The following is a 144,179-nucleotide window of genomic DNA, read 5'->3' as shown; positions in this document are numbered from 1 at the left end:
GGAGGTAGCCCAGTCCATCGCACAGACTTCACGCTGTCCCAGGTAAGCAGCCAACATAAGCAAGGACAATACGATGTGATAGAACTTTATTGATCCCAGGAGGGAAATTGGTCCGACCATCAGTCATGAAACACAACAGGATACATGAAACATGAAATTAAAGTGATAAGTGGGAATGGCAGGTTTGGGGCTGTGCAGAGATTGGGGAGAAAATTGTAGTGTGGATATTGATCAAAGTGAGACGCAGTATTTAGCATAGAAGCAAAATGCACAAGAACACAAGGAAGTTGAAACTGGAATACCACCCAGCTTGACAAAAGTGCTGGAGAAACTCAGCGGGTGCAGCAGCATCTATGGAGCGAAGGAAATAGGCAACGTTTCGTCCCGAAACGTTGCCTATTTCCTTCGCTCCATAGATGCTGCTGCACCCACTGAGTTTCTCCAGCACTTTTGTCTATGGCAGATGGCGCAATGGGCTAAGTGTTCGGCTGGCGACCGGAAGGTAGCTGGTTCGAATCCCGCTTGGAGTGCATACTGTCGTTGTGTCCTTGGGGCAAGACATTTCACCCACCTTTGCCTGTGTGTAAATGTAATGTAATTATGTGAAGCACTTTGGGGTCAATGCAAGTTGACTAAAAATGTGCTATATAAATAAGATTATTATTATTATTATTATTATTATTATTATTACCTTCGATTTTCCAGCATCTGCAGTTCCTTCTTAAACACACCACCCAGCTTCTCCAGCTTGCCCAGCCAATTTAGACTGATCTATCCCATATTTAACTCCCTGAGCCAGCGATATGTCGCCCTCTACTCCCTGCTGTGTAAGAGTTGAGAATACGATCAGATGTAACACACGGGCTCTTGGAGATAGAGCCACAGAGTGAGGCATCAGAGGAAACAAGGGTGGGCAAGTAAAAGGACAGACTGTGGCATGAGCTGGGGCTGCCATCGGGGATGTCATCTGGCAACAATGTTCTACACTGTTCTTGCTGTCTGCCTGAGTGAACACGTGAAGAGTGAAATCATGTGGGCCTCCAGAAACCCGCGTTGAGAATGGAGGTTGCTAACGGGCAGATGTGCTCCCAGTTCAGCACTCCGGCAGTGACTTGCATTCCATTCCATCTTCTGCCTGAGGTTATCACTAATGCACAGCAGCTGTAACTAGGGGGAGGCTCAGCAAGGAGGATGCAACGTTTCTGCTGAGAGTAACCCATGACAATTCCAAAAATCTCTATGTCTTTAGCCTTTAGAGATAGAGCATAGAAACAGGCCCTTCATCCCCCTGAGTCCATGCTGACCTGCAATCACCCCATGCACGAACACAGCCGCGAATGATGCCTAGTTAAACCAACCTCTCCTGCCTGCACGTGATGTGTATCCCTCCAAGCCCTGTATATCTGTAGACTGTAGAGATCCAGCATGGAAAGAGGCCCTTCAGCCCACCCAGTCTGCACTGACCAGCGATCACCCCATACACTAACACTATCCTACACACGAGAGAAAATTAGCAATTTTACCAAAGCCAATTAACCTACAAACCTGCACGTCTTTGGATGTGTGGGAGGAAACCGGAGCGCCCAGAGAAAACCCACATGGTCACAGGGAGAATGTACAAACACCATGCAGACTGGCACCCGTAGTCAGGATCAAACCCAGTTGCTGGCACTGTAAGGCAGCAATTCTACTGCTGCTCCACTGTCCCGCCCATAACCATGTGCCTGACTCAAATTATTTTCAATGCCACCATCATATCTGCCTCAAAGCTTCAGGAGAGATAGGGCTTGCAAACAGGTTAATTTTACTCACACTTTGAAAGGAAGTATTTGTTTTTAATTTGCTGTTACATATGGATAATGGAATGAAGTGGTAGATGTTGCTTTAAAGCTGGTGGAATCTCCTTCTAAAACAATGACCCATGGCCTGCTATTGCCACATTGTTTGTATCATGCCTCAGAATTTAGACTTTCAATCCATTCAGTAACCCTGTTTAAATACGTTTGAGTCTTGACAGAAATAATGTACTATAAAATATAAAATAATCTAACAATCATTTAACCTCACAGAGGGCTTAAGATATTTGCTCATTTATCCGTACCTGGATGATGTTATTAAACATAAAATGTATCTTTATGAAACCCTGAAGTTTAATTTGCTTCATTGCTGGTGTTTAAAAAAACGTGTATTAACCTTGCAAAGACATGCATATCTAAATGTGTTGTAAAGAGCAGTGTTTGAGGTGGTTTCTACATCTAGTAAACTCTTGGGGATGTTTGGCATGACTCACCGTTTGCATCTATAAATGAAAAAGTTCATGAGTTTAAAGGAAGGCAGGAATTTCCTGCTAGGTTAACACACTAACCTTTTCACCAACATTTGCAGACAGAAGGAAATCTGTCCCTATCACAAAATAAGTCAGTGCGCTTTTGTCAATGTGCATTTCCTTAGAGGTGACCACAAGAATGCAGAATGTAAGAATTCAACTCATTCTGGTCACACCACAACCTCAATGGTGTCTCAAGACTCACACAGACTTATCTATTTTTAATTCAAAGGCAAAGACTTTGCTGTCCGGGTTAGCGTTTATTGTTTACCTTGTTCGACTTTGATAAGATGGCACTCAACCACTTTCATGAAGCCCTGTAGTCTTCTTTAGATGTAGGTCTATTATTGTCAGAAGATGCCCCATCCAAGCTGGTTCCATTTGCCTGCATTTGCCGCGTAAAGATTTAGGCATTTGGTACTGATAGAGGTTCATTGTTGTCACATTTACCGAGATACAATGACAAATTAATGTTTGTGTGCTGTTCATTCAAATCAGATAATACCATACGTAAATATATCACCCCAAACGCAAGTACAATAAATAGAGCAGAGATACAAAGTGCAGGGTATAGTTCTCAGCATTCTAGCACCATAAACAGCACCATTACATTTCGACAATTTTAGTTGTTACAACTTGCTGTTTCGAATAAGCATAAATTAAATAATCAAAAGGAACTGCAGTTGCTGATTTAAGGACACAAAATGCTGGAGTAACTCAGTGGGTCAAACAGCATATCTGGAGAAAATGGATAGGTGACGTTTTAGGTCGGGGCCGAAGTCTGAAGAAGGTGGGGCTGAAACATCACCTATCCATTATTCTCTAGATATGCTGAAGAGAGACACAAAAAGCTGGAGCAACTCAGCGGGACCGGAAGCATCTCTGGAGAGACACGTCACCCATTCCTTCTCTCCAGAGATGCTGCCGGTCCCACTGAGTTACTCCAGCTTCTTGTGTCTATCTTCAGTTTAAACCAGCATCTGCAGTTTGTTCCTACACATTCTCCATGTATGCTGCTTGTCCCACTGAGTTACTCCAGCATTTTGTATCTATCTTGGGCAGAAATGTTGATTGAGTTATTATTGGACATGCTGTTTCAAACAAGCAATGAATGCGTTTTTTAAACTATGAAGATTATCAACAAATTAATAATAGCGTACAGAATTATTGTACCGAGAATCATCTTTCATGGGCCAGCAACAACTGACTATTTATTAATAGAAACAACTTGCAAAATGTTTATTTTAGCAGCTGTGTTTAATGAGAATAGGAAAATAAAGATGTACTCCGCCTCTTCCCCTCGTTATTGTTCTAGGAGACACTAGGAATAAGATCTTACGACTTATAGTTCTGAAACAGTACACATTTTAAATGCTAACAGGTTATCTTACTTCTGGGGGAATAAGTTATATGCAATCTGGTCGTTTGTTTCTCAAGGGGCTGTCCCACTTGGGTGACCTAATCCACGAGTCCAGAGGAGTGCCTTCGACCTTCAAGCTTGCGGGCACTCGCCTGGAAAGCCTCGAGCTGGATCCACCATCAGCGTTGAAACTGCCAGCTGCATCTACCGACCGCACACACGCCCACACACACACACACACACACACACACACACACACACACACACACACACACACACACACACACACACACACACACACACACACACACACACACGTACACACACACGTACACACACACGTACACACACACGTACACACACACACACACACACACACCCATCGTGAAGGTGGGGGCCAGAGACAGTGGAGGGGTGCTGTCTGCGCGATGAAGAGGAAAGTAAATGGTTGCCATAGAGTAGCGTAAGTCCTTTAGAGAGTGTGGGGGGGGGGGGGGGGGAGAAGGAGAGAGTAGGGAGAGAGAAGGTGGGGAGGAGAAGGGGGGAGAGAAGGGGGGAGAGAAGGGGTGAGAGAAGGGGGGAGAGAAGGGGGGAGAGAAGGGGGGAGAGAAGGGGGGAGAGAAGGGGGGAGAGAAGGGGGGGAGAAGAAGGAATGGAGCCACTTTTAAGAAGTCTAATAAAGTTTAGCGGGCATTTTCCTCGGTCGTGAAACTCCAATGAGCCGATCAAAATGGCCGTTCAGTGAAGGCGATGGCCTACGGCTGCCCTCGACTGCCTGTACGTAAATAACGATCAACATACTGACATTTTTCCGCGACCTAGGTGAGGCCGCGAGTAGGCGGGAACCTCCCTGTCCCACCTGCAATTGGTCCAAAACGCCGCGGCGAGACTTCTGACGGGTACCCGAAAAAGGGACCACATCACCTCGATTCCAGCCTCTCTCCACTGGCTCCCAGTACAGTACAGAATCAACTTCAAGCTCCTCCTATATGTATACAAAGCCCATAACGGGCTTGCCCTCTCCTATATCAGAAATCTGCCAACCCACCATTCTACCTCCAGGTCCCTCAGGTCGGCCGACTTGGGGCTACTGACTATCCCGCGGTCCTGGTTTAAGCTCAGGGGCGACTGCCGCCCCTAGACTGTGGAACAGCATCCCTCTCCTCATCAGAACTGCCCCCCTCCATCAACTGCTTTAAGACTTAAAACCTATTTCTACTCACATGCGTTTCTTGAGATCCTCTGAGGGAGCGCTGTATGTATGTATGTATTTATGTATGTATTGTTGATCTATGTATCACTGTGTATAGCATGTTAGAACCTGCACTGATGTAAAGCACTTTGGTCAACGAGAGTTCTATATGTGCTATAGAAATGAAATTGACTTGACTTGACTTGACTAACACTACCTTACATACTCCAGGCACAATTTTATTTATTTTTAATACCAAACCTATTAAACTGCAAACCTGTACTACTTTGGAGTGTGGAGAAAACCCACACAGGTCCCGGGGAAAACGTACAAACTCCATACAGAAAGCACCCGCAGTCAGAATTGAACCTGGGTCTCTGGCGCTGTAAGGCAGAGTCTTAAGGCGTTTGTCATTTAAGCTCCATCTTACATTGCCAGCGAGGGCTATTGTGAAACTGGGAATATACCTGTACTTCCTCAGTTTAACAAAGACTGGAATCCTGCAGAAAATAATATTCCATCTAAATGTTTTTTTCTTCAGGGTAGTGGTAACTTTCTTGGCAATAATTGTATTGTTGCAATGTGTTTCCTGGAAGCACTGCGAAGCTCACAGATAATTAAATACATTGCCTGTCATCCCATCTGAGATAATTAGGGCTGCTCAGTTTCCACAATCCTGTTCCATTTTGATGTAAACACATACTGTATGCCCAATGTTCCACACCTAATTCCTGTTTAAGGCCAAACATTACAGCAGATATCCCTCAGAACTTGTTTTTACACATTTACTTGCTATTCATGGTGAACACCCACTTTATTGATAGACGGGGGATTAGGAAGTCATATTTCAAAAGTAATATAAGGATCTGACAACGCACTGCAAAAGTTTTGCCTTTTGGCCTTGGGATTAGTTTCACTGCTTCATGTTCAAGTCCAGCTCTAAAGTTCACTATTCATCATTGGCCCGCTGTTCCAACACAGCGATGAGAACAGTTTTCCATGGGACATCATGGAAAACCCATGTAAGTAGCATAGCTCGCACTTGAAAATATATTCAGGTGACGTGTTGGAGATTTTAGTAATTGAAATATTCAGTGAATCACAATAGTCAACAAATAGAACTGCTAATGGTTATCGACTAATCGACAAGTCACGATGAACAAAGATAGGTTCAGCAAATTGATGCTACAATCCGTGTGGATTCTACAATATCTCCCTTAAACATATCATTGGAAATATTCAAGGATGTTGACGCAGATTTTACAAGTTATGATATTTAAATCTGTGATAGATCAGGTGCATTGTTAGTGTCAGCATATGGCAGGTAGATAACTCGAACATAGACAGATATGTCAGTGTATTTATAATCACTGTACAAGGGCAGCATGGTAGCACAGTGATAGAGTTGCTGCCTTACAGCGCCAGAGACCCGGGTTTGATCCTGACTACGGGTGCTGTGTACACAAAGTTTGTACATTGTCCCCGTGACCATGTGGACTTCCCCCGGGTGCTCCGGTTTTCTCCCACATTCCAAAGGTGTACAGGTTTTTAATTGGCTCGACACCTTTTGTGTTGCTGAAGGGCCTGTTTCTGCTCTTTATCTCTCAACTAAACTGAACACAAACGATCGATATATCATATCCCGTACATTTACCCAAAAGAAGTTGGTTGGAGCAGGTTGTTTCTGAGCAATGGAACATCTGAAAAACGGGAATGTGATAATGAGAGTTCCAGGGACACATATTCCTGTAAGAATGAAGGGCGGGGCAGGCAGGAGAAAAGAGCCCTGGATGGGAAGAGAAATTGAGGCTCTGGTCAGGAAAAAGGAGACATGGGGCAAGATTAGGAAAGTGGGATCAAGTGTGAACCTGGAGATTATAGGACATTGAGGAACATACTTAAAACAGATATAGCTTGGAAATTGGTGTCAAACCTGGTATATGTGGTCTCAGTGGGATATTTCTATACCCTTTGTACTTAACCTTGATTGTTTTTATGTACAGAAATAATTCACTGACCATGCTAAAATGTATTTCACCCTACCTCAGTATAATAAAGAACCATTGAACCACTGTAGTCACATTTACTATTCTCTATTGACTCTAATTTGTAGCTTGTAATGAACTGACAGAACAATATGCTGTCAACAACAGACAACTGTATTCCAGATTTCATTCATAAATCTACTGCTGTTCTACCAAAGCCAAACTCGCCAAAAGGCTTGTTTTTATTTCCCCTTCAAAAGCACCAAAAGAAATGTGATGTATGTGTTCTAAACTGTCACAATAGCAGGATGAACTAAATGAACTCACACCCTAGACATTTGTCCTTGCTTGCAGCTGCATATCTTTCCTTGTCTGAATCTATCATCGTAATGCCAAGATTGAGTTCCACTGGGTCAACTTTATCTGGCTGAAGAGAGGGGCCAGATAACCCTCAGGCAGTCTCAGACTTCAACATTAATGGGGCCAAATGTAACAGTCTAGGGCATACTGTAGAGACATTGCCAATGCTTCTAAAACTATTGGCACTTCCATGGGAGTGATCAATGGGTCATGCAATCATCATTGAGGGGTAAGAACATGAAGACAGATTATTATCTGATTGGTGTCAAGTTGGGAAAAGGGGAAGTACCACGAGATCTGGGTGTTCTTGTTCATCAGTCACTGAAAGCAAGCATGCAGGTACAACAGGCAGTGAAAAAAGCTAACGACATATTGGCCTTCATAACAAGAGGAGTTGAGTATAGGAGCAAAGAGGTCCTTCTGCAGTTCCACAGGGCCCTGGTGAGACCGCACCTGGAGTATTGTGGCAGTTTTGGTCTCCAAATTTGAGGAAGGACATCCTTGTTATTGAAGGAGTGCAGCGTAGGTTCACTAGGTAAATTCACAGGATGTCGGGACTTTATACATTGATAGAATGGGGGCGGCTAGAATTTAGAAGGATGAGAGGGTATCTTATTGAAACATATAAGATTATTAAGGGATTGGCCATGCTAGGGGCAGGAAACATGTTCCCGGTGTTGGGGGAACCAGGGGCCACAATTTAGGAATAAGGGGTGGGCCATTTAGAACGAAGATGAGGAAAACCTTTTTTACCCAGAGAGTTGTGAATCTGTGGGATTCTCTGCCTCGGAATGCAGTGGAGGCCAATTCTCTGGATGCTTTCAAGAGAGAGTTAGATAGAGCTCTCAAAGATAGCAGTCAGGGGATATGGGGAGAAGGCAGGAACGGGGCACTGCAGATGCTGGTTTAAACTGAAGATAGACACAAAATGCTGCCGTAACTCAGCGGGACAGGCAGCATCCCGGGATAAAAGGAATGGGTGACGTTTCGGATCGAGACCCTTCTTCAGACTGAGGGGTGATGGGTTAAAGATGGGTCCTGGATGAACCTTCCAATTCATATCTCCTGCTTTATTCAAGCAGAAAGAAAGATTCTGCGTAATCTATTTTAATTTAATGTCTTTGTTGTGCTATGTTGTAACTAACTTCATTGTTACTTTTCAATTTAAAAATATGTATTAATTTAATTATTGACTAATCTTTTTATTTGCATCACGCTGTGATGCATGCCGGTAAAATGCTTTCTACGTTGCATCTGTAGAGGCTGGTGAGAGATATTGGGGACATGCAGAACTTCCTAAGCCTTCTAAGGAAATAGAGGCTTTGGTGAGCTTTCTTGGCCGATGCTTTAATATGGCTAGTCCAGGCCACTTATTGTATTTATTGCATTTGCTTGTAATGATTTATGGTATAGAGTTTGAATTCTAAATACTGTATAAATACACATCTCTTTTTTTTACTATATTTGACTAATCCCATTAGAGTATTCTTTCACAAACCTATTGGGGAGTTCATTTCCAGGAAAAATGTAGCCTTGAGCTTATTAGATGGCTGTATCTTTGTAGAACACATTTCACAGACATTGTAACAGTATCTCTAACATCTAGAACTGCTGTAACTGTGAGTTGGACCAGCCTTTCTTATAAGTTATGAGATTTTGTCATTTATAAGTCAGATACCCTCCTTCAGTCTGTTACACCATTAAAGTTTACTGCGAGCATGAACTCTACGCATGGAAACTATTATAAGAGCAGCTAAGGTAACCACAACTTCGTCTTTGATCAAGATTCAACATAAACATGAGCAGCTTACCAAGTACTTTATCTGAAATAAATGGCGTACATAATATTGAAGATATTGTCTATTGCAAGCGACACATATGACAGGTGAACCTCTGCCAAATGTCAAAGTGGTATCGAAATTAATTCCAAATCCTTTTTTTTTTCTAAACTTTGTATTAAAAAGCAGTCGTTCATATAAATAGACAATAAATCCCAAAAGAATTGGACTATTATTCAGGTTCGAAGGCCCCTATTGAATAAAAATCCTCAGTTTAAGGAATTTTGCCAGAATAGCTACTTAAATACATTAAGCACTGCTGCATAAATATTTAATAAAGGAAGGAAGCAGATTTGAAAAGAGCAATCTAAATGACATGTTTCTTGTCTTTCAGTGGAACATCCAAGTTATGAGAAGAGGAAAGAGAAAATATTATATCCTGAAATTGATTCACTTATGGAAAGGTGAACTGTGGGGGTGGGGGAACAAAGTCACTTAGCCAACTGCAAAGCAAACACTGCGTATCTACAGTGTTTAAGAAGGAACTGCAGATGCTGGCGAATCAAAGGTACACAAAAAAGCTGGAGAAACTCAGCGGGTGCAGCAGCATCTATGGAGCGAAGGTAGTAGGCAATGTTTCGGGCCGAAACCCTTCTTCAGACTGAGTACTGAGTAACACAGGTATTGACCTCCCCTCCATCAAAGGGATCTACAGTAATCGCTGCCTCAAAAAAACAATATCAACATCTTCAAAGACCTGCACCACTCTGGCCACGCTCCTGCTACCATCAGGAAGAAGGTCCAGGAGTCTGATAACTGTGACGTCCAGCTTCTTCCCACCAACCATTAGGATCTTGGATCACCCTACACAACCCTAACCACAACCTTACCTCAGACGCAATGTACTACACACTTTGTTGTGGTGTACAGCATACTTCAGTTTGTACTATTATGGTTTGGATACTTCATATTATTGATAAGTTATTGTATTATTGATTATTGTATATTTATTTGTTTGCGCTATTTTGTCACAGCGCCAAAGTCCTGGGTTCGAATCTGATTATGGGTGCTGTCTATGTGGAGTTTGTACGTTCTCCCTGTGACCATGTGGAGTTTGTACGTTCTCCCTGTGACCATGTGCTCCAGCCTCATCCCACAGTGCAAAAACGTGCAGGTTTGTAGTTTAATCGGCTTCTGTAAATTGTCCCTTGTGTGTGGGATAGAACTATTGTTGTTCGTTGTGGACTCGATGGGTCGAAGGGCCTGTTTCCACACTGTATCTCAAAACAAAACTAAGGATCGCGAGGAGAGAACTTGTTCCATGGTCACACACAAAATCTCCATTGAAGGTCCGTGCTGTGGTGGGTTAGGACCTGATTATATCACGGAGACGCAAGAGGCTGGAATCTTGACCAAAAGTGCCACAAGAACTCAGCTGGTCAGGCAGCATCTGTGGAGGGAATGGACAAACAGCGTTTCGGATTGGGAATCCTGCTTCAGACTGATTGGAGTAGGACCTGGAGAAAGCTGGAATAGAGAGGTGGGGGTGGGACAAAGCATGGAAATACCTGGTTGTCCAACTTTAACAAAGGTGAGTGTGGAATTGACGCCACAAAGTTGTTATTTATCCTGACGGCAGCGGTTTGTTTCGGATCAGTTATTGAAAACCACCAAAGGTAAATGCTCTGCAAAGAATAACATTAAATATGTTTACATTCCCTTTTTTCCGTCTCCTTTAAAAGCTTTCACTGCAGTGAGCAAAGTTCTATAGTTGAAGCTTGGCACATCAATAGCAACACTAAAGCAGCTGTTGTCTCCAGCAGTTCTGGAGCTAAAAGGCTTCTAATCGACCTTCATCCAACGTTTCTTCCTCTGATGTGTTGGTCTAAACACAATGCAAATCACTAAATTGAAAGTTCAAAGGAACATGATAACTTTGAGTCGAAATTACAGCTGGAAACCACAAAATATCACATTGCTTTATTTCAGCCCGAAACCAAACTGACTGTAAAAGCATAGCCTTGCAACAGGGTAAGGTTTTAAAATGACAAGCTTTTTCTACACTGTTTTGAAAAGCTGAGCAAATGAAGGGAAGTGCATACATGTAAAACCAACTAGAGTTGCTGTAACATTATTCACTGTAGCTGAACTGATAGTTATAGGTGGGTCATTTAATATTCTGTATGTTCTGTGAAGCTAACCATTACTTTGTGGTATTTCCTCCCTCAACATCTGGAACAACTTACAGCTGTTAGAGGCAAGGGCTGCTTTGTCAGTATTTATCGTTCAATGGAGTTTTGGAGTCGTGGGCCGAAAAATAAGATTGCTTGAAATTCATGGTTAAGATTTGAATTCTCCTCTCCTCTCTGTACTGTTCAAATTTAACAAAGGGTGATTTAGAATCTTGCCTTAGAAACTCTTTTGGTCCTAATAGTTCGGTGTGGCACGGTGGCGCAGCAGTAGAGTTGGTGGCTTATGCCTTACAGCGCCAGAGACCCGGGTTTGATCCTGAATACCAGTGCTGTTTGTATGGAGTTTATACGTTCTCCTTGTGACCACGTGGGTTTTCTCCAGGTGCTCCGGTTCCGCTCACATTCCAAAGTCGTGCAGGTTTGTGCGTTAATTGGCTTCTGTAAATTGTCCCAAGTGTGGAGGAGAGAACTAGTGTGAAGGTAGTCGTTGGTCGATGGGCTGAAGGGCCCATTTCTGTGCTTTATCTCTAAGTGTAGATTTTGCCCAGTGTAGCAGGTCTGTGGCTTTAGATTATGGTCCCCATGTAAAAAAAAATCATTTCTCACTGACAGTCCAATCCTGACCATGGCTGCTGTCAGTACGGAGTTTGTATGTTCTCCCTGTGACCCTGTGGGTTTTCTCCAGTTGCTCCGGTTTCCTCCCACAATCCAAAGACATGCAGGTTTGTAAGCTGATTGGCTTCGATCAAAAATTGTAAATTGTCCCTGATGTGTAGAATAGTGTTAGTGCATGGGGGGTGATCGCTGGGTGGCACTATCGGTGGGTCGAGGGGCCTGTTTCCACCTTGTACCTCTAACATCAAAATTAAAGTCTAAGACTCTGTGCGTCCAAGTTCAGATAAATTCAACCTTTGACTGAACACTGTAGTTGAGTTACTGATGATCAAGTGATCTTGTTTCTAGTGTGTAGTCACCACAGGATGAACAGTTTTGAATTTGTTCTGAAGATTAGCTCCATTGCCAGAAGAGGTTTTAGTTGGATGTCAGATGAGGTATTGCAACATCCCAGTACACTCTGTGTAATACATGAGTTATGTGGATGTGGGATTCATGGCAAGAGGAGCCTAATCTCATGTCCCATCTGATACCGCCAGAGGCACAGTGCTTTCCATCTACACTGAAACCTACTTTAGTCATTTTACAAAAGGAGTTGAGTACAATAATAAAGATTTAATAAAGATTAATAAAGGTTTTTTATTAAGAATAGATTGTATCTGGAATACACTGCACAGGTCTGCAGAGGGCACAGTACTAGAGTTGCTGCCTTGCAGTAGCAGAGGCCCAGGTTTGATCCTAACCACAGGTGCTGTCTGCACAGTTTGTATATTCACCCTGTGATCGCGTAAGTTTGCAGTTTCCACCCACACGGAAAAGACATGCAGGTTTGTAGGTTTCGGGGGAGAACGTAAAAACTCCGTACAGTCAGCGCCCGTAGTCGGGGTCGAACCTGGGTCTCGTGAGCTGAATGCGCTGTAAGGCAGCGACTGGCCTCTACCGCTGCGCCACCGTGCCGCCCCATGGCCTGAATGTTACCAGCAACTCAAGTCTGTTCTGCATTTGTTACTCATTTGGGTTGTAAACCTTGAAAAAATAATGAATTACAGAGTTCATGAAATCTAGTCGCCACCACTTTTCATAAATGGAATTCCACACAGAAATTCAAATCGTTGCACGATTCTTTTTCACCCTTGAGATCATGAATTGCTCTCTAATGGTTTGAAAAAATTCTTGTTTTATTCGCACTAAATTAGAACAAGATTTCCAAGTAATTATTTTGACACAATTTTGTGCCAAGTTGCCTCGGCTGCTCAATGAAGCCACGCACGCATAAATTAGTGAATGGCGTTGCAAGGAACTGCAGATGCTGGAATCTTAAGCAAGGCATGAAGTGCTGGAGGAACTCAACAGGTCAGGCAGCATCAGACAGCATTCTGAGGCTATGCCTTCTGGTTATTCCACAAGTCGGAGAGTCAATAATCAGGACATAGCTTCAGAATAAAAGGACATACTTTTAGAAAGGAGATTTTGTTTTGTTTGGTCTAGAGATACTGCATGGAAATGGGCCCTTTGGCCAAACAAGTCCACGCCGACACAAAAAGCTGGAGTAGCTCAGCGGGACAGGCAGCAGCTCTGGAGAGAAGGAACGGATGACGATTTGGGTCGAGAGATGCTGCCTGACCCGCTGAGTTACTTCAGCTATTTGTGTCTATATTGTTATAGTGTTTTCCCTTCAAACAAAACCAATGGTCATATTGGGCTTGGTGAAAGGTTTTTGGTGAAGACATTAGAATACTTCCAATCTCAAACAAGTCTGATTGACGACATCAACAGAAGTCGATGACTTCCTCCCCTGGGACAAGCCGAATACCCGCAGATCTCTTCCCTATCACCGCCCAACAACAGGGAAGATTCAGCCCGATAATCTTTGTTGATTTTACAGTCGTGAGTTAAGATAATCTGCAGTGACAAGTCCTCCCCTGTTCACATTCACTGTTAATATTCTGGAAGTGAAAAACACACCACTATCACAATAATCTTTCAAAGTACCAATGCTGCCAAAAGAGTACAGCATAAACAATGTATAGTATCGTTTACATTGACAACTCTGACTTTCAACATCCTTAAATAGAAAAAGAATTTGCTACGGATATAGAACAAGTCATTTCCAGTCACGGAACAGGGTGAATCAACGTGTAGTATCGTGGCCCTTATATTTCCAAATATGAATTTTCCCTGCCTAATGAAACTAATAAGATACAGCCCACCAGCTCTGTGGATCCAGTGCCTTTTTTATGGAGAAAGTATCATTCCTTGCTGTTAGCGTCCATGATAGATTGTCATCCAATAAGCTGTTTAAACTGTTCAAGGTCCTGATCATCTAAATTTATTTAATAAATCACATTTTTTTTTTACTTTAGTAATCTTGTGGTAATATTAAAAATGTACAATATCTATTTCTTATTTTAAGTACCTGCATGCCGTACCCGTGCATACATTCACAAAGAAATACACTGGTTAAAATGCTGTGTGGTGTCTTTAATAAAGTTACTCGGAACCTGTCTAGGCTACATCACACAGCGTGAGTCTGCCTTGCGTCACCAGCTATGGGTAAACCGTTGAACCCCATTCCTGATTGGGATTGGGAATTGCAATTATTTCCCCGGAACGAGGAATGTCGTCCCAGTAAGTGTGGCCCATAAGCTCACGTTGATTACACGCCTGCTTTATTATGGCCGGCACAGTGGCACAGCGGTAGAGCAGCTGCCTTACAGCACCAGAGACCCAGGTTCAATCCTGACTACGGGTGCTGACTGAACGGAGTTTGCACGTTCTCCCCATGACCGCGTGGATTTTCTCCAGGTGCTCCACTTCCCTCCTACACTCAAACGACGTGCATGTTTGTCGGTTAATTGGCTTTGGTAAAGATTGTAAATTGTCCCTAGTGTGTAGGGTGGTGCTAGTGTGTGGGGATCGCTGGTCGGCGTGGACTCGGTGGGCCAAATGGCCTGTTTCTACACTGCATCTCTAAACTAAAAACAAAACTAAAGTTGAGATATGATGTCAAGCTCTCTATGTCTTGGAACTTAATGCCAATCTCATTCAATGGGCAGAAGAATGGTAAGGATGGGGTGTCATGGAAGAAGGGAGTGCTTGTGATGTTGAATTGAGTTGGTTGGTATGTACACAACAAAAGCTTCTCACAATTTCCCCTTGTGTGTCAGGAGTGGATGCAAACGAGGGATTGTATTAGAACTAGTGTGACTCAAAGATCTGCTATAGGATCTTTGGTGTGAATGGATGATCCATGGTTGGCATGGTCTCGGTGGGTTGAAGTAACTGTTTCCAAGCTGTATCTCTCAACCAATCAATTCATTCTAGCTGCAGATAGTCTGGAGAAGGGTTCGGACACAAAACATTACCTATTCCTTTTCTCCAGAGATGCTACCTGACCCACAGAGTTACTCCAGCACTATCTATCTTCAGTATACACCAGCATCTGCAGTTCCTTCCTACACAACCCAACTGCAGTATAGTTGAGCATCTAGCCAATGTTGATGCATTGACTGTCAAAGCTGTGCGGTTAGAATCTCTCCTGTTTGTGGAGGTCACTGCTTGCACTTATGTGGTACATGTATTACCATTTAACAGCCCATATCTACACATGGCCTCGCTGACTACAGGCATGGAATGTTTGTTTGCCGAGTTGCATTTCCAACCAAATGCTGCATTCCTTGTGCTGGTGATCGGCTATCTTGTTGCCAGCTATGAGTTGGCAGTATTTTACTCAGGAACATTGATGGATAAGCACTATATGCCCAGGATGCATGTAACCTGCAGAGGCAACCTGGCATTTGTGTTTTTCTTGGTTGTAAAAGTGGCTGGGAAGTAAATTTAAAATGATAAAGATGCCTAATAACAGCATTTAAAAGTCACTTGGACAGGAATATAGTTAGGCAACGTTTAGAGGGATGTTGGCCAAACAAAGGCAATGGGACCGCTTAGACGGGTCAGCATGAATGAGGTGGATTGAAGGCCTGTTTCCATCAAATGATGATCCACCCATCCTGTCCTTTTTTTAGTTCAAAAAAACAATTCATAAATGCAAATAGTTTTCTGCAATGGAAGGTGAACAAGCAAAATTTTAACCAATACCTGTGACTTTGATGGAAGTAAGTCGTATACGGAAAATAAACATACTTTTTGTTCAAATGTTACAGCGTGCACTAAAGATACTTCTCCCATTGGCAATTTGAAGTTTCATTTTTCTCTCAGCTTTTTGTTTGCAATTCAGATGGGAACCATTTTTGGTACCTCTTGGGCATTAATCTGCTTCACAGAACCTACAACTAATCAATAACAGCAGAACAATAGGCCAGTATTATTGCAGCTACAAAACAAAATATTGAGGAATGAATGCCACTGTTTCACCCCTTGCGTGCTTTAAAACATTCGGCATCAGGTAATTAAGACATACTATTCCACAGTTTAGCCTCACTGGTTTAGTTACCTTTTATCTCCATTCTCAGAGTGAGCACTGAAGTATAAGCTGGTACATTGACCCTTGATGGATGCCGCAAGGGTTTTCCACAAACATGTGAACTTCATCGTCAATTTTAATCTTGGCAAATTGCTTCCAGACATGCAGAACATAAATAAACAGGGCAAGCTGAGAAATAAACAGTCCTGGGCCACTTGGAATGCACATGCAACCCAGGGAATCAATTATCTTTGCAGATTTAAGTTGCAGTTCTTAAACATGTCTGGAAGGCCAAAGTAAGGTGTTTGGATGAGCTTGTATTCTTAGTTATCATATGATCTAATGACTTGATGGACTAACTCAGAAGGGAATATAATTATTAGCAGCTAAATTCATGTTTTGACAATTTAATGTTCAAATGTGAGAAGTATTGATTAATATTCACCTTGGTGGATGTATAGACCACTGTATCTTCTGCCAGTATTCCTCACTGCCTACAACTCCTCTAATGTTGGGGTCATCAGCAACCTTGATCATCAACATACAGCAACATCTACTTCTATGTCATTTTTATAGGTTACAAACATCAGAGGTCCCAGCACAGAAATAGCAGAAACCACTGGTCACAGACCTCCAGCCAGGCTATCAAATCTGCCTTCCTCCACAACACTCTGCCTTCTATGAATAAGCCAGTTCTGAATCCAATTTTATTCCTTGCGGAGAGAGGAGGTCTTGAACAGGTATAAAGTAGTTCATCTGACAACTCTCATCTGCAATTACCAGCCATTTGTTACAGGAATACGGCCATAACCAACATGAAACATATTTAACTAACCACACTAGTGCCTTGCGTTCATCTAGAATACAGTTTCCTTTGGTGATAAGACATTAATCTTTGTATGAATGCAAGTGTTAGTAAACCAGAAAGTATCATTATTCTCCAATGTCTGTTTACTGTTAACACAGTTGCTACAAATTTCAATCAGACGTGTTTTTTATGGGGCTCAAGTTGCTTGAGTCATAGAGTCGTACACTGTGGATACAGGCCCTCAGCCCAACTTGCCCACACTTGCCAACATGTCCCATCTACACTAGTCCCACCTGCCTGCGTTTGATCCATTACAGAAGCCTATTAACCTACAAACCTGGAATGTGGGAGGAAACCGGAGCACCCGGAGAAAACCTACAGGGTCACAGGGGCAACGTACAAACTATACAGACAGAACCCATTATCAAGATTGAACCTGATACTCTGGTGCTTTAAGGCAGCAACTTTGCCACTGTGCCAACATGCCACCTATTTACTTCACTGTGGTTAATTCTCCTGCTGAAGTTAATTGTATTTAATGACTTTATCCCGTCATCATTTATTGAAGCTTCTCTACTAATTAGTTACTGAATTTAAATTCAAATGATGTTAGCCTGAAATTAAATAGCATGATGTTCAAATATAAGAGTCCCAGCCTTAAACTGTTCCCTGAGGAGTGTTGTGTTCATCTTAATTATATGACGTCTTGTCATGAATACATGGAGAGTCAAACTTGTGTTTGGTTTAGGTTGGAGAAACAGAGCGGGAACAGGCCCTCCAGTCCACCTAGTCTGAGCCGACCAGCGATCCCCACACGCTAACACCATCCTACACACTGGCGACAATTTACAATGATACCAAGCCAATTAACCAAACCAACCAACCTGTACGTTTTTAGTGTGTGGGAAGAAATCGGAGCTCCCTGGGGAAAACCCACACAGGTCACAGGGAGAATGAACAAACTCCGTACAGACAGCACCCGTAGTCGGGATGGAACCCGGGTCTCTGGCGCTGTAAGGCAGCAACTCTACCGCTGCACCACCATGCTGCCTATCCCATGTTAGACCTGAAGTATTATTGTACCTGGTGAATAATTGTTTAAGAAGGAACTGCAGATGCTGGAAAAATCGAAGGTAGACAAAAATGCTGGAGAAACTCAGCGGGTGAGGCAGCATCTATGGAGCGAGGCTGACGTTTCGGGTTGAGACCGTTCTTCAGACAGACTGAGCTTCACTAATTGTCAGCAACATTCACAACCATGTCCAGTCCTTTATTATTTCACTGGACAAATCACTCAGTGGCCAGAACTACTGATCCAAAGAAGTGGAACCTGTAACATAAAAAGTTTCTTCCTCAACTTCTCCAACCTGTCTAATTCATTGATTGAAAGATACAGCATAGAAACAGGCCATTCAGCCCACTGAGTCCATGCTAACCATCGATCACCCGTTCACACTAGTTCCACATTATCACACTTACACACCCACACCCAACACATGAAGGTAAATTTACAGAGGCCAATTAACGTACAAACCCCCATCTTTGGGATGTGTGAGGAATCCTGAGCACCTGGGGGAAACCCACGCGGTTTCAGGGAGAACATGCAAACTCCATACAGACAGTACCCGAGGTCAGGAGCGAACCGGGGCTACTGGCGCTGTGAGGCAGCAGCTCCTCTGCAGTGCACTCTTAATGTTAATATAACAGTGAGACTCTTTTTTTTAATCAACCAGTGGATTGTGACCTTTGCTAATCTGGGTTTTATATGACCGCTGACACAATGGCTGTGTGATTTAGTCTTAACTGCCCTATGGTACAGCTAAACAAGCCTTAAAGATGGGCAATAAATGCTATCCTTGACACCATTACACACATACTGCAGAAGAATGAGAGGAACAGCAACTACTAAAGAACCACCTTACTGATCACATCCACCTCCCTTTACCCCAAACTCCATCATGTCTTCCATCTCAAGCACTTATCAAGCACCCTGTTGAATGTAGCTCTTTAATCTACACAGCCCACCCCAGTCTGACCCTATCCCTGGCTCCTTTCATGGAGACACAAGAGACTGCAGCTGCTGAAACCATGAACCATAGGGTCCCAAACCTTAGTGCAGCCAGTGGCACAGCTGGTAGAGCTGCTGCCACACAGTGTCGGAGACCCTAGTTCAACCCTGCCCTCAGCTGTTATAAGGTCATAAGGAATAGTAGTAGAATTAGGCCATTTGGCCCATCAAGTCTACTCCGCCATTCACTCATGGCTGATCTATCTCTACTAACCCCACTCGCCTCCCCATAACCTCCGCCCCTCCTACTATTCAAAACTCTATCTATATCTGCACAAATTTCTGCTCAGACTGAAGAAGGGTTTCGGCCCAAAACGTTGCCCATTTCCTTCGCTCCATAGATGCTGCTGCACCCGCTGAGTTTCTCCAGCACTTTTGTCTACCTTGGATAGCACACTGGCTGGGAATACTCCTTGGACTAAGACTTTGAGAGTGACTATGCCATTGAATGCCTGGGCTAAGAAGGCACAGGGAATGTGAATCTGTACATGAGATCACAAGTCTCACAGAGGGCACAGAATGTACTGTGAGTGTTATATCGTTTAAACAGCCAAGTTTGAGGATAATTCATGTTAATAAAACTTTACTGTTCTCTGTGTTATTAAAAATTGCAATTTCTTTCATACGAGCACATCTGAAAATCACCCTGGAGATTAATGTTGGATGGATATACTTGGTAGTGAAGATAGACACAAAATGCTGGAGTAAGTCAGCAGCTGGACTCAGCTGGAGTAAGTCAGCAGATCAGGCAGCATCTTGGTTTTTTGTTCTGGCCTTTTCTCGTCTCCAGTTTAATTCCCACTTCTCCCACCTCTACTTTCAGTCTGAAGAGGGGTTCCGACCCAAATCATCAGAACTCAACTATTCTATTTCTCCAGAGATGCTGTCTGACCCATAGAGTTACTCCAGCACTTTATGTCTATCTTTGGTATAAATCAGCAGCTGCAGTTCCTTCCTATACACTCTGCTTGGTTTTGTACCTGACCTTGGTCTCTCACTGGTAAAATCATCCCTACATGATGACAACCACACATAGCTATACAGGTCCTTTGGCCCAACTTGTCCATACTTTCTCAGGCAGTTCGATCCCACCACCATCTGTGTGAAAATGGTGCTCTTCAGTTTCCTATTAAGACTTTCCCCCTCGCACCTTAAATTAATGGCCTATATTTCTCGAATCCCCTACCTTGGGAAAAAAACTGTGCTTTCACCTTATCTATTCTTGGTATGATTTTATACACCACAAGATCTTAACAAATGAGTACAAAATGCAGTGCAAAAGAGAAGGGAAATAGTGCGGGGTTTAACTGTTACAGCTAAAGAGATGGTGCAAACAAAAAGGTGCAGTGTTACAGCTGCAGTGATAGTGTAGATAAGAAAAGTGCAAGGGTTACATCGAGGTACATTGGAAGATTGGGAATTCAGCCTTGGCTTATGACAGGAACTAGGGAGCGCTGTAGAATGGAAAATAAACATTGGAGAAAATATAAATATCACTGAAAAGTCAAAAGCGAATTTCCCAAAATGTGCATCATTACTCCACCCTGGGTTAAGCTGGGTTTCAACCATGCTGCAGTATTGGTTGCAGTTCTGTAAAGGAATTCTAGGCCATTGTGTCAACGACTGTGGTCGTGTAGGAAAATAAATCCCTTGAACGTTTTACGTTTTTTGTTTGATCTTGAGGGGCAGAGTTTTAATATGTGCTCTTACAAACAATGGGGAGCTGTGTCCTGAGAGGTGGGCTGAGGCTTCACAGCTTGCATGCCATCAAATCACAGGCGGAATTGGAACAAATGCCAATCAAAATTACTCTCCAAAGAGCAGTTTGCTGGTGGCTCTCAGCACTGACATTTGCCCAGTGGTTTCCTGTTGAGCACCGAGACTTTGTCAGTCTACGGGAGGGAAGAAAAACAGAGTGAAATTCAAATATCTCCTGTGCAGCAATAATGTTTTTTAGCATGTTTACCTTGCTTAGGTACTTTTGCATTAAAATCCTCCACCAATCTGCCAACTTTCTCCCAACAAAGAAGTGCCCTGTTATTAAAAATGAAAGCGTTAGAAACATGAGCTTTGCTTTTAACTCATGGGGAATGTAGAATTGGCAAGAGCTGCGTTGGGTTCCAGTCTCAAACGTCTCCACGCTAAACATCTCCTGGGTCCATTCAAGTCGGGTCTTACCTGAAACCACGATCACGTCAGAGCAGAGAGGCACCAACATTCTGTGGTACTGGAAGAACAGTCCTGCTTCATTTACCCGCTCAAAAATGACTAGGTAAATAGACCCATTCCTACGTTTCAAATTCACCTTCCCGTTAAATTGGGCTGGTCGTAAACTCACATTTGATTCAAGTCTTTACTTTAGCCCCATGTGAAATTAGTTTAGTTTAGTTTAGTTTAGAGATGCAGCACGGAAAAAGGCCATTCGGCCCACCGAGTCTGCACCAAACAGTAATCCCCACACACTAACATTAACCTACACACACTAGTGACAATTTACAATCCTTTACCTCCACACTAGGGCCAATTTGCAATTTTACTGAAGCCAATTAACCTACACACCTGTACGTCTTTGGATTGTGGGAGGAAACCGGAACGCCCGGAGAAAACGCAGCCAGCTCATGGGGAGAATGTACGAACTCCATAAAGACAGCACCCGTAGTCAGGATCGAACCAGAGTCCCTGGCACTCTAAGGCAGCAACTCCACCACTGCACCCGCCATGTCACTGGAGGGAATTGTATGATGTTTAGTTTAGTTTTGTTTCATTTAATTTTAGTTTTGATTTGTTTATTGTAACTGGTACCAAGATTTCTGTTGCGTGCTATCTAGTCAGTGGAAAGGCTGTATGATTACAACCAAGCTGTCCACAGCACACAGATACAGGATAAAGGAATAACGTTTGATGCATGATAAAGTCCAGTTAATCCAGGTAGTCCAAGGGTCTCCTATCCATGATCTCCAAGGATGAAGCCTGACCCGTTGAGTTACTCCAGCATTTTCTGCCTTTTCCCTTTCAACTTGCTATCTTCTCTCTCCACTCTCAGTCCAATTGCAGGGATTCAACCCGGAATGTCAATAATTTCTCTCCCCCCCCCCCCCCCCCCCCCCCTCCCTCCCCCCACCCTCCTCCACCACCCCTGCAGTTACTCTTCTGCCCATTGAGTTCCTCCGGCAGCTGGGTTGTTGCTCCAGATTCCAGCATCTGCAGTCTCTTGTGTCTCCAGATGCCATCAATCACTTTCTCATCTTCATGCATGTAATCCTCAAGGAACCAACCATGTAATTTAATTTGATGAATAACCCCAGGCACACTCCAAAATTTGCAATTATTATTCACAATGGAAATCCTGACCAAATGGTAACTCCTGCCTCAAGACCCCCCATGTTGCCTGGTCTAATGTTCACACTGCATGCTGTGACCAGCCTTCATTTCAACGCACTGTAAAGGAGCAGAAAGAGTGTGTGAGATTGTGTATTTGAAACTTAGAAAGCAAAACTAAGGTAGAATTTAGTTTAGAAATAAAACAAGTGAACAGGCCCTTCGGCCCACTGAGTCCATGCTGAACATCGATCACCCATTCTGTTATCCCACTTCCTCATCCACTCCCTACACACACACACACACACACACACACACAGCAATTTAAAGAGGCCAATTAACCTTCAAACCCGCATGTCTTTGGGATTATGGAGGAAACCAGAACACCCAGGGGAAACCTCCTGTGATCACAGCGAGAACGTGCAAACTTCGTACAGACAGCATCAAAGATCAGTGTCAAACCCGCGTCTCCGACACCGTGAGGCTGCAGCTCCATCAGCTGTGCCACTGTGCCACCCCATTAGATCTAATATCATCGAGTATAGTATTCTCTTATCACCAGTGAAAGTGAGAACCTCACAAGGGGAGCCAGAGGTAAGGGATCTGTTACCTCAGTTGTTTGAGAGGATGGTCCTTTCAATGAATGGAAGATACCATTCAAGAACTGGAAGGTAGACAAAAATGCTGGAGGAACTCAGCGGGTGAGGCAGCATCACTGGTAACTAGGGGTCACAGTTTAAGGATAAGGGGAAAGTCTTTTAGGACCGAGATGAGAAAATCATTTTTTACACAGAGAGTGGTGAATCTGTGGAATTCTCTGCCACAGAAGGTAGTTGAGGCCACAGTTCATTGGCTGTATTTAAGAGGGAGTTAGATGTGGCCCTTGTGGCTAAAGGGATCAGGGGGTATGCAGAGAAGGCAGGTACGGGATACCGAGTTGGATGATCAGCGTTGATCATATCGAATGGCGGTGCAGGCTCGAAGGGCCGAATGGCCTCTACTCCTGCACTATTTTCTATGTTTCTATAGGTTAATTGTCCCTAGTGTGTAGGATAGAATTAGTGTACGGGCAATTGCTGGTGTGGACTTGGTGAGGTGAGGGGCCTGTAAAGTGTAGGATAGTGTTAGTGTAAGGGGAGCCTTGGTCGGTGTGGAATCGGTGGCCAAAGGGCAGGTTTCAGTACTATGTCACTAAATTAAACTACCAAAGCCTCAAAATGAGGCCTGCACAGTGAATGTTCTTCATTGGCCTTTAAAGCTTTACAGAATACCTATCACTTTAAATAATTTTAGGCAATTCACTGATCTTAATCAGATCTCAATTGGATTACTGGATGCAATAATTATATTATTGTTAACAGTGCTGATAATACTAATGAAGATTGGGTGGTCTGATTCTTTGAGAAGCATTGAAGCACTCAAGTTCTTTTTGCCTAAGTTCACATTTCAGACTCAAAGGGGAACTAAGTTACTCTTCACGTCTGAGATTTTATTTATTTAAAAACGAGCTGCCAGATGGATTATTTCTCAACACAAGGGTATTCTGTCAAAGGAGCCAGGGAAACATAGAACCGTTTTGTCATTGAATATTCTTCACATGGCACGTGATTAAAACAAACTTCACTTGCTGCATAGTTTGACTAATTAAGCCTTTCTCAACATGTTGCCAGAGATCCCCTTGTGATTGATTTTTAATTTTCAAATATTTTTGTTCTTACTCTGAAATATGCTTTGCTCTGTATCTAGCAGAATGCCTAGGTTCAGTATAAACACCAATTGTTACACTAGCGTGTAGGAAGGAACTGCAGATGCCGGTTTAAACCGAAGATAGACACAAAATACTGGAGTAACTCAGCAGGACAGGCAGCATATCCGGAGAGAGGGAGTGGGTGACGTTTCGGATCGAGACCTTCTTCAGAGTCTGAAGAAGTGACTCGACCCGAAATGTCACCCATTCCTTCTCTCCAGAGATGCTGACTGTCCTGCTGAGTAACTCCAGTATTTTGTGTCATCACTATTACACTAGCATGGGCTGACTCTATGCACCATTCTAGTATTATTGGAGTTATTCATTTATTGATTTTTTGTTTGGTATTTTGGGCACAGCGGTAGAATTGCTGCTTATCAGCGCCAGATATCCAGATTTGATCCTGACTACGGGTGCTGTCTGCACAGAGTTTGTATGGTCTCCCCGTTTTCTCTGGCTGCACCAGTTTCCACCACACTCCACAGAAGTACAGGTTTGTAGGCTAATTGGCTGTGTTAGAACCACCGTGGCCTAAAAATCTATCAGGCAAGAATGAAATGCTCCGAGAAGGAGGAAGAGGTGCACGCACAGGCCTTGAACCTGGTGAGACCCAGGAGGAGAAGGCCAGGACTCACCCCACAGAGCCCAGTCCCTCCACGCACTAGGGTCTCCCAACCTCATTGAGTGGCCCCCAGCCAGCAGCCGGAGTGAATGGCTGCAGTTTGACAAAGGCATGACCAACATCATTCAAGCCACAGCCAAAGGAGATGTAGGCCACCGGCTCCAAACAATGACTGCCATCATAGTCAGTTACGCCCCTGAAACATTTGGCCATTGCAAGAAATGTAACACCAAGCCCAGCACCTCCACCATGAACCGCAGGGCCACCAAAATACATCAACTGCAGCTGGAGCTTAGAACCCTCACAAACCAGAACAAGACATCTACCGAAGAGATGAAGCAAGCCTTGTCCGACCTACGAAACATTCTAAGGAAAAGGCTTATGACCCTCCACAGAGCAGGGTGGCACAGGAGAAGAGGAAGAGAGATAGAGCTAGGAGGAGGTCTGGGCAGCGCTTGTACACTATGTATGGTACGCCACTAGGGCCTGGAGCAGAGGCTGAGCATGCCGCCTTGATGACTTTAAATTCCATAAATCCCATAATTTCATACTTCATGCTGGAAAACTCAAAACATAATTTTGGAAAATTTGTGCTTTTTAAAAATTTATAAGTACAGTATGTAATACATTAGACTTTTGAGATACAGCGTGGAAACAAGTCCTTCGGCCCACAGCGTTCACGGCAAAAAAACAATCACAATAAGATGTTTAAGCTGTTTAAGGTCTGACTGCATAATTTAATTACAGGTCCACCACTGATGAGTCTCCCAGAGGAGACTGGCGCATACTCTCCAGTGGCAATGGTCCTACCCATGCCAATGTAATGTCTTGCAGCCTGAGTATCAAACTTGTCCCTACCCCATCCCCATCTATCCCAGGCTTCTCTCATGTTTACCTTGTGTGTTATGATGACTGTTGGCAGACCAATTTCCCTCCTGGGTTAAATAAAGTTCCATCATATTGTATTGTATCGTATTGTATCGTAAATACCGTAAACAAAACATGGGAAAGCAGGATTTAGTTACTATGCAACAAATAGCTGGAATAAACTTCCTGAAGATTTAAGACTTGCCTCAACTTTGACCACTTTTAAAACAAGACTGAAAACTTTTATGTTTACTTTAGCTTTCAGCTAAATCTTAACTACATTGCACTTTTAACTTTTGCACTTTTTATAATGCATTTTTAATTTTGCTTTTCTTTTCTTTTAGTTCTATTTTATTTCATTTTATTATTTCATTTTATTGTATGACATGTTTTTATGTGAAGCACTTTGAGTCTGCCTCGTGTATGAAATGTGCTATATAAATAAAGTTGCCCTGCCTTGCCTTGCCTAAATGCTCAGTGCTATGCTTTTACCTACTGAGTTAATAGACAGTGTGGCCCAAGCCTTATGGTAACGTTGAGAAGCTACTTTGAAATTTGCACAAAGAGCTTGCTGTTGAGCTGGAAAGAATGCAGAGAAGATTTACGTGGATGTTGCCAGGACTTGAGGCCCTGAACTATAGGGAGAGGTTGGGCAAGCTCTGACTTTATTCCTTGGAGAACAGGAGGCTAAGGGGGTGATCTAGCAGCGGTTTATAACATTATGAGAGGAATTGATAGGGTAAATGCACCTTATCAATTTTCAACTTTTATCAGGGTAGAGCAATCAGGAAGATGCGGACATGGGTTTAAGGTGAGAGGGGAAAAAATGTCCTCAGAATCCAAAAGGCAACTTTTTCACTCAGTAGGTGGTTGATATGTGAAATGAGTCTCCAGAGAAGGTAGTTGAGGCAAGCGTAATAACATTTAAATACACTTGGACGGGTATATGGATAGGAAGGGTATAGGGGTATAGGCCAACTGCGGTCAATTGGGACTAGCTTTGATGGGCCGGCATGGATGTGTTCGGCTGAAGAGCCTGTTTCCGTGCTGAATGACTTCACAACTCTGACACTGGAGCTCAGCCATCTTATTAATTTAACTGTGAGAAAAAAAACCTCTGCAAAAAAATGGCAGGACGTCTATTCCTACTGTGATTTGAACTTTCGTTTACTCAGCTTTGGGTAACATTAAACCAGCTAGGTTACAACTGTTGAGATATGCAGCTGAAGTTAATCAAGGCTTTTGAACACAGTTTTATTACCCACATTCTATGCCAAGTTTATGTGCCCCAAATAAAATAAAAATCTCTACATGAAACCATACACATGTATATTAGTGAGCTGGAGAAAAACGATAAATAATGAGCAGCACATATATAATGAAGGCAATATTGTTTTATAAAAGAGCATCATTAACTATGTATAATCTGTTTCAATGCAATGAACCAAATCAGCCTTCTTAGTTCTTCCCTGCCTTAGTGGTCTCCATTTCAGCATGGGAACATATATTCTCTAAATCATCACCAGGACAGAAGTCATACGATGTCCTCAGACTTGTTCTTCAAATAAATCAAAACACCTCCCCCTCCCACCGAACTTCCACCGTACTTCCCCACCAGGTTGAATGAGTTCTCTTGGGGAACACATTTTTGAGATGGGATCTGTGTAGAAAGGAATGTTGGTTTATACCAAAGATAGACACAAGGAGCTGGAGTTACTCAGTGGGTCAGGCAGCATCTCTGGAGAAAAGGAATAGGTGACGTTTCGGGTCAGCACCCTCCTTCAGACTACTTATGCAAGTCAGCCCTATTTTGTTCTGGCCTTCTCTATCATTCAGTCAGAAGAAGGGTTCCAAGCCAAAACATCACCCATTCCTTTTCTCCAGAGGTGCGGTCAGTCCTGCTGAGTTGCTCCAACGTTTTGTGTCTATCTTTAGAGAGGGGTTCTGATGGGTATTTTAAATCCTGAATGGTTTAACTAAAAATAACTAGTTCTTATTGAGAGAAGGGTGAAGAAAGGTCAGAGTAAAGACCTGTTGCCCATCTTAAACATGCTAACTCATTGCAAAAGCAATCTACTACCCCCCATATTCCCGGGATGGCGGGAGTGTCATATGATGAAAGAATGGCACGACTGCGCTTGTATTCACTGGAATTCAGGAGGATGAGAAGGGATCTTTTAGAAATATATGAAATTACTAGACTAAGTGGGAGCCATTGGGTCCCATGTTCACACGGGAGGGCTGGTCTCCCAACGCAATTTTCCACCTCTCCACCAATTCCAATGTTGGTGGCCAGTGGGGGGGGGGGGGGGGGGGGGGGGGGGGGGGCTTTCTGGAGCAGTAGTATGGGTATTGTGGGCTGAAGGGACTGGTTTCCAGAGGGCTAGTATGGACATTGTGGGCCAAATGGATTCTTGGGGTGACAGCTCATTCACTCAAGCCTGATGTGCTGGCAGCCCACTCACGGCTGGTGGGCAAGCAGTTTACTCACGGATATTCCTTGAAATTCCATTGCAAGCAGGGTGCAAGGCCACCAAATTCAAATGCAGTTTCCTACCACTTCAAGCAGGGTGCAAGGCCACCACATTCAGGTTCAGTTACCTACCATTTCAAGCAGGGTAAAACCACCATAAAACCACACAAAACACCACATAAATACCACATTCATACTTCAGTAGACATTCAGTGTATTCAGTTGATTCACAGCTCAGACAGAGTCCTGACCTCTCCCTCCTTGCATCTTGCAGAGACTAAACCACACCCACACTTCCAGGTTTTATAAACCCTCCCCCCTCCCACTGGAAGGGGTGTGGCCTTAATGGTGTGATTGACAGGAGAGAGATTCTCAACTTTTTTAAATTTTTTATTTTTCATCGATGGTGAAAATCCTCTTGTCCTGCGCAGCGGAGGGGGACTCTGAGTAAGGTGGCCAAAAATCACAGCCATAAGTGGCAGCATTTTTTCAAAAATCATGAAACAGAAAAACAGGAAGTGGTCAAGATCTTACTTTTAGTAATATAGATAGATTAAGGGATTGGTCAAGCCAGATGCAGGAAACATGTTCCTGATGTTGGGGAAGTCTAGAACCAGGGGCCACAGTTTAAGAAAAAGGGGTAGGCCATTTAGAACTGAGATGAGGAATTTTTTTTCACCCAGAGAGTTTTGAATTTGTGGAATTCTCTGCCTCAGAAGGCAGTGGAGGCCAATTCACTGGATGCATTCAAAAGAGAGTTAGATACTGCTCTTACGGCTAGTGGAATCAAGGGCTGTGGAGAGGGCAGGTACGGGGTACAGATTGTGGATGATCAGTCATGATCATATTGAATGGCGGTGCTGGCTCATCGCGCCGAATGGCCTACTCCAGCACCCTTTTTCTATGTTTCTATGTTTAACGCGGTTTTTGAGGGGAAAAAGTACTAGACTTGCAAAATTCCTGCCACATACTTATGGCCAGTGCTGTTTTTGTGATGGTACGCACCAGTGCTGTGTACTGGCACCTCTGTAAAGTTAAAGTCTTGATTGATGTACAGCAGCAACAGCATTGTGTAAAATGTTGTAGGCAGACTGGCACCTTTTTGTCTCCAAAAATAATACAGTAAAACTTTGTTGCACTTTGTACAGCGTTTTGTTTTCTACCTCTCCAAGAAAATCGTGAATTTGATTAAAAAGATATTTGAATATTTGGAGCGGGGCAATTTCTGCCCCAAATTAAACATTGAAAATGGCACCATGAGTTCCCCTCATGTTAGTGTAGCAGCAGGGTCTACAACGCAGGGGTGTAAGCACTTAGAAAACCGTTCCCAGGGCAACAACACACACTTCTGCTGCTGAACATTGAGGGCCAGAGTCCACTGGGGAGAGACCTCAGGTAATGAGTTTAGAGATACAGTGTGGAAACAGGCCCTTCGGCCCATCGAGTCCATGCCAATCATCGATCATACACTAGTTCGATGTTCTCCCACTTTTGCATTCTAAACACCAGGGGCAATTTTACTCTACCCAATGAACCGACAAACCTGCACATCTTTGAAATTTAGATAAATTCAGGCTAGATATACAGTGTGGAAACTGAGTCTCGTCGACCAGAGATTCACATACACTAGCACGTTCCTACACACTAGGGACATTTACAATTTTTACCAAAATCAATTAACCGACAAACTTGTTCGTCTTCGGAATTTGTGGGAGGAAACCGGAGCACCCGCAGGAAACCCACATGGTCACAGGGAGAACATACAAACTCTGTACAGACAGCACCTAAGGTCAGGATTGAACCTGGATCTTTGTCACTGTGCCATCCCATGTTGCAAGGGTGTTTTGTTTAAAGATAGTTGCAAACATTACTGAATGTGATACTGTCGAATGTTTACACACTGAGAATGCATGAAGAGTTTTTGCACAATTTTTGATTTGTTTTTTTATTTTTTCAGAATGAGGTTTATTTTAGTGGGAATAAAACACAAACTGTGGCTGCCATTGGAACCAGGGAGGGAGGCTGCGGGGAAGAGAGAGCGAGGTTTGCACAGAAAGACAGAGAACTTGCTGACAAAATATGTGCCAGAAGGGAGGCCATGAGCACTGGGGACAGGGTACGAGCTTGGATCATCATGGGAACAGATGTGGGAGATGGCCGTCTTCCACAAAGGAGAGGACACAGCAATGTGGAAAGGAATTTCCTGACGACAACGAGAGACAGTAAGATTACTGTCTAAAACGTGCTGCATTCACATTCTTACACACACACACACACACACGCACGCACGCACACACACACACACACACACACACACACACACACACACACACACACACACAACCACACACACACACACACACACACACACACACACACACACACACACACACACACACACACACACACACACACACACACACACACACACACACACACACACACACACACACTGACACACACCACACACACACACACACACACACACACACACACACACCCACACACACACACACACACACACACTGTTACTTTTCAAAGATATAGAAAATGCTGAGATGTCATTTTCAAGAATCTGGCAGGGCTGCATGCTTGCACAGCTAGGTAGAGCTGATGCCTCACGCACCAGAGACCCTGGTTCAATCATGATCTCAGGTGCTGTCTACGTGGAGTTTGCATGTTCTCCCTGTGACCAGGTGTTCCCATATCCCAAAGACGTGTGGGTTTGTAGTTTAATTGGCCTCTGTAAATTGCCTCCAGTGTGTAGGGAGTGGATGGAAAAATGGGATAACATAGAACTAGAGTGAACAGCTGATCGATGGCTGGGCCGAAGGATCTGTTTCCATGATGTATCTCTCAACTGCACTTCTTCTTCTTGCGTACAGCGTGCACGGCCTAACGTTATAGGACAACTTGTTCTATTTGATCTTATTTGATTGTGCACACCAGGTGGATTGCATTTGTCGAAACAGGGCAGACCATGTGAAAGTTGCAATCTCCCGCCCCTCGCAACTAAACTATAGACAGAGCAAAATAACACAGGTGGTAACCTATAAACATTACTTATAAACGCTATCGTTTAACGCAGCTCACCAGGTATGAGTTTGCCTTATTATTTCCATGAGTTAAAAATATCCCATTATTTTAAAATCCAAATTCCACCCGCAGTGTATAATGAAATATTTGGGTTAATGGACAAACATTTAAAATCACTAGGTTTTCACGCAGATGATAATATCAGTGAGGATTTTAACAGGAACAATAACCATTTTATTTTTCCAAGGCTCCACCCCAGTCTCTAATCTCACTTACAGGGGCCACCAAATGAAACTAGTGTTTTCGATTCAATCAATAAAAACAGCTGCAGCACAATGCAATGCCCGGAAGCTCGGTATTTCTGGAAAGTCAAGATTTACCAGAAAAGCAACAATCTGGACACAGTATCACTAAATACATATCCTGACGCCCAAAAAAACATCAGCTTGGCCTGACCCAGGTCAAAAGTGATAGGATAGTTTTTCCACCAAAACAGACAAAGGTCCAATTTACGTTATGTGTTTATACACGTCAAAGTATTCAGTTGATTAAAGTTAGGCTATCATTTATTGGGCAGTGGGACAAAATGCCCTCTGGTGCTCAATGATCTCCCCCTGGAGATTCTTTTTCACCAAGTTCCTCATTCCCAATGGTCTCGGTACCCTCGTCCAAACCCACTCAACTTTATCCTTGCCCCTCTGTAGATTTGTAGGAGTCAGAATGGGTCCACCCTAACCCAACCCAAAGGGCCCCATGAGTGGCAAGGGTGCCCGATATAAGGATAGTTTGTGACCACTACCAAAATTAACATGAATGAATGTATAAACGACAACATCGTCAGAAGAGTCTTTGCACTGTTCTAGTTTTGTGTATATTTTTTACTATTTAATTATTTGGGGAATAAGGTTCAGTTGATCAGGGTGTGAATTTAAAACCAGAAAGGGAATTATGAACAGCCATTGTTACACTGCCATTTAGAACGGAGATGAGGAAACACTTTTTCACAAAGAGGGTGGAATTCTCTGCCTCAGAGGACGGTGGAGGCCGGTTCTCTGGATACTTTCAAGAGAGAGCTAGATAGGGCTCTTAAAGATATCAGAGTCAGTGGATATAAGGCAGGAACGGGATACTGATTGGGGATGATCACATTGAATGGTGGTGTTGGCTCGAAGGGCCGAATGGCCTACTCTTGCAACTATGGCTATTATCTATTGTCTAAATATATTTTACTAATTTCAATGAAGGCACAAATGCCAGGATTTCCTTCAACCAGCTTGACATCAAGAATCTTGACTTAACAGAACATCATCTCTGCCAAATTACTACTTCCAGTTAGAACAGTTTGTATGAGCTGAACATTCTTCCAATGCTTTTACTTAATTAGGCCTCGTTTCAGAGTAAAAGCTGGTAAAGATATTGACTGAGCTGAAGCTAATGCCAGTCTAGCAGAGTGCATTACAGACAATGAGATCATACAGCCACAACGATGCACAAACTTTTACAGAGAATATCAACTTTTTCACATTATGCCTTTAATATACGTCTAAAGTGTTTTGGGATATTCTTTAATTTTTAGTTTTAGAGATACAGCATGGAAACAAGCCCTTCGGCCCATCGTGTCCACACCGACCAGCGACGTTCCAGCCAACACACTTGGGACAATTTTACAGAAGCTAATTAAGCTACAAACCTGTAGGGCTTTGGAATGTGGGAGGAAACCGGAGCACCCAGAGATCACGGTGAGAGCGTACAGACTCCAAACCGACAGTCCTCGTACTCATGATCAAACCCGGGTCTCTGGCGCTGTAAGGCAGCAACACTGCGACACGGTGTCGCCCTCTATGAATGTTTGATGGATTTGTTTGAGTTCATTTGCCATTCACGCAATCTATCAATATCGTTGCAAATATCCTGATCACAACCAGGGTTGTTTTGTGCATAGATATCCCAAAGCCAATTAATAATGTGCCGTTTGATGGGTTATGGCAAAAGAACAGAAACAGCAGCAGAGGTCAGGGTTAAACCCGGTCTCTGTCACCGCCTGGCAGTGGATCTGTACCACCATGCTGTCGAACATGTCTGCCTTAACCTTATCCACCAGTGATGCCTCAAGACACCTCTTTGTCTTCCATATGTAAGCACCCACTTTTGTCCCTCTTCCCCTGAAGGGCCTCACTTGGTTTCAGGCACATGTTTCCCTTTTGTTATCGCCCTTTGGGTTTTAGGGATCCGTTGACTTTCACACCATTGGGAGGGAATACATTGCCCCTGAATTCTCATTATTCCTCTGTTGAATGACTCCTACATGTCTGACCTACCTGCAGGCATCTGCTCCTAGTTTTCTTTTGCAAAGGATAGGCACAAAATGCTGGAGTAACTCGGAGGCACAGGCAGCATCGCTGGAGAGAAGGAATAGATGACATTTTGGGTTGACACCCTTCTTCAGACTGAGGGTCAGGGGAGAGGGAGACATAGAGATGTGGAAGGGTAAGGTGTGAAAATGAGAAATCAAAGGACATGCTGATCAAGGGAAATGTAGAATGGTTCAATGTTCGCTGAGGGGAAGATGCCACTGTATACTCAGTAAAATTAATCAGGAGGAGAGTGAAACTACTCATAGATCTAGGATGGGGGAGGGACGGAGAGAGAGGGATTGCAAGGGTTACTTGAAGTTCGAGAAGTCAATATTCATACCACTGAGTTGTAAGCTGCCCTAACAAAATATGAGGTGCTGTTCCTCCAAGTTGCATTAGGCCTCACTCTCACAATGGAGGAGGCCCAGGATTGAAAGATCAGTATGGAAATGAGAGGGGAAGTTAAAGTGTTTAGCAACCGGGAGATCATGGAGGCCTAGGCAGAGGTGTTCAGCGAAACGATCGCCGAGACTGCGCTTGGTTTCACCAATATATTGTCCACACCTGGAATAGCAGATACAGTAGATGAAGTTGGAGGAGGTGCAAGTAAACCTCTGCCTCACCTGAAAGGTGGTCCTTGGATGGAGTCGAGGGAGAAGTTATAGGGACAGGTGTTGCATCTCCTCCGTTTGCAGGGGAAAGTACCTGGGGGGGGGGGGGGGGGGTGGTGTGGGTGGGAAGGGGTGAGTCAACTAGGGGACTAAACTAAACTGAATGTGTTCACAGCAAAAGCGTGCAAATTCTACACATAAAGGGCCTGATGTCAGGATTGAACCGGGGTCTCTGACGCTGTGAGGCAGCAGCTCTACCGCTGTGCTGCCCTTCCACATATATTTGTAAACGATGACGATAATATTTTTTGCAGATAGTCCTGGGCCGTTGATCGAGGGGATGGGCGTTGCACAGCTCAGGGTCTAACTCAAACATGGAATAAAATAATACTAACCAGGCGCTCTAAATATTTACAACTTATTAAAGTGTTTAGGTGAACCATCGGTCATTTTAGGGGGTTCTGTTGCCATGGTAACACACTCCAGGTTCATGCCATTCACACTCGCTAGATTATCAAAAGATATATCATGGTGGCACGATGGTGCAGCGGTAGAGTTGCTGCCTCACAGCGCCAGAGACCCGGGTTCGATCCTGACTACGGGCGCTGTCTGTACAGAGTTTGTACGTTCTCCCCGTGACCGCGTGCGTTTTCTCCAGGTGCTCCAGTTTCCTCCCACATTCCAAAGACGTACTGGTTTACAGGTTAATTGGCTTCGGTAAAATAGTAAATTGTTTCGAGTGTGTAGGATAGTGTTAGTGTACAGGGTGATCGCTGGATGGCATAAAGCCTAGCGCCGAAAGGCCTGTTTCCATAATGTATATCAAAAGTCTGAAGTCTACAGCACCTACAGTCAGGATCGAACCTAAGTCTCCGGCTCTGTAAGGCAGCAGCTTTACCGCTGCACCATCGCACCACCCCCTCTTTCTTCACTGTTTGCTCCCATCTTATACAGCACAATGTAGGACAAGAACTATGGCAGTTCCACACACTGTACAACTCTAACAGAACCCATCCTTCCCCCCTTCAGGGGGCACCAGAAAATGGATACAAACCATATGCCTCATCACGTTAGTTTTACATGTTTGTTTAATGAACACACTCATTTATATTTAATACTATTGATTTTGTAATCACAGCTGTGTAATACATATATATATTTATATTTAATAATAGATTGCAATGTGATCATTGTAAATAGTGGAAATGGATAAAATATGTTTGTTAAGTATTCTAGACATTCAATCCAAGGCTGGGAAAGAACATTGGGAAGGTTGGGGGGGATCAGGTGCTGGAATTCACTGCAGCTGTGACCTGTTGTGAGTTCCAGGCCAGTTGACAGGCAAACTGCAAGCCTTTACAAGACTGCAAGAATTTAGCATACTCATTCCAAGAATATAATCACTGCTGGAAGCACGGCGGAAAATAACACCAGCCCTTCAGTGATTAAAACTCCAGTCAAAGGTGTTATCTAAAAGGCGTTGTGATATTTTTAATGCATTTACAGTTTAGAGTGAAGTGTTTTATTGTCATGTGTCCATGATAGAACAATGACATTCTTACATGCTGCAGCACAACAGAATATGTAAACATAGTACACTGTAAACAATATGATAAGCATGAGAAAAAAAGGTTCAGTGTGTGTATATACACATACTCACAAGTACACACACACACACACATATATATATATATTTTTTTACGTATACATATATATGTATATGCACATACACATATCACACGTACTCTAAACACAAACAATAGTAGTGCAATAATAATTATAATAGTCTATTGTAGTTCAGAGCTTATTTGAGGTTGAAGTGTTTAGGCTGTAGTGTAGATGGCTGTAGGGAAGTAGCTGTTCCTCAACCTGGATGTTACAGTTTTCAAGCTCCTGTACTTTCTTCCCGATAGCAGTGGTGAAATGAGTGTGTGGCCAGGATGGTGTGGGTCTCTGATGATGCTGGCTGCCTTCACCAAAGGCTCAAATATCCTTGTGACCTATTCTCCAGGTATGCCTCACGCATATAATGAAAGAGAGAGACCTTTTCCTGAGGGAAAACTTTCCCCAAACTGAATGGTGTGCTTCTAAGTGCCAATGGCTCTGATTATCTCTGACTTCATAAATTGGTAAACATCTCATGAGGACAATGAGGCCTTGAGTTGCTGCTCGTGTAGATGTAGTTTATATCCTGAACAAGCCCAACTCCACCCTGGTATGTCATTGCTATAGAATATGTTGGCTTTTAGTTTAATCGAGTTTGGAAATACAGCATGGAAACAGGTCCTTCACTCCACCGAGTCCATGCCCACCATCGATCACCCATTCACACTAGTTCTCTGAGATCCCGCATTTTCATCCACTCCTTCCACACGAGGGGGAATTTTACAGAGGCCAATTGACCTCCAAGGCCATGTGCATCTGGGATGTGGGAGGAAAGTGGGGCACCTGGAGGAAACCCACGCAGTCACGGGGAGAACATGCAAACTCCACATAGATAGCACTCGAGATCAGGATCGAAGCCGGGTCTCTGACACTGTGTAGCACTACCAGCTGTTTCACTACCTATAAATGTGTAGTTTATAATATAATTCCAAAGTTATATTAAATGATTGACTTTGGTAGAGAATGAATAATTAGGTGACTATAGCAACAATAAACTATGCCTGGTTAGCTGGTTAGTTTGCTAACCTCATTTGTGTATCAGGCTGATTTAGAATCTGACTCTGTGACTTACTGTTGCTTTTACAAATTAATGAATGGTATTAAAATCACTGGCATATATTATCTAATTATCATACACGTCACTGCCCACCAACCCTATAAACAATCTGCATCAACTATACAGAATGATGCACAGGGTCCCATGTCCTATTTTGTGTTTTTCTTGGATTAATTACCTGAACTAAGGCTGTTTTACGCCTTGCTGAGTTGTTTTAAACAAACTCTCTGTATGAGACGGTGCAGCTGCCACCCCCACGCCTCAGCCTCATGTGAGTTCCCTCCATTCCATGACTTTTTGCTCTTTTTCTCTCCTGGAGTAGGTTGTTTGAATGTATCACAGACACTTTTGTTTTTTGGATGAAAACCAGTAGTTCTCTTAAAGTTGGCTCGGTTACAAATGAAATCATCAGAGTTTTGACTAAAGGCTCAACAGTGTCCTTCGGAGGGTCCACAATGTACTGCAGTCTGAAATCCAAATATCTGTGTGTAGCCTCGACTTGACTAGAATTCCTAGATAGGTCTGAAGAACATCAAACTGAACCAATAATTCTGTTTCTTTCTCCACAGAGGCAGCACACTGGTGCAGCGGTGGAGTTTCTGCCTAACAGCGCCAGAGACCCAGGTTTGACCCTGACTATGGGTGCTGTCTGTACAGAGTTTGTCCGTTCTCCCTGTGACCATATAGGTTTTCTCCGGGTGCTCCAGTTTCCTCCCACACTCCAAAGACAAACGTTAATTGGCTTTGGTAAAAATTGTAAATTGTCCCTAGTGTGTTGGATAGTGTTAGTGTACAGGGTCAACATGGACTTGGTGGGCTGAAGGACTTGTGTATCTCTAAATCTAAAAAAAATGAGGATACTGCCTGAGCTGCTGATTATTCTCATCATATTTTTGCTTTCATTACAGAAGATTGAGTTATTTCACCCATTAGATCCCACATTAAAAAATGCTGTTTAATATTACGATCAATGTAGTTCTATAAACTATTCTAAAACCGTACGTTAAGTATGAAACATTCATTGAAATTACAATTCTCAAAGGAAATTGAAGATGTGCTGAGCAGAATATGTGGAGATGCAAGGAACAGCTGATGCTGGAATCTTGAACAAAAAAACAAAGTGCTGGAGGAACTCAAGGGGTCAGTCAGCAATTGTGGAGGGGGTGGACAGATGACCCTTCCTCAGACTGATGGAGGGGGAGGGTGGCTAGAAAAGAGAGGTGAGGGTGGGCCAAAGTCCAGCTATTAATAGGTGAATGCAGGTGAGGGTGGGTTCTAATCATGGCCATAATATCCACTCTGGAAAAGCATGCTAATGATATGTAATAAATAACCACAACGGAATTAAAATATTATTTTGAAATATCCTACGTTGAATCCTTTCTAAAGGATTTCTGGCAGCATAGTGGTCATGACTCGTCTGCTGTCTGTGTGGAGTTTGTATGTTCTCCCTGTAATTGTGTGGATTTCTTCCAGGTGCTCCGGTTTCCTCCCACATCCAAAAGACAAATGGGGTGGACAATTATTTAGCCACTGTAAGTTTCGCTCTCGTGAGAGATGGGGTTTGAGGATAGTTCATTGGAAAGTGGGGGAAGGAAGCATTCATGTAGGATTGGTGTAACTGGGTGCTTTACTTTCAGCATGGACTTGTTGGGCTGAAGGGCCTGGTTTCCATGTCAAATTGCTCTGTGACTCAATGTTTCTTCCAGGGTCCAAAGTTCAAGGAAAGAAGTTGGCATGTCTTTTTCACAAGATGTTTGTAATCCTTTCTGTCAGATGTTTTATTAAAAATGCTCAAAGGAGAAATATGGTGCATGGCTGAAGCATCTGACCTCCTCCAGGAATGAATTGGGCTGTAGATAGACACAAAGTACTGGAGTAACTCAACGGGTCAGGCAGCATCTCGGGAGAAAAAGGATGGGTGAGGTTTCGGGTCGAGACCCTTCTTCAGACTGAAAGTAGAGGGGAGGGAACTGGAGGTAAGAAAAGCCCAAAACACAACGGGGAACTTCTTCAAAGTCGGCATATCATGAGGAGATTTTGCAGTGGAGCAGACAAAATGTATAGAAGTGCAGTCCAGAACTTTGTGTGCACCTTCCATATGGACCAGCATCTGTGGTTCCTTTCTACATGCTTACTTTGTCCACTTTGAAGAAGTTCTCTAATTTGTTCTGGCCTTTTCCTACCTCCAGCTCCCTCCTCTCTACTTCCAGTCTGAAGATTCAGATTCAGATTCAGATTCAATTTTAATTGTCATTGTCAGTGTACAGTACAGAGACAACAAAATGCATTTAGCATCTCCCTTGAAGAGCGACATAGCAAACAATTTGAATAAATAATAATAAGTGTCTGGGGGGGAGGGGGGGGTGATTGGCAGTCACCGAGGTACGTTGTTGAGTAGAGTGACAGCCGCCGGGAAGAAGCTGTTCCTCGACCTGCTGGTTCGGCAACGGAGAGACCTGTAGCACCTCCCGGATGGTAGGAGGGTAAACAGTCCATGGTTGGGGTGAGAGCAGTCCTTGGCGATGCTGAGCGCCCTCCGCAGACAGCGCTTGCTTTGGACAGACTCAATGGAGGGGAGCGAGGAACCGGTGATGCGTTGGGCAATTTTCACCACCTTCTGCAATGCCTTCCGGTCGGAGACAGAGCAGTTGCCATACCATACTGTGATGCAGTTGATAAGGATGCTCTCGATGGTGCAGCGGTAGAAGTTCACCAGGATCTGAGGAGACAGATGGACCTTCTTCAGTCTCCTCAGTCCCGACCTGAAACGTCACCCATCCTCTTTCTCCAGAGATGCTGCCTGACCTGCTGAGTTACTCCAACACTTTGTACCCATCTTCGGTATAAACCAGCATCTGCAGTTCCTTTTTACACATGAATTGGGCTGTGATTTCATGTGTGTGTCTAAAGGACTTCCCAATCAGATGAAAATGAAGACTCGTATGACTATAAATTCTTGTAATTTTCAAGGGAGAGATGTTCTCAACAAACATGAACACACATCACCGCATGTGAATAATGGCACCATTATGTTTATTTGTACAACCATACAAACCAAAGAAGTTTAAGGTCACTGGTAAAGTATCGCAGTTGGTGATAAATACCACATGGTGTTGTATTATAATATTTGGCATTGAACGTAAACCTAATTGTCTATGACAATATCAGGGCAGTAAATCAAAGAGAAACATTTCCTTCAAAGCAATACATTCAAGAACTAGTATCTGTGATCATCACTGATCTGTGTGTAGGGTAGACTTGTGTCTTATGGACCTGCTGGTGTTGGTATGTTGTCAGGAGCCAACTTGAAGCAAAAGTATGAAGCTCTGCGGATAGTAGAGTCTTGTGTGATATAAACAAGAGGGCAAAACTGTGTCCATACTCCCAGTATTCTGAGATCAGTCTGAAGAAGGGTTTCGGCCCGAAACATCGCCTATTTCCTTCGCTCCATAGATGCTGCTGCACCCACTGAGTTTCTCCAGCAATTTTGTGTAACTCCCAGTATTCCTGACATTCAGAAACATATTAGAACAATCAGGATTCGATTGGATTGTAGTAGCATGCACCGAGATACAGTCAAAAGCTTTGTTTCATATCCAGGCAAATCATTAAATGGATGGACACAAAGTGCTGGAGTAACCCAGCGGGTCAGGCAGCATCTGCAAAGAAAAAGGATGGGTGCTGGAGTAACTCAGTGGGGCAGGATCCTGACTGACCCACTGTGTTACTCCAGCACTTTGTCTCTATCTTTGGTGTACACCAGCATCTGCAGTTCTTTGTTTCTGCAGATCATACCATACACAAGTACAACAGGTAGTGTAAAGAGAAAATAAACAGAATGCAGTAGTGTTACAGAGACGTGCAGATTAAAACAAGTGCAGGTGTTGCAAGGACCTCTATATCTCTCTATCTCTCTCTATCTCTCTCTAAGTCTCTCTATCTCTCTCTATAATCTCTCTCTCTCTCTCTCTATCTCTCTATCTCTCTCTCTCTCTCTATCTCTCTCTCTACGGTGACCATATTCCCGAATCAGAAGCCATGGATGAACAGCGAGGTCAGGCTACTGCTGAAAGCACGGGACACCGCTTTCAGGTCAGGCGATGCTCGAGCCTACAGTTCATCCAGGGCTAACCTGAAGAGGGGCATCAGGAAGGCCAAGCACTGCCATAAGCTCAGGATCGAGGAGCACTTCAACAACAACTCCGACCCCCGACGCATGTGGCAAGGCATCCAGGCCATCGCGGACTACAGACCCTCCAACATCACCCCCACATCCAGCGACGCCTCCTTCCTTGAGGAGCTTAACCACTTCTATGGCCGCTTCGACAGGGACAATCTAGAGACAGCCATCAAGGCTGTGCTACCTGCCGATCACCAACCCCTCACACTCACCCCCTACGACGTGTACGTGGCACTGAGTAGGACTAATGCACGTAAGGCTGCTGGCCCTGACGGCATCCCCGGGCGCGTGCTCAGAGCCTGTGCTGCGCAGCTGACAGACGCCTGGACTGACCTCGGTGACTGCCAATCACCGCCCCCCCCCGGACACTCCTCCCACAGGAAAAACACTATGACTGTATACATGTAAATAGATTTATTTATTGCTCATATTCTATGTCGCTCTTCCAGGGAGATGCTAACTGTATTTCGTTGTCTCTGTACTGTACAGACAATGACAATTAAAGATGAATCTGAATCCAATCGGAATCTGATCTACCTCATCTCTATCTATCTATCTATCTATCTATCTATCTATCTATCTATCTATCTGTCTATCTATCTATCTATCTATCTGTCTGTCTGTCTATCTATCTATCTATCTATCTATCTATCTATCTCTGGAAACATGCCCTTTAGTCCATGTTGACCATTGATTACCAATACACTAGTTCTAACCCACACACGAGGGACAGTTAATCTACACACCTGCATGCTTTTGGAATGTTGGAGGAAACCGAATCACCCGGAGAAAACCCACACGGTCACAAAGAGAATGTACAAACTCAGTACAGACAGCTCCCATAGTCAGGATCAAACTCAGGTCTCTGGCGCTGTAAGGCAGTAGTTTTACTGCTGCACCAATGTGCTGCCCTTGCACCACTATTCCACCCTTGCACAACCGTGTCACATTTGCACTACTATGCCACCCTGCACCACTGTGCCACCTTTAGGATAGTGCACACAAGGTGTGCAAGACTGCACATGGGACATCTGATGCTGTCGAGTGTTTCTGCAGCTGGGGCCCCACACAAAAGCCAGGCAGACCCCCTCCCCCCCCCCCCCCCCCCCCCCCCCCCCCCCCCCCCCTCCCCCCCCCCCCCCCCCCCCCCCCCCCCCCCCCCTTAGTGTCAGATTGAAACCTCAAAGAAAACAACAAAGCCAAAACAGACTCAGTCTCGGGAGATACAAGAGAATGCAGATGCTGGAATCTTTGGCAAAGACATTCTTTCTCTGCTTATTTTCACAGATGGATGCTCTTCAGTAGAAATATGTGTGTAATGATTCTTAAACACCACCTTCAACGTTAACCCACTCATCACCCATGCAATGTGAAATCCATTTGCTCTTCAGTTTCAATGCAGTTTTAACCAATGCATCATAGAGACTACGCACCCACTGAGCCATCAAGCGTTCTACCTTCCTCATTACAAGTGCTAAAATATAATAGTGTTCATTGAGAAGACTAAGGAGATTGTAACATGGGTCTGTCGGAAATCCCTGCACATCCCTGATATAAAAAAACATAGAGCAGTGCAGTGCAGGAACCTGTCCTTTGGTCCATAGTATCCCTGCCAAACATGATGCCAAGTTAAAATAATCTCCTCTGTCAGCACATGATCCATATCACTGCATGTGTCTCCCCAAACCCCTTAAATGCCACTATTGTACCTGCCTCCTCCACCACCCCTTGGCAGTGCGTTGTAGGCACCCACTACTCTTTCTGTAAATGAATTGCCTGCACATCTCATAGAGTCATAGAATCATACAGCAAGGAAACCAGGCCCTTTGGCCCAACTTGCCAATGCAGACAAAGATGCCTCATCCACATTCGACCCACCTGCTTGCATTTGGTCCGCATCCCTCTAAACCTTCCATGTGTATGTACCTGTCCAAATGATGTTGCAGCACCTGCCCCAACTACACTCTGTAGCAGCTTGTTCCATTTACCCACCACCCTCTGTGTGAAAAAAGTTGCCCCTCAGGTTGCTATTAAATCTTTCCCCTCCCACATTAAACCCATGTCCTTTGGTTCTTGATTCTCCTACTCTGGGTAAAAGGCTGTGCATTCACCCAATCTATTCCCCTCATGATCATATAAGATCACCCCTCATCCTCCTGCCCAAAGTCCGAGCCTCTCCTTACAGCTCAGACCCTCAAGTCCTGGCAACATCCTCATGAATCTTCCCTGCACTCTTTCCAGCTTAGTAACATCTTTCCTACAGTAGATTTCATTTAGTGCCCTCTTTGACATTGTGTCTTTGACATTGTGTCTTTGACGTTTCCACCTTCTGACCGCCTGGTATTCAGCCTGTTAATGAGCTGGTTGCTTGGCAAGCAATTTCTAAATAGAGAGGACACAGGGGTGTGAAGATGCTGGAATCCGGAGTAAACGGTAACAAGATCTCATATTCTGCCTGGCGAATCCACAATGGCATCAACATTGTTTTCTAATTTTAGATAATCCACGACTCTGTTCTTCCCACCACCCCCAATTACCTTCCAATTCTCTAGTTGCCCTTCATGTTTTATCTCCATCATGTTTCCCACCCCCGCCCCATATCTCTCACTTTCCTATCTTCATTCTCTTGCTCCCTCCACCTTCTACACACCAATAGGGATCTGCTCCTCCTCTCCCACCTGTTTCTGGCTCCATCTTCTGACTCACCTCCTCCCCCCCCCAATGTCTCTCACTATCACCTACCTTACGATTCTGATTCCAGCACCAGTAACTGTAGTGTTCCACCAGCTGTTTATACCAGCACTTTCCCCCTCTCCCCACCTGCCTCTCTATCTTTTGTCTGCTTCTAGAACCATTGCTGGAACCAGAGGGCACAGGTTTAAGGCGTGAGAGGAAAGATTTAATAGGAAACTATGGGTACATTTTTTCACTGGGCGGCACAGTGGCACAGTGATAGAGCTGCTGCCTCACAGCGCCAGAGGACCGGGTTCGATCCTGACCACGGGTGCTGCCTGTACAGACTTTCTCTGGTTTCCTCCCATATTTCAAAGACGGGTTTGCAGGTCGATTGGCCTCTGTAAATTGCCCTTATTGCATAGGGAATGGGATAGCATAGGAATCAGTGTGAACGGGTGATCGATGGTCAGAAAGACACAAAATGCTGGAGTAACACAGCAAGTCAGGCAGCATCTCTGGAGAAAGGGAATGGGTGACGTTTCGGGTCGAGACCCTTCTTCAGACTGAGAGTCAGGGGAGAGGGAATCTAGAGGTATAACAAGGTACAAAGAACACATCAAATTAAATGGTTGGTGTGGGTTTGGTGGGGTGAAGGGCCTGGTTCCATGCTGTATCTTTTCTCATGATATCTTATAAAGTTGTAAAGAGGAAGAGCTGGCTATTTAACAATTCTATTCTGCTCTTACTATCCCTTTATTCCCTAAAAAGAAGGGCCAACAATATTTAAGGGTACTTCTGTAATGGGTACTTGCAGATGGATAAAAATAAATTAAGAGTAAATTAGATACAAGATCCATTCTGAACATTTTGGCAAGTAACATTACAACATTGGAAACAACTATTCTTATCGGGAACTCATGGTAGATTTTGTGATGCATTTGTTTTTGAAACCTTAATCTTCAAGCGTTGTAAATTTCATGCAGAAACCATATGCATTCCCTCTTCTGCTGTTTCAGGTGTTGGGTGGGGAGATTTGCGATTTGAGTCTAGAATGTTCAACTGTTTTCTAATATTTGAAGCAATACATATTTTGGTCCAGCAATCTACCTCCCATTACATTCCAGCATGGTGCCAGCAAACCTGAAGAGATTTTACTCCAGCTAGGATAACTTCCTGTTCAGAGCCGTTCCAAAATGAAAAACAAGTGGCTTTAATTAACTAAAAATAAAGAGAAATGAATGAAATCTAAGCTGGAATTTCATTTCAGGAAATATTCTGTGTTGAACAAACTGTCCAGGTATCAATCAGTTGTTTTCTGTCTCAGTCTATCAAAGGTAACTAAACAAAACACTGAGTTTAAAATCAGATCGCAAAGTTACACCAGCCGTTAGACTGTGTGGCTGAACTTGCAGTGTCCTTCCTGAATCATCGGTTCCATAGATTTCCAGTGCTTTGTTGAACTGTGTAGGAAGGAACTGCAGATGCCGGTTAAACCGAAGATAGACACAAAATGCTGGAGTTACTCAGCAGGACAGGCAGCATCTCTGGGGAGAAGGAATGGGTGACGTTTCAGGTCTGAAGAAGGGTCTCATCAGAGATGCTGCCTGTTCCGCTGAGTAACTCCAGCATTTTGTGTGTAGCTTCTCTTGAACTGCTGCCCCGATGTATAAACAACTGGTGGGAATAATAATCCTGGTTCTTCACTGACAAAAGTAATTGATTTCACTTCAAACTATTTCTCATTCCATTCCCACAGTCAGTTCCCCCCTTCATATGCGCCGACTACCTGTTTCGAACAGGCTCGAAGTCAGGCAGCTAAAATGATTTGCGATGGTGAGGCATTTTCACAGCTATGCCTCACATTTGCAAGAGTATTTGGGTCGAAGGCACTGCCCAATGTTTTAAGCAGAGCTACGGGTCATGCACTTACTTGCTTAATTCTCCTGCCCCTTTGGCAGCAACTTGAGCAGGTCCATAACGTCAGATAATATTGGCTTTGGTTTTAGAGCAAAATTAACTCATCAACTATGTCAACAAATAGTAAACCCACAGAATTCAAAACATATTTTCTCAAGTTTCTTACGACATACAAAGGAGGCTGTCTCATAGCCGTTTCTCTGTAACCTGGTCATAGGATCACAAAGACAGACAGCATGGAAAGAGGCCCTTCGGCCCAACTTGCCCATGTCGACCAAGGCCCCACCAGCCTGCACTTGGCACATATCTGCCACAGAGGGTAGTTGAGGCCAGTTCATTGGCTATATTTAAGAGTGAGTTAGATGTGGCCCTTGTGGCTAAGGGGATCAGGGGGTATGGAGAGAAGGCAGGTACGGGATACTGAGTTGGATGATCAGCCATGATCATATTGAATGGCGGTGCAGGCTCGAAGGGCCGAATGGCCTACTCCTGCACCTAATTGTCTATGTTTCTATGTTTCTATCCCTTTCCTATCCATGTACCTGTCCAAATGTCTTCATTTTAGTGGAGCAATTGACTTAAAGTTTAACAAAGATTTTTATTTATCATTTTCACTGTGCACACATTTTAAAATTAACAATAATATAATGTTCTTTTAACTGATTTTTTCAAATTTTCATTAACTTTAATTATTTTTTAACTATAACGAGTTGTCAAATATTGGCTGAACACTTTTTGGGGGATGGGTTCAATTGAAGAAATTTTAAGTGAAATTATTCTGAAAGTATAAAGCCATGATGGTTTCAGTTATTATTTGTTTAAGAAGGAACTGCAGATGCTGGAAAATCGAAGGTAGACAAAAATGCTGGCGAAACTCAGCGGGTGAGGCAGCATCTATGGAGCGAAGGAAATAGGCAACGTTTCAGGTTGAAACCCTTCTTCAAACAGAGTTTCTGAATTCTTCTGAAGAAGGGTTTCAACCCGAAACGTTGCCTATTTCCTTCGCTCCATAGAAGCTGCCTCCACCCGCTGAGTTTCTCCAGCATTTTTGACTACCTTGGGTTTATTATTATCATGTGTACTGAGGTACAGTCAAAAGCTTTGCTTTGCATAGCCCATATCCCTGACTATCTTTCCCATCCATGTACCTGTCCAAATATCCTTTAAATGCAGTTATAGTACCTGCCTCAACTATCTCTTCTGGCAGCTCATTCCATACACCCACCAGCCTCTGAATGAAAAAGTTCCTCTCAAGTTCTTACCTCGAACCTTAAACCTTTGTCCTCTAGTTCATGATTCCTCGGCTCTAGGTACAAGACTCTCTGCATTTATCTTCACTGGCATCCCTTGATCTCTTCTCTGGTTCTCCTATCATTCAGCCACACTACAGGATCACCACCAATTTTCCGCCACCCTCGGTTCCAGAGCCTCGTCCATTTGGCCAGACCAACAAAGGTCACGGCCTTGGGGGTCCTAGCAACCGGCCCGCAAAGTTGGCCGCAGTAACCGGCTACGGGAACGGATCTGCCTGGTCCGGGCCAAGACGGAGTTCCACTAACCTGGCCGCAGGGGGCAAATTCAACCCTCCAATTAGCGGGGAGGTCGCGATGAGGTCCAGATTGGCCACCTCACTCGGCCTAGGCACCGCGTTTCGGGGGAACCTCCGGGGATTTCAAGTTTAGACCGGATTAAAGGAGGTACCAGACCACCTGTTGCCGGATGGACCTGCAGACGTAAATGATGGTAGCCAATCAAGCTCCAACCAACAGGACTTTAAGCCAAGGTTAGACTAGCTATAAGGTACAGTCACGTGTTTCATCGGCACAATAATGCCTTTTATCGTGACTGCGCATTCCCTCTTTCCACCAAGTGTACACACATTACATGCACCTCACAATCAAAACACATTTATTAAATCCCACATCCCATTACCCGCCCACTCTACATTCCAATCTGATACTTTCGGTTCAAAGAGGTCTCTCAGGATCAAGGATGACTTTATTTTATTTCAGTTCAGTTTTAGAGATACATCATGGAAACAGGCCCTTCGGCCCACCGAGTCTGCGCTGACAAGTGATCCACGTGCACCAGTTCTATCCCACACACACTAGGGACAATTTGCATCTTTAGCAAATCCAATTAACCTACGAACCTGTATGTCTTTGGTGTGCCCGGAGAAAACCCACGCAGTCACAGGGAGACGTACAAACTCCGTACAGACAGCGCCCACAGTCAGGCTCGAACGTGGGTCTCTGACGTTGCGAGGCAGCAATTCCACCGCTGCACCACCGTGCTGAACCGCCCGTGTTTGCGGAGGTGAAGGGGAACGCTAGCAGCCATCAACAATCCACCAGCTCACCTCCCGCGACTGTGGAAAGTGCTCTAAGGTTTTGTGATGGGCTCAGGGTGAACCCGGAGCACAGAGTAGAGGGCAGCCGCTGGGGAAGATGGACAAAATGGCTGCGGTGGTCGCGGGTCATGGGTGGTGTCGGTGGTGGGGCCTACGGCAGCCCGGTGAGCGAGCAGATCGAGCGCAGCTACACAGAGCAGCGGTGGACGGAGCCAACGGCATCGTGCTGGGCCACGCCCACCCTTACTTCATCGATCCAGTGCCGCCAGGTCATGGAGTCACACAGCGTGGAAACAAGCCCAGCGCGGAACAGGCCCAACATGTGGAGACCAATTGGCAAGACCAACTTCTGAAGAAGAATATACATTGTCCAGGCCTCTCATTTTCAAGGGGATGCTGTGCACCTCCAGAATTAGATGGCCATGGAAGTAATTATAGATTCACAGAAGGATCACAGCATGATGGAGACTATTTGGCCATCAAGACATTGGCCCCATGGAAGAATAATCCAGCTCACCAGACTCCCCAAAGACCTACAAATTCTTCATTTTCAGTTATTTATCCAGCAAAGTTTGAAAGCTATAATTGGATCTGTCTCCAAGGTCCTGATCTAAGGTCTTGACGCAAACCATAGACAATTCCCCCTCGCCTAACAGAGGCTGCATGAACCGCTGAGTCGCTCCAGCAGTTTGATTTTTGCAGTGGATGTTTAATGTTAAGACCGGAGGTTTGGAGCGCAGCCAGAACGGAAAATAAGATGATTTTCCAACAAAGGTTTGGTAGAAGCTGCCTGTGAGAGCAAAGATAGAACGGTCAATGTTTAGAAACAAGGAACTGCAGGTGCTGGTCAACATGTAAAAGGACACAAAGTGCTGGAGTAACAAAGTGCCCGAAACGTCACCTATTTCCTTCGCTCCATAGATGCTGCTGCACCCGCTGAGTTACTCCAGCATTTTTGTGCACCTTCGATTTTCCAGCATCTGCAGTTCCTTCTTGAACACTCCCTCTAATCATGTCCTATTTATGTACCTGTATAAATGTTTCTTAAAAACACCTGAACTATTATGTGCAGTTTTGGTCTCCTAATTTCAGCAAGGACATTCGTGCTATTGAGGGAGTGCAGCGTAGGTTCACCAGGTTAATTCCCGGAATGGCGGGACTGTCATATGATGAAAGAATGACCTAGACGCAAATGTAGGTGGGTTGGTAAGTTTGCTGATAAAACCAAAATTGGAGAATTTGCAGACGGTGAGAAGATACAGCGCGATATTGATCAGCTGCAAAAATGTGCAAAGAAATGACAGGTGTTTAACCCAAGTAAGTGTGAGGTGCTGCACTTTGGAAGGTTGGATATATGCAGCCAATGGCAAGACCATTTATCCCACTTTAGGAAACCTGAACAGAAACCTCTGGAGACTTTGCGCCCCACACAAGGTTTCAGTGCGGTTCCCGGAGGTTGCAGGTGGTTGCCGGAGGTTGCAGGTAGTGGAAGCAGGTAGGGAGACTGACGAACACCTCCGGGAACCTCCGGGAACCTCACGGAGAGATGGGTTTAACTTGGCATCATGTTAAGGGCCTGATCCTGTGCTGTGTTGTTCTATGTTCTATGTTCTAATATAAAATTAGGAGAGGAATGGATAGTTAAAATATATTTCCCTGGATGGAAATAAATCAAATACTACAGGGTATCGCTTTAAGGTGAGAGGAGAACATTTTAAAGAGAGTGTTTGGGGCAAGTTTTTTTACACATTAGGTAGTGAGTGCCTGGAACATGTTGCCTGGGGCAGTGCTTGAACCTGATATGTTAGTGGCATTTACAAGATATTTGGATAGGCATATAGATATGCAGGGAATGGAGCCAATGGCTCCATTCCCTGCATATCTATATGCCTATCCAAATATCTTGTAAATGGGTTATGTGCAGGTAGATAAATGATGGTAAATGCATCATGTTCGGCACAGACATTGTGGGCCGAATGGCCTGTTGTGCTCTACTGTGCTATCTTCTGTGTTCTGCAATTCAGTGCGAGGAAAAATGAGCAGCCTGGGTATAATCACAAGCTTTCTAGCCAAAACCTGTTGAGTACAGTTCAGATGCCAGGCAGTGCTCAGTCTGTATTGCCAGAAAGCATTTGGAACGGAATGTTCTATTTACACCCTCTGCAGAAGTTTTATTAGTCACGAATTTGAGGTCTTTGAGAAAAGGGCCTCGAGGCTGCCCCCTGCTGTCGGCAGTCTCCTTCTTATAGAAACGTACAAAATTCTTAAGGGGTTGGACAGGCTAGATGCAGGAAGATTATTCCCGATGTTGGGGAAGTCCAGAACAAGGGGTCACAAAGTTTAAGGATAAGAGGGAAGCCTTTTAAGACCGAGATGAGAAAATCATTTTTTACACACAGAGAGTGGTGAATCTGTGGAATTCTCTGCCACAGAAGGTAGTTGAGGCCAGGTCATTGGCTATATTTAAGAGGGAGTTAGATGTGGCCCTTGTGGCTAAAGGGATCAGGGGTTATGGAGAGAAGGCAGGTACAGGATACTGAGTTGGATGATCAGCCATGATCATATTGAGTGGCGGTGCAGGCTCGAAGGGCCGAATGACCTACTCCTGCACCTATTTTCTATATTTCTATGTCTCCAAAGACAAGAACAATGGGAGTGTTTTAGTCTGAGAGGAAGGACATTACCTCCCAGTGTGACAGAAAATTGGAAAAGCAACAGAAAAGTCAATCGGAGAAATAGCTCCAAATAAATTGCCATAACTGCGATCCAAAGATCAAGGTCCAATTACTGTTGATATTAGTAATATCTTAAAGTGCATTCTCTTAAGACCGGAGTTTGTTTTGTAATATTGTTATAATATTGTTTTAATTGGAATAGTGTTAAGAACTTTTTATTAATGTACAAAATAGTGGTGTTATATGATGTTAATAAATGTGGAATGTATATTTTATTGGCCTGATCTTAGGCATAGATCTATACTGCAGACAAAATATTAGAAGGTGGCGTGGTGGCTCAGCGGTAGAGTTTCTGCCTTCCAACACCAGAGTTCGATTGCAACAAGTACGGTGCTGTCTGTACGGAGTTTGTACGTTCTCCCTGTGACTGCGTGGGTTTTCTCCAGCTCTTTGACACAGCTCTAGGAAGATCACTAATGCGACTTTAACACCAGGAAAGTTGCAGGGACATATTTCTAGACCCTGATCTCTTTGGTTTTATTTGGATCCAGATTCTTGAAGCTCTCTATTGGAATAACATTTTGAAAATGTCAACAGAGATTGTCGGAATTGTAACTGCTCTGGCAGTTTTCATTCAGCAATCCATTGCTTCATGCTGCAGATGTGAAATAAAAAAAATATTTTGCTTCAACCCTAGATTTGGGCCATTTCAATTGAATAGGGCTGAAATAAACTAACCACTAGGAACTTGGAAACTGGCTGCACATGGCACTTGCACAAAGTAAATTAGAATCAAAATCCTTATTATTCTAGCTGTGTCACAATGTCATATTTCTAATTCATATTTTTGGAGGTTTTCTTGGGAAGTGTCACAAAGCCCACCCTGCCCATGAAGAGAGAAGAAACTAATTACAATAGTTCATTCAATTAATTTATGCCAAGTACTTTGGAAGCAGGGAAAAGCACAAGCTAAATTATTATACGTGTCATAGTTGTGAACTAAAAACCTACTCATTATCTCCTTGAATTCAACTTAAATCCTATATTCCTCATGCAGGAATACATACCATGTAGGAGTAAAAGATAACCATATAATAACCATATAACAATTACAGCACGGAAACAGGCCATCTCGACCAGCAAGATTAAAGACTGTTTGATTTATCTTTTCTAAGTGCCACTCTAGTTACTAATTGTCCAGGAAGACTAAAAGGGAATACTGCTCTGGTGAGATCTTAGGGCCATGAATATCTCCAAAAATACAGATGATGGATATCTGAGGTAAAATGGAACATTACTGGAGATTCTCGGTCCAGTTAGCGTAAACATTTCAGCTCTACAATCCTTCATCAGAGCTGAGAGAAGGTGCTTGGGTGTGATAATACTCTATTGGACTGCTTGTAAGAAAATAATTTCTGCACCTCGTACATGTGACCATAATACCACCATTCAACCATTGAACCATATCATTGAAGGTAAATATTCAGAAAGGCCGACTAATAGAAGCAAGCCATAAGTCACCTATGTGCCGTGCTATAACAGAGACATCCCAAGGCTAAATGGACTGTGCCTTTTACCTGTAGCACCAGGTCCAATAATCTGAAGAAGGATCCCATCCAAAACATCCATTCGCTCCACAGATGCTGCCTGGAGAAACATATAAAATTATTAAGGGATTGGACACGTTAGGTGCAGGAAACATGTTCCTGATATTGGGGGAGTCCAGAACCAGGGGCCACAGTTTAAGAATAAGGGGTAGGCCATTTAGAACTGAGATGCGGGAAAACCTTTTCACCCAGAGAGTTGTGAATCTGTGGAATTCTCTGCCTCTGAAGGCAGTGGAGGCCAATTCACTGGACGCATTCAAAAGAGAGTTAGATAGAGCTCTTAGGGCTATTGCAATCAAGGGATATGGGGAGAAGGCAGGAACGGGGTACTGATTGTGGATGATCAGCCATGATCACATTGAATGGCAGTGCTGGCTCGAAGGGCCGAATGGCCTTCTCCTGCACCTATTGTCTGTGTATCTGTGCATGTATCTGTGACCCATTGAGTTCCTCCAACACTAGGTTTTTTTTCTAATCACTTTGTTCTGCTTTTACATTTAATTTTACAGTTCCCAGCTTGATATTGCCTTCATTTTTCAAAGGTGGTTACATGCCAATGTTAATCAATATTTAGTATTATATCGTGGATGAGGTTGCCTCTCACGAAGGCACATTTATTGTTCAGCCACGTAAAGGTGATGTTTGACCTAACATGGAAGTTGGGCTAATGGAGATGTTTGATCCTGATGGTCAAATCGCTGCAGTGTTTCATTTGGTTGAGACTCGCAGCAAAAGAGGCTGAGGTAAATCTTGAATACAGTGGAGATATGCATATTGAAGGATAGTTTGGTGTAGACTGCAAGTTTTACCTTTAGTCCAGTTTAGAGATACAGCATGTAAACTGGCCGTTTGTCCCATCAAGTCCACAATGACCAACAATCACCCAGACACTAGTTCGATACTACACACTAGGGGCGATTTACAGAAGCCATTTAACCTACAAACCCGCACGTCTTTGAAGTGTGGGAGGAAACCGGGGCACCCGGAGAAAACCCACGCAGTCATGGGAAAAATGTGCAAAGTCCATTCAGACAGTGCCCGTAGTCAGGATCGAACCCTGGTCTCTGGTGCTCAAAGGCAGCAACTCTACCGCTGCGCCACCGTGCTGCCCTGATGCGAGATAATTTCCCGTTGACGGGAAAGGAAATCTGCAGTGTGTCGTTGTCGTGCTGCAGTAAACAATCTCAATCTACCCGCAGCAATAGAATGGGTATTCTCACTTTGAATGTAATCTGACAGCAGGTTACTATGTGTGTAAACCATGAGTCACTTAGCAATGATTATATTAGCTGCAGCAAATTCCTCATGGATTAGTCAGTGCAGCCATACTGGGAGGGAGGGAGGGGTGATTGAGTTGATTCCACTCACAGCAGAGACTGTTCCAGTACATAATGTATAATGGAAAATAATGCTGACTAATGTAGATCATCTGCTAAATGCACTCAGTCTCAATCTCCCAGCGTGTGCTGCTCGTTGTGTCTTCTTAATGCCAACAATCGTCCTTCTAAAATATCAAAATGGTATTAATATTCATCATCGACTGAGACACAAATGGAAACATCCATGCCAGGAACATAAAAGGTTTTATAAATCCTCCCTCAATTATTTCCTCCAAATTGCTCTGTTGCATATATGTCATTTCAGGAAACGTTTCCATAACAACAAAACTTCTTTACTTCCTCTTGTCACAATTGATTTCGCTCCTATTCATTCTCTTTTTTATCCTGAAAATGTGAAGGTTGTGAATCACAGCAAAGAATTGTAGATGCTGGAATCTTGAAGAAGGGGCCTGACCCAAAACATGGCCAACCCATTCCCTCCACAGATGCTGCCCGATCTGCTGAGTTACTCTGGGTAACTTTGTGTTTTACTCAATGTATCAGTGGCTTTTGGTTAAGCGAAACCAACTCGTCAGCCTCTGCAAAGATGAAATTCCAACACAACTCAGCTTTAGTTGTTGTAGTAGATCGTGGCGAATCTATTGTAACGATGGAGTACAGTTCTTCTGAGCCAATACATAAACGTGTCACCATGTTTCTGGGGCCATTTCAGATATCATGTTCTTTAAAATATCGAGTCTTGTCTTGGCCTTTATAGCCTGTTGTCCTGGCAGCGGCATTGGATCAATGATGTAGGAGTCAGCCTGGCCTGGTAATGAGAGAAGAGATGGCTTGTACACTCCCCCTACATAACAGCCCTAATCTAGGGGCCGAGCATGTGGGAGGCAGGGACGTGGACCTCCACAGTGGAGAGGAGTGGTCCGCTGGAGGCCCAGCAGCAGCCTGGGGCTCGGCTAGATCGGGGAGCCGCTCCAACAGGGCGAGCGCATGGACAGATGCGACCATCAGCTGCACAGAGTGGTGGAGCAGCAGTGGAGGACACCAACTATGTACGCTTGGCCAGGCCGACCCTGCAACGGCGCCAGGACAACGGGCTTCATGGTCAGGTTAAGAAACTCTGCACTTATAACAATTAGGACTTGAAAATGGAGCCAAACCTGGCGCCTCTTGTATAATGTCTCAGCGTATTATTCCTATACACTTCTATTGTACCTGAGATGTGTTTATGTATGTGTAAGATGTACTGAACTGCAGGCAAAATTCAACTGGGTTAAGTGACCCTTTGAAAATTAAAATATTGAAACTGCAAGTCACAAGCAGTCTTTGTTCATCTTCATTAAGTGTTTTGTAATTGTTTAAGAAGATTATCGCTGTCTTACAGAATGATCTTCCAAAAAATAGATTTTATATCTAACACTCCAAACAGTGAAAAATAAGGTCTCAAAATGCTGGAGTAACAGAGCAGATCAGGCAGCATCTTGGGAGAACACGAGTAGGTTATGTTTCGGGTCAGGACCCTTCTTCAAACTGGGTCTGAGGTCTTGAGTCTGAAGAAGGTTCCCAATCCAAAATGTCACCTATCTATCCATGCTCTCCAGAGATGTTGTCTAACCCGCTGACTCCAGCACCATGTGTCCTTTTGTGTAAACCAGCATCTGCAGTTCCTTGTTTTTTTTTAAAGAAAGGCCTGCACTTTTTCAACAATTTTCATGACTTTTGGAAGCTCTAAAATCTTTGAAAGTCAGTGATGTAGTGATGTAGTCAGAGAGGTTTCACAAACACTAACATAGCAGATAATCAATGTTTATTGGTGATCATTAAGGGATACCTGTAGGAACTCGCTTGTTTACACTGGAGATAGACACAAAATGCTGAAGTAACTCAGCAGTTCAGGCAGCCTCTCTGGAGAGAAGGAATGGGTGACGTTTCAGGATGAATCTCTTCAGTCTGAAGATGGGTCTCGACCCAAAACATCACTCATTCCTTCTCTCCATAGAAGCTGCCTGTCCCGCTAAGTTTCTCCAGCATTTTGTGTCTATTATGGGATACCTTTTGGCCTAGATTATAGGGTTAACATTTGACTTCAGGATCTTGAGACCAGAGGGGTGATGTTTCAATGTAATGTATCTTTTGCAAATTAGCGCGTCTAGTTTAGATATTTGTATTTAGCTCTTTGGAACGGCATTTCAACCAACAGAACCATACATGCTACCAATTAATCCAAACAGTTTTCAGCTTTGCTTTTAAAGAATGCGATTCCACATGTGGGTGATTTGTGGGTCATGTCAAATCTATCTGGCTATCACTGATAGATTAATATTTACTTCTGTGAGACCTCCTCCATGGGGGGGTTTTAATGGAACCTTTCTGACAAACATGCCCAAATTCTTTGCAGTTTGGGGTGGAAGGATTCTGGAATGGGGTGTTGGACAAATGGTGAGTCATTGTGATGGCCTTTGATTGAGAATGATTCCCTTTCCAATAGCCTCAAAGCGGGTAGTTAGCGGTTTGTGTAACTTAGCAAAATATCCTCTGGTCCTTCACAGCTTGAAACACAGATGAAAAACAGACGCAGAGACAAAGATGGAGATGTGTGCAAAGTCTGGCCGGGGAATGCGTTTTGAGAAACATTGTAATTCCAGAGCATTAATAAAGTTTCATTGGAAGAAAGCAAGACCATTCATGGAGAAGGGAAGACAGGGAGGCCATACAAGACGGGAACTAAATTCTCAGATGATTAGATTTAGGTTTTGTTTTATTATTATCATGTTTTGTGAGATGCAGTAAAAGCTTTGTTTTGCATGCTCTCCAATTAAATCAGATACGTATTACAATGCATAAATACACTCAAGCCAAGGCCAAGTACAGTAGGTACAGTGAAGAGAAAGATGCAGAGTGCAGAATATAGATCTCAGCATTGTGGTGCAACAGTTCCAGACACAAAGTTTAGTTTAGGTTTGTATAGAGATACAGTGTGGAGACAGGCCCTTCAGCCTGCCGAGTCCATGCTATCCAACAATCACCCACACACTAGTTTTGCGTCCTACACACTTGAGGCAAGTTACAGAAGCCAAATAACCTGCAAACCTGCACGTCTTTGGAATATGGGAGGAAACTGGAGCACCCGGAGAAACCCCACGTGGTCATAGAGAGTGTGTACAAACTCTGTGTAGACAGCACTCGTAGTCAGGATCAAACTCTGGCGTTGTAAGGCAGTCACTCTACCGCTGCGCCACTGTGATGCCCTGGTATCTGCAATGGGGTAGGGGAGAATCAGACAGCACCCTAGTTTGTGGATGACCATTCAGAAGTCTGATAACAGAGGGGACAAAGCTATCCTTAAGTTTCTGCAGTTGATAAGCTGGGTCAGTGGCTGAAGTAGGCAAGGTTACAGACGCTGAAGCAGTCTTTGTGATAGTGGGAATGGAGATCAGACACTCTGCTGGTGAATGAGAGGACCAGCCATAGCGGCAGAATAAAAGGACGCACCTTTAGCAGGGAGATGAAGAGGGATTTCTATAGTCAGAGGGTGGAGAATCTGTGGAATTCGTTGCCTCAGATGGCTGTGGAGTACAGGTCACTGTGGAGTCCAGGTCATTGGGTATTTTTAAGGTATAAATTGACAGATTCTTGATTAGTAACGTGTCAAGGGTTGTGGGGTCAAGGCATGAGAATGGGGTTAAAAAGGAATACAATAGATCAACCATGGTAGAACGGCAGAGTAGGCGATGGGCCGAATGGCCTACTTCTGCTCCTGTGACTTATGAATGTATTACAGAGCCACGTTCAACATTTAATTGTTTGTACAATGAGATGTGACCGATTATTCCATTTTCTGAAGAACTCATGCAATCCACTACAAATAAAAATGTTTGTATTTTATACAGGGCAATGTGACCACACACATGGAGTCATGCTTCAACTCCCTGCCTGGAGGTGAGTGGAGACACCCCATAGGCACAGTTGGAGGTGCAATGTTGCCAAAAAAACATGGATCACAATCCCACTGTGCAATATTAAACATCTTACGATGATGAATGAAATTCCTGGTTTTCCTTTGTACATGAAAATTTAGTTTAGTTTAGTTTAGTTTAGTTTAGTTTCTGAAGTGCAACCCAGGGGAAATTGACACAGACTTGCGAGCACATTTATTACTGAAATTGTACAGTGATTTGCAGCACATTCAAATTTGTACTTAAAATAATAAAGGTTTTCGTGGCAATGTCATTAGAGAGGATCTTGAGCAAACAAAAAAATCCTAATTCTTCTCAAAGTAAGTCTGTCTGAAACCCTTCACCCAGCCAACCTTCTATAAATTCATTAAATCTCTTCAATGTCCTCCTTATTAATTCACTTACAGCATGGAGACAAGCCCTTCTGTCCAACTTGCCCATGCCGACCAAAATGCCCCATCTACACTAGTCCCACCTGCCTGTGCTTGGCCCATATATCTTTACACATTTCCCATCCATGTAGCTGTCCAAATGTATTTTTAATGTGCAGCTAAGTTTATTGCCCGCCCCTCATTGCACTGAAGCATTTTGGTGGGTTTGGAGTCACAAACATGTGTGTATTTCTACATGACAACAATAAATTAATTCCCAGTACCAGAAAAATAATATGCAATCCTCTTAAAATTAGAGAATTTATAAAAACCTTTCTGAATTTCAGGATTCATATCAATCCATAAAACTGCACTTTTTTTAGAGATACAGTATGGAAACAGGCCCTTCGGCCCATCGAGTCCAAACCAACCCTCGATCACACTTTCACATCCCACACACTGGAGACAGTTTTACTGAAGCCAATTAACCTACAAACCCGCATGTCTTTGAAATGTGGGAGGAAACGGGAGTACCCGGTGAAAGCCCACGCGGTCACAGGGAGAACGTACCTACTCCGCACGGACAGCACCCGAGGTCAGGATCGAACTCTGACTCTGCGAGGCAGCAGCTCTAACTCTGTGCAATTGTGTTGCCCCACCTAAGTGCAAACAAAGATGTAATTACTGTACTATACATTGGTGAGCAACATCAAAGTTCTCTCAGTGATTCCCGCAGAGCAGGCAGTGAAAGGTGACCATCTTGTTGGCGATGTGACCCTTCTCCTTTATTGCAGCTGCAGAAATTTAATATCCAAGGCTTAAATTTGGTTGAATACTCATTAATATTTGTTTTACGACAGATCATATTTCATTCAGTGTATTCGCAAGGTCAACATTTTGTTTCAGTTAAAATCAATCTGAGGTCGTATGATTGTGAATAAAGAACTTGATTATCAAAAATAAATAAAGCATTTAATGATAATTAGATGTGGGTCTGTGTCTGGCTTATTCATTTGTTTCAATAAACGAACTTGGACGTTCACTTGCAAGTAAGATAATTGTGAAAGAAGGTAGACCAACATGCTGGAGAAACTCAGCGGGTGCGGCAGCATCTATGGAGCGGAGGAAATAGGCAACGTTTCGGGTCGAAACCCTTCTTCAGATAATTGTGAGTTTAATTTACTTATTTAGCCTTTTTTTACTCGTGGGCATTTTTCAGCATGTTGAAAAATACGCCACGAACTAGCTGAGGCCTCGAGTACGCGGGGACTACTCTCGAGCATGAAGGAGAGTTACAAAGACCTCCTAGGACCTCTTGTCGACCATGCTGCGAGTATGAGTCGAGGGCAAACTCTTCTGAACTCGCGGATCAGCTCACCGCAGCGGGACAGCCCCTTTACTGGGGCAAAACACGTTGGAATTAATGTTGATCAGGTTTAGAAGTTCAGTTCCTTCGCTTCCCCAATTCAAAATCTGAAAATGAGTACTTAACACAGTCACTATAGTGTGCCTGGAAAACAAAGAGTTGTGAGGAATGAAAAATAGTCTATACTTTATGACTCAATGTGTGCAGTGATCAACTTTAGTTTAGTTTATTGTCACGTGTACCGAGGTACAGTGAAACACCTTTGTTGAGTGCTATCCAGCTGTTGTTACGTTATGTCAGCGGAAAGACCATACATGATCACAATCGAGCCAAAACGGACATGGTACCGTTGACTATCAGAGGGGACTGTGTAGAGAGGGTGGCGGATTTCCGCTTCCTGGGAATCCATATTGAGGAGGACCTGACGTGGGGCGTGAACACCACTGCGCTGCTGAAAAAGGTCCAGCAGAGACTGCACTTCCTGAGGGTGCTCAGGAAGAACAACATCACCCAGAGACTGCTGCTGTCCTTTTATCGGTGCTCCATTGAGAGCATACTAACATACTGTGTATGCGTGTGGTACACCAGCTGCACAGCGGCTCAGAGGAAAGCGCTCCAGAGGGCCATTGACAACGCCCAGAGGATTGTCGACTGCCCTCTCCTTACCTTGGAGGACTTACACAGTTCCCGCTGCATCAAAAAATCCCAGAGTATCATAAAGGACATTTCCCACCCCGGACACTCCCTGTTTGAACTGTTGCCGTCAGGCAGACGGTACAGATCTACAAGGACAAGGACGAACAGACTAAAAAACAGTTTTTACCCCACTGCTATAAAAGCACTAAATGTAGCCGCCAAGGAACGCAGGGGCGATACAGACTAAGGGACTGTGGTAACTGTGGAATCGACAGAAGGATGGAGGGTTGGGTGTTTATGCGTGCTATTTTCATGATATTTATTTTAGTTGTTTATCTTTTAATATTTTACCTTGTATGTATCGTTAGCTTTTAGAAATGTTTGAATGGTGCACTGACTGGCTGACATTTTTAAATTTCATTGTACATGGTTCATGTTACAATGACAATAAAGAAACTATTCTATTCTATTCTATTCTATTTACAGAGTATAGATACATGATAATGGAATATCATAGTTAAAGTTAGAAAAATGATTTGCCATAGCGTCTCTTCTTCCAGACTGGAGATTTCAGAGTAAACTTCTACCAGTGTGGAGCGACTGCTCTGTTTGTAATATGTGATTGCAGATCCAAAGCGCTGTCTGCTGGCCAGCACACACATGGACTGTACATTAGTCGGCTACAGGTCTCTCTCCGTTGCCGGCAGGTCGAGGAACAGCTTCTTTTGGGTGCCAACTTCAGTACCACGGTGACTGTATGGACACTTATTATTATTTTTTTTTTATTCAAATCGTTTGCTATGTCGCTCTTCAAGGGAGATGCTAAATGCATTTCGTTGTCTCTGTACTGTACACTGACAATGACAATTAAAATTATCTGAATCTGAATCTGAATCTGAGTGTGGAGCGATTGTAATATGTGATTGCAGATCCACTGCTGTGGCCAGCACACACGTACATTAGTCGGCTGGGTTGGGTGCCAACTTCAGCCACGGGGTATGGAATACAATAAAGATACTGATCAATAAACTGTGTGTACTTATCAGATTGTAGTGGGGATTACGTACAGTAGCACAGCGCTAGATCTGTTGCCTTGCGGTACCAGAGACACAGGTTCAATCCTGGCTACGGATGCTGTCTGTACAGAGTCTGTATAGTCTCCTTGTGGGTTTTCTCCGGGTGCTCTGGTTTCCTCCCACATCCCAAAGATGTGCATGTGTGTATATATAAATTCAGTGTGTGTGTATATATACACATACTCACATGTATGTATATGTGATGTGAGTAAATGTGCATATATAAACACCCACTGAACTTTTTTCTCTTTAATTATATTGTTTAACAGAGTAATATATTCTGTTGTGCTGCTGCAAGTAAGAATTTCATTGTTCTATCTGGGACATATAACAATAAAACACTCTTGGCTCGACGTTTGGGGTTTGTGGGTTAATTGGCTTCTGTAAATTGCTTCTGGTTTGGGGGATAGAACTAGTGTGTACGTGTGATCACTGGTTGGTGCAGACTCAATGGTCTGAAGCACATGTTTCCACATTGTATCTCTAAACTAAACTAAACTATGCTAGTAGTTGTGGGGAATGGAAAATAGTCAATACTTTATGACTCAATCAGCAATCAACTTCAGCCACTTAGCAAAATGCATATGGAATAGATGAAGATACTAATCGATAAACTGTGTGTATTTAGGGTATTGAAGTAGGGATTACATACAGCTGGCACGAGAAAAGGCACAACAACTTCAACACTGTCTGTGTGTGTGTGGCTGGACATCTAATGGAAGGAACATGTTCTCAAGACAACAGTGCCCTCAGGGGCACTAATGCAATGCCTCTCGTACCTCCAAGGTTAGCATAAGGGCGGATCGCCAGCCAAAAGCCCAGTGTAACATGCAAAGCTTTCAGACCTTTACGGATAATAGTGAAGGATGTCGAAATGACATTTTTCATTACTGATTTCAACAAATGGAATGTTGACGTTGGCTGTAGGTTGGCAAAGGCGTTACTATAGCAACCGATGGATGATGGCACTTTAAACGAGTTGACAGGAATCACAGGTCACCCAGGATCATCAGCCTCTTGACCGTCTCTGTCTTTCCAGAACCATTTATATTCATTTTGGAAACTGAAGGGCTATTTCATGACTTATTTGTGGTAAATACATAAATCTAGTTCCCAGGCCTACTTATAACAATATTCCTGTAAACAATATGAAAGGCTTTCAGTGGCACAGCTCTGAGGTTTGATGCTCTGGAATTCATCGGGTCAGGCCTCACAGCCGAGAGACCCAGGTTCGATCCTGACTACGGGTGCTGTCTGGACGGAGTTTCTACATTCTCCCTGTGATCGCGTGGGTTTCCACGGGATGCTCCAGTTCCTCCAACATCCCGAAGATCAAGTCAAGAGTCAAGAGAGTTTTATTATCATATGTCCCAGATAGAACAATGAGATTCTTATTGGTGGGTTTGCAGGCTAACTGGCCTCTGTACATTGCCCCCTAGCATGTAAGGAGTGGGATAGCAATAGAACTAATATGAACAAGCGTTCAATTGGCATGGAAGTAGTGGGCCGAATGGCCTGGTTCCATGTTGTATCTTTCAAACAATTCAATCAATCAATCAAAAATGGAACAAATTCCACTTTCTTAATGCAGAGTGCAGAGGTTTGCATTGAATAGACTCTCATGATCCCACAAAACCAACAAGCTCTGTACTAAACCAACAAAAATATAGAGTATAATACAGCTTCAGCAGAGTTTGAAACTTAAAAGATGCATGTTTGGATGAATAAATTTGATGTAGTTTCTCACTGTGTGCTGGAGGCTGAGGGTTGATCTGATACAGGCACATCAAACCACGAGGGACATAGTCTTTTCACCAGTTTAACGGAGCTGAAGACTAGAGGGCAGGTGTTTAAGGTGAGAGGGGAAAGATTTACTAGGTACCTGAGGGGCAACTCTTTCACACCTAGGGCAATACTTACATGTAGAGGAAGAGGTGGAGGCAGGTACACTTACTGCATTGAAAAGACATTTAGACAGGTTTAGTTTAGTTTTGTTTGAGATACGGCATGGAAACAGGACCTTCGGCCCACCCAAGTCTGTGCTGACCAACAATCACCCATGCACTAATTCTATCTTACTGACTGGAGACAATATACTGTTAGCCTATTAACCTACAAATTTGCATGTTTTTGGAATGTGTGAAACCAGAGCACCTGGAGAAAACCCACGAGGCCACAGTGAGAACGTACAAAGTTTGTACAGACAGCACCCATAGTCAGGATCGAACCTGGGACTCTGGCGTTGCAAATCAGCATCAGTACCTCTGCACCACCGTGCTGCCCTGGTACCTGTATATGGATAGGGAAGATTTGTGTCCCAACCCAAAATGTTACCTGCCTATTCCCTCCCCTGCCACCTGACCCATTGAGTTCCACAAACCCACAATTTGTGTTTAGCTCAAATCTCATTTTACTGAGCTCTTTAAAAAAATATTTCTGGTAAATCTCTGAATGGCTTGGGATTAAAGGGAATTTAAAAAAAGCTTTTCCAGTGTATAGCAATAAAAGTTTAATGATTGCAAGTTGACCCAAAGTGCTCTATTAATAATTAAGTAATGTTGGGTTTATTCAGAACAGTAAAGTAAGAAATGCAGTAACTAATTTATAAACAATAAGATGCATGAGCAGCAGGAATGTAAATTAAAGCATAAATCATCAAACAATAGACAATGGACATTAGGTGAGGAGTAGGCCATTTGGTCCTTCAAGCCAGCACCGCCATTCAATGTGATCATCCCCAATCAGTACCCCGTTCCTGCCTTCTCCCCTTATCCCCTGACTCCGCTATTTTTAAGAGCCCTATCTAGCTCTCTCTTGAAAGCATCCAGAGAACATTTTTCGTATGGCTGTACGATAATTCACATATCACTGTACCTCAATTGGTACGTGACAACAAAATACCTTTGCAAACTTTGAAAATCACTCATCCCCCTCCTGTACTCTAAGGAATAAAGTCCTAGCCAGCCCAACCTCTCTCTATAGCTCATGGCCTAAAGTTCTGTACTAAAGAACATCCATACAAATGTTCTCTGCGCTCTTTCCAACTTATAGGCATTTTTTCTCTAGCAGGGAAACCAAAACTGAACACAACACTCCAAATGTGGCCTTACCAACATCTTGTACAATTGTAACATAACATCGCAACCTCAAAACGCAATATACTGATGAAGGCCACTGTGCTGACATCCTTTTTGACCACCATATCTATTCTGTGACACCACTTTCAAGGGACCATGCACCTGCACTAGATCTCTGCTCTAAAGATTCACCAGAGGTTGGTGGGGATATGGAACAAGCTGCCAGTGTAGGTAGATGAGGTTGGTACTATAACAACATTTAAACAGGTACATGGATAGGAAGGTTTTAGAGGGATATGGGCCTAATGCAAGCAAATGGGACATGTTAGGATGGGGCATGTTGGTTAGCACGGACGAGTTGGGCCAAAGGGCCTGTCTTTTTGCTGCATGGTGCTATGTACATGTCCTCACACGTAACACCATTTCTGAAGCTGATGAGAGAGAGTACAAGGTAACAACAGGCACCACAAAAGGTAGGAACAACTGGCAGTTATAACAGTAAACAGTCGAAGAGGCTGAGCTATTGTAATAGGTTGTAAAATGAATTCCTTTGTGAGTATTAGGGGAAGAATAGCCTTTTGAAATGGGTTTTGTTTGTGTTGGCGCCAGTTCAGCATTCATAAACTTAACTAAGTACATTGTTATGAGATTTTATTTGAGACAATTTTGGTTTTTATCCAGTTTCCAAAATAGAGTGTATCTCTGACATTTGCCAGACCCTTCGGAGGTTGCGAGACCTGCTTGAAATCTCAGTATATTCATATCAGCTGGTTTCACAGAAACCACAGATACTCCTTGCAAAATCAAATGGGGCTAGAGGAAGGCTGAAAAGCAAACTTGGAAAATGCTTATGTATAGACTTAAACCTGGTGAGCTCTGTAGTAAAGCACCTGGAATATCGTGCTCCCTAATTCTTACTTAAAACGATTGGCAAGGTGACTAAAAGAGTTAACCTTCTCTAAACCAAGCGTGTGGAGGGTGGCACAATGGTGCCGTGGTAGAGTTGCTGCCTAACAGCGCCAGGGACTCGGTTCGATCCCAACCTAGGGTGCTCTCTGTGTTGTGTTCGCACGTTCTATCTGTGACCATGTGGGTTTTCTCCAGGTGCTCCGGATTCCTCCCACATTCCAAAGACGTGCAGGTTTGCAGGTGAATTGTCCCTAGTGTGTAGGAAAGAGCTAGTGCATGGGTGATTGTTGGTCAGTGTGGACTTGGTGGGCCAAAGGGGCCTGTTTCCACACTGTATCTCTAAATTAAACTAAACAGGTTATACTCCAGTTAATTCCGCCAGCATCATTAAGTACCCAAAGTTATTCAAATTAATTTAAATCAACTCAAGAAAACATTTCTCACTGAAATTCCTTTCCGGGATTAACCCGGGATTAACCCATCGTGCCCAGAAGCAATAGGGAATGTTGGGAAGTTTGTTTGGTCTGATTGCTCAGTGCTGATCTGCTCATGCACCCTCCTACAGCAGAGGAAGAATGTAAACCATGCAAAAATACAAGGACACAAAATGCTGGAGTAACTCAGCGGGTCAGGCAGCATCTCTGGAGAACATGGTTCAAGTTCCAAGTTCAAGTGAGTTTATTGTCATGTGTCCCTGATAGGACGATGAAATTCTTGCTTTGCTTCAGCACACAGAACATAGTAGGCATTTACTACAAAACAGATGAGTGGATAGGTTATGTTTAGCCTGTTAGGCTGAGCTACTCCTGCATTTTGTGTCTATCTTGGGTATAAACTAGTATCTGCAGTTCCTTCCTACCCATAGCCATTACATTACACACTGAACAAGAGTGCCCAATGGGCCTAGTCTACCCTTCCCAACAAGCTACAAGGATGCACTAGCATTCAGTGTATCCATGCACTGTTTTAATTGTCTTTATACTAATGGCACTGAATTTGTGCTCGATTGCATGTACAATGTTTATGCTTTTTCTCTCCTGAATAACTGTCTTTTCTTCAAGAGATAGATAGGCACACGGAAGTGCAAGGATAGAGGGGTATTGATCACGTATGGGCAGATGAGATCAGTTCAACCAGGCATCATGTTCGGCACAAACATTGCGGGCCGTAGGGCCCCGTTCCTGTGCTGTACGGTCCTATGTTCTAAAATCGACCTCATCGCAAGTTGTAACTAAATTCCAAATATCAATTCCGTTATAGGACATTATTAGGGTAGTGCGTTAAAAAGATTATCCAATTAAGAAGCCATGTTATATTTATAATGAAGGAATGAAGTTATCAAGGCGATGGGAAAGATTAGGGATTGTAACTAGTGCATCAGTTCTATTATAAAAGTACCACCTGTTACCTTTTGGTAACGACTCACTCATCTGCTATTATTTTGGGACAATTGTTTCTAATCCAGTCACGGTGCCTCATCTTTCCCCGGGATACTTGTTGACCTTGACAGGAATGCAGGGGCTACCGAGAGTGATGGGCTCAGCCCGGCCTATCATGGGCACAACCCCTTACCACTATCAAACGCATTAACATGAGGCCCTGCCTCAAGGCAGCATCTATCGTCAAACATGCCCTCTTCTTGCTGCCAACATCTATCAGCTGCTTGAAGGTAGACAAAAATGCTGGAGAAACTCAGCGGGTGCAGCAGCATCTATGGAGCGAAGGAAAGAGGCAACGTTTCGGGCCGAAACCCTTCTTCACACTGCTTGAACTGTCCTGCACAACCCTAATCAGAACCGTACATACTACCTGCATCAAAGCACAAAGTGCTGGAGGATTTCAGCGGGTCAGGCAGCATCTGCAGAGGGGGAAAAGATGACATTTCGGGTTGGGACCCTTCTTCAGACCTGCTCAGTTAGTGTTTTGCTCAAGATTCCAACATCTGCTGTTCCTCGTGTCCCCATTTTATCGTTTAGTTTACTTTAGAGTGTGGAAACAGGCCCTTCTGCCCATCGAGTCCATGCCGACCTGCAATCCCCACACACTTACACTATCCTACACACACTAGGAACAATTTACAATTTAACCAAAGTTAATTAACCTACAAACCTGTTTGTCTTTGGAGTGTGGGAGGAAACCATGTGGTCACGGGGAGAACGTATAAACTCCGTAGTCAGCACCCGTAGTCAGGATCGAAGCTGGGTCACAATACACAATAGGTGCAGGGGTAGGCCATTCGGCCCTTCGAGCCAGCACCGCCATTCAATGTGATCGTGACTGATCATCCACAATCAGTACCCCGTTCCTGCCTTCTCCCCATATCCCCTGACTCTGCTATCATTAAGTGCCCTATCAAGCTCTCTCTTTAAAGTATCCAGAGAACCGGCCTCCACCGCCCCCTGAGGCAGAGAATTCTACACTCACAACTCTCGGTGAGAAAGTGTTTCCTCATCTCCGTTCTAAATGGCTTACCCCTTATTCTTAAAACTGTGGCCCCTGGTTCTGGACTACCCCAACACCAGGAACATGTTTCCTGCCTCTAGCATGTCCAAACCCTCAATAATGTTATATGTCTCAATAAGATCCCCTCTCATCCTTCTAAACTCCAGAGCAAGGCAGCAACTCTACCACTGCTCCACTGTGCCCCCCTAGCTAGTCACCTCTTGCACTAGCATGGACTTATCTCAAGCTATTTAATTCTGCATTGTCTTGTGTTTATTTTTGCAGTTTCTTTTGTACAATTTCTACAATTAATGTGTGATTTGTTTCTGTCGGCTGAGTGTGAGCCTACGCTGCTGCAGCAAGCAACATGTTCATTGAACCTGTTACTTACTGTCCTTGTGAATTTACCAATGAACTCTAGATGATCGAACCAAGCATTTGGTGCCCTCTGGTGGAACTAAGATTTCAACACATGTATCCTGAACTTATTTTGAAGAACCATGCAATAAATGGTGGAAATCCAAAACGCATTACAAGAATATTTGCGATCAAGAGTAATGTGTTCAGTTTTTGACACAGGGTTCTGGGAAAGATGTTGTCAAGCTGGAAAGGGTGCAGAGAAGATTGACGAGGATATTGTCGGAACTCGAGGGGAAGGATGAGCAGGCTTGGTCTCTATTCCTTGCAGTGCAGGAAGATGAGGGTGATCCTAGAGGTGTATAGAATCATGAGGATTAGATAGGGTAGATGCACAGAGTCTCTTGCTCAGAGTAGGAGAGTAGGGGAATTGAGAACCAAAGGCTTAAGGGGGGGGGGGGGGGGGGGGGGGGGGGGGGGATTTAATAGGAACCTGAGGGGTAGCTTTTTTTTCTCAACACAAAGGATGATGGGTGTATGGAACAAGCTGCTGCCGGAGCAGGTAGTTGAGGCCGGTACTATTGCAACATTTAAACAAGTACATAAATAGGTTAGGTTTAGAGGAATATCGGCTAAAGACAAGGTGGGTGGGATGAGTGTAGGTGGAACATGTTGGTCGGTGTTGGCAAGTTGGGCCCGTTTCCACACTGCGACTCTATGAAATCTGGATTTTCTTGTACATGCCAATGTAAGTAGGATTCAATGGAGAACAGTGCAGACATCACATGTACTTATCACCAAATGGGTAAAGGTCGTAGACTTCATCACAGTAAGGCCATCTGTCTGAAATGGTGCCCTACATTCTGTCTTCATAATGTAACAAGGTTGAAAGTGATGCAAAATAAGGCTTGTTTTCTGTGTTTGATTGAATGAGTTAGTCGTGGCACATCGATGTTCCTCACAGTGGAAACTTCAAAGCACATCACCTACTTGGGGGCAAACTGTGGCTGAAATATTAGGACAAAATATGAACCTTCCTTTTTAATTTGCTGCAAGTTTGATTAAGCTGTTTAGGTTGCCTTTATCAACTTGCGGTTTAATCATTCATATCCATATAAGAAAATCCTGGAGAAGGGTCTCCACCCGAAACGTCTGACCCACTGAGTTACTCCAGCTTGTTGTGTCATTCTTCAAGAAAATCCGAAGATAAACACAAAATGCTGCAGTAACTCAGTGGGACAGGCAGCATCTCTGGTGAGAAGGAATGAGTGGTGTTTCGGATCGAGACCCTTCTAAAATCCAATGTCGAAATACACGTTCATCAGACGCATCTCAAAATCCTTCATGGCTATTTATTTTATATATAACTGAGTATTTGATAGCAGCTTGCAGACTGTAACATGGCTGGGCCTCGATAGCTCAAGGCACCATTCACTAACTAAATCGTCATACCTCCAAGCACAATCTTAAATTGTTGTTTATATATTTCCCAAAAACTCCGTCTATATAAAAGGAAAAAATGTCCTCTTGACAATCTCATTTCTATTGAAATATGAATTTATTGCTTTCCATTTAATTAATATTTAAACACTAGTTAGATCCTGCCTCTCCTTCCAATGGATGGTGAGAAGCCACTATCCCAAGTTTATTGTCAGTTTATTAATTCGGAATTATTCTAAAATTAAAAGTAATTTTTTAGCTCGATCACACACAATTAAGAGAGACAGTGACAGCTTCCAATACTTAAATCAGATATTAATAAGAAAGTTACAAGTTACAAGTTCCAAAACAATTATAATTGATTCTTTGGGTGTTACGGAAAACAACTGAAAATTGCCAGCGTTCAGAATCAAGAACTGTTCGCAAGTAAAGAAAATATCTCAAGTTTATTTTCCAAAATGGCACTCCCCCTTTCAGGGCTCTTCACTGTCTTCTGTCTTCATTGCCTGTAATGATAAACAAATCAGTTCCATCATTGATGTGCCACGGTTTGATTTTTCTTCGTAAACACACGCGTTTATAGTACTACAGGTCTCTGGAACGGATGCACCAAGATGGCAAGAATTACATTCTGCACCTTGTACCTTGCAATCTATCTGTTGCACTCGAGTATGACTTGATAATACAGGGCCACCATTCATGCTGTCCAGGCCGCGACCCGTGATTCGGCTGCCCCCAGGCCGCTGAATTCCAGACACCAAATCCTGCTTCGAAGATGGCCAGCAACCTGGCTCCCCCCCCCCCAGGCTGGAGGCCGCCCCGAAAGTGTAACCGGTGTGTGGTGCCAAGCGGTGCAACCCAACCCCCCCCAGAAAAAGATGGTGGTGGACCTGCCAGAAAATTGGTATTTATGTATTGTATTATCTGACATGATTGCATGCAAAGCAAAGCTTTTCACTGTACCTCAGTACACATGATGATAACAAGCCCAACCCTTCTGAAACCATCATGGCTTTATACTTTCAGAATAATTTTACGTAAAATTACCAATCGAACCCCCTCCCCAAAAAACAGTTCTGCTATTATTATTATTGGACAACTCGCATTTGAAAATAGTTAAAATTAATTCAAGTTATTAAACATTTGAAAAATCAAACAGTTAAAAGCACGTTATATTATTGTTGGTTTTATAAAGTGTGCACAATGAAAAGGATAAATGAAATATTTGCCAAACTTTCAGTCAATGGCTCCACTAAAGTGAAGACATTTGGACAGGTACATGGATCGGAGAGGGATATGCACCAAATGCAGGCTGGTGGGCCGACATGGGCAAGTTGGGCTGAAGGGCCTGTTTCCGTGCTGCATGACTATGAATGAGGTCTTTGCTCTGGCAACAGTCATTGCCTGTGGAAAGCAGCTGTGTTGCAGCCCATCCCTCAGCTCAGTAACCCCCAGAGGCAGCCAGAGCCAGCACTCCATGCATGAAGGAAGCACAGAATCAGTCCAAGCCAGACTAAGCCATGCAGCGCTAACGGAACACAGTGTCGTAGCACGTTTACGTCCGACAGTCCAAGAGAAAACTGGTAGGTTAGAGTGGAAAGGGCTGAAGGAAGGAAAAAAAAAAAAAAAAAAAAAAAAAAATAGGTGAGGTCACTTTAAAATTCAATACTAGTCATTTTCCAAACCTTAAAATTTTCCTGGATATAAAGAACTGCAGATGCTGGTTTACAAAAAAAGTGCTGGAGTAACTCAGCAGGTCAGGCAGCATCTGTGGAGAACACGGATAGGGGACGTTTCGGGTCAGGACTCTTCTTCAGACCGATTGTAGGAGGGAGAGGACGGGGAAAGATACCTGGGAGAGAGGAGAGGCAGGACAAACCCTGGCAGGTACTAAGGCTGATACAGGGGAGGGGGGTGGCTTTGTTAAGTGGATGATGGACAAAGGCCAGGATTGAAAAGAGGGAAGATCTGAGACTAAAGAATTGCCCGACCATTTTGTGCTCGCTGAGGATTGATATGATCCAGATACAGACCAACAATTTACAAAACAATATCTCCAGAGATGCTGCCTGACCCGCTGAGTTACTCCAGCTTTTTGCGTTTAAACCAGCATCTGCAGTTCCTCCCTAAACCATTTACAAATGATGCCTGCGATATCATTAATGGCATCTACTACATTCAGAAGTCTCGGAAACACAATAAATGTATTATAATCTTCAAGATTCGGTTATAAGTTGCAAAAACACTCTAGGGGGACTTTTTCCTTAACGTAAATTATTGCTCAGCAAAAATGAAGGTAAAATTTATCAAATGAATAACCAATTGATTCACGCATGTGGCGGGTTATATAACACTCTGCTTATTTTTCACAAGAGCCTATTGATAAGCAGCGATAGCAAATGTAGATACAGGGACACCATTCATTTTGTGCGGAGTTGCTGATTAAAAATGGTTTTATTTCACTGTGCTCTTGTTCTGAACTTTTCAAACACCCAGCTTTGTGACGTGGCAAGCTTATGGATTAACTTACCGTTTTGAAAAACTGGCGGCCCAGGTACGAGCTGGCCATGCTGGTCAGATTTTTTCCGCTTCCCATCTTGCATTTGATATAACCGTACAGATTAGATCCTTGGAGTGAAACACCCATGATGACCACAGCCTGCACCAAGGGAGTGGAAACAGTCAGAACACAACATGGAAACAAAGCAATCTCCTCTTCAGACACTGTGTAAATTATAAAACAATAGGGCAATAGATAGGGGAAATGCAATAGAATGGAATGGATAAGGTAAGTGCACACAGGCATTTACTCAGGGTAGGGCAATCAAGAACCAGAGGACACAGGGAAAAGATTTAATGGGAACCCGAGTAACATCTATTTTTTAAATTCTAGAGAGTATAATGGAAAGGGTGGGAAGTATATGGAACGAGCTGCCAGAGGAGTTAGTTGAGGCAGGTACTATCACAGCGGTTCAAATACATTTGGACGGGTACATAGATAGGATTGGTTTAGAAGGAAATGGGTCAAACCAAGATTGTAAATCAAAGATACAAGGAACTGCAGATGCTAAAATCTTGGCAAAAAGTGCTGGAGGAACTCAGCAGATCAGGCAATATCTGTGGAGAGATTGGAAGGGTGACGTTTCAGGTCGAGATCCTTCTTTAGGCTGAAGGGGCTGGATCTGAAACGTTGTCTGTCCATTCCCTCCACAGATGTTGCCTGACTTGTCAAGTTGCTCCAGCACTCTGCGCTTTGCTCTAAATCACAGATCTGTGCAGCAGGTCAGTTACTTACCAGCCATTTTGGTTTAAAGGAAAAGAAAGTACTGAAGACAAAAATAACCCACATGATCGGACAGATAATTAATCCTAACCAAAAGATTTTGGATTCTGCTTCCGAAGATGCTCTCCTCCCTTTTCCAGAAGGCTACGAAAATCATAAAAAAAGTTATGAAAACTAAATGCAGACACAAGGAACTGCAGATTTACAAAAGACTCAAAACTCTCAGTGGGTCGGGCAGCATCTCTGGAGAACATGACAAGTGATGTTTAGGGCAAGGAGCCAAAACACTGCCTCTCCATGATCTCCAGAGATGCTGCCTCAACCACACTGAGTTATAAAAACTAAATGTTCTAATGCTTCATCTCCATAACGTGCAGTGAAAGTTGTCAATGTGATTTAAATTTTACAGTTTCCCCAATTTCAACTAAATATTAAAAGTTATTTACAGCAGTATTCATTTAAACCGTTTAGATTTTTATCTAACCCTTCCACATTTTGTACCGGCACTAATTCATATTGATTATTCTGAGCGGTTCCTTAATATTACCTTACTTTCACTGTTATTATATTCACTGAAATATCATAGTGATTATTTTGTTCAATACCAGTGTTTGGTCAAACAAATCAAATTTCAACGTCACTAACATGCACCCCAATCACACCAATATACCAGACCCAGCAAGAACGGATCACAAGATAGATACTAAATGCTGGAGTAACTTTGCGGGTCAGGCAGCATTGCCGGAGAAAAAGAACGGGTGATATTTTGTGTCGGGACCCTTCTTCAGACTCGGAGGGGAGGGGAGGGGAGGGGAGTGGAGGGGAGGGGAGGTAAGGAAAGGGACGTCAACAGATGGCCATGGAAGGGTGGAGCCTATAATGGCCCATTGTTGGCTGGGGAAGAGGTGACAATGAAGGGACACAAGGATACATAGAGGTGGAGGAGTGAGAGCAAAGATCCTATGCTATAGGATCTTTGAGTGAGAGATAGTCTCATAGAACTCCCCTCAGAGAGAGGAGGGGAACTTCTTCAAAGCAGGCGTACTTTGAGGTGATTTCGCAGTGGAACAGATAAAATGCGTAGAACAAAAACTGCAGATGCTGGTACATACTGAAGATAGCACTAAGTGCTGGAGTAACTCAGCGGGTCAGGCAGCAAAATAGATGGGTGACGTACTTCAGACTGAAAGTCGAGGGGAGAGAACTGGAGGTAAGAAAAGGGCCAGCAACAGATGACCATGGAAGGGTGGAGCCCAGACAGATCAACTGAATAGCAATTATGTTTCCAATTATCAAGGAAATTGAAATATGCCCCACACTTTGTAGATCATTGCATAAAAACTTTATTTACTCTCATTTAAAGTGAGACCCAGAGTCCAGGTCAAGCATACCTTCCTGGCCTCAAAGACCCAGTGGCTCTTTCCATCATCATCGATCTGATTCCACCAACGTAATCCCACCAGTAGTCTACCGGTGATGTTCTTCACCAGAGAGAGAAATAGGGCAAAATAATCAAAGATCAGGTTTTCCCCATTTACCTCGACCACACAATCATAGTAATATTAACAATATATATATCAGAACATAAATGTGCAGGGAGGAACTGCAGATGCTGGTTTAAACCACAGATAGACACAAAATGTTGGAGTAACAGCAGGACAGGCAGCATCTCTGGAGAGAAGGAATGGGTGACATATCGGGTCGAGACCTTTCTTCAGACACACGTTTTGGGTCGAGACCCTTCTTCAGGCAAGAAGGGTCTCGACCCAAAACGTCACCCATTCCTACTCTCCAGAGATGCTGCCTGTCCTGCTGAGTTACTCCAGCATTTTGTGTCTATCTTCAGAATATAAAAGTTCAGGTTCACCACCAATTATCCGGTTCCCTTGGTCCAAATGCTTTTGCGGATTATCCACTGTGCCGGATTGACAGAGGCCAGAGCCTCCTGGAGGAGTGCAACAGTACCGGAACGGTCTGCCTAGGCTGCCGAAGGACTGAGATACCGGCCCGCAAAGTCGGCCTCGGAAGTTGGTTATGGGAACGGATCTGCCGGCTCCGGCCGGGTGGGAGTTCCAAACTCCAGGCTGCTTGGAGCAAATTCCACCCGTCAATTGGCTCGGAAGCACTTTCCAATTTATAAAGAACTCCCTATTTATCTGAAAGAAAGCCCTGGATCGACCCGCGTGCGGCATCTGTCTGTACTGCTCATTGCAAAACACAACTCTGCAGATAATTTCCCCACCGTGTAACTAAATGAGGAGATACCACACGGTTACTTACTTTTACAGTCCAGAAGTCACATGATAGGAGTAATATTATTGTCACAAAGCAGGCGATAAAGCTGCTGCTCAGGAGTTCGCAAAGAAGGTAGACAATTATTGCACTGATTCGGAAAAATAGGTGGAAGAAACAGGCCACTGGATGTCTTGAAAAAAGAGAAGGAAAACATTTTAGTTAACCAACTTCAGGCTTCCAATAATATTCACACAACTAAGGCACAAACATAGGGTGTCAAAATGATTGTCAAAGAGCTATGTTTTCGGGAGACAGACAATATGCTGGAGTAACTCTGCAGGACAGGCAGCATCTCCAGAGAGAATGAATAGGTGGTGTTTTGGGTTCAGATCCTTCTTCAAACAGAGAGTTATGGGAGAGTCAGGGGATGTTTCAGGATTGCCATTAGAGATAGAATGAGAAATAGGGAGGTGAAGTGGGGAAGCGAAATGGGGAAAGAATTTCAGGGTTTGCCAATCGTAATTATGTGCTGATTAAATTTAGGGATGAGCTGGAATTGGGAGTGAAGGACGGGAGGTGATCGCAGGATAAGGGAAGGGAGAGGTGGTGAAAGAATTTGAAACAATAATGAGAATTTTTAAATTAAGGATTGCTTCACCAGGGTTCAACCAGAGAGTGACTGATGAACAAGCAAGATTTCACGAGAATTGGGAAACAGATAACAAAGTACTGGATGATCCCAACACAGAATAAAATAACAAAAGACTAGCCAAGAATCTATTGCAATAATAAAGATGGGGACAATAACAGCATGGATAAGGGTTTTAGCATGGGAGGAGTGAAGGAACATTGCAATCAGTCCGTGTTATATAGGTGTTGTTACGAGACGTTACATCCAGTTCAACTTATGGGCAAATACAAGACAAGTTGTAAATAGTCTGGTTGTATTCAGACAATCATCTGGGAGGGTGATTAAGTCATTCTGTGGGGAACGGAGTCTGTAAAAGGGTTTAAAAGGTTACATACACTGATTTCAGTCAGTGACGAAAACTAATAATGGTTCAAAAATTGATATAAACTAAATGAAATACAAATGAATAACATGAATATTGAATATTATAATAATGAATATTGATTTCTCCCAACATCACCTGCAGCCAATCCAAGGCAAATTACAAATAACTATCGGAGCAAGACCACTGAAGGGGCTGGAAATCCTAAATGAAAAATGTACATTTAGCACGTTCTCCCTGGGACCTCGTGGGTTTCCTCCAGGTGCCCTGGTCTCCTCCCACATCCTGAAGACGTGCAGGTTTGTGGGTTAAATGGCCTCTGTAAATTGCCCCCAGTGAGTAGGGGGCAGCTACGGATGTGGGGTAACAGAGAACCAGTGTGAAGGGGTGAGTGGTGGTCGGCGGTGACTGGGTGGGCCCGTTTCCATGCTGCATCTCGAAACTAAACGAAAAGTGATAATAGTGCCAGCAGTCAACAGAGCCAGCAATGTAAATGGCGATAAAATCAGGAAGGATATTTCACCGACATAACTCAAAAATAAATGCTCCCCCATCTCCACTAATTCAAACAACATTTACATCTACCCCATCCTCTCCCTTTCAACATTCTGCCAACATTTTGCCTCATAACCCCTCTACCATTTCCAACAACCTCCTGATAGTGCTGGAATAACTCAGTGGCTCAGGCAGCAACTCTGGAGGAAATGGATTGGTCACGTTTCAGGTCGGGTCAGTCTCAAGAAGGTCTGAAGGAGGGTTCTAACCTGAAACGTCACCTATTCCTTTTCTCCAGAGATGCTGCCTGATCCACTGAGTAACTCCAGCATTCTGTGCCGATCTTCAGTATAAACCAGTATCTGCAGGTCCTTCCTCACCACTTGCCTTCTCAAAGTAGCTCACACTTTCAACTGTCCCCTTCTCTTCCCATCCCACCTAGAGACACAAACTGTCCTTCACTTGCACTTCTTCCAATTTACCGTTTGCATTTGGTATTCACAATGCATTCCCTTCCATATGGGAAAGATTTATTGGGACTTTATCTCCCATTATCCTGTATCTGTACACTGTGGACGGCTGAAGAAAGGTCTTGACTGAGAAACATCACCCATTCTTTCTCTCCAGAGATGCTGCTTGTCCCGCTGAGTTACTCCAGCTTTTTCAATCTTCCGCTTGACTGTAATCATGTATAGACTTGCCACTGACTGGATAGCACACAACAAAAAAGCTTTTCACTTTCCTCGATAAAAAAGCTAGACCGATTAGGTAACGAGGCCGGCACAGTGGTGCAGCAGTAGAGTTGCTGCCTTACAGCACCAGAGGATTCAGGTTCGATCCTGACCACGTTCTCCCTGTGACCTCTTGGATTTTCTCCGGGTGCTCAAAGATGTACAGGGTTGTAGGCTAACTGTATATTGTTCCCTGGTGTGTAGGGTAGTGTTAGTGCACAGGGTGATCGCTGGTTGGCATCGAATCGATGGGCCAAAGAGCCTGTTTCCATGCTGTATCTCTGAAGTTTAAAGGTAACTGCGTCACGGTACGTCTCCATTCAGTCGGCAAGTACAACTCTGAGCTTCCAGCAACCTGTTCCTTTAGTTCTCGATCCCATCCCTACCTCTCCATCCACTGCCTCCTATATTGCCGCAATAATGCCGGATGTGGGCGTGACCCGTGAGAAACAGCCACACCTTCTCCAAGGATGCCCTGTGTCAGATTGAGCAACAGGGACCCCATCTTTAGATGATGGACATCACAACCACCAGGGCTTAATAACAACTTTACCTATTTCAGCTAAACCCTCTCTTTGTCCCACAGTTCTGGGTGTTTCTCTGTTGCAGTTTGTTCCGTTTCAGCTTGCTTCTGTATCCTGTTGTCACAGCTGCCAGAGTTTGAAGGAGGGTTACAATGCCAACTTTGATCTTTTTTTACGTCCAATGTCTGAATTGGTCATTCAAGAAGGTGGACAAAAATGCTGGAGAAACTCAGCGGGTGAGGCAGCATCTATGAAGCGAAGGGATAGGTGATGTTTCGGGTCGAGACACTTCTTCAGACTGATGTTGGGGTGGGGGCGGGAAGAAGAAAGGAAGGGGCAGAGACAGTGGGCTGTGGGAGAGCTGGGGAGGGGAAGGAGGGAGAAAGCAAGGACTACCTGAAATTGGAGGTCAATGTTCATACCGCTGGGGTGTAAACTACCCAAGAATATCAACATGACGTCACTCATACTGAACTTACCTACAAAGCTGAAGTTCCCATTGGAAGAGTCATTAATAAAGAGCTTACACCTCTTGACACCAAATCTGCTACTTTGTCAACCTGAGAGTTAGGAATCCCCAGAGAGAAAACCTAAACTCAACATCATAGCGTGCATGGTTACAGCATGCATGGTACCACCATGGATTGGAGCCATCATTCCCTTAACCAATTTAGATGTAAACCCTCTGTTCAAAGACATTTTCCAAAGAATCTAACTTCATTTCCAAGACCCATCAGAGAGGCAACTATACCGCAACAGCTTAATCTGCATCTTCTGTTCCTTATTTCTCAGAGCTGATCTTTGCATGCCATGCGGTTAAACACTAAAACAAGTAATTTCTCCCCACTTTCAGAGTTCAATTCTAATGCAGCCAACCCCATTCTTCCTGTGAAAGAACTCTCCCCTCCTCCCGCCCACCTGTTCCTCTTCTTCCAGCTCCCTCCCGCCTTCCTTCCTTCTCCTCCACCCACCAAGGTAATCCCTACCCTCCATATAAACCTAACATTAATGCAAAACAGCCAGGCCAAGCTCCCCCACCGCCCCCCTCCCCTCCTAAGTTGACCCCTGCCCTCCCAAAGTTCAGAAGTTCTTGGGACAGAATTAGGTCATTCGGCCCATCAAGTCTACACTGCCATTCTCTCATGGCTGATCTATCTTCCCCTCTCAACCCCATTCTTCTGCCTTCTTCCCATAACTCCTGACACCCGCACCAATAAAGAATCTGTCAATCTCTGCCCTAAAATTATCCATTGGCAGTTGACCCATGCCATGCCATGCCCACCGAAAGTTGACCCCTGCCCACCCATCCCCTCGGCCGACCTGACCACCCACTCTCCACGTTACCGGATCTTCTTCTTCTTTGGTCTCCGCGGCCCCTCGTCCTCAGCGTCGAAGAGCGACACGTCCTCCGCGTCATCGCTGGATTCCTGCTAGCGAGAGAGAGGAAGAAAGAAGCGGGTGAGCGGTGTGGGGAGAGGAGGGGAATGGGAGAGGAGATCGGGGTGGGGGAGGAGATGGTGGAGGGGGAAAGTGAGATGGAGGGGTGAAGGAGTTGGGGGGCAGGGGATGTGGGGGAAGGGGAGGGTGACGGGAGGGGGGGGAGAGAGATGAGATGGAGAGGGGGGGGGAAAGAGATCTTCTTCTTGCTTGCTTATGGCGTGCACAACTTAAAGTTGTTGGGCAACTTGTTCTATTTGATCTTATTTGATTGTGGGGAAGGAGATGGGGAGGGAGGAAGGAGTTGGGGAGGGGGAAGTGGAGATGGGGGGGGGGGGAGGAGATGAATGGGTAGGGGGGAGGTGGAGGGGGAGGGATGGGGATGGGGATGGAGGTAAGGAGGAGGAGATGTGAGGGTGGATGGGAGATGGGGGGGTGGGGAGGGGGATGTGGGGTGGGGAGGGATGATGGGGGTGAGGAGGAGATGAGGGTAGGGGGAGGTGGAGGGGGAGGGGGGGAGGGTGGGGGGGAAGGGGGAGATGAGGGGGGGGAGATGGAGGTAAGGAGGAGGGGAGGTGGAGGGGTAGGGGGGGGAGGAGATGGAGGGAGGTAGGTAGAGAGGAGGGGGAGGGGGGGTGTGGTGGAGGGAGAGGTGGAGAGAGGGGAGGGGGTGGGGGGTAGGTAGAGAGGGGGGGAGGTGGGGGAGGAGGGAGGGGTAGGGATAGGGGAGGAGATGAGGGTGGGGAGGAGATGGGGTGGGGGGGAGAGGTAGGGGAGAGAGAGGAGGAGGAGGAGGGGGGGGGAGGTGGAGGTGGGGGGGAGGGGAGGAGAGAGGGAGGAGGAGGGGAGGGAGGGGGGGAGGTGAGGAGGGGGAGGTAGGTAGAGAGGGAGGGGGAGGTGGAGGGAGGGTGGAGGAGAGGTGGAGGGGTAGGGGGAGGGGGGAGGGGAGGAGATGGGGGGGGGAGGGAGGTAGGGAGAGAGGAGGGTTGCCGTTGCCGTTGCCGTTGCCGTTGCCGTTGCCCCTACCCCGGGTTCCCTGCCCCTGCCCTTCCCTTCCCCGCGCTGCCCCCTCACCTGCCGCATCATCACTCCGCTCCGCCATTGACACTACTTCCGTATCACGTGCCGCTTGTTGACCAATCAGGACCATGGGGCCCCGCGCGCGAGACTGTAACAAAGTGGGAATTGTTACATTGACGTTCCATGGATTGTTACAGCGCGGGGTCACGTGGGGTCACGGGCCCGGACACTTTCCCTTCACTCGGCTAAATCTATCTCTTTTATCTCATGATTTAGTGGTAGAATTGTTTTTTTTAATCTGATCTCCTCCTGCTTGACGTGGGACTTTGGGAGGGGAAAAGGCGAAAGTGACGGTCGCATTACAACGCAGCCAGGACCAATAATGGTTGACTGGGTGGTGTGTGTGTGTGTGTGTCTTTGGTGATGCTGGCCTCAGCGAGAGATGTGGTGATGCTGGCTGGCTGCCAGCCACTGACACTGGGAGTTCCGTCCTTCACTGTGCAGGAGCTCCTGTATCCGGGGAAACAAGGAACTGCAGATGTCGGAATCTTGTGTAGAATACAAAGTCCCGGAGTAACTCGGCGGATCGGGTATCTTCTCTGGAGGGAATGAACAAGCGACATTTCGGGCCGGGACTCTTCTTCAGACTGATTGTAGTAGGGTGGCTCTACCCATTACCTCAAGAGGAGTCCCGAGTCCAAACGTCACCTATCCATGTTCTCCAGAGATGCTGCCCGGTCCGCTTAGTTACACTAGCACTTTGTGTCTTTTTTGCAAATCAGCGTCTGCAGTTCCTTAGGTAGATACAAAGTACTGGAGTAACTCAGCGGGTGAGGCAGATTCTGGACATAAAGGATGGATGACGTTTCGGGTCGAACCCTTCATCGGTTTGGGTATGGCACTTCGTGTCTTATCTTCCGTATAAACCAGCATCTGCAGTTCCTTTCTACACATATGCAGTTCCTTGTATCTCTAGCATCTCAGATTGCTGCCTAATCCACTGAGTTGCTCCCAATACTGTTCTGCTATAGCCTGGAGTAGATTGCAAAATCCTGAGCTGGATGAGAGTTGATTGACAACATTGAGAGATAAAAGGGTAGCGCAGAGATGGGGACAGCAGAGCGTGCCTTGTGTTTTATGCATGGACAAGTTGGAACCAAGAGTGTAGGAAGGAACTGCAGATGCTGGTTTAAACCGAAGATAGACACAAAAAGCTGGAGTAACTCAGCAGGACAGGCAGCATCTCTGGAGAGAAGGAATGGGTGACGTTTCGGGTCGAGACCCTTCTTCAGAGGTATTCCTCCAGTAGTTTGTATTTTCCTCAAGATTTCAGCATCTGCTGTATCTTATGTCAATGTTTGACATATTATCATTCAAATGCATTTAATTATTAATTCAATATAACTTGGTTTGTGTATTTCAGAGTGACCTTTTACTCTACAATACTAGTTGTCCATGCACAGGCATTGATCTTGGTGCCTCAATACCTGGCAACCTCACCTCTCCTACCCTGTCATCCTTTTCGTCAAAGAGCAACACAAACATGACAGGCGAGAGTACGACTCCAGGCTTGAAGAAGCTCGCTGTTTCTCACCCACTGATGTGAGATGCACCATGGATATATTGTCATAGTCACATAGCACAGAACCAGGATCTTCGTTCCTCCTCAGTCATTGTTCTTTATCTTGCTACATCATTATCTATGTCTCGTTTCCTTTTCCCCTGACTGGTCTGCAGAAGGGTCTTGACCCAAAATGTCACCCATTCCTTCTCTCCAGAGATGCTCCTGTCCTGCTGAATTACTCCAGCTTTTTGTGTCTATCTTCGGTTCCTACACTCTTCGTTCCAACTTGTCCATGCCGAACAATCTGCCGCATCCAAGCCAGTCCTGTCTGCCAGTGCCGGACCCACATCCCTCCAAACCCCTCTCCCCATCCATGCACCTGTCCAAATGTCATCACTTGTGTAGAACAGTTGGTTCCAGTTTCTGACTCCCTTCCCAAAGCCCATTTTGATGAGCACATCCATCATGCACATACACAATGTCCTGTCAAAGAGCTTTTGGTCCAAGCTGACCAGGCATGTATGCTATGGTATCCCAGAGCAGCGTGAGGCTTCTATGGATGTTCCTGCTAGGTACGGGTTTGGTTCAGGTGAATCGTTGTCCCACAATAGACAAGGCGATTGCCTTGGACACGATCATTGCATCCACATTCAACAGTGCAACGGGTCTCCCATTCCTGATTTTTATTGTAGAGAGATTTAACGTGGAAACAGGCCCTTCGGCACACTGAGTCCACGCTGACCAAAGATCACCCATACACTAGTTCTAGACACTAGGGACAATTTACAGAAACCAATTAACTTACAAACCAGCACATATTTGGAATGTGGGAGGAAACCGGAACAGCTGGGCAAAACCCACGAGGTCACAGGGAGAGTTTGTAAACTCCCTGTGACAGCACCCTTAGTCAGGATCGAACCCAGGTCTCTGGAGCTGTGAGGCAGCAACTCTACTGCTATGCCACTGTGCCACCCTCTGGTGTCTTCCTTCTCCCTCTCCTGCTCATACATGAGGGTGATGGTGCCCATCTTTGTTGCTTCTTACATGCTGCCGGCTAGCAGCATAGTGTAGCACGCTACTAGCAGGTCATTGTAAAGATGGTGTAATGTTTGCTTGTATTACTGTCGAACCCTGTTAAAAACTGTGTCCTGTGTAATACCGCAGTCTTTATCACAACATATCCTCCATTCAAATCTTTTAAAATCTCCATAGAGTTCTTTATTTTGACAACTATTGCATGTTTCTCAAATTCTAACTATATATGGAAGGGGGAAGACAAGCTGACATACATCACGTTAGCCTTATATGTATTAGTCCCAAGACTCAGTACGTGCAAATTGTACCCTATTTCAAGTGCTATTCCTCTTTAACCACACCTTGGAAAACACCCGACCCTGTTCCAGTCTTTGCTGGTTGATAGTGTGTTCTGCAATTATTTTTTCTTCATATTCTTTACGTTGTTTTGGCGTACAGAGTCTGAAACCACTATTTTCCCGGAATGGGTTGATGATTGCACTTTGTTGGAACCTCAGCTTCGCAGCCGCTTTAGTTATCGTAGTAATTGGCACCAAGGTTAAGGATTGATTTCTTTCTTTTGAGTCAATTGCTACTTCGCCTCTTTTGGGTATGTCGTCGAGCGCAGTTCGGGGCCTGTTCTTTTGACTGATAAATGGAACGGGGTCAACAAACCCTAGGGTTGATTTTGATCGTTTAATTGTCGGCCTTTTGGCAAAACAATTTGTATTACGAGTGTGAAAGATGCGTTTCTGATTAGGAGTTTGATTCTTTAAATCAAAAGCAGGAAGAAAGGTTTGTACATCAATACACTCTTTAACTTCATCTTGAATAATGTCAGGTTGGGGTGCATGCTTTTTTGCAATAAATCTTCTCTCCATATCTTTCAAAGGACATCGAGGATGTCCCCAATCATCTTCAAGTGAAATGTTATACAGTGTGTTTATTTTAGTCTCTTCAAATCCGTATCGATTATGGATCGCATTGACTGTCAGACGGATCTGCTCTGATGTTTTGGGTCTGGACAGGCCATGTTTTTTAATTCGCTTTAATGTTTCTTGCTCACTTGCTGATAGAAGTCTTGAAGCTTTTGACAATGGATCAGTTCTTCTATCTATACAATGACAAAGGATAGTCACAACACTTTTCAATAAATCAAGTGCATTTCATAATAAATTGCAATAGGAGCTGTGGAAAAGATATTTCCTAAATAACTGCATCCCAAACCCTCCATTATTCTCACTTTGTCCGAGTCCAGTCACCTCTATGTGTTGTGGTGGGCAACCAAGGAAGCCACTTTACGCAATACCCCTCAGAAAAGCAATTTGATAATAATCAGGTCATCTCTTGCAATGGCGGTAGAAGGATAACTCTTTACCAAGACATAGAAAATTACTCTTCCGCTCTTCTCCATAACGCTGTCAAGAGAACTTTTGCAATCACTTCAGACGACCAGAGGCATTTACATGAATGCTGTTGGTGGTGAAGATAGGTTGGAGATACAGTCACCTTCATCCCACATCATTATGTTTAACCTGCATTTGTTTAAAGCACCCAGTCAAAAAACACTCAACATTCCCTGTGGAGGACTCATCAGTTACACAAAAATGCTGGAGAAACTCAGCGGGTACAGCAGCATCTATGGAGCGAAGGAAATAGGCAATGTTTCGGGCCGAAACCCTTCTTCAGACCTTCTGCACCCGCTGAGTTTCTCCAACATTGTTGTGTACCTTCGATTTTCCAGCATCTGCAGTTCCTTCTTAAACCCAAGGACTCATGAGTTCTTCTGTTCATGTCTCATCCAAAATTAACCATCTCCAACGATAACCTCACCATTTGGCAGCTTATGCAACCATCCTATCATCAACTCAACAGCTCTCTCGTTGGAGACCCTTGGACTATCTTCAATCGGACTTTACTGTTCTTTATCTTGCAGTAATTGTTATTCCTTTTATCCTGTATCTGAACACTGTGGACAGCTTGATTGTAAGCATGTATGGTCTTTCCGCTGACTGGATAGCATGCAACAAAAAAGCTTTTATACCTCGGTAGACATGACAATAATAAACTAAAATAAACTAAACTAAACTGGTATTTAATGCCACCAAAATTAGGAGGAACTGCTATCCTGTTGAGGAAAGGTTGTCCTTCACCCCGGACCTCCCAAAACACTGGCAAATGATCACTCCATCCTATTTAATGGTCAGTTAGTCATTGCTCGAACTAAAAAATATTAAACATTGAGGACCACAGGACAAACCTTTGACTTTTCCCATTGTTTTCCCAACCTCATGATATTCAAGCAAATACTCAACACGGACTTCAGTCTCACTGTGATTTAAGGTTTACTATGGAAAAGTTAATATATTTGCACTGCTAACCAAGCAAGGATTACTCAGATCAATACTACAATGACCTAAAATAGTGTGAATAGTGGTCATTAGAAAACTGCTTGTATTCCTTGATGAGAATATCAAGTGTTCCAAAGTGGTATGTGTGGAAATGAGGAGGAATCGAAGAGTAACAGGCCATTGATCAAGAAATGGAAGGGCAACAAGTCACCTGTTTACCTGGCCTGCTAAAATGTATTTGATTGCCCATCTAAATTATCAATATTTAATATATCAAAGGAAATTAAATATTTTGGAGTATCTTACCTAAACTGAACACAGTATAATCACTTAATCTTCCTTGTGATGGCATTTCCAATGTACTGGAAACCCAACCAGTCGGCGATGGCCTCTGGCCAATGAGCGACGCACCCGGACTGTGGAAGTGAAATTCTCTCAAATTGGGAACCTTCATGGAATCTGATTGAATCCCTTACAAAGAAAAACAGAGAGGTAAATAATACCTGCAAAGGAAACCATCTGTAAAGGAAGGTCAAACAGCATTGTGTTGGGCAAAAAAACAATTTACTGGAGGAACTCAGCAGGGCAGGCAGTATCTGAGGAAGGAAATGGACAGTGTACATCTTGGGTTGTGATCCTTCTTCAAGACTTAATGAATGGTCCCAATCGAGAACATCGTCCCGACCCAAAACAACATCTATTCATTTACCTCCACAGATGCTGCCTGACCAACTGAGTTCCTCCAGGAGACTGTCTATTGCTCAAGAATTAGCTTAGTTTAGAGATACAGCACTGAAGCAGGCCCTTCGGCCCACCGAGTCTACACTGACCAGCGATCACCCCATACACTAGCACGACCCTACACACCAGGGACAATTTACAATCGTTACAAAGGCCAACTAAACAATTCATCTTTGGAGTGTGGGAGGAAACCGAACCTCCCGGGGAAAATCCACGTGGTCACGGGGAGAAGGTACAAACTCCGTATAGACAGCGCCTGTAGTCAGGATTGAACCCAGGTCTTTGGCGCTGCAAAGCAGCAACTCTACCGCTGTGCCACCGTGTCGCTCTGGTGTTAACATTGTGTGGATCTTTATTTAAATGTTTTTAAACTTTCAATATAACATGGATTCTAGAAATGCCCAAATGCCTGCCATTGTGGGATTTCTAGAACCCATGTTATATTGAAAGTTTAAAAACATTTAAATGTTTAACATTTTAAAAAAATCTGAAATTACGATGAGAACTTCTGACAATTTCACTGTACCTTTGTACAGGTGATAATAAAGAACCATTGAAGAAAGTAGACACAAAATGCTGGAGGAACTCAGCGGGACAGGCAGCATCTCTGGAGAGAAGGAATGGGTGACGTTTCGGGTTGAGAGATGCTGCCTGTCCCGCTGAGATACTCCAGCTTTTTGTGTCTATACTTGTTATAATGTCTTCCCTTCAAACAAAGCCAGTGGTCACATTGAGCTTGGTGAAAGGTTTTTGGTGAAGACTTTAGAATACTTCCAATCCCAAACAAGTCTGATTGATGACATCAACAGAAGTCGATGACTTCCTCCCCTGGGACAAGCCGAATACCCGCAGATACCTTCAGACCAGCATCTGCAGTTGTTCTTGAACCATTGAAGAACTTACTTTGTGCCTGTAGCATACATCTGGCTGACATTATAGGTGCATGGTGAGACAGTCCTGATGTGATGTCCTCTCTATGATAGATCTTTTCATTTGTTGAACCAATTCTTCTCATACGTTGAGCACGGACATAACTGTAGGGTTGCTTCCTCAGCGGTGCCATTTTAAATAGGTCTTCTTCCACTGGGCCTTCAATGACCGCTGATGCTGCTGTGTAATCCCAGGTGACATCCTCGTAGTGAAATGCTACCACACTGCCGACAGTGTTAATGATCATGCTAAATAAAGCAATGCAGAAATCTGCCGTTACTCTCTTTGGAGACAGAGAGCGGAATCAGGCCCTTCGGCCCACCGTGTCCGCGCCGACCTGCGAACGACCCGGACGCTAACGCGATCCTACACACCCGATAAAATGTCCAATTAACCTACACACCTGTACATCTTGGAGTGTGAGAGGAAACCGGAGCACCTGGAGAAAACCCACGTGGTCACAGGGAAACCATACAAACTCCATACAGACAGCCCCCGTGGTCAGTGTCAAACCCGGGTGGGTCTCTGGCAAGGTAAGACAGCAACTCTACTGCTGTACCACCGTGCCACCCATACAGAGGGAAGATAGAATTACATTAATCCCGTGATACCAACACATTGTTCGGAAGGCTGGCATCTATTGGACACCTTTAGTTGACTCCAAATTTGGGAGGAAATTGAGGTTCAACTAGATCGTTTTTCTAAAGTTCATATGCATAGTCAATAGTAATCACAGAAATAAAAACAGGAAAGCTCTCAGGCCACTTAATTCTGGCAGATTAACTTTATATAAACTTTATATAAACAATCTCAGACAAATAATCAAATATTAAAATTTTCAGTCCAGAACTGTGGTAGACGGGGGATAAACATTGACATGTGCCATGAACGGTACATATGATGTGTTTGTACCAGCACCTAGGTGTTTTAGTTTTAGAGATACAGTGTGGAAACAAGCCCCTTGGCCCCCTGAGTCCACACTGACCAGTGATCTCCCTGTCCACTTGTTCTATCCAATGTAAAACAAAATGCTGGAGTAACTCAGCGGGACAGGCAGCATCTCTGGAGAGAAGGAATGGGTGATGTTTCAGGTCGAGACCCTTCTTCAAACGACAATTAACCTACAAATATGTACATCTGGAGTGTGGAGGAAATGGGAGTACCCCCACACGGTCACGGGGAGAACGTACAAACTCCGTACAGACAGCATTCATGGTCAGGATCGAACCCGGGTCCCTGGCTCTGTAAGGCAGCAACTCTACCGCTGCTCCACTGTGTCGCTCCCAAAGGTCAGGAAATTTAAGTCACAGTTTGGGCGTTTAGAGAGTATTTATTTGTGAATAATACTGGTGAGCTTTAACACTGGCAAACCGTGGGCCTCTGATCAGCGTTGCATCCCGTCCAGTCCCTGCCTTTACAACTTACCTCCTTGGTAAAAGTGGTAAAACACTCAGCAGAAACTAAGCTGCTTAACATTCGTTTATTCTGAAGGTGGGAGATTGATGGCTTATATCTAAAGTGATAATTTAGCCAATAATAAGCCCACGACATATAACAGCCACAAGTAACCACAAGGAGTTAGATGTGGCCCTTGTGGCTAAAGGGATCAGGGGGTATGGAGAGAAAGCAGGTACAGGATACTGAGTTTGGATGATCAGCCATGATCATATTGAATGGCGGTGCAGGCTCGAAGGGCCGAATGGCCTACTCCTGCACCTATTTTCTATGTTTCTACATTTCTATGTAAGGAATGCTAAAAGTAGCAGTTAGCTTCTAAGAATTGATGCATTCAGTATCAAACTATCACACAGATAGGCTATCAAACTACAACTCCTCCCCCTTCTGTCGTGGGGTAGACTGACTCCCCCTCCCCATTCTTTGCACATCTCCAATCCTTTCCACTCATCATTTTAATTTCATGCATCTTGTGTTTTATGACCATATGCTGGCCAAGGATAAATAACCATATAACAATTACAGCACGGAAACAGGCCATCTCGACCCTTCTAGTCCGTGCCAAACACATAATCTCCCCTAGTCCCATATACCTGCGCTCAGACCATAACCCTCCATTCCCTTCCCATCCATATAACTATCCAATTTATTTTTAAATGATAAAAACGAATCTGCCTCCACCACCTTCACTGGAAGCACATTCCACACAGCTACCACTCTCTGAGTAAAGAAGTTCCCCCTCATGTTACCCCTAAACTTCAGTCCCTTAATTCTCATGTCATGTCCCCTTGTTTGAATCTTCCCTACTCTCAGTGGGAAAAGCTATTCCACGTCAACTCTGTCTATCCCTCTCATCATTTTAAAAACCTCTATCAGTCCCCCCTTAACCTTCTGCGCTCCAAAGAATAAAGCCCTAACTTGTTCAAACCTTTCTCACTTAGTTGCTGAAACCCAGGCAACATTCTAGTAAATCTCCTCTGTACTCTCTCTATTTTGTTGACATCCTTCCTATAATTAGGCGATAAAAACTGTACACCATACTCCAGAATTGGCCTCACCAATGCCTTGTACAATTTTAACATTACATCTCAACTTCTATATAATAGAGTTCTTTAAATAGAGTTCTCTCGTGTCGGGTTATACAGACCTCTTCTCAGAGAAGTAGAAAGAAAGTACAGGTTCCCCACGGCCGCTCGCTCTCATCACCTTCAGACAGGTGCCACGGCAGAGGTCGAAAATTCTGATCTTCCCATCGCTGCATCCGCTGAGCAACCGAAGGTAAAGGAGATGGACACAAAGCACGGCCCTACAGTGCAAGGATGGACAGAAACAACATGCAATTAATTCCAACCGACCGACTACCGGTGTAACTCAGGAGGGTCGAGCAGCAATTGTGGAGAACATGGACAGGCGGACGTTTCAGGTCGGGACCCTTCAGATACTTTATAATGTAGAATTATAAATTTAAATCGATTAGAATAATCAAAACTCAAGTTAGGCTGAAGGACACAAAGTGCTGGAGTTACTCGGCAGGACAGGCAGCATCTCTGGCGAACATGGATCAATGTTGTTTCGAGTTCTCTTGATGCAAGATCAGTTTGACAGGGGAAGAAAAATCTGCAGGTTAGGAATTCCTATGCATAATTGCAAAACGAACACACTGCTGTGGCACTGTTGCAAGATCCAGCGAATTTAGTGTGGAAATATTTTCCAGGCATATTTGGGAGATGTCAGAGAAATTGTCTCAGTTTTTAGCAGGAATTTTTTTCTCCCTAGCACTTTTTTCATGCATAAAATTCCTCCAAATGCTATCAACAGCATCCCACCCTTTGGATTCTATCAATCCACACCTGTTAATATATGTCACTGCCCACAGTATGCTGACTGCAGATATATTTATTGATTCAAAGATACAGCATTGATTCAAAAATCCATGCTGACTAGCAATAACCCGATCAGTTCTATATGATCCTCTCTCTGCACACTCGGGGCAGTTTACAGAGGCCAATTATCCCATAAACCCGCACATCTTTGGGATGTCGGAGGAAACCGAAGCACTCGTAGGATGCCCATGCAGTCACACGGAGATAACATGCAAACTCCACACAGACAATAGCGAGGTTAGGATTGGCGCTGTGAGGCAGCAGCTCTGTGCAGCCCTAATTATCATTGGCCTTCTTCTCCACCATATCCAACTTCCTCTACTGCGCCTATAAAGGTTGGCGGATGAGCCCTTAGCTGTAAGTCCTTGTTCTGCAACAGTGATACAGGGAGCAAGGCAAAGTTTGTTTCCCAACACATTTCATAATCTTTAAAAGGTGCTTTTTGAAACCCCTTTTGAGAACACGTCACAGAAATGGAAGGCAAGCAAGTTTCCCTGCCCCATGAGGGGAATAGGCAGGGTGGATGTTTTGTTTGGTTCAGAGATACAGCATGTAAACAGGTCCTTTGGCACACCGAGTCCATGCTGGCCACCAATCACCAGTTCACACTAAGTCTATATTATCCCACTTTCCCACACTAGGGGCAATTTACCTACAAACAAATCTTTGTGATGTGGAAGGAAATCGGAGCACCCGGAGGAAACCCACGCGGTCACAGGGAGAACGTGCAAACTCCACGCAGACAACACCTCGCAGAAAACAGGAACAAACCTGGGTCTCTGGCGCTGTGAGGCAGCAGCTCGACCAACTGTGTTGCACAGTTTTTATTCCCAGGGAGTGGAATAAAAAATTGGAGGACATAGCTTGAAGGTGAGAAGGAAAATTAGGAACATGAGGGGCAAACAAGTTTCTGGAACTAAGATGAAAAAAAAACAATTAATCACTGGTCAAACTGTTGTAAAATTTAAAAAACGATACTTAATCTAACACATAACGTGCTGTGAAAATTGTCAATTATTTTTCATTATTTCTGATGGAGCTCAATTTCAGGGTTGGACGTTTTGAATTAATTATGCATTGCTTAAGTCTTTTATTTGATCAAGCTACTCACCTTGGATGTTTGAATGTCTTTAGACATATACTAAATTTTCCAATCATGCTCCAAGCTTTCACATTTGCATCCTCACTTCCACTGACCAGGTGCCACTGGTCGAAAGACAAACATCTGACAGGACCTTGGTGACCAGACAGGACCTGAAAAGCAGGGTGTGCCAACAAACAGATATGGTGACCATGCCAATCTTACAAGAGTGATCAATAATTGATTTAAACTGTGTTTCACTTGGCAGAGCTACATTGAGCATACTAGAATCGCAGAATCAGGCATCACAGAAACAGGCATCGCAGAATCAGGCAGCACAGAATCAGGCCCATTGGCCTAACTCATCCTTGCCGATCAAAACTCCGCATCCAATCTACTCCCATTTGCCCAAGTTAGGCCCATTTCCCATCAAACCTTTCCTAGTCATGTACCTATCCAAGTGCCTTTTAAAGGTTGGTATTGTCCCTTCCTCAACTTGGTCTAACAGTTTGTTCCATATACCTACCACCCTCTGGATGAAAACGTTGCTGCTCCGGGTTGTATTAAATCTTGAGCCTCTACCTTAAACCCATGTCCTCTGGTTCTTGATTATCCTGGGAAAAGGTGCATTAACCTTATCATTCCGCCATGATTTTATACACCTCTATAAGATCCCTCCTGCACTCCAAGGAATACAGCCCTAGCCTGCCCGATCTCTCCTTATAGCTCAGGCCCTCGAGTCCTGGAATCACCATCATAAACCTTCTCTACTCTCTTTCCAGTTTAAACTCATCGCTCCTATAGCAGGGTGAGCAAAACTGAACATAATACTCACATGCAGCCACACCAATGTCTTGTACAACTGAAACATAATGTCCCAACTTCGTTAGACTTTACTTTAGACTTTAGAGATACAGCATGGAAACAGTCCCTTCGGCCCACCAAGTCCACACCAACCAGCAATCACCCCTACACTAGATCTGTCCTACACAATAGAGACAAGTTACAGAAGCCAATTAACCTACAAACCTGCATGTCTTTGGAATGTGGGAGGGAACCAGAGCACCTGGAGAAAGCCCAGGCAGTCCCAGGGAGTACGTATCAACTGTGTACAAGCAGCATCCGCAGTCAGGATCGAACCTGGCTCTCTGATGCAGTAAGGCAGTGTGTGCCGCTGTGCCACCCAAATGTTCCCCAATTTTCTAGTAGCATAATGCATCCTTCGTAGGGATGACAGGCCATTGAAGAAGAAATGGATCTATTCTTCCTCGAATACCTTGACCAATGAAGTAGGTTCTAGGGTCCACACGTGGACATTTCCATCGTCACATCCACATATCACAGTCTTCTCGCTCATACCCACCGAGCGAATTGGTTTCTCGTGCTTGAGGGTGGTGATACATTTCCCGTTTTCTACGTCCCAAACTGGTGGTTCAACAAAACAGTGAATGCAAAACTGTCTATAAAGAATGTTGGAACTGCAATCAAACACTGCCATTGGGACACTACCCAAAATAGAACATCACATTGACTAAAACTGCCCTGGTGAAAGATTTATCATTGAAAATATAACCAATTAAATCAAAATAATGGGAAGGGAATGGAGGGTTATGGTCTGAGCGCAGGTATATGGGACTAGGGGAGATTATGTGTTCGGCACGGACTAGAAGGGTCGAGATGGCCTGTTTCCATGCTGTAATTGTTATATGGTTATTATATTATATTATAATAATACATTGAATGCAGGTCTCTATGCCAGGTCTCTATTGCAAGAGTCTGTCTGTCCTTTCTTATTTTTGTTATTTTTAGTATGTGTTAAAAAAGTATGTTTTAGTGTTCCTTAGTGGCGGGGGGTGGCGGGGGGAGGTTGGGGGTTGGGATGCAATCTCTTATCTCGATGGAGATGCGATGTTTTTCCGTATCGTATATCTCCGCCCCCACTGCGTCCCCTAACATCGTGGAGTTGGCGGCCTTTCCTGGAGACCGACGGGCGCTACAAGCCGCGAGCGTCTGTTGGACTATAACACCGCGGGAGAACAAAGAGGAAGAAGATTGAACGTTATTGCCTTCCATCACAGTGAGGAATGTGGAATCCACTGTGATGGATGTTCATGTTATGTTCTGTTGTGTGGCTTGTTGCTTCTCACTTAGTTACGGCTGTATGGTCTCTCCAAGTTCATTCTACCTTAATTGGTACATGCGACAATAAATTGACCTTGAAGCCTTGAAGACATTATGTGACAGGTTAGATTTGAATGTGCAGTAAATTAGATAATAGATTGACGAGACCCATAACTCTGGAGAACTGAATGGGAAAGTTACGGCCTGTCCCACTTACGCAACTTTTTTGGTGACTGCCGGTACCTGTCATAGGTCACCGAAAATTGTCAACAGGTTGAAAATTCAGCGGCGACCAGAAAGACGCCACGTCTCTGGGTGACTGAGAGACTACTCACAACTATACAGGCGACACCCTGGTGACATATTGCGGGGTGAAGCCTGTACGGTCGTCAGTAGTCGCCCAAAGAGTCGTACCTTGTTCTGGTCACCGCTGGATTTTCCACATGTTGAAAAATCACGCAAGTGGGACGGGCCCATTAAGATGCATTTCTAATAAGACTCGAATAAAACAACAAATGCGAATTGTTGAGTTACTCCAGCACTCTGTGTCTATCTCTAGGCAACATGGACAGGTGATGTTTCGGGTCAGGAACCTTCAGAGACCATGTTGCCCCATTGTCCAGTTTCAGTACATAGTCAACCATCCAAGTTATTCGCAAGCATTGCCAGCTCGGATAAAAATGCTCAAATAACTTCAACAGAATGGATAAAATATAGACGATCTAATTACTATTTCATAAATAATCTCTTGTGGATTCAGTTCAAGTAAAACACAAAAGCAAATGTTAAGAATCTGAAATAGAACAAAAACTGCTGGAAATACTCTACAGGTCAGGCATTGTACATGGAGAGATAGATACAAAACGCTGGTGTAACTCAGTGGCTCAGGCAGTATTTCGGGAGAAGATGGATAGGTGACGTTTCGGGTCGGGACCCTTCTTCAGACTGATTGTAGTGGGCAGGAACTGGAAGCAAGAAAAGACCAGGCCAAATCAGGGCCGGCAACAGATGGCCTCAGGCAGGGTGGTTCAGAAAGGCCGATGGTTGATTGAGGATGGTGTGATCCCAAGAGGGCAACGTCGGTACGACTGTGGAACTGATTAACCAACTTTTAATGGAAGGGGGAGGAGTGTTTGTATAAAATGGAGAGAACTGGAATTTACATTTTAAACAGTTGCCTTTCACCAAAACTGGAAGGTATCAAATAGAGAGGATTTACTAGAATGTTGCCTGGGTTTCAACAACTAAATTACAGAGAAAGGTTGAATAAGTTTGGTCTTTATTCTCTGGAGCGCAGAAGGTTAAGGGGGGACTTGATAGAGGTCTTTAAAATGATGAGAGGGATAGACAGAGTTGATGTGGACAAGCTTTTCCCTTTGAGAATAGGGAAGATTCAAACAAGAGGACATGACTTCAGAATTAAGGGACAGAAGTTTAGGGGTAACATGAGGGGAAACTTCTTTACTCAGAGAGTGGTAGCGGTGTGGAATGAGCTTCCAGTGGAAGTGGTGGAGGCAGGTTCGTTGGTATCATTTAAAAATAAATTGGATAGGCATGGAGGGTTATGGTATGAGTGCAGGCAGGTGGGACTAAGGGAAAATAATTGTTCGGCACGGACTTGTAGGGCCGAGATGGCCTGTTTCCGTGCTGTAATTGTTATATGGTTAAGTAGAAAGACCAGAGTAGATAGCTGGAGATTAAAGGAAAGAGGTTTGATGCAAGACAAAAAGGGGATGGTGATGAATCTTGCAGGAAAGCAAGGACATATCTAGTGTGGTGTTCACTGAAAACTGAAGATATGATATGAACCATACACTGCGAATGAGCTGAATTCATAAACAGCTTAAAAATAACTGAGTATTGTGCTCAGTTTAGATCACTCTGCTATAGGCAAGATGTTGTTAAGCCGGAAAGATTTATGAGGATGTTGCCAGGACTAGGCCTGAGCTGTAGGGAGAGGTTGGGCAGGCTAGGACATTATTCACTGGATTGCCGGAGAAGAAAAGATGATCTTTAGAGTGTTACCAGACCAAGTGGGACCCATTGGGTCTCTGTCACACAAAAGCATCGTTGAACCGATGTTGCACTATTTGTTTGACATCCTCTATCATTTTTACTCGCCACAACAGTCAGCAGAAAGTTGGGCAAGATGGAAGAGTGGAGTCATACGCTCTGCCATGCCCCCCCTTCCCTTCCCAGGTGGGTTGGGGTAAAGGTATACCTGCAGTTTGGCTCACCTTTGGTCAGACAATCCATTGCCCCTGATGCAAGCTTGTCCTTATACATAACAAGAGAGGTAATAACTCCCACGTGGCCACGGTAGATGGTCATACAATAGCCCGTGGTCAGGTTCCACCGTCTAAAATAAACAATCAACAAAAAGATATTTTTCTTAATAAACATTGTATTAAGAAATAAATGATTTGCTAAGAAATGTGCAACTAAATAATTTGGCTCTCACCTGATACTGAGGTCGAAGCTTCCGCTAATAACAAAGTTTTGGTCCTCGCTTAGAACGAGAGCCTTGATGCTTCCAGCGTGCCCTTGTATCACACGTTTGGTGTCCGTGGAGTGACCGACATCCAAAAATCTTATTTTCCTGTCTGATGAACCAGAGGCTATCAGCTGTCCACCACAGTAGTGGATTACCCTGCTGGGATCCACCCTAAATGATCAGAGACAGGTCCAATTGATCTCTGGCCCAAACCAGCAACTGCTGCCCCATTCTATTGATATTCTTTAGTTTAGTTTAGTTTAGAGATATAGCACAGAAACAGGCCCTTTGGCCCACCGAGTCCGCGCCGACCACCGACCCCTGCAGGCTAAGACTACCCTACACACACACTAGGGACAATTTACAATTTTACCAAGCCAAATACCTTACAAACCAAAACGTTTTTGGAGTGTGGGAGGAAACTGGAGCACCCAGAGAAAACCCATGCAGGTCACGGGGAAAACGTACAAACTCCGTACAGGCAGTGCCCATAGTCAGGATCGAGCCCTGCCGCTGTAAGGCAGCAACTCTACCGCTGCACCACCGTGTCGCCCTAATCCTGAGTGAACTTCATTCGTCATTGTTTTTTATTTCAGTTTGGTGTTATTTTCTTTTCCTTTGCTTACCCTTGAGTGCCACTCATCTTCATGCAACCTAATTTCAATTAAGATCAGTAGGCCAGGGACCTTATTTCCATCCATGTGCTTCTAATGATCCCCTGACCTTCGATGCTGTCTGTGCGGAGTTTGCTTGTCCTCTCCATAACTGCATGGGTTTCCACTTATTCACTGATTTCCTGCCACATCATAAAGACACACGGATAGGTGACGTGATGACACCAAATTGCCTCTGAGAGAAGGATAAAGGCAGCAGGAACAGGAGACAACGGGAGAGGGTAAGCCGCAGGGGTGAGGGGGAATAAGGGGAGCGGGAGTGGGGCTAAAGTGATTTCTCCACCAGTTACCAGCATGGACCAAAGGTCTCTGACTGATTCACAATAAGATATGAGTTTGAGTCAATAATTGTAAAGTTAACATGTTAAGAATGTAATGGGTTGATGGAGATTCCGGAACATGAGTCAAGCTTTAAAATAGGAGATTGTTGGTTCAAAAGGCAATGTCTGAAAGCACTTCCTTCACAAAGATAGACACAAAGTGCTGAAGTAACTCAGCGGGTTAGGCAGCATCTCTGGAGGAAAAAGTATGGGGTCAAAACACTTCTTCAGACAATTGAACAGGTCAGGCAGCATTTGTGGAGAACATGGGTAGGTGACGTTTCAGGTATGAGTCCAGACTTAATCCATCTTGAACAAGTCTGAAGAACGGCCTTAACCCCAAACATTACCTATTCACGCTCTCCAGAGATAAAACTGTCTGATCCATGGAGTTACTCCAGCACTTTGTGCCTTTCTTTGGTAAACCAGCATCTGTGGTCCCTTGTGTGTCTCTCACCATGAAACCCGGCGTTAAACTTTCCCTTTCTTTCAACCTCCTGGCTTTACCAAAAGATTTGCCCGTTGAATATTTTCGAGGTGAGATTGCTAGATTCAATATGAAATGATGTTGAGGTTCATGGAACATAGACATAGTACAACTAAAACAGCTACAATCTGGCTGAATAGGGGAACAGCTTTGAGGCACTCAATATTATTCTCAAACAGTAAATCTTGGAGGAGATGCTAGAAGGGAAATTAGCAACAAAATGATAGGGACGGGAATCTAAGCAATAGAATGGATGAAACAAATGATTTCTACTATGGTGGCATAACAGATGATAATGTGATTAATGTGTAAGCAAGAATTCCACCTTGCACCCTCCCGTAGTCTGTTTGGTGTTTCAAGCCAAATGTACTCCACCAGCCATCTTCATTATACAATGCCTTAGAATAAAGGGGAGGTCATTTAAGACTGAGGTGAGGAAAAACTTTCTCACCCAGAGAGTTGTGAATTTGTTGAATTCCTTGCCACAGAGGGCAGTGGAGGCCAAGTCACTGGATGGATTTAAGAGAGAGTTAGATAGAGCTCTAGGGGCTAGTGTAGTCAAGGGATATGGGGAGAAGGCAGGCACGGATGTTATTGATAGGGGACGATCAGCCATGATCACAATGATTGGCGGTGCTGGATCAAAGGGCTGAATGGCCTCCTCCTGCACCTATTTTCTATGTTTCTATGTTGTCTCTATTTTGTTTAAGCGGAGACAAACTGGAGCGATCTCCCGGTTTAACTCCCTTCTCATTCCCACACTGACCTTCCTGCCCTGGGCCTCCTCCACTGTCAGAGTGAGGCCACACGCAAATTGGAGGAACAGCACCTCATATTTTGCTGGTGCAGCTTATATCCCAGCGGCATGAATATTGATATCTGTAATTTCAAGTAACACTCCCCGTCCCTCCCCCACCATGGTGGTCCTGCTCATTTCACCATTCATAATCCCTATCGTTATCAACATACAACTGTTGGAAAATGCAGTTTTGCAGCTGGATTCAGCGAGTCAACGTCCACTGCATTTCCTCGTGTGACATGTTCACAATAGCGCAATATTTCTCCGAATTTTCACTAAAATTATCAGCAAAAGCATAAATTAAAGGAAGATTAATATTTCATGCAGTCATCATTACATGATTCACATACAGCTGTTTGATGATTTTTATATTATAAGCACCACAGTAGATATTTCTCTCCTCCATTTGTATCAACTCAGTGTGGATATCAGTATATGCGGCTCCTAATCCAACCTGTAAAAGTAAACACAGCAGCATATTTAACAAAATGTTTAATATTAGGTATCACTTGAGTTTTTGACAAGAGGAATTGTCAGTGTAAATAAAATCACAATGACAAGAACCAGGCCTTTATTTTAATCTATTTAGTGTAGTTTAGTTTATAATTATAGTAAGGAAACAGGCCCTTCGGCCCACCGAGTCAGCACCGGTCAGGAACATAGATGGTAAGTCTTGTTCAAGATCTGCACATCAGCTGTTGGGAGTGATATAGGGGTGAGTGTTGTAGGAATAAACTGCAGATGCTGGTTATACTCAAGATATGCCTACTTTGAAGAAGGTCCCTCTCCAACGAGAGTTCTGCAACACCCTCTCTCGCTGGTCATCTCTAGACTCTCCCGACTCTCGGTCTGAAGAATGATCTCGTCCTGAAACGTCACACATTCCTTCTCTCCAGAGATGCTGCCTGTCCTGCTGAGTTACTACAGCATTTTGTGTCTATCTTTGATGAAGCAGTGAGTTTGATGACTTACTAAATACGGTACAGAAGCCGTTAGCAATAATGTTGGAGTTCACTGTACATACAGTGGATGATAAACCTGTGGGCTATGTATGCAATAACAAAAGGTAGCCTCTCCAAGCTATTTGCTCACTACCATGGTTTTGCATATTGATCATATCTGTTGTGGAGTACAAGAAGTGCATGACCTAGAGCTTCTTCACTAGCAATGAAAAATGTACCTGTTTGTTCCAATGATGCTCACATCACACTAGGAATCTGTTTTCACACCTCATGCAAGCACCAGCTGTAGTGTTTTGTGTTTTAATACGTAATGATGTGGAGTAATTTCGGTCTCGGCTGGCACAATAGAGTAGCTAGCCTCACACGTTCGATCCTGTCCTCATGTGCATCAGTTTGCACGTTCTCCCTCTGATGATATGGGTTTATTCCAGGTGCTCCGGTTTCCTCCCACATCCCCAACACATGCGTGGTTGTAGATTAATTGGCCTCTGTAAATTGCCACTAGAGTGTCAGGAGCAGATGTGAAAGTGGATAACATGGAACTAGGTGTGAACGGGTCACCGATGGTTAGAGTGGAGGTGGTGGACTGAAGTGGCCTGTTTTTCATCAAATCAATCAAAGCTGAATGCAATTGCCATTGACTGAAGTCATGTTACAGGGGAAGTCTCACTTCAATTCAATTCAATTCAATTCAATTCAACTTTAATGTCATCGCACAAATACAAGTATCAGTACAACGAAATGCAGTTTTGCGTCAGTCCGTAGTAGTTGTACATAAAGAGAAAAGACAAGAAAAAAATAGAAAGAGAGAAGATACTGAATAATCAGGAAATACAGAATGATTAAACAAAGGGGGACGGAGGGACCAGAGAAGTCTATCGTCGGGACTCCGAGTTCAGCAGTGTGATTGTGTTGTTATAGAAGCTTTTCCTCATCCTGCTAGTACGTGACCTGAGGCTCCTGTACCGCCTCCCTGATGGGAGGAGGGCAAACAGTCCATGGTTGGGGTGTGAGGGGTCTTTGATGATCTTCCCAGCCCGTCTCAGACACCGTTTTCGGTGGAGGGCATCCATGGCAGGGAGCGGGGCACCGATGATGTGCTGCGCCGTTTTCACCACCCGTTGTAGTGCTTTCCTGTCCGAACACTGAACATCCAAACACTGCTGGAAGTCATTGCAGAATTTGGGGAATATTCATTGCTACAACTTGCAGCCAAACATGCATGGCCAAGAACATTCCCCTGTTCCTCGATCAGGGATTTCAATATGAACACCAGATCCCACTCTGACTTCCTCTACTTTGCTTCTTCAAAGAGCAGTCCTGGGTTTGAATCCAATGTTAAACCATTGCTATGATTCACCACTAGATGGTGACCTATGTACATGGTTTGGGATTGCAAATAAAATAAAAGACCTGCTTATTTGTCGATTTGTGGATTAATAGTGTGCTGGTGTTCCAACCCGACTGTAACATTTGAGACATTGAAATCGAAAGAAGGAAGAGAAATGGTACCAATAAAATACAACGTGTAGGAAGGAACCACACGTCTAAAGTGTTGGAGTAACTCAATGCAGGGAAAGGACTCGATGGATCCTGTGGCGTGGTTCCCTGAGCAGACTGCCCAGCTTGTCTGGTGAAATGCCTCATTGCCAGAACTCACCAGCAAGCACTGACCTGGCTTGGCTGGCGATGAGGAGAGCCCTCCCAGTCAGATCCTCCCTACACCGTCTGAACCTCACTACCAGCGCACGCTGCCCTCGGGCCAGCTGCTACGGAGAGGAGATAGTTGCCCACCTCTTCGCAGAGTGTGGATTTGCAAAAAGAGTTTGGAGAATATTGCAAGGGACATTGCCAGGGTTCATCCCACGCACCTCTGTAACAGAGGACTCTCTGGTTTACAAGCTGTTCCCAGGGACACAATTGGAGATGGACATCAAGTGCTGTCAAAAGATCTTCAACACGGGGAAAGACGCTCTTTGGTCAGTCAAAACTCGGTGGCCTCCCAGAAGAATGAGATGTCCTTAAGGGAAATCTGCCGACTGGCCCGCTCCAGATTGCGGGGAGTACGTGCTGAAGGACGCATTGAAGCTCGGTGCAGCCAACGCCAAGGCTCTGTGGGAGAGGACCACAGGCTAGTGTTCTTCCACTGCTGGACATTCGGGGGTCAGAATCCGGTGGCGATGCCCCTCAAACTAGGGAAGGAATATCACCCCAGGGAGCCACATGAGTGGCAAAAGTGTTTTGTTTAAAGATAGATGTGAACACTATTGAATATGGCGCTAGCGAATGTACGGACGCTGAGCAACGGACGCTGAGCGTGTCTGTACAGCTTTTGCACAGTTTTTGTTTGATATAGATTTTTTATTCTGAATAAAGGTTCTTTTAGGGGAAAAACCACAGCCATCAGAATCTTATTTAATTACAGTATAAATGTAGCCAAATGCACAGAATTGCTCTTTTGTTTTAACACATACCTTTTTATCCAATGTCTTTGTTGGTAAAGTTAATCCGTGATCATCTACTCTTGGTACTGGAATTTGGCAAATTCTTGCGTACTCAACATTTAAATTCTGAGGTACTATTTCCTGCAAAGCAAATACACGGTAAGAAACATTTCTTATTATTAACAGCACCTGGGGAAACTAGCTCAAAAACTGTATTCTCTCTGGACTGCTCTTTCTTTATATTTTCAGATTGTCACATAAATTTTCACTGATAACTGATAATGCACTCAATGAAAATGTATTTAGTGGTTCATTTGACCCCACTCCACAATGCGATCCATGGTGATATTCACAACCAACGACTAGGAACTCGGGGTACAAGTTCAGTGTATTTAGTCCCTCATCTTTTCACAGTTTGAGAAGCCATTTAGTTCTCAAGCAATGATCTCGACAGTCAGTGTAGTGCAAGGCAAGACACTTAATAAAACCAGTGGAATGGTTTTCATCAACAGTCCCTCAACTTCAGTTCTCCGTTTCAATATTAAAATTGACAAATCATGACCCAAATCTTTCTTTTGCATACTATTTTCATTTTTCGTGTCATATTTAGTGGTGATTCTCCCTTAGAATCCCTTTGAGCGCTTAGATTGGGGGTGGCTGTTTTATGAAATGATCTCACTCAAGATAATTTGAAAGAAATCACCATGATTTAAAAGCAGTGGACTAACACTAAAGTACAAAATTAGCATGACAGTTCAGAACATTGCTATTTTCAAATTTTGCGTAATTTGAAAATGTCAATTTCAATGATTTTCTTCCGTGCTGTTCAAAAACTATAATTGCACATGTATGTTGCTCAGCACATCATATCGAAATCTCTCAATAGAGCTCCATATCTTGATTGCAAAAAAGTACAACTACTGTCATGTAATTTTTTTAAATAATATTTTATTTTATTTTATTTTATGGCTCTTGTATTTTAATTCAATATTTGAACTACGGGGAGTTATGTTACCTTCTTGTGTCATTTACGGACATTTTATTTATTGGCAAAACTTGTCTTTTCAAGGATGAGGAATCACTTCTAATTTGATTAATCCTCCAATCTCAAAACTATGCTATATCTCATTATGTAAAGGGCCTGTCCCACGAGCATGCGACTCCATGCGGCAAGCGCAACCTAACATGGTCGCTTGAGCTGTACGGCCTCGCGGGGCCGGTCCCACTTCGATCACGGGAGCCGTATGGATTTGTGCGGAGTTGGTCCTGACATCGCGCGGGGCTCCGAAAAACTGACCATTCTAAAATTCCGCGCGGCAACGGCCTGCCGGCCCGCAGCCGCCTCGACGCCGTACGCACCGCCTCGTCACCGTATGTCACGCGCGAACTTCACTGGTTTGGTCGCGCTTGCCGCATGGAGTCGTATGCTCGTGGGACAGGCCCTTAAGTCTGCAGAACTTTGCAGTGCGGTACGATGGTGCAGCGGTAGAGTTCCTGCCTTACAGCGCTTGCAGTGCCAGAGATCTGGGTTTGATCCCGACTATGGGTGTTGGCGTATGGAGTTTGTACTTTCTCCCCGTGACCTACGTGGGTTTTCTCCGATATCTTCGTTTTCAACCCACACGCAAAAGATGTACAGGTTTGTATGTTAATTGGCTTGGTATAAGTGTAAATTGTCCCTTGCGTGTGTAGGATAGTGTTAATGTCCGGGCATCACTGGTCAGTGCGGACACGGTGGATCGAAGGGCCTGTTTCCGTGCTGTATCTCTAAACTAAATTAAACTAAACTGCAAATAATCACTTCAAAAACAATTCAATTATAGATCTGACTGATTAACTGTAGAATAATCTCAGATAAGAGTGAACCAGCATTCATCACAGGGCTCATGTCACCTATTTACCTATGTCTCAGTCTTAAATGCTATTGAAAATACAAAGTGCCGGAGGAACTCAGCGGCCCAGGCAGCAATTGTGGAGGAAATGAGGAGAAGTCGTTAGGATTTGGGATCCAGGGTCCCGATCCGAAACGTCATCTGTCTAATCCCTCCACAGTTGCTGCCTATAACACACTGAGTTCCTCCAGCAATTGTTTTTTGTGCTCAAGATCCAGCACCTGCAGTTCCTTGCCTCTCTGTCTTACATTTTACCTACATCGTTATTTCTGGGTGTTTTACAATTTTATTTTTTTCCAAATTTATCAAAATTAATCCAAGAAAAATTCCAGAAAACAAACTTCAATTCTCTATAACCTATTGCTTTATTTCTGAGTAACAATTGTAGAATTTTCCATTTAGCAGATTTACAACTACCAATGCCCTAGTGCTGCTTATAAAGTAATATATTGAGTTCTACTCTGAGTACCTGTTATCCCAGTATTTTCAGTTTGCAATGTGCATTAGGTGTAATTATCTAGACTAAAATTAAAAGTGTGTGTGATGTGACAAAGCAGTGGAGAGAAAGGTTCTGGGATTAATTGTTCTGTACAACTTGCTCCCACTCTGCTCAACATTAGAACCATGACTTAATTCAGACAGGTAGTCTTCAAATGGAAGCGCATTCCACAGAAACATAAATAATTTCTAAACATTTCATGGGTTCCATGACAAACATTTCAGTTTCAGATTCCATTGAATACTTCAGTACAGTTTGTACCTGCGGAGAAACACATTTAGCTTTCTACATTCCTCTTATGCTTTCAAGAGAGAGCTAGATAGGGCTCTTAAAGATAGCGGAGTCAGGGGATATGGGGAAAAGGCAGGAACGGGGTACTGATTTTGGTGATCATATATGATCTGCTGGCTCAAAGGGCCGAATGGCCTACTCCTGCACCTACTGCCTATTGTCTATTGTCTATCACATTGAATGGTGGTGCTGACTCGAAGGGCCGAATGGCCTACTCCTGCACCTATTGTCTATTGTCTATTATCTATTGTCTATTATCACTTAAAGTATTGCCAAAATGCCATGGTGAAGATGATTGTCCAAATGTGTCCCACAATCACAGACAAATAACTAGCCCTGTCTCATTTCATGATGTTGTCAAGCACAAGGCTAATTTCTAAAACAAGAGGTTAAAAGCAATTACAGGAGGATATAAGAGCAGTGAGCTGCTGTGCCTGGTGTTCATTGAAGGCTGGGCTGGATAGCTCTATCAAGCAGCCCAGACCCAATGGGTCAAATAGACCTCAGTGCTGCAAATGTTCTACAATTTCATTGGCTCCAAAGTTATTCGATAATGTTACCTGTCAAAAATGGCTTCGATGCTGCTAAATGGAAAACACAACACTCTTATCTATATTGATATAATATCATCATTTATATTCTTACAACTAGTTCTGATAAATACCTCTGCTCCTCTTTTATCTGTTCTCTTCTGCTTTCTCTTTTTTAGATGCACTTCCTTATTTTCAAGTTGCCTGATGCATATTTCTAATTCTGTTTCCTTTTTTCTCCCTTTTTTCTTCCTGCTTTTCGCTTTACTCTTTGCTCTCGGGGCCTTCTCTCTCATTTTTTTCTTTATACCATCCACTGTTTTCTTTTTGGCAGAGATAGCTAATTGCTTTCGTTATATTGATGGCAAAGACAATAGTGTGTCAAAAACAAAAAGTGTATCAGGGATGGAGCCCATTTTCAAAGCTATCTCGAAGGGGAAAAAGCCATGGGTGGTATATTCAGTGCAGTCTGGGAAACTCAGCCAAGTTGGGTAGACAGATCTGGTCTCTACCAACAACGTATAGCAACATTTCCAAGGAATACAACACCCCTTACAATGGGTATTCATTTTTCCAACTAAAACTGTGCAACAGCATCTTATCATCACCAGATTGTCAAGGATGGGCAAAGTCCATTTTGTTCCTTCCTCTACTATCGATCTTCTTTGAAGATTAGACCCCTAATCTAATTTTACGCCTCTTTTCTAGAAATTACTTCTAGAAAATAGTTGCCTTTACAAGAAAATATGGAAAAATGTATAACACTTCTGCAGTTTAATTTTGAAAATAGGCCCCAAAATATGTTTATATATATATATACTGTATATCAAATAAAGTTCATTAGGTTGAAAGCTATCTATAAAGTGGGAACTTATTGTAATACCTAATGTACTTAATATTGGTATCAAGTTATAGCCAGACAAAGAAAATAATTTAAAAGTTAGCAAAGTTGTCTTGCTGCAAAGAGTGCACACTCCCTTTCCATTTTAATAAGGGAGTTGGGTTGGGCCAATATCCTTATGCATTTGGAAAAATGAAAGGTGATTTACTGAAGCACAAAACATGTTTGGAAGATTTAAGGAATCAGTGCTGAAGAGTGTTTGGTCCCGGCTCTCTCAGTTGGGAGCTGGGACTGTGGTAAAGTGGATTACTGTCCAATTGAACGGGGGGGGGGGGGGGGGGTGGGGGGGTTTGAGACAGGAGAGCGTCATGAATTCAGGATAAGATGTCTGTCATTTTGGACTCAGACATAGGATATTTTTCAGGTTCACAGGATTGTACATTTATCTCTCGAGGGCTTTGAATAATCAGTCAATGTGCTTGTTCAAGGATGAGATTGATTGCTATTTTTGGACACAGAGAGTGGACACAGAGGGAATTTGCAGGATATATAAAAGTGGAGTTTGTGTAATCTGGTGGTGATATTGAATAGGATTTAAGGCTTAAGAGTGCCTTTGGTGCCTTTTCTCTCATATTCTGACGTAGACTAAAGTGGATTACTGTCCAATTGAATAAATGGTTTATCTGTGGGAAAGTTTGTGCTGAGGACCAACAGAATAAATTCACCAAACCTTATATCACATAAGGCAACAACAGGACATCTAGTTTTGTGTAAGGTGGTATTGTGGATAGTGAGATAGATTGTTTAAAGCTATAGCATTGTACAGGTCAGGTGGAAAGTTGGGCAGAGCAATGGCAGATGGAGTTTAATCCTGGTAAATGTGAGCTGATGCATTTTAGGAATTGAGATAGGGATGGAACATATACAGTAATGGCAGGATACCAAGGAATAGTTCATGTTATAGGAGCAGAATTAGGCCATTCGGCCCGTCAAGTCTACTCTACCATTCAATCATGGCTGATCTATCTTTCTCTCTCAAACCCATTCTCCTTACAAATCACGAATCTGTCCATTTCCGCTGTAAAAATATCCATTGATTTGACCTCCACAGCCATAAGTGGCAATGAATTCCACAGATTCATCACCCTCTGACTAAAGAAATTCCTCCCCATCTCCTTTCTAAAGATACGTTCTTTTATTCCGAGGTTATGGCTTCAGTTCCGAGACTCTCCCACTAGTGGAAACATTCTCTCCATATTCACTCAATCCAGGCCCCTTTCACCATTTGGTAAGTTTCAATGAGGTCCCTCCTCGTCCATCTAAACTCCAGCGAGTGGAGACCCAGTGCCTCTAAACGCTCATGTTAATGAATAGAGGGACCTTGGCGTTCAACTCCATTATTCCTTGAATGCACAAAGCAGGTAGATCGGGTGGTGAAAAAGGAATGTTACATGCCTGCCTTCATAGTTCAGGGGATAGCATATAAAAGATGAGAAACTGATTGGACCAAACGTGAGTTTTACGCGCAGAATGTGGTTTTCCAAGAGAGAGTGCAGCAGAGATTCACCAGGATGTTGTCTGGATTGGAAGTCTTATGGGAGAGTTTGGATAGGATTGGTTTGTGGGCCCTGGAGCACAGGAGGCTGAGGGATGACCCAATAGAGATTTAGATCATTATAAGAGAAATAGATGGAGGAGATAGAATCTTCTTGCTCTGGTAGGGGTATCAAAACCAAGTTTAAGGTGAGAGGAAGGGGTTTTAAAGGACGTATTACAGATTTTCATTACAGACAGAGAGTAGCTGATATTTCGAACGCAATGCCAGAGGAAGTATTGGATTAAGATTCAATCACTATGCTTACGAGACTTTCAGACCGGCACTTTCTACACTTCTATAAGAAAATAATAGAAGTATATGAATCTATGACATGCAAATTGGATTAGTGAATGCCATGGGCAAAAGGGCTTGTTTCTATACCTCGATTGTGTCTTTGGTGCATTCAAACTATGATGCCAGAACAGACAATGGTAAGATCCATTAATCTGCGTCCCTCAATCCAATTTACTTCCAAAGGATAATGATTTGATATTCTGTTCCCATGGTTGACTGAACCAAGAATTGTATTCCAAGAATATAAGATGTCAGTTGGTGTTACATATCGATTCCTCCTTCATCTTCCTACTTTTGTACCATAATTCCAAAGAGGCATAATCTGTCTCAATTTTATGTGGAATTTTGTGTAAATTCACCTTCACCAAAACTGGCCTATTTACATGGCCAGCTGGGTCTGGTAGATTTACCACAACCTGCAATAGTAAACACATTGCTGTATATATTATAAAATTATGCTGAAAGAAATCAGCAGATCATCTAACATTTGGGGGCGGTGAAATATAGTTGATAATTCAGGTTGATAATGATTATTCATCTCATGAACTGATATAAGGTCATTGTACTGAAATGTTAGCTGGTTTCTCTCTCCACAGATACTGCCTGACCTGCTGAGTATTTTCAGCATTTTTGTATTAATTCAGATTTACAACAACTGCAGTTTATTTTCTATTTCTATCCCCATAACTTTTGGCTTCCGCAGAAAAGGAGAGGTTTGCACTGGCCAAAAGCATATTGTTGGTCCAGAGGAGATGGGATAGAAGCAGAGGCCCCAGTGTACCTTCTCCCAGCCTAATGCCCATCGGAAACCTGCCATTCTGGGTGAAATATTACTGTGCACCCAAGATGTGCTTTTTGTGGCTCCTGTTATGGGTGTTAGTGCATGAGAGCTTTGTGAAATGATGTGCTGACTGGAAAGTGGATGATGAATTAAATGGCACCATCGGGAGGTCAGACCACAGACTCTCTACAACTATCCCTTTCTCCACTGTTCTCCACTTGTGATCCAAAACAATTTTTACTGCTTCTAAACTTTATGACCTGGAAATGGCATAGTGCCAGCCAAAATGCAACAAATCAGCAATAAGCATAAGCCAGCTAATTTGTGTCAATATGTCAGCCTACTTTCAGTGAAAGTTTGCAATCTTGACACAGACAGATCCAAGTATAATAACCATTATGGTTTTTTAAAATAATGGACATAAGAATTTTTCAGTTGGATGGCAATTTCTTACAAGAGGTTCCGAATTAAACAATCCTGATTAAATTGATACTTATTATTTATCACTAACCAGAATAAAATATGCAGCTCACAATATTTGTGTATTTTGGCACATTTTAAAAAAAAGTGTCAAGTGTTTAAGGTCTTGTTAGGAGCACTCTACAAACTGGTGAGCAATCTCAAGATGCCTCGTGACAAATATATGATGCAGTATCTAGTGATTTTATTCATTTTTGGAAGATTTTATCACCAGAAGGATTCCCATTCACTCTGTGTGACACATAACGTGGAACTTCATGACAAAATATAATCTGTCAGGTGGTTGTAATTTTAATGTGGTATAAATAAATATACTTTAAGAATTTTGAATTAAATACCTGCAACTTTAAGACTTCGTCAAAAATGCACTGCAGGGCCAACATGTCCCTAGTCACCTCCTTTGCCAAATACTGCCAATGTTGTGATACGAACAAGCAACTTTGGAGACTTGCATCGTCTAGAAAACCTAATAGAAATTAATGATGCATTAAGAATATTTGCAGGGAAAGGAATTGATGAATCTGAATATCCTGTAAACTGATCAGCGGCTGTGGGGAGAAGGCAGGGGAATGGGTTGAGAAGAACAGATAGATCAGCCATGATTGAATCGTGGAGTAAACTTGATGGGCCGAATGGCATAATTCTGCTCCTATAGCTTATGAACTTATGAAACCATAAAATTTAATTGTTGTGATTATGAAAATGACTGCTAGGAAGAAATTAGATTATTATAGTAGAATTTTAGTAGAAATTAAATTGGTATCTGCGAATAATAGTTAGTTATATTTGGGCACATATGCACCCCAGTCACCATTCTTCTGTTTTCATTTTGACTTAAACTTTTTTAATCTATTTATCCTCCAATGCATGGGTGAAGAATGATTTCAAGTGACCACTCTGCTGTAAACAAAACCGCTTTCAATTGTTTTGATAACATCTAATATCCTAGATGGTGGCTCATAACTTGACCATTACCTGTAACTGCATTGTAGTAGATTGGTTTGTTAGAGAAACAGTGAAGGGAAATGTATATTCTACTGGAGATAATTTGAATGAATGCTGATTAAACAGATTTGAAGTGGAAGATCAGGGACTGGTGGTTAAAAAAAATAGATCCTGTGTGCATTAAATATTCTGAAACGTGAGGCCTCAGTCATTGAAGCTATTGACAAGATAAGAAATATTTACATAGTATGCCCTAAAAGATATATTCTGCTTTGAAGAAATTATGCATGCATAATATAAAGAGTAAATAAATCTACCATTTGGAAGAATGCTCACATTCAAAGAGTTGAACTAACTACAAAACATGTTTATGGAACATGTTAGTCAGTGGATCATATCATAATGTTATAAGTATCATCAAAAGGAGTTGATAGGTAACATGAAAAGGCCCTACTGTTTGGCTTGTAGGTTAATTGGCTTCAGTAACATTATAAATTGTCCCTAGTGTGTACTGTGATAGTGTGCAGGGATTGCTGGTCAGTGCAGACTTGGTGGGCAGGAGGGTATGGTTCCGTACTGTATCTCTAAACTAAACTAAACTAAATTTAGAGACTGCTACATCCTGTAAACGACATATTTTCAGTGAACACAAATTCTTCTTGATGTAAAGCAAAAAGATTTTAAAAGATTTTTATTATGAGCTTCTGATGAGTTATTATTCAACTAAAAACAAGTTGATGCAACAGGCCAAACACTATGGTGCTGCCTTGCGCTATTTTTTAAATAATTTGTAAAGCAAACCATTTTGCTGAGAGAAAACTTTACAATTAATTTTTTTCACTGTCTTGATAGTTCTGTAACAAATCAATATCTGATTCAAGCAAGTTTAACTTTGGCACACGACAACGGCAGAGTTGCTGACTTGTAGTGCCTGAGACCCAGGTTCAATCCTGACTATGGGTGCTGTCTGTATGGAGTTTGTACATTCTCTCTGTGACCATGTGGGTTTTCTCTGGGTGCTCCAGCTTCCTCTCACACTCCAAAGACATACAGGTTTATAGGTTAATTGGCTTTAGTAAAATTGAACTTGGCCCTAGTGTGTAGGATAGTACTAGTATATGGGGTGATCACTGGTCAGATCGGACGTGGTGGGCTGAAGGGCCTCTTTTTGCACTGTATCTAAAAACTAAACTAAAATATATTAAATGTAATCACACAGCCGGTGGTTGCGTATTGATGCCTCTTCTGTAAATTTCGCAACAGCCAGAGTACTGTGTCCATTTCTGGTCAATGCAGTGAAGGGTGTGTAAAAAAAATCAATACTCATTTGGGTACAGGCAGGATCCAGAAACAGCCAAAAAAACATCTAGTTGGATCTGAATCAGTTTTCGTCATTTTCCCAGTTAGATTCTGCGTTTTGCTCACTGTGATTCACATATTTAACTCAACTGCACAAAGTAATAAAACACAATGAGAATCTCTGTGTGACCTGCCAATTGGGAAGTTAACACTGGCAATGTTTGCAGCTTGGCTGCTTCACTGTCATTTGGCTAGCCAGCCAAAGCTATGAGTTTCTGCCTGTGATACGATTGAGTGAATGTCCGCGGACATTGTAAGGAATAAAGATGGCACAGAATATATAGATTTTACAAAAACGGCAAATGTTGGAAATCTGAAAGTAAAACAGAAAACACTGGAAACTCTCAGTAACCAGTCAGGAAGCATCTGTAGAAAGAGAAATACAATTAACATATTAAATCCAAAGTTCCTCAGGGGAACTGGCACAGATGATTAATATGACATGCTTACATGCTGGAGTGCAGCGGCACCTCACGGCAGTGGTTTGACTGCAGTCCGTCTGTCTTTTTTTACATTTTTGTCCCGTTAAATGTATGTTTTTGATTCTAGTTTTTATTATTTTTTAGCTGTGTATATGTGGGGGGTGGGGGAAACTGTTTAACCTCTTCCCTGTACGGGGACCCGACTTTTCCTTGTTGCGTCTCCGGTGTCGTTGGGCCTAACATCGTGGAGCCGGCGGCGGCCTCCAACCGGACCAACCTGAGGCGCGGAGCCTGCGGACTCGCTCGCCATCACGGAGCTGGCCGACTTCGGAATGCGAAGAGCTGAGGTGGCGAGCGGGTGCGACCCGACTTCAGAGCTTCGGAGCCCGCAGGCCCGGTGGACAGGAACATCAGGGGCTCGCGGGTCCCTGGTGGGAGACCGCTTTCCGGAGCTCCCGCAACGGCAACTTCTCCCGCCAGAATCACGGGGTATAAATGACTCGGAGCGGGGCCTAACATCGCCCAGCACGGCTTAAACAGCCACGGCACTTACCATCGCCCACCGGGGGCTTTAACATCATGAGCCCCAGTCGCCTCGACGCTGCAGTTGGACTGCTGGGCCGCGGGAGAACAAACAAAGGGAACAGATAAGACTTTTGCCTTCCATCACAGTGAGGAGGCGTTGGAGATTCGCTGTGATGGATGTTTGTGTAAATTGTGTTAAGTGTGTGTCTTGGGTTTTTTTTTGTAACGTTAAGACTGTAGGAATAAAATTTTGTTCAAACCTTGTCTGTTTGAAAGAAAATAAAAGGCATTTATATTACTAAAAGTAAGATCTTGACCACTTCCTGTTTTCTGTTTCATGATTTTTGAAAAAACACTGCCACTTACGGCTGTTGTCGGTGTAGTAACTGCTTTGAAGTGCTGCACTGCAAAAAGTGGAAACTTGACAACTTCCTGTTTGTACTGTATATTGATTTTAGATAAAATGCTACCACTTACGGCTGCGATTTTTGGCCATCTTACTCAGTCCCCCGCCGCTCATCAGGTGCAGAGGAATCTTCCCACCAATGAAAAATAAAAGTGTTATTAGTGTTTAAAAAAATGTCGAGAATCTCTCTCCTGTCAATCACGCCATGAAGGCCACGCCCGTTCTGGTTGGAGGGGGAGGGACTATAAAACCAGGAAGTGTGGGCGTGGCTCAGTCTCTGCAAGATGGGGAAGGGAGAGGTCACGACCGTCTGAGCAGTGAATCTACTGAACACACTGAATGTCTACTGAACGGTGAGTGTGGTGTTTATGTGGTGTTTTGTGTGGTTTTATAGCGGATTTTGTAGTTTCATCCTGTTTGAAATGGTATGAAACTGCATGTGAATGTGTTTGCCTGGCACCCTGCATGAAATGGTATCAAAGTGTATTTGAATTTGGTGGCCTTGCGCCCTTCTTGTAAGAAGTCTGTTTGGCCAGGCAGGCTCACAAACACTCTCACACCCGCGTATTATGAATAAGGAAGAGGTCATTTCAAATGTATCTGAATTTTGATTTCCCAAGCTGAGGTGCCTGCAACAAAAGGTCACATCCTCAAGAGATTGGCTCCTCAGTACATACATCTCTTCACAGTAAATCTTTAGAATTTGTTTACCCAAGAGGCCTATTGGGCTCCAATATCTAAGCTTATTGATGACAGAAATTTATTTTTAGATATTAGGGACATCAAAGGATACAGTCAGCGAGGAGGGTGACATGGAAATAAAACATTTAGGCTGTGATGTACTGTTTAACAGGGCAGTCACAAGGGGCCAAATTGTCCATCCTGCTTCAACTATGTACTTACATTCTTACTTTCAGCTAGTAAGTGTAATATATTATCCTTAAGTATTAAAATCAGACTGAAGATGCCAGAAAAGGCATATTTATGTTCCAAAACTCAGTAACAATTACCACTGTTTTGAGCAGTTCGGTATAGCAGTGGTAGTGGGGGATTGTTTTTCAGATTGGAGGCCCAAAGGCAGTCATTCCAAAACTGTAAATTCACTCAAACTGCTGTCTGACTGATTTCACCATCATATAAATATCACAATTCCTCATTTCAGCATAGTCGAGACAATGCCTTTAACAGGACAAGCTATGTTGTTAACTGCAAACATCAAAATAAGTCCCTGGTCTTAGTTTATCGTGCAAGCACATCACTAGAAATCCAGTACCAGGTTTTACAACTTACAAATCTCAATAATAATAAACACTCTTTGGAACCATTATATGTACAGACCCAAGATAGTCACAAAGTGCTGGAGCAACTGAGCGGGCGGTGTCAGGCAGGAAAAGGATGGGTGATACTTTGGGTCGGGACTCTTCTTCAGACTGAAGAATGGTCTGACCCGAGTCATCACCCACCCTTGTTGTTTAGAAATGCTGCCTGACATCCCCGCTGAGTTACGCCAGCACTTTATGGATTTCTTTGTAATAAACCAGCATCTACAGTGTTAAAGAGGGAACTGCAGATGCTGGAGAATCGAAGGTTACACAGAAAAGCTGGAGAAACTCAGCGGGTGCAGCAGCATCTATGGAGCGAAGGAAATAGGCAACGTTTCGGGCCGAAACCCTTCTTCAGACTGATCAGGGGTGGGGGTGGGTGGGGACAAGAAAGGGAAAAGGAGGAGTAGCCGGAAGGCTGGAGGGTGGGAGGAGACAGCAGGGGAGCTGAGGAAGGGGAGGAGACAGCAAGGACTAACAGAATTGAGAGAAGTCGATGTTCATGCCCCCGGGGTGCAGACTCCCCAAACGGAATATGAGGTGCTGTTCCTCCAATTTCCGGTGCTGCTCGCTGTGGCCATGGAGGAGACCCAGGACAGAGAGGTCGGAGACGGAGTGGGAGGGGGAGTTGAAGTGCTGAGCCACCGGGAGGTCAGCTAGGTTATTGCGGACCGAGCGGAGGTGTTCGGCGAAACGATCGCCCAACCTCCGCTTGGTCTCACCGATATAGATCTGCTGACATCTAGAGCAGCGGACGCAATAGATGAGGTTGGAAGAGATGCAGGTAAACCTCTGTCGCACCTGGAACGATTGCTTGGGTCCCTGAAAGGAGTTGAGGGGGGAGGTAAAGGGACAAGTGTTGCATCTGCTGCGGCCGCAAGGGAAAGTGCCCGGGGAGGGGGTGGACCGAGAGGGAAGGGAAGAATTGCATCTTTAGCTCGTAAACGCCGGGTAAAGAGTGGATCGAGAAAGAAGAAATTGCCGTCCCAGCATCTACAGTTCCTCGTTTGTACTATGGACGAACCCAATAGAAAATCGATGACGTTGATCTGATTCGTAGCCTAAAGGAATGGACATGAACAAGAAATAATTGATTATTGGATTGATCCGAGTTCCCTTATGAAATCATGGTCTGCACTTTTGCTGGGTATGAGTGTGTGTATCATAACAATCTGGCTTTTCCATCTGCACTCATCATCAAGATGTACGGTTATTTGAACCAGGTTAAGTAGATTACGCCTGTAAGTGTAAAAAATTATAATTGTAATCTGATGCTTGCAACTGTTACACAATGGATTTTACCTTAAAGATGTTGCAGCACCCCAGACAAAAGTTAATAGTGCAGAGCTTATTTTTTTTCTATCCTGTATAGAGGTTTTCCAAAACCCAACCATGAGGATTATCTAAAAAATAAATCGGTGCTCACCAAGTATGTATTTTGCCAGGTGTATCGGTAGACAGCGGAGGAAGTCCTTATAATTACTGACCCCCGAAGTTGCTTGGAAAGAATTTGTTACAGTAATCGGAACCGGGGGTTCGATTTTACTGAGATCATCTTCGCGTACATTCTGTAACTTTTTCTTCTTTCTGGATCCACTCTTTACCCGGCGTTTACGAGCTAAAGATGCAACAACAGAAAGGGATCATTGAATCATTGCTGTAACGCCAGTTTACGTCATCCGCTAAATAACTACAGTATGTAAGTTATTCTGAAATCAATACAGGTTTATTAGAAATGTTTATGAAGGTACTGCAGATGCTGGTGATAACCAAAGATAACCGAGGCATTACTCACTTGTCTGTTATAAGGTTGTTATTGGCTGTATAAGGCTGTTATAGTTTATAAAAGGTTGTAAGGATGACTCGCACAGTAACATTGAAACCAATCAACATTCATAGCACTGAAACACCAGCCAGTCTCGGGAACAGCTCTTCCCCTCTTATCAGACTTCGGTATGGTTCTACCATTAGCTCAGGTACAGTCCAGATTTACCAACCTACCTCATTGCAGACATTGAACTTTTCTCTGGAACTGTTATGCTAAAATACTGAAGAAACAAATTCTACACGCTGGTATTCTCCTCTTCACTTTGTTGTACTTGTGTTTGTGGATACAAGCAACTGCAGGTGCCGGTTTACAACAAAAAAAACACAAAGTGCTGGAGTAAGTCAGTCGGTTGGACAGCATTGCCAGAGAACATAGACAGGTGATGTTTCAGGTCAGGACCCTTATGCAGCCTTCGTGTTTAACTTGATTGTTGTCATGTATAGCAGTGGTTCCCAACCTTTTTTAGTTCATGGCCCCCTTGGGCTCTTTAATTTTTCTGTGCCCCCCCCCCCTGACATTATTAGCGGAAAAAGGCAAACCGTGGCCCCCAAAATCCCCAAATGTTTCTGTGGCCCCCCTGAAATTTGCCATGGCCCCAGATTGGGAAACACTGATGTACAGCATTATCTGTATACAGTTTGATAATAATTAAAAATTGTGGTACAGATATATATTTAACCACCTTAATTTTCAATTCTTCACTTCATTACTTTTCCCTCTGTAATTTGGTGAAATGATTTTAAACATTATTAAATGCAAAATTATGCTCTATTAAATGAAGAACATATATAATGAGGAGTCTATGATTCCAATTTCATAATAGCTGGAATGTGGTGTTGTACAAATGAAGGTTCACTTTAACATGTCACAGTTTCAACTTTCTTACCAACTGGCGGGGTTTCAGCGATGAGGCTGGAGGGCATTATATCAGGAGTCACTACTGTAAATTCAGGCCAAATATCAATCAGCTTCTGAAGCTCTGGGTGTTCATCTATTCTAAATCTGTAATTTAAGTTGTCCATTGTTGCAATGGCATCAATGCGCGGATCTGAAACAAGAAATGTAATTCAATAATCATTAAAGAATTAAGATTATTTTAGTGCAGAGTTTCAAAATTATTATGCTCCTTGAAGAAGTCAGACGTATAATGATTTTATTGCTCTATAAAAAAACATTTTGGTATTGTTTCATGAGAAATTTCAAGCTTATTTATTGCCCAATGTGAATATTTTGAGTTTGTTATTAATCCAATTTATCATTTGTCATATATGGGATGATTTATATTAGAAATTGTTTTTTCTTACTCCCTAACTGCCCAACCTCCAAACGTATCAGAACTCCCCTAGTCCTATCTCATAAACACAAGGATTGTTTGTAATCTGCAAGTTTTCAGATGTAGTCTATCATCACTATCTTGCGATTTCTAAGTGGGAGAGAAAAGGTGCGAGTGGGGGGGGGGGGGGGGATGGTGAAAATCGTATTCGCACTTTACATCCACTGTTTGTTTCCCATTCCCACTAAACTCTGAATGATTGAAAGATCGGGCCCTTCCGCCCATCGAGTCACCAATGACCATTGATCACCAATATCCCTCTTTCTTGTCTGCTCCCAAGACATTGGGGGACAATTTTACACAGCCCAATCGCCAATTAACGCACATCTTTGGGATCTGGAAGGAAACTGGAGCGCCCGGAGGAAACCCACGCGGGCACAAGGAGAATGTGCAAACTCCACGCAGACAGCACCCAAGGTCAGGATCGAACCCAGGTCTCTGAAGCAGCAGCTCTACCTGTTGTGCTACCTATATTAAAGTTGTTTGGTGTCATCTTCACAATTTGCCACAGTCCAAAGTTTCATATCACCAGTTAATTTTGAATTGTTACACTGCATTCCAATACTGAAGTCACTTCATTGATAAAAAAAATAAGTGGTTCTATAAAGTCTACCATCCTTCAGTCTGAAAAACAGCCATTTACAACATGCTGTTTTGTGTCAAACGCATTTGTACTTCATTTAGATTTGTGACCCAGGTTCTAGGGTCATCCAAGCTGGCTCTGACCTTCCTACTAACTTCAGCTTCAAATTAGATAACCAATTGTTAATGAGGTACTTTGTTAAAATACTTAAAACCTATATCACATTACATATCAACCTTTTCCATTCATTAAGTGTTTGTATACAATAGCCTTTAAGAAAGTAGAAAGCACTAGAAATAATTGTATCCAAGCAAAGGAATCTGGCACAGAAACAGCTGGGAGGGTGAAAAAGGAGGGAAATACATAGAAACGAGGGAACGCAAAAATGTACCTAGTTTGAAAATAACAACCGGTAACATTAATACACTTGCAAAACTCTATTTTATTCAGGCATATGTTTAACACGGCCTTAATTTCACCATTTCTGTGCTTCAGAGTTGGAGACAGGGCATGTTTCGTTGCCTGTACAGGTGAATGTTATTTTGCACATTTCAATGAGAATGTGAGCTATTCCTAACCTTTCCTTAGAGGGCACTCGTGCGCCTGTTGGCTGGGTATAAGTGCGCGGACCAGGTTAGCAAGGAGGAAAAGCAGTTTGGCATCACACAGTTGGAGTACTCCCAGCACGAAGTTTGCTTTTGTCCAATATGTGCTTTTGGCAAACCACCCCCACGTCTGCACCATATACTGATGCAGAGCCGCCTTGTCCAAGCTGCGGTCCGAGCCGTTCGTGGGCAGGTCCTCGGGGAGGCTGGGGTTGGCAGACGAGCGAGCGTGGGTGAAGTCCTTGCCAAAGACCGGCTCCAAGAGCCTGCCCACCTGCTGCAGGAGGTCCTTGCTGCCGACCCTCCGGATCAGCCCCTTTAAAAAATGCTGCTTGGACAGGTCTCCGGCGCGGATGAACCACTCCTTGGTGTAGACCAGCGTCCTATCCAGGTTGCAGGTTTGACACGTGCCGCACGGCCTCTCCGAGCATCGGGCCGAAAGGCAGGTGTACGTGTCGCTGGTGGAGATGTTGAACTCGCTGGCTTCACACAGGGCGTCCACATCATACATGTCTCCGCTTAGTCAACCGGTGCCGGAGGTGTGGGGCCCTTTAGTGTGTGGGGTGGCGGATGGACAGACAGTAGGTGTCCGGCCGGGCGGAGCTGGGAGGTCAGTGTCCGGCCGGGCGGGGCTGGAGGGACAGTAGGTGTCCGGGCGGGGCTGGAGGGTCAGTAGGTGTCCGGCCGGGCGGGGCTGGAGGGACAGTAGGTGTCCGGGCGGGGCTGGAGGGTCAGTAGGTGTCGGGCGGGGCGGGGGGCTGGAGGGTCAGTAGGTGTCCGGGGGGGGCTGGAGGGTCAGTAGGTGTCCGGGCGGGGCTGGAGGGTCAGTAGGGGGCCGGGCGGGGCTGGAGGGTCAGTAGGTGTCCGGGCGGGGCTGGAGGGCCAGTAGGTGTCCGGGCGGGCGGGGCTGGAGGGCCAGTAGGTGTCCGGGCGGGGCTGGAGGGTCAGTAGGTGTCCGGGCGGGCGGGGCTGGAGGGACAGTAGGTGTCCGGGGGGCGGGGCTGGAGGGACAGTAGGTGTCCGGGCGGGGCTGGAGGGTCAGTAGGTGTCCGGGCCGTCCGGGCGGGGGGCTGGAGGGACAGCAGGTGTCCGGGCGGGGCTGGAGGGTCAGTAGGTGTCCGGGCGGGCGGGCTGGAGGGCCAGTAGGGTGTCCGGGCGGGGCTGGAGGGACAGTAGGTGTCCCGGGCGGGGCTGGAGGGTCAGTAGGTGTCCGGCCGGGCGGGGCTGGAGGGACAGTAGGTGTCCGGGCGGGGCTGGAGGGTCAGTAGGTGTCCGGGCGGGGCTGGAGGGTCAGTAGGTGTCCGGGCGGGGCTGGAGGGTCAGTAGGTGTCCGGGCGGGGCTGGAGGGTCAGTAGGTGTCCGGCCGGGCGGGGCTGGAGGGACAGTAGGTGTCCGGGCGGGGCTGGAGGGTCAGTAGGTGTCCGGGCGGGGCTGGAGGGTCAGTAGGTGTCCGGGCGGGGCTGGAGGGACAGTAACTGTCCGGGCGGGGCTGGAGGGCTAGCAGGTGTCCGGGCGGCCGAGCGGCCCCGGTTGAGCGGCTCTCTCTGTATCCCCGGCAGCGCAGTGTATCTCTTCCCGTTGCCCGGCAACCAAGCTCCGCCACCCACGCTACGCAGGCGCAGTGACCGCCTGTGTCACCGCTGCCTCACCTGGAGCGGCCGCAGGTGGTCGATCCTCAGGGCCCCGCCCCCTACCCCAGGCCCCGCCCCCGCCCCCACAGGCCCCCCCCCGCCCCTCGCACAGGCCCCGCCCCTCACACAGGCCCGCCCCTCACACAGGCCCCGCCCCTCGCACAGGCCCCCCCGCCCCCCTACCCCAGGCCCCGCCCCGCCCCGCCCTCGCCCACAGCCCCGCCCTTTCCTAAAACCCCGCCCCATGCGTCACTGCCTCACCTGGAGCATCAGAGGTAATTCTCAAGCTCCGCCCCTCCATGCCTGCACTGCCTCCTCACCTGTCACTACTGTCATAGAAACATAGAAATTAGGTGCAGGAGTAGACCATTCGGCCCTTCGAGCCTGCACCGCCATTCAATATGATCATGGCTGATCATCCAACTCAGTATCCCGTACCTGCCTTCTCTCCATACCCTCTGATCCCCTTAGCCACAAGGGCCACATCTAACTCCCTCTTAAATATAGCCAATAAACTGGCCTCGACTACCCTCCGTGGCAGAGAGTTCCAGAGATTCACCACTCTCTGTGTGAAAAAAGTTATTCTCATCTCGGTTTTAAAGGATTCCCCCTTATCCTTAAGCTGTGACCCCTTGTCCTGGACTTCCCCAACATCGGGAACAATCTTCCTGCATCTAGCCTGTCCAACCCCTTAAGGGGTCACAGGTGATCCCCAAAACCCTGTCCCTTCCCCACACCTTCCTATGTCATCACCTGGAGTGTCATCGCTGATCCCCAAGCCCCAACTCTTCCCCATGCTCTCCTATGTCATCAGTGCCTCCCCTGGCTGGTGGTCACAGGTGATCTTCAATCCCCGTCCCATGGCATCAAAATTAATCTAACTAAATCTTTATGTGCTGTTCTGAAACCATCCCAAGATTAATATTTATTTTAAACATTATTACTGAAAATAAAATTGTCTTCAATTTTACAAGATCCTGAGATTAAAAAGTGAAATAAATTGCTTGCAGGCATGTTGGTATCTTCATTGATGGAACAAAGCTGCTGAACAAAATGGTTCAACTGAGATGAAATAGAAGATTCATCAGAGTCCTCTTTGCTAAATAGAATGTGAAATAAAACTTTGAATTACAATGCTCTGGCTAATCACAGTTGTGAATCTATTAACTAGTGGAGCAGCAGAAAGAATTTGTCCAAGTTCCCATTCAGGTGATCTTCATTGGCTTCTTGTTTCACAACATACTAAAATCAGACAAGAGTAAATGCATGTTCGCCAGCAGCAAACTAGTCCAGTGCTATGTAACCTGTGCTTAATGCCACCTTTTGAAAGCTTGTCCGCAACACACAACCATTTAAAAATAGACACGTTCTTGGTGTTTTGGGCCTTTACCAATCTTTCGATTCACTGTTTGTGGTTCACCCTTCAGCGAGCACCCAATCTTCTATTGAACATTGAATTCTCAATTCAATGATTCAATGATTCTTTATCATCAAGTATTGAGCGCCTCTGATCCAGGTAATGGAATTCTCCACATCTAGGTAACTAACCTACAAACATCCTCTCCAACCCCCTCCCCCCATTCCACATTTCCCTGGATGAGCACCCATTTCTCCCATTCACCTCCCCCCATCCACTTCCACATGTATCGTTCCTCTGGCTTCATATTTCATTCATAGGGTCCCGACCCATGTCATTATCATTGATCCCATACTTTCCAGAGATGCTGCCTGACCAGCTGAGTTACTCCACAACTTTCAATCTTTTTTGTGAACTAGCATCTGCAGTTCCTTGTACCTACCTGGTCTATCTGCCTGGAACTCTTCAAAATTCTAAATATTTCTTCAAACATTATTTAACATTTTTTTTTTATTACATATGCCTCAGTATGCCTTACACTTCCCCATTGAAAGAGGTGGATTGGAATCTTTGTTTTGTTTTCTCATCTCACTTTTTTAAATTACTTTAAGGTAGTGCTACCTTTGCTCTTTATGTGGAAGATCTATTATTGTAGGTAGAATCACCTACCAGAAAATGGACATGAATTAATAACTCAAGAGTCAAGAGGGTTTTATTGTCGTAAACTCACAAATTATAGGATAAGAATTAGGCCATTCAGCCCATCAACTCTACACCACCATTCAATCATGGCTGATCTACCTTTCCCTCCCAAACCCAGTCTCCTGCCTTCTCCCCATAACCCCTGACACCCTTACTAGATAAATACCGAAACCGAACAATGAAATACTTACACGCAGTACCATAACAGGTTAATACAAATAGTACTCAATGGCTACTATAATAAACAAAATGTCCTTAATATTTTGAACTTCATTTTATGAAGAATATCTTTTATAAAGAAAACATGGGTTATTTTTTAAACCATTAAAAAAGTTCAACAAATCAAGAAAAGCCCAATTTGTGCAAAACAAAGCGAACAAAGACTTAATAATTAATATATTGAGCTATTAAATAAACATTTATTAACCTATTAATAAATAACATTTGGTATATATTTTAATATGCATTTGTTTGATATCAAGTAATGTGGAAGATATATATATATATATACACACAAACATCTCTTCCACATTACTTACACTATATAGAATAGAATAGTTTCTTTATTGTCATTGTAACATGAACCATGTACAACGAAATTTAAAATGTCAGCCAGTCAGTGCAGCATTCAAACATTTCTAAAAGCTAATGATCATACAAGGTAAAATATTAAAGATAAACAACTAAATAAATACACTAACATAGCTATATACACTAACACACACTGAACTTTATATATATGATATACACACTCTAACTAACACACAGTGAACTTTCTTAAGAAGGGTCTCGACCCAAAACGTCACCTATTCCTTCCCTCCATAGATGCTGCTTCACCCGCTGAGTTTCTCCAGCATTTTTGTCTACCTTCGATTTTTCCAGCATCTGCAGTTCTTTCTTGAACTGAACTACCTTCTCGTTAACTATATTGTTTACAGAGTACAATGTTTACATATTCTGTTGCGCTGCTGCAAGTAAGAATTCCATTGTTCTATCTGTGACATGTGGGAATAAAACACTCCTGAGAAGCAGAGCATGTTTTACAGCACATTACATCCAGAGAGGCGAAGTCTCTCCGTACGCCTGATGGGGGCAGTGAATCTAGTTCTCACTCACTCACTGCTGCAGTGTGAGTATCTTTGGTGTGAGCGTTGCTGGCGGTGAGGCCGCTGTGTGCTGTGCTTCACCGTGCCTCACTGCCCGACTCTGCAGCCAGACGGGTGAATGTGCTGCCCTAGTGCTCCCTGGCTCTGCAACACCCGCGTTGCAGCCCTTGTACCCGCTCTGTACAAGGAACCGCAGATGCTGATTTACAAAAGGAAAACAAAAAAATGCTGGAGTAGCTCAGCGAGAGTCTGGCAGCAAGTGTGGAGAAACGCACAAAATGCTGGAGTAACTCTGAAGAAGGGTCTCGACCCGAAACGTCACCCATTCCTTCTCTCCAGAGATGCTGCCTGAACCTCTGAGTTCCTCCAGCACTTTGCTTGCAATGTCTGACTATATCTGCTGTCGGAGCTGTGGATCCATTGACTGAGCCCTGCCCTGTACTCGGATCATAAATGAGCCGCCCTGTTTAGCTTTCTTTTGTAAAGCAGCAATTGAGACTTTGAACATGAGGGCGAACATTGTTTTCAGGTTATGTTTTAATATAAATGGCGTAGGTTGCCGGGTCACCTCTACACCAGTACTAAGCTGTGCAAACACCAAGGATTTGTAGATGCTGGTTTATACCAAAGGAAGACACAGAATGCGTACTTGAGTCTGATGAAGGGTCTCGACCCAATCTCACCCATTCCTTCTCTCCAGAGATACTGTCTGACCCAGCTTTTTGTGTCTGACTTCGGTGCAAACCGACATCTGCAGTTCCTTCTTCCACAATCTGCTGTGCTCATTAAATGAGCTGAGCCCCGGGACCTTGCTGCCGGTGTGTCTAATGTCTGTGCCGTGTTCACTGATGCAATGTGGCCATTGATTGTGGGGCAGCTGTGAATTAGATGTTTTTTAAAGAACATGAGCTGGGTTGTCATTAAAATTCAGCAATATTTTGCTCGTACGGGATCACAAAATGGCTTGCGGGGGAAATATAGCGCTGATCTTATATAAAATGGATCAGCGAATTTGATGATTCAACGTTGAAGTGTGTGCATATATATATATATATATATATATATGTGTGTGTGTGTGTATATATATGTGTGTGTGTGTGTGTGTGTGTGTATATATATATATATATATATGTGTGTGTGTGTGTATATATATATATGTGTGTGTATATATATGTGTGTGTGTGTGTGTATATATATATATGTGTGTGTGTGTATATATATATATGTGTGTGTGTGTGTATATATATATATGTGTGTGTGTGTGTATATATATATATGTGTGTGTGTGTATATATATGTGTGTGTGTGTGTGTATACACATATGTGTGTATATATATGTGTATATGTGTGTAGTATAAGTATCAAGTATATATATATATAGAAACATAGAAATTAGGTGCAGGAGTAGGCCATTCGGCCCTTCGAGCCTGCACCGCCATTCAATATGATCATGGCTGATCATCCAACTCAGTATCCTGTACCTGCCTTCTCTCCATACCCCCTGATCCCTTTAGCCACAAGGGCCACATCTAACTCCCTCTTAAATATAGCCAATGAACTGGCCTCAACTATCTTCTGTGGCAGAGAGTTCCAGAGATTCACCACTCTCTGTGTGAAAAATGTTTTCCTCATCTTGGTCCTAAAAGATTTCCCCCTTATCCTTAAACTGTGACCCCTTGTTCTCTCATATATATATATATATATATATATATATATAATTGTTTGTTTGCTTTTATGTGTGTGTGTGTATATATATATATATATATAAACTAAACAAACAATAATAGTGCAAAAAGGCAAAACCACTGCCCCCATGTCTACATAGTTCAGAGCAACTCTATAATCGTTGGTTCAGAGTTGTAGTGCTTCATAGCCTGATGGCTACATGGAAGAAGCTGCTCCAGAACGTAAACATTACAGTTTTCAGGCTCCCATATATTCAGATGACAGGAGTGAAATGAGAGCATGATCAGGGTGGTGTGGGTCTCTGATGATGCTGGCTTACCTACTCCTGTAAATCCCTTGGATGGTGTGGAGGTCAGAGCCCGTGATGGGCTGGGCAGTGTTCACCATTTTCTGCAGTCTTCACTCCTGGGCACTCAAGTTGCCGAACCAGGCCATGATGGAATCAAAGACATTTGTCTAAAAGTACAAAATTGTTTCAAGAGGATTGCCAGCATTGTGTCTACAATTTTCATTTCTGCTAACTTTTAATTGGTTTGGCTTCTCAATGATTGAACAATACTTTATTGTCATATGTACCTAGGTACAGTGAAATACTTTGTTTTGTATACAACCTGGTAAATTATATATAATAGCAAACCTCACCTAGGCTGTTACACAAGTGTTGCCACGTTCCTGACACCGACAAAGTTACAAAAGTTCACCAAACAGCCCTATCTTACTTCCCTATCTTCTGCCTGCCACTGCACATGGCAGCAGCAGATCGGTCTATCAATCTCCATCTCAAAAAGATTTCCTTGTCTTGTACTCCACAGCTTTCTGTGGCAATGAATTCCACGGTTTCACCACCTTCTGACTAAATAAATTCCTCCTCATCTCCTTTCTAAAGGTAACATCCTTTTATTCTGAGGCTGTGGCCTCTGATCCCAGACTATCCCATTAGTGAACGGAGAGGTTGAGAAGGAGTTTCTTCCCAGAGGCAATTCGGACTGTAAACGCCTATCTCACCAGGGACTAACTCTACTGAACGTTTTTACTTCCATTATTTATTATGTAAAAGAATATGTGTGTTATGATTGTGTTTATAATTTATTTGGTTGTTTTGTTGTTTGTCTTTTGCACAAAAGTCCGCGAGCATTGCCACTTTCATTTCACTGCACATCTCGTATGTGTAGTTGACAAATAAACTTGACTTGACTTGACTTGACTAGTGGAAACATCCTCATCACATCCACTCTATCCAGGCCTTTCACTCTTTGGTAAATTTCAATGAGGTACCCCCTCATCCTTCTAAACTCGAGAGAGTACAAGCCCAGTGCCGACAAATGCCCATTATATGTTAGCCCAACCATCCCTGAGTTTATTGTGATTACAGAGTAGTAGCTGTCAAATACAGGACAAGGGCGGTCCAGTATGGGACAAACCAATTTAGCCCAATATCCGGGATATCCTGGGAAATACGGAACAGTTGGAACCCTTGTGGCAGGTGGCCGTCAAGTCTGTGACCCGCTTGGCTCAGAGTTCCCGGCCAATTACCTGCAGGAGGGGGAGGCTGCCAAGCTGACCCTTGCTCGTGAAGGGCCTATCATATCCATGTACCTATCTAATTATTTCCTTAAATGGTACGATAGTCCCTGCCTCAACTACCTCCTCCGGCAGCTCATTCCATATTCCTACCCTTTGTATGATAAAGTTACCCCTCAGATTCCTATTAAACCTTTTCTCCTTCATCTTAAACTTATGTTGTCTGGTCCTCAATTTTCCAGCTACAGTGGAGCACTCTTTTCGGAGCAGGCCTGCACCAAAGAAGGATTTTAGAGAACTGCATGTTCTAATATTTCAAGGTATAAATATTATTCAAGCAATTGGCTTGTGGACAACTGACAGTGATTTACCCGACAAATGATACAATGCGTCGTTGTCTTTTGTAGTGTGAAAATAAGTGTTTGTACTTCCATTTTAACAATAATTTCATTATTATTTTAAGAACAACATGGTCACAGAGTAACCTCTATTAGTACCACTTGAAAAAGAAAGCTTTGTAACATGCATCCTCAGACAATGTACAGAACATCACTCACTAGACTGGTTCTCTGCACTACAAGGTAAATTTCCAAATTATTTCAATTCAAAATGTGTAGGAAAGATGCAAAGTTTTCCAAGCGTTCATATGCGGGAGGCGTCCCCAGGGACAGGGAAGGAGAGGGACATGGAGTCTAAGGAAGGAGATGTCTGGAGGCCAACAGCCGCCTGGGACTTGCTCGGAACAGGCACCGCTCATAAGAACTATAGCATGAAGTTTAAAATGACGCCAAAAAACATGGTGCCTCTCGTTAATTGGCTCCTTCCTGTAAATAATTTCCCCTGATTTGAAGGGAATGGATGAGAAAGTGGGATAACATAGAACGACTGTGAATGGGTGATCGATGGTTGACATGAACTCGTTGGGCAGGTGGTGCTTCAAAACTAAACTAAACTAAACATTCAAAAAATGAAAATGCTGTGTATTTTCTCTGTATGTTTCTGTTATAGTAGGCTCTCTCTTATTGAGTGCTAATATATCGCAGATTTACCAATAATCTGCTAATTTATTTTCTAGTCCCAACTCTAACAACATAACTCTAATGATGCATGTTAATCAATAACAATCTTCACCCCAGGTCTTTCATTATGCAACTATACTGTTTTGAAATGTTGTCATTAATAATCCATTGAAAATCAATCACTTTGTGAATAGAATTCCAGTGGTATCAAAGGCAAATCATGACCGAACAGCTATTGCAAAGTCGCTGAGAATATAGTTAAGATATTATTTTCAAAAGCTCCTCTTTTGACCTTAACAAAGTGGTAGTTTAATGAATCATTGTATGGAAACCACAAATCTGTGAATCACACTTTGGGACGTTATAATGAGGAATTGATTGTCAAGCTTGATGTAACATTCAAAGGTTTGAAGTTACAAAAATAGCTGTCTGAAGAAGGGTCATGTCCTGAAACATTGGCTGTCCATTCCCTCCTCAACGTTGCCTGACCCACTGAATGCCTCCGGCACTTTGTGTTTTGCTCTGGATTCTATCATCTGCAGTTTCCTGAGTCTCTACCATTTTCATTGTTGCGTATTTAAATGTTATTTATTTATGGACAGTAGCAGGTAAATTAAATTTTAACATAAAGTACCTTCAAATACTTTTCAGAAAAGTTTAAAACTATAAACTTTGCACACAATGAAAATTAAAGAAAATACCCCTGACGTTTTTCATTAGGAAAATAAATAATTAGGTGACAACTGAATCTATCTTTTGGAGCTTGAGAAAAGCCAGCAGGCTTGTTCTAGGCAACTTGAATGCCAGTTCCTGCTCTCCAGATGACCCAATCTCATTGCAGGCAATCTTTGAGGCAGAACCATTGGGTGAACAGTGGACAAGTTCTTTCAAACAGCCACCAGTCAGAGGTTGACCCTGTGCTGTGAGCCAGATGTTGTAGAAAAGGTCATTTCAATCACCAGAGACAATCAGAAGAATTAATTGGGTATGTACAAGTTTGAATCCTTTTAAAAAGCAGTTGTACTGTTGTTAAAGGCAACATCTCACTTATATCAGAGAAAAAAAAGTTCCAAGTGGCTTGATAAGAGCATTATCTTGGGCCTAAGTACAAACATTAATACAGATTTTAGCTGCTACTTTAAAATGGAATGTTAAACTGATGCTTCTAAATGGCCAGGGGATGTGGAAGATACCACAGCACCATTACAACGTTGACCAGGTGACAATTTATTTAACTATCAGCATTGCTGAAACATTTTCTGGCCTTTATTGTGGTTCTTTATTGTCACGTATGCACTGTCCAGTGAAAGTTCCCCCAATCCCTAGAGTGTAGGATAGAACCAGTGTATGGGTGATGGCTGGTCGGTGCAGACTTGGTGGGCCAAAGGGCCTGTTTCTGCAATGTATCTTTAAACTAAACTGAACAAAACTAAACTAATGATGATGCAAGAAGAGGAAAATGTTGTCCTTTGGTGCAACTTGAAAAAACACTTTCATTAAGCATATGATTTTAATAAAGAGTCTACATTCTGATGTTATCACTAGTGAGGTCTTTGCAGACCATGTCTGCCAAATGGCATTGATTTTAATGTAGTTGGTCTTCTTCCAGAGTGAGTAGAGCTGTCCTTTTCTTTAAGCTAAGTCATTGCTCATGCCAGTGGAAGGGAAAATTAGGTTCCAGCTGCAATGTATTAACACGAGTCAAATGGTTTGTACATGTTTAACAGGCTTACCACAAATTTGAACGTATCTATATCATGCTCACATTTTACAAGCAATCTTTGCAGAAAATAATTGCAAAGACAATTAATAAACAAGGCAACTATTTGAGAATTGTGGTGTTGTAAACAGAAATGGAATTAAAAATGAATAATAATCAATAGCTCTCACTATGTGCAAGAGTAATGTTTATGAATTAAATATTGTTCTGTATTTTGCATTTTGGGAAGCGTTTAATTAAGAGCCTTTGAAACCACGTGTTTTCAATTAACAATTATGTCGATGGCAATTTCATCTGCACGACTTGTTGGAATATTAACAGGATTGATCCCGGTTTGGACGCCAGCCCTGGTTCTGATGCTTGTAAGAAATGTTCTGGTTATGAATAGATGCAGCACAAATTATAAACTAAACTCCTTTAAGATCAAAACATATAGGAGTAAGCCGTATGGAACCTCAAGTATACATTCCCTTTGGTATCTCTTAATGAATCTGTGGAATTCTTTGCCACAGGAGGCTGTGGAGGCCAAGTCAATGGATATTTCGTTCAGACAGAAATAGATAGATTCTTCATTAGTACAGGTGTCAAGGGTTACGGAGAGAAGGAGGGGGGGATGGGGTTAGGAGGGAGAGATAGATCAGCCATGATTGAATGGTGGAGTAGACTTGATGGGTCGAATGGCCTAATTCTGCTCCTGTCACTTATGACCTTTTCCACCATGTGCCATCGTCCTATGATCTCTTTCATGCCCAATAATGCCTCAGTCTCAATCTTGATACATATGATGACTGAATGTCCTAAACCAGTTGAAATCTGTTCTGTGTGGGAGGGGGGGGGGGGCACAGTGCCGCACTGTGGGGTGGAACATGGAACATGGCACAGCGGTAGAGTTGCTGCCTTATACCGTCACAGATCCTCCAACTGCTGGAAACATCCTCTCCGAATCCGCTCTATCTGGGCCTTTCATTATTCGGTAGGTTTCAATAACATTCCCCCCCTAGCTTCCCCTCGCCCTTTTTGCTCATTCATACAACTGATCTACATATTTCCTGGACTGTGTCTCCCTTGCCATTGAATTACTTGGCTGGGATTAAACAACAAATTTGGATATATCACAGCTTCTCTTCATTAATTTGCAAACAGCTGGGTGCCATTGGTGGCCCTCCGTGAAGAAACATCCTGGCTGCTCGTTTAAACCCAAGGCAGCTCATAACAAACCAGAGGCAAGATTTTGCAAAAACCAAAGCAAATTTGTTTAAACATCGACTGTGCAAAGAAAAATGTTCCACCGAGTCTCCAAGTTTCCACTAATTTCAAAATTTCAAAAAATGCCCATATTCAGATTTCCTAGTTGATGGGATATCGTGGAAAACACAGTGATATTTTTAAACAGTCAACCTATAATAAAAATAATGTTTTTTGACATGGTAACTAAATTATTGCTAAGCTATTTAAACATACAAGTAGTTTTAATTAGTTATATAAAAAGCCCACCAGCTATTTTAAGTTTCAGTCTAATGATATCAATCAACCATAACTTGATTATGTTTGCCTTTAATTTTGCAACTTGAAACATAGAAACATAGAAATTAGGTGCAGGAGTAGGCCATTCGGCCCTTCGAGCCTGCACCGCCATTCAATATGATCATGGCTGATCATCCAACTCAGTATCCCGTACCTGCCTTCTCTCCATACCCCCTGATCCCCTTAGCCACAAGGGCCACCTCTAACTCCCTCTTAAATATAGCCAATGAACTGGCCTCGACTACCCTCTGCGGCAGAGAATTCTAGAGATTCACCACTCTCTGTGTGAAAAAAGTTATTCTCATCTCGGTTTTAAAGGATTTCCCCCTTATCCTTATCCTTGTCCTGGACTTCCCCAACATCGGGAACAATCTTCCTGCATCTAGCCTGTCCAACCCCTTAAGAATTTTGTAAGTTTCTATAAGAAATTAAAAGGATAATTGGATTGGGATTTCTCCATGCCCCTGTTAACAATATCAATCATTCTGTATTTGCCTCATTAATAACATTTGTAGTAAATAACTACCAGGTGCACAATTACAGATGGATCCTATGCCCTGCATTGAGGTTACTTCAACATGGTTTCACTATTTAATTTTAGGTGATTAGTTACACCATGTGCTGAACTTAATCTACTTGTCAATGTTATTCAACTGAATATTCTGTTCCACTGTCTCCGCCATTTTATGGTTTTGAAATAAACATTATAATTTGTCGCATTATAGACTTAGTTTAGTTTAGAGATACAGCAGGGAAACAGACTCTTCAGTCCAACAAGTCCATGCTGAGCAGTGAAGATTTATACACTTATTCTATCCAACACACTGTTACAAGAGAACAGGTTCAAGGATCTGACTAATAGAACAGAAAAAAGGCTCACTCATCTGTTTAATTACAAATCAGTTTTATTGGCAAGAGAGAGCACAAATACAATACTTGTCTTGGTATACAGCAGCTCACCTCTCTCTCTCTCTGCCTCCATCCATGGCACTGATCGCAACTCAGCCCGACCTAGACTGGCATGTAAAGCAATACACAGCGTTACAGACTTGGTGTGTAAATGTAATACACACTTGGACAAGTAGATGGATTGGACAGGTTTAGTGGTATATGGCCCATATGCAGGCAGGTGGGACTCGTTTAGATGGGGCATTTTGGCCGGAATTGGTAAGTTGGGCCGAAGGGCCTGTTTGCATGCTCTGTGACATATAAATACTCATCTATATTCTACATTTTATCAGGACGCATCAGAGCATGGTTTGGGAACAGCTGCATCAAAGGCCACAAGAAATTGCAGAGTTGTGGAATTAGCCCAGACCATCACACAAACCAACATCCCGTCCATTGACTCCATCTATACTTCACACTGTCGTGCAAAGCCACCAGCATAATCAAGGAGCAGTCTCACCTAGTTTGCCCATAATTCTCCCCTCTCTCATCAGGCAAGATGTGCAGAATCGTGAAAACACCGACTGCCAGATTCAGGGGCAGTTTCTTCCCAGTTGTTATCAAGCAACTGCCCCATCCTCTCAACAGCTAAAGTGTGTCCTGACCTCCCATCTACCTCATTAGAGACATTAAAACAACCTTTAATCAGACTTTATCAGACGTTACACAACAAGTTTATCCGCTATCTGTACACTGCGAATGGCTTGATTGTAATTATGCATCATCTTTTCTTTGACTGGAAAGCACACAACAAAAATGATTTTCTCTGTTTAAACTAAATTAATCTAAACGAAATCAGAGCCAATTTAGACTAGTAATAATAATAATAAATTTTATTTATTGGGCGCCTTTCAGACATCTCAAGGACACCTTACATAGGTTAACATGAAATATAAACATATAATCAGAATAAAATAAATAATAAAGACATCACAGAAACACAAATTAAAAACAGAATTCAGTCCAAAGACAAAAATCAAAAATTTGATACCATTGTAAATACAGAAATAATTTTAGTTTACTTGATCTCAAGATCAGGTCCTCGCCGAGACTTCCTGAAATGGCAGCTATATGGAGGTGATGACCTCAGATATGATAAGCCTCCACTTCTAATTATTCGGTCACCACCAATATCACAGCATGTTCTTATGGTGTTGTTCGTGGAGAACACCGTTAAATAGGTGGCACCAATTAGATTTTGTTGCATAAAAGCAGGAGTATCCTAGCAGTATACTACAAATGTTCACAAAGTGCTGGAGTAACTCAGCGGGTCAGGCAGCATCTCTGTAGAGCATGGCTAGGTGACATTTCAGATCGGAACCCTTCTTCAGACAGATCAAAGGAAACGCATAAGTACACATCGTTCAGTTTATTGATGTTTTTTATATTTCCCACTTGCTATTTCTTTTACCTGTCCAAATCCACTGGGTTAAAACTCATGCCACCAACATAAATAAAGCTTCTAACATTCACGTAGCAATCCTTTAGAAGATGTTTTTGCATTCAAAAATAGAGCTGAAGTGAGAGTCTATTCCTATCACAATCTCAGGGATAAAACTCTTTCTAACCTTGCCATATGGTTAACAAGAAAATATCAAACTTAAAACCAGTAGCCATTTTTAACTCCAGTAACAAATGATTTTAGCTGAGCAAGATTTGTTCCTTCCCCTATAAGATGTCATGTATTATGTTCACTCATAAATATTGGCCAATATAAGGGTTGTTATGCTTCCATGACTTGTTTCACACTTGCTTCTTATTAAATCTAACATCCATTCACTTTGAATGTACTGGGAGCTGCAGCACTAAGTCTGAAGGAATGTGACATGTACACTGTAAATGGACCCCACAATCACCTTCTTGAGTAATCCTGGGCAGGAAGGCTCTGCTGGTTATGATGGCCATCGGTTAAAGCAGATCTGTCAAAATATGGACAGTCTATGCGTTGGAAATAAATGAAGTGTAGACAACTGTAGAATTTATGAATCGGAAAGAGTTTTGTTTTGCACAAATAGAGGTTTGACCCATATTCCTTCTGGAAACGCATGATTCCTTTTAAAACGTTGGTACATCATGTTTAATCCATTTTATGAGACGCGATGGTTAAAACATGTCTTTCTATTTTATGAAACATCATATATTCACTTGGTTGGTTTGACAACATTCTCGTGCATTCTAAACCCTCTTGTGGCCAAAGGTGAGTTTAGATTGACAACTGGACCACTGGTCATTTATTGCAAAGTTAATGTATACAAACCAAGAGCTCTCCAACAAAGTGAACATCTTCCACAATTTAACACGCTTCCCATGGCTCGTTGACAACATAACTACAATCACTATATATTATGGCACTTTGGTGCCAACACTCTGTGACTTGCAGTTGAAATCTTAGACATCTGAATTTCCGAGTGGAAAGGTAGTGTAGTAATTAAGTTAGTGTATCAGTGGCTCGTGTTCTAAACCATTGATTCAGTGACTGGAGTTTTAATCCCAAGGGAAAAGTTCAATTGAATGAAACAGGAATTTTGTTGAAGAGATGTATGGGCAACACCCTGGCATATCTGGTATAGTTGCTGCCCCACTGCACCAGAGACTGAGGGTCATAACTATGTGTGTATGGCAGGAGGGTGAGGGGTGGGATAGTGAGGGGGTGGGGAGGGGAGGGGGAGGGGGGAGGGGGGGAGGGTGAGGGGGGGGGGGGGGGGGGGGGGGGGTGATGGTTTCATGAAGTAGGATTATATAGAGATCTAAGTAATGAGCAAATGAGGCCAGGATGGAAGATATTAAGGAATGGAAGCCAATGTAGATCATGGTTAACGATGGCACAGCAGTAGAGTTGCTGCCTCACAGCTACAGAGACCTGGGTTTGATCCTGACTCCAGGCACTGTCTGAATGGGGATCCAAACCAGGCAAACTGTTACATTCTGATTGGTGCTGAGCTTGGTGACTGATGGCGGAACTCCCTCCAGCCAGACGGATGGAGAGTATTCCACCACCCTCCCGCCTTGTGGATTACACATGGTTCAATGAGCATGTTCCAAACAAATTAGTTTGATGATTACTCCCATCCCTTTAAGAACGATGCAGCATGGATTGGTGATGAATTATTGGCTGGAGAGGTTATGTCCTGTGGGCGACAAACAAGGACAATATTTCATACATGCCGTTTTGTATTTACAAAAGCAAGTTTATTGCATGTAAAAAGCAACTAAAACAGCTAATACACTACTCTAGAGAACTGTCGAGGCAAGAAAAAAAAGAATATATATAGAAGCAAAGTTTCAAGTTAAAACATTATTACTCTCGTCTAACACACAGTCAAGGGCCTGTAGTGCCCAGCGGCCCCAGAAAGTGTTCAAGGTACCATGGAACAATGCGTGCTCCTTACCCAGGGACACCCGGGCACCATTCATAACATTGGTGACAATGTTTCAGATGACGGGAATTTCCTGAAAGACATTGGATGGGACAACACCCAGGAAATCATTGATGCAAATGAATCTGGAGATGATCACAGCATGGGCCAGAGCTTCAGTGTCAATGAAATGATTCAGAGCGATATGGAACAATATTGGGTAGCTGAGAAAAGGTGTTCCTCTGTAGTGCCAGATGATTCACTCAGGGTTGCGTAAGGTCCAAATCGGGACAGTCTGATTGCCAGAGACAGCAACAAATCTAGAGCACAGGATTAGAATTAGAATTAGAATTAGATTCCTTTATTGTCACTCAGACCTTTCGGTCCGAACGAAATTCTGTTGCCTGCAGTCATACGCAGATCCAATAAAAACAAAACATACAATAAACACAAATTAAACATCCACCACAGTGAGTTCACCAAGCACATCCTCACTGTGATGGAGGCAAAGTCTTAGTCCCCGTCTCTTCCCTCCTTGTTCTCCCTCTGCGCTGAGGCGATCGATCCAGGCCGGAGATTCGCCCTCCAGTCCAGCGGACCTCCGTGGTGATGTCGCCGCCGCCGAAAGCCGGAACGTGGTGGGCCGTCTCCGCTTCGAGACGGCCCGCCACAGCATCAGCTCCAGGCAGCCGCCCCAGCTCCGGGTCCCGCAGTCTCCGCTCCGAGCCCCGCTGCATCAGCTCCGGGTCCCGCAGTCTCAGCTCCAGGCCGCTGCCCCAGCTCCGGGTCCCGCAGTCTCCGCTCCGAGCCCCGCTGCATCAGCTCGGGGTCCCGCAGTCTCCGCTCCGAGGCCGCTGCCCCAGCTCCAGGTCCCCGCTCCAGGTCCCGCAGTCTCCGCTCCGAGCCCCGCTGCATCAGCTCCAGGCCGCCGCCGAAAGCCAGAACGCCGCACCAGCAAGTCGGGCCACCGCTGCCTCAGCCCCGAAGACGGCCAGCCTCTCGTTGGTGAGTCCTGGCTGGCTCTGCCTCCGGAGCCTCGGGGTCAGTCGCAGGCTGGAGGCCGCCAGCTCCGCCATTAGGCCTCAGCGCAGACTGAGGCAGAGAAGGGGGATACCACACATAAGTCGCATTCCCCCGAAGGAAGAGACAGAGAACATGTTTCACCCCCCCCCCCCCCCCTAACACAACCCAACAAACTAAAACTTAACCAAAACAAGACAAAAAAAACAACAGAAAAAAGTAAAGACAGACGGACTGCAGGCGAGCCGCAGCTGTTAACAGCGCCGCCACTTCTGGAAGCCGATTGATGCCAAGAGTACAATTGGAGTATTGACCTCTTCCCCATTGTGGTGGGCAAGAGTTTGTTGCAATTCCATGAGGTTTCTCCTGATTTGAACCTGGAAAATGATCTGCAGATCACAGCTCACTTGTTTTGTGTCAGCCAAAACCTGGCCCCGCTGAACCCTGCATGATTGCAGTGTTCTACACCCATATCATCCGCACCCATGTCCTCGACACCCGTAAAATCATGTTTGCTTTAGTTTAGTTTAGAGATACAGCACGGAAACAGGCCCCTCGATCCACCGAGTCCACGCTGATCAGCGATCTGTGTACACTAATACTATCCTACACAATTGGCACAACTTACAATTTTTACCAAAGCCAATTAACCTACAGATTTGTACATCTTTGGAGTGTGGGATGAAAACGGAGCACCCAGGAAAACCCATGTGGTCACGGGGAGAACCTACACACTCCATACAGATACCACCCATGGTCAGGATCGAACCCAGTTCTCTGGTGCTGTGAGGCAGCAAATCTACCATTGTGCCACTGTTCCAAATGAAAGATTAGGAATTAAGTTCCAGAAGGATTAAGAAAAATGGTTTAGTGTTTAGTTTATTGTCACATGCACCGAGGTACAGAGAAAAGCTTTTTGTTTTGTATTAGTCAAGTCAAGAGAGTTTATTGTCATGTGTCCCAAATAAGACAATGAAATCCTTGCTTGCTACAGCACAACAGAATATTGTAGGCATAAATACAGATCAGATCAGTGTGTCCATACACCATAGAATATACATATACACACATAAATAAACCGATAAAGTGCAATAGGCTGTTATACTTCAGAGTTTGTTTGAAGTTGTGTGTAATAGCCTGATGGCTGTGGGGAAGAAGCTGTTCCTGAACTTGGATGTTGCAGATTACAGCCTTTTCATAGAAACATAGACACATAGAAAATAGGTGCAGGAGTAGGCCATTCGGCCCTTCGAGCCTGCACCGCCATTCAATATGATCATGGCTGATCATCCAACTCAGCATCCCATCCCTGCCTTCTCTCCATACCCCCTGATCCCTTTAGCCACAAGGGCCACATCTAACTCCCTCTTAAATATAGCCAATGAACTGTGGCCTCAACTACCTTCTGTGGCAGAGAATTCCACAGATTCACCACTCTCTGTGTGAAAAAATATTTTCTCATCTCGGTCCTAAAAGGCTTCCCTCTTACCCTTAAACTGTGACCCCTTGTTCTGGACTTCCCCAACATCAGGAATAATCTTCCTGCATCTAGCCTGTCCAACCCCTTAAGAATGTTGTAAGTTTCTATAAGATCCCCCCTCAGTCTTCTGTACCTCTTGCCTGATAAGAGGGGAGAAGAGGGAGTGATCGGGTGAGATTCGTCCTTGATCATGATGGTGGCCTTGCCGAAACAGAGTGAAGTTTAGATGGAGTCAATGAAATGGTGAATGAAAGATGGAGAACTCAGTCAGGTACAGGAGCAGAAATAAAAAGAGGAAAACCATAGTTGGATAAACAAAAAGTGAAAAATAGACAAGAAGGGAAATAATTAAGTCTTCAATTTGGCATTTAAAAACATCTTAAAAAAGGAATAAACTAAACAAACATGATATTCGTCAATGTTCAGTGCCAGGAATTTGATTAAAAGGTATTAATTATTAGCCTTGTATCTCCCGGTTGGCAAACACTTTTAATACGCCTTCCCATTCCCATAGTGACCTTTCTGTCACTGGTTCAGTGCTTCCTCCACTGTCAGAGTGAGGTCAAAAGCAAATTGGAGGAACAGCTCCTCATATTTCACTTGGGCAGCTTACATTCCCTCTCTCTCTGTCCCTTCCCCACCCTAGTCGTCCTACTAGTTTCATTGTCATCCAGCTTAGCTTCATTCATGATCAGCTTCTCCACAGCCAACAATGAACCATTGTGGGCTCCACCTTTCCTTGATTTGATTTGTCCTTTTGCATATTTTTCGTTCATTTGTTCTTTGAACCTTTTCTTTTCTTTCGTTTCCCTCGGCCCTGACTTACAGTCTGAAGAAAGGTCTCGACCCGAAATGTCACCAATTCCTTTTCTCCAGAGATGCTGCCTGACCCCGTTGTGGCGTTTCTTTGTAACTACCGTTCAAACACAGTAACTTTGTGACATTTGATGCATGCGTTGCAGGGCAGATGGTGAGACGTTAGATCGGTATAGCTATATTTGGAGTATTCCACAGCTAACAATGATGTATCCCACTTGCAATCTCACCGTCCCCAGCCAACAATCAGGCCATCAGGGACCCTCACTGCCTGAGGTCATATGTTGCCGGCCATGATTTGTCTTTGTTTTCTTGCTTCCATTCCCTTCCCCCCCACCCCAACCCCACCACCTCACCCATACAATCAGTCTGAAGATGGGTCCCAACCCAAAACATCACCTATCCAATTTCTCCAGAGATTCTGTCTGACCCGTTGAGTTACTCCATCATTTTGTATCCATCTCTTGCATAAACCAGCATCTATAGTTGATTTTTAGTACATTCAGATTCAGATTCAGATAAGATTCAAACTATATTGTCATTGTGCAGTGTACAGTATAGAGACAACAAAATGCAGTTAGCATCTCCCTAGAAGAGCGACATAGAATATGAGCAATTATGTTTGGAGTTGATTACTGCAAACAAGATTTCCATTCCACTGAGAATCTGCCCCCGCCCCTGTAGCTGTTGCACCACTTGTCAATGAATGGAAGTTCTCACGATTAGAATCATTGTTATTTCACCAGCAAGATCAGTCTGATGTGTCCTGTAGCTAATACAGTTTGAACTGTAGACAGAGCAATGAGTTTGTTCCAGTTGGTGAAACCAATTTTCTGGTGTTTCATGGATATTTATTCTTAGTTGGAACAAAACCATGTTGTTGCTTAAGTTTCAGGAATGATGTGGAGGCCAAGTCAATGGATCTTTTTTAAGGCAGAGATAGATAAATTCTTGATTAGTACAGATGTCAGGGATTATTGGGAGAGGGCAGGAGAATGGGGTTAGGAGGAGGAGATAGATCAGCCATGGTTGAATGGCGGAGTAGACTTGATGGGCCGAATGTCCTCATTCTCTTCCTATCACTTAAGAACTTATGAACTTTTGAAGCCATCGTCTTTGGCTTGGAAATCGTTACTCTCAGAAATCTGGAAGGATACTGTATATGAGCTTTAAGAGGTCAAACATATTTCCGTCATCATTTCAAAGTAATTTAAAGGAAAAAAAATTGGAATCTGTGAATAAGTTAGCATTCATAATGACAAGTGAATGGCCCATCATCATTTGGAAGCAGTATAAAAACAGGCTTCAGTGCAGAAAAATAGTGATAATCATTGATTTAGATTAAATTTAGTTGCATTTCGTTGCATAAAAACTGCATTTCGTTGTACTCATACTTGTATTTGTGCGATGACATTAAAATTGAATTGAATTGAATCTTCATGAGGGTCAACAAAGTGGTGCAAATGCAGTAATTAATCCAATGCATAATTAATACATGCATTTAATTCATGCTCAGTGTAAATGCACCATTGCAGTGGGCTCTGTGCCCAGATGCCAGACACAAAGGTAGTTTCCGAACCTTACTGAAGGTAGGAGGTTCTTCTGTTCACCTCGACTGGTTTAGCCTGCTCATCAAAGTTGTTTCGCAGGGTGTGTTCACTTTTGCAAGCTAAGAGCTACGCCGAGCTAGTTTTGTTTATTGCCACGTGTAACGAGGTACAGCTGCGTGATAACCAGTCAGCGGAAAGACAACACATGAATACAATTGAACCATCCACAGGGTTCAGATATAAATGACGAAGGGAATAACGTGAATAAAGTTTGGTGCAAGATAAGTCCAATCAAAGATAGTCCGAGGGACTCTAATGAGGTAGATGGTAGCCCAGGACTGCTCTGGTTCTCCTCTCTAGGATGGTTCAGTTCAGTAACAGCTGGGAAGAAACTGCCCCTGAATCTGGAGGTGTGGCTGGAATGAGATTCGCCCTTGATTATGTTAGTAGCCTTGCCCCGAGGCAGCATGAGGTGTAAATGGAATCAATGGAAGGGAATGGAAGGGAGGTTGGTTTCTGTGAATCTAAACATCTGAATAGGCTACAGGTGAGAACTTGTAACTTGTGAGAAAACAAATTAACTTGCTCGAGGGAGAATGAGGTAACGCCCTGGTAGAGGTACCATGGCTACCCAGTACTTGGTTTACCCAGATGAAAAGTGTGGATCAGTTCTAGAGTCCCTTCAGCACAAGTTCCATGATTGGTTTCCGAGCCAATTAAATAGTGTACTGGGCCAGTGTAACTAGCGGGGACGATGACACAGTGATGGACATCGCAGACCAAAGCAAACCGAAGACCCACGGTGCAGATGTCCTATCATCTCTCCTCTGTTGGTCACAGTCATGGACCATCTTCACACAGCACACTAACCAAGTCGAGCTGTTGCCCTCCTGAACTGTGGCCAACTCTGTACAACAGGGTTTGACATTCCAAGACAGAAACATACCACATCATTAATATAATGATCGATATTAGTGCAAGGCTCCAGCAAAAACAGCCCAGCACATTGGCACAGCTGCTCCATCGCCAGAGACCATAGGGTTGATCCTAACCTCGGTGCTGTAGGGCCATATAGCACAGTTTCAGGCCCTTCAGCCCAACTCATCCATGCCGACAAAGATGCCTGTCTAAACACGTCTCATTTGCCCTGATTTGTCTCTCTAAATCTTTCAGATGCATATTTCCTACTTTGCACTATCATCTGGTTCAACTATCCACAAAGATTCAGAAATGGGTCTCTACACTCATCGACATTTATTCATATTTCATCAACACTTTTAGCTCATATAGTTAATCCAAGTTTTCCTCCAGTTCTTTCTTAGTTCAATTTCATCTGTCGTATATTAAACCCCTTCACTAATCCATCTAAGTTGAACAGTACATCCAGTCTTTCATTCCAAATATACAAATTATAATGGAATGGTAACTAGTATATTATATTTGTCTCATTAATACTCTTTGTACTTCGCACCATGGTCCCTTATGTTATGTAATAAATATGACCTTCCAAGCTATCTTGTATCTTCCCCTATTGTTCTATCCCTCTGATCCATTTTCAACTCTTAAAACTTGCTTAACATTTATTAATTCTGACAAAAAATATTAAGCTGAAATGTTAACTTTGTTTCTTTCCTGGGTGATGTTGCCTGACTTGCTCAGTGTTCACTGCACTTTCTGTGTTTTATATAACTAACAAAAGTATCTTGAGAGTTCAAATCGAAAAATACAAATGCACAGAGTGGCATTTCGCTCATGGGTCTTAAAAACTATCCCTCTTGTTCATTCCTCCTTATCCTTCCTCCTCAACTCTTACTCCTACACTTGGTCAAAACATGCTAGGTCTATAGGTTACACAAAAAAGCTGGAGAAACTCAGCGGGTGCAGCAGCATCTATGGAGCGAAGGAAATAGGCAACGTTTCGGGCCGAAACCCTTCTTCAGACTGATCGGGGGCGGGGGTGGGTGGGGACAAGAAAGGGAAAAGGAGGAGGAGCCCGAAGGCTGGGGGATGGGAGGAGACAGCAGGGGGGCTGAGGGAGGGTAGGAGACAGCAAGGACTAACAAAATTGGGAGAATTCGATGTTCATGCCCCCGGGGTGCAGACTGCCCAAACGGAATATGAGGTGCTGTTCCTCCAATTTCCGGTGCTGCTCGCTGTGGCCATGGAGGAGACCCAGGACAGAGAGGTCGGAGACGGAGTGGGAGGGGGAGTTGAAGTGCTGAGCCACCGGGAGGTCAGTTTGGTTATTGCGGACCATCGCCCAACCTCTATACATTTTTTCCATTCTGATGAAAGATAATCAAACTGATATGGAGACAAGAAATTCCAGAGGCTGATACCTTGAGCAAAAATCATGTGCTGGAGGAAATCAGGGCTCAGACAGCATTTGTAGAGGGAATGAACAGTTGATGTTTCAGGTCGGAACAGTTCCTCAGACTGATGCAGATTGACAGATTCATTATGACTTCAATCCCTACTAGTGTTGTCTGACCTCCTACATATTTCCAGCATTTTCTATTATGATATCTCTCATGACGGCATATTAGTATAGCTGGTAGAGATGTAGCCTCACAGTACCAGTGACCCAGGTTCGATCTTGACCTCGGGTGCTGTCTGTGTGGAGTTTGCATGTTCTCCCTGTGGTCTCGTGGGTTTCCTCCAGGTGCTCCGTTTTCCTCCCACATCCCAAGGACGTGCGGGTTTGTAGATTAATTTGCTTTGATAAGTTATTAAATTGTCCCTAGTGTGTAGGATAGTGCGAGTGGACGGGGTGATCACTGGTCAGCACGGACTCAGTGGGCTGAAGGGCCTGTGTAGGAAGTGGATGAGAAAGTGGGATAACATAGAACTAGTGTGAACGGGTGTTCAATGGATGGCATTCACTTGGTGGACCGAATGGCCTGTTTTTCATGTTGTATCTCTAAACTAAATTAATAGGTAGGAAAGAACTGCAGATGCTGGTTTAAACCGAAGATAGACACAAAAAGCTGGAGTAACTCAGCGGGACAGGCAGCATCTCTGGAGAGAAGGAATGGATGATGTTTTGTGTTACCTAACAAACAGCTAACAATGGCCTGTTTCATAGAAAACATAGAAACATAGAAAATAAGTGCAGGAGTAGGCCATTCAGCCCTTCGAGCCTGCACCGCCATTCAATATGATCATGGCTGATCATCCAACTCAGTATCCTGTACATGCCTTCTCTCCATCCCTTTAGCCACAAGGGCCAACATCTAGCTCTCTCTTAAATATAGCCAATGAACTGGCCTCAACTACCTTCTGTGGCAGAGAATTCCAGAGATTCACCACTCCCTGTGTGAAAAATGTTTTTCTCATCTCGGTCCTAAAAGATTTCCCCCTTATCCTTAAACTGTGACCCCTTGTTTGTTTCCTTTGTCATCGTTACTTTTTTGCATATCTTTCATTCATTGTTCTTTATCTCTCTACATCAACATCTATATCTCTCCTTTCCCTTTTCTCTAAGTAGTCTAAAGAAGGGTCTCGACCCGAAACATCACCCATTCCTTCTCTCCAGTTAGGCTGCCTGTCCCACTGAGTTATTCTGGTTCTTCCTACACAGATACCAACCACTCTTTCGTAGCATTTTATATATTTGTTGCCAATTCTATATCATAGTTTCACCATGGACAGAATTATGATTATTGCCTTGCTGGTTATTATTTTATTATAGATTTTTACTGCTGGTCACCAGCTACAGTACATAACACAGAGCTCCCCAGTCTCTTGCTCAGCTGATGTATGGTGCACCAGAGCACTCTGGGATTTGTAGTTCAATCGTCACCTCTGTCTCCAGCAGGAAAGAGTGCAGTACAGGGAAGATTTACGAGGATGTTGCCAGGACATGAGGGCCTGTGGTACAGGGAGAGGTTGTGCAGGCTAGGATGTTATTCATTGGAGCTCAGGAGGCTGAGGGATGATCTTTTTAGAGGTGTATATAATCACGATGTGAATAAATTGGGTGAATTCTGGTAATGGGAATTTTGAACCAGTCTCTGTACAAGATACAAGATACATTTAATTATCATTTGGACCCCTTGAGGTCCAAACGAAATGCCGTTTCTGTACCTTGTACATGGTGACAATTAATAAACTAAACTAAACTAAACACAGGCAGGTGGGACGAGAATAGATGGGGCATCTTTGTGGCATGGATGTCCATCTCCTCTCCCCCCCCCCCCCTTTTTCTCTCCTCCCTCCCCCACTTATCCCTCTCTTTTCTTGCCTTCCTCTCCTCTCCCTTTCCCTGTCCTTCCCCTTTTCCCATCCTCCCCACTTTCCTTCTCCCTCTCTCCCTTCTCTCTCTCTCTCTCTCTCTCTCTCTCTCTCTCTCTCTCTCTCTCTCTCTCTCTCTCTCTCTCTCTCCCTCCCTCTCTCTCCACCCACTCCCCCTCTCCCTCCGTCTTCTCCCTACCTACTTGCTCTCAGTTTCCTGCCCCCACTCGTTCTCCTGTGCCATGTAACTGGGACTTCACAGATGTTCTACACAGATGTTCTCCTGACTGGCTGAGTTAGTCCAGCACCCTGCACCTTTTTTTTTGGTAAACCGGCACTTGCAGTTCCTTGAGGCTCTCTGACTCAATGATAAGAGTCTATGATATGAAATGACACAATATGATATGTCTATGACTGATAGGAGTCTATGATATTGAAGTCGATATGATATGAAACGATGAGTCTATGACTATGATGATAGGAGTCTATGATATGATATGTGATATGTGTATCTGACTGTGATAGAAGGCTATGATATAGCATGTTATAATATGATATGTGTGTCTGTGAATGTGATTGAGGCTTTGATATGATATGATATGGCATGTCATGTGATATGATAGGCTATGATATGATGTAATATGCAATGTGATATACGATATGGTTGAGAAGGAGTTTCTTCCCAGA

The 144,179-nt window shown here is 43.8% G+C and overlaps 2 protein-coding genes across 4 annotated transcripts; both read right to left on the bottom strand.

The window, feature by feature from the left end:
* Positions 1 to 69,522: 69,522 nt before the first annotated feature.
* Positions 69,523 to 80,099, bottom strand: tvp23b (trans-golgi network vesicle protein 23 homolog B (S. cerevisiae)). 2 transcript variants are annotated; one of them, XM_055653657.1, is made up of 7 exons: positions 80,025 to 80,099; positions 78,858 to 78,940; positions 74,796 to 74,940; positions 73,907 to 73,996; positions 72,528 to 72,659; positions 71,763 to 71,891; positions 69,523 to 69,738 (listed from the first exon to the last, which is right to left on the bottom strand). In XM_055653657.1, exons 1-7 carry the CDS (start codon positions 80,034 to 80,036, stop codon positions 69,706 to 69,708), a joined length of 624 nt encoding a protein of 207 aa, XP_055509632.1. In that variant the 5' UTR covers positions 80,037 to 80,099; the 3' UTR covers positions 69,523 to 69,705. The 2 variants fall into 2 exon arrangements, with proteins under 2 accessions (XP_055509632.1, XP_055509631.1); XM_055653656.1 differs by having other exon boundaries at positions 78,858 to 78,943; positions 80,025 to 80,096.
* Positions 80,100 to 82,281: 2,182 nt separating this feature from the next.
* Positions 82,282 to 118,447, bottom strand: fbxw10 (F-box and WD repeat domain containing 10). Of its 2 annotated transcripts, XM_055653654.1 has the most exons (15): positions 117,797 to 118,447; positions 116,189 to 116,350; positions 114,901 to 115,092; positions 108,834 to 108,961; positions 104,637 to 104,849; positions 101,321 to 101,431; positions 98,235 to 98,338; positions 95,572 to 95,775; positions 95,348 to 95,469; positions 92,266 to 92,414; positions 91,020 to 91,162; positions 89,173 to 89,331; positions 86,544 to 86,818; positions 85,206 to 85,370; positions 82,282 to 83,662 (listed from the first exon to the last, which is right to left on the bottom strand). In XM_055653654.1, the coding sequence occupies exons 1-15, from the start codon at positions 118,332 to 118,334 to the stop codon at positions 82,884 to 82,886; spliced, it is 3,444 nt and encodes a 1,147-aa protein (XP_055509629.1). In that variant the 5' UTR covers positions 118,335 to 118,447; the 3' UTR covers positions 82,282 to 82,883. The 2 variants fall into 2 exon arrangements, with proteins under 2 accessions (XP_055509629.1, XP_055509630.1); XM_055653655.1 differs by lacking the exon at positions 104,637 to 104,849 and having other exon boundaries at positions 82,283 to 83,662.
* Between the last annotated feature and the right edge of the window lie 25,732 nt (positions 118,448 to 144,179).

The sequence above is a fragment of the Leucoraja erinacea genome, chromosome 23 (assembly GCF_028641065.1).
Source record: "Leucoraja erinacea ecotype New England chromosome 23, Leri_hhj_1, whole genome shotgun sequence".
NCBI lineage: Eukaryota > Metazoa > Chordata > Chondrichthyes > Rajiformes > Rajidae > Leucoraja > Leucoraja erinaceus.
Note: the sequence above shows the minus strand (reverse complement) of the source record. Positions and strands in the feature narration are given on the sequence as shown.

Excerpts from the sequence above, each read along its gene's own strand:
- fbxw10 (XM_055653654.1), bottom strand. The coding sequence starts at position 118,334 with ATGTATGATGTGGACGCCCTGTGTGAAGCCAGCGAGTTCAACATCTCC. Across the intron at positions 92,415-95,347 it reads AATGGATTGTCTGACCAAAG|TTTGGGACGTAGAAAACGGG; the intron begins GTGAGCCAAACT and ends TTGAACCACCAG. Across the intron at positions 91,163-92,265 it reads AACCTACTTCATTGGTCAAG|GTCCTGTCTGGTCACCAAGG; the intron begins GTATTCGAGGAA and ends CCTGCTTTTCAG.
- tvp23b (XM_055653656.1), bottom strand. Across the intron at positions 73,997-74,795 it reads GTGACTTCTGGACTGTAAAA|AACATCACCGGTAGACTACT; the intron begins GTAAGTAACCGT and ends TCTCTGGTGAAG. Across the intron at positions 72,660-73,906 it reads GGGTCTTTGAGGCCAGGAAG|CCTTCTGGAAAAGGGAGGAG; the intron begins GTATGCTTGACC and ends TGATTTTCGTAG.